This window comes from Haliotis rubra, unplaced genomic scaffold, assembly GCF_003918875.1.
Source record: "Haliotis rubra isolate DU_JTF1 unplaced genomic scaffold, ASM391887v1 Scf181, whole genome shotgun sequence".
NCBI classification, from domain to species: domain Eukaryota; kingdom Metazoa; phylum Mollusca; class Gastropoda; order Lepetellida; family Haliotidae; genus Haliotis; species Haliotis rubra.
The window spans coordinates 1,337,700-1,449,195 of record NW_025765792.1 but is presented as its reverse complement, the minus strand read 5'-3'; the positions used below and the strand labels follow the sequence as shown (position 1 = coordinate 1,449,195).

At 39.4% G+C, this 111,496-nt stretch overlaps 5 protein-coding genes and 1 long non-coding RNA gene across 17 annotated transcripts in view; 2 read left to right on the top strand and 4 right to left on the bottom strand.

The window, feature by feature from the left end:
- Positions 1-973: 973 nt before the first annotated feature.
- LOC124273516 lies at positions 974-14,276 on the bottom strand. 5 transcript variants are annotated; one of them, XM_046708794.1, is made up of 9 exons: positions 14,189-14,264; positions 13,666-13,766; positions 12,746-12,937; positions 10,771-11,126; positions 9,753-9,920; positions 8,905-9,079; positions 4,752-4,975; positions 3,337-3,423; positions 974-2,118 (listed from the first exon to the last, which is right to left on the bottom strand). In XM_046708794.1, exons 4-9 carry the CDS (start codon positions 10,934-10,936, stop codon positions 1,865-1,867), a joined length of 1,074 nt encoding a protein of 357 aa, XP_046564750.1. In that variant the 5' UTR covers positions 10,937-11,126; positions 12,746-12,937; positions 13,666-13,766; positions 14,189-14,264; the 3' UTR covers positions 974-1,864. The 5 variants fall into 5 exon arrangements, with proteins under 5 accessions (XP_046564750.1, XP_046564751.1, XP_046564753.1 ...); XM_046708795.1 differs by lacking the exon at positions 13,666-13,766 and having other exon boundaries at positions 14,189-14,276; XM_046708797.1 differs by lacking the exons at positions 13,666-13,766; positions 14,189-14,264 and adding an exon at positions 14,055-14,162.
- Positions 14,277-23,874: 9,598 nt separating this feature from the next.
- Positions 23,875-33,199, bottom strand: LOC124273515. Of its 6 annotated transcripts, none has more exons than XM_046708787.1 (10): positions 31,866-33,189; positions 29,668-29,711; positions 29,312-29,410; positions 28,535-28,579; positions 27,758-27,825; positions 27,091-27,268; positions 25,674-25,712; positions 25,278-25,367; positions 24,761-24,832; positions 23,875-24,135 (listed from the first exon to the last, which is right to left on the bottom strand). In XM_046708787.1, exons 2-10 carry the CDS (start codon positions 29,669-29,671, stop codon positions 23,894-23,896), a joined length of 837 nt encoding a protein of 278 aa, XP_046564743.1. In that variant the 5' UTR covers positions 29,672-29,711; positions 31,866-33,189; the 3' UTR covers positions 23,875-23,893. The 6 variants fall into 6 exon arrangements, with proteins under 6 accessions (XP_046564743.1, XP_046564744.1, XP_046564742.1 ...); XM_046708788.1 differs by having other exon boundaries at positions 31,870-33,189; XM_046708786.1 differs by having other exon boundaries at positions 31,909-33,188.
- A 931-nt stretch (positions 33,200-34,130) lies between these two features.
- Positions 34,131-47,392, bottom strand: LOC124273514. Of its 2 annotated transcripts, XM_046708784.1 has the most exons (10): positions 47,204-47,392; positions 42,458-42,501; positions 42,103-42,201; positions 41,372-41,416; positions 39,283-39,350; positions 38,619-38,796; positions 37,952-37,990; positions 37,564-37,653; positions 37,053-37,124; positions 34,131-36,421 (listed from the first exon to the last, which is right to left on the bottom strand). In XM_046708784.1, the coding sequence occupies exons 2-10, from the start codon at positions 42,459-42,461 to the stop codon at positions 36,180-36,182; spliced, it is 837 nt and encodes a 278-aa protein (XP_046564740.1). In that variant the 5' UTR covers positions 42,462-42,501; positions 47,204-47,392; the 3' UTR covers positions 34,131-36,179. The 2 variants fall into 2 exon arrangements, with proteins under 2 accessions (XP_046564740.1, XP_046564741.1); XM_046708785.1 differs by lacking the exon at positions 42,103-42,201 and having other exon boundaries at positions 47,204-47,391.
- A 1,648-nt stretch (positions 47,393-49,040) lies between these two features.
- Positions 49,041-50,089, top strand: LOC124273513. Of its 2 annotated transcripts, none has more exons than XR_006897669.1 (3): positions 49,041-49,511; positions 49,561-49,632; positions 49,912-49,995. It is a non-coding gene; the product is annotated as an uncharacterized LOC124273513 (long non-coding RNA). The 2 variants fall into 2 exon arrangements; XR_006897668.1 differs by lacking the exon at positions 49,912-49,995 and adding an exon at positions 50,023-50,089 and having other exon boundaries at positions 49,043-49,511.
- On the bottom strand, positions 49,931-57,790 carry LOC124273512 (caspase-8-like). The gene is made up of 8 exons (XM_046708783.1): positions 57,494-57,790; positions 56,648-56,757; positions 56,045-56,188; positions 54,828-54,887; positions 54,141-54,218; positions 52,750-53,049; positions 51,090-51,291; positions 49,931-50,674 (listed from the first exon to the last, which is right to left on the bottom strand). The coding sequence occupies exons 2-8, from the start codon at positions 56,748-56,750 to the stop codon at positions 50,536-50,538; spliced, it is 1,026 nt and encodes a 341-aa protein (XP_046564739.1). The 5' UTR covers positions 56,751-56,757; positions 57,494-57,790; the 3' UTR covers positions 49,931-50,535.
- Positions 57,791-100,708: 42,918 nt separating this feature from the next.
- Positions 100,709-111,496, top strand: part of LOC124273492 (retinal guanylyl cyclase 1-like) — a 13,689-nt gene continuing 2,901 nt past the window's right edge. Inside the window, exons 1-3 of the mRNA XM_046708761.1 lie at positions 100,709-101,071; positions 108,470-108,581; positions 110,074-110,172. Coding sequence (XP_046564717.1) covers positions 100,709-101,071; positions 108,470-108,581; positions 110,074-110,172 — 574 coding nt within the window. The remainder of the gene's footprint in view (positions 101,072-108,469; positions 108,582-110,073; positions 110,173-111,496) is intronic.

Below are 111,496 nucleotides of genomic sequence, written 5' to 3'. Positions count from 1 at the left end.
GTGCTTTTGCGCGTGTATTGTGACTAGTGCCACTGGTAGAACACCCTAGCATTTCCGAACACCTGGTGTCATGTATATTTGGAAGTAATTCATATGCTTATCTTCTTTGGTGGAAATAATGTTTTGTGATTCGAAAGCTACATGTGGCGGGGCGGTGAGGTAGCCTAGTGGTTATAGCTTGATCGTCACGCTCAACACCCGGGTTCGATTCCCCACATGGGTACATTGTGGTAAGCCCGTCTCTGGAGTCCCCTGCCCTGATATTGCTGGAATATTGCATAAGGTGGCGAAAAACTAAACTCACACACACACACACACACACACACACACACACACACACACACACACACACACACACACACACACACACACACTACATGTGGCTCCATATGTGGATATACACATTCCCATGTGATGTGGTTTTGAAGCCGACTGTGGCTTCATATGTACACGTGTCCACATTCCCATGTGACGCACACACAAAACAGTAAATAACTGTTAATCTGACGTTCTTCTATTCTGTCTGCTACTGTGTAATTGGGAGAGCGGAAGGTCGCGGGTTCGATCCCCGACCGCGTCATACCAAAAGACGTTAAAATATGGTACTTGTTGGTCCCTGCCTGGCGCTCGGCATTAATGGGTACAACAAGGACTGGTCGGCTCAGAGTCAGTATAATGTGTCTGAGTGGGGTATTCATGCTTCACTGCGGCATGGTATCTCAGAGGGCTAGAACTATAAAACCAGCTTAAGTCTGGGCTAGTACAAGCAGTCGCACATACACACGCATGCACGTCGTCATATGAGCGAAATATTCACCAGCACGACGTTAAACCCAATTTCACCTCACCTCACCTGTGGAATGTTAAACGCCCACAAGTGAATATTCAATTATCAAATGTTGTTCCCCCTGTCCCTCACAAGTCGATATCCCTTCCTGGGAGTGCCTCACCAGTGTCAAAACAACACAGCTCAGTCATCACAATTTGGTGAATAAATATCTCGCCAGTGTTTATTATGTAAACAGTAAATAAATGGGATACAATAAGTATAATGAATATTAAAGAGTTTAGGATAAAGTCATTGTGAACAATATCTGGATAGGATGTATCGATTGTAATGTATGACTACACAATGACATTTAGAAAGTGGTCAAATGCAACTTATGTTATATTTGGGATTACACTTTCTTAGCAAAGTTCAAATTTTAGTACTCGCCAGCTCACAAAGTCAGCCGTCTAACCCTCTCAGCCATCACGAGCTGAGCCTTTTAGCCGGCTGACTTTCTGTGCGCTGGCGATTAGGTGCCTGACTCTGAGGGTGTGGGTTCGAATCCTGGATATTAATCAACCCCCAAAAGTACTAGAACATGTACTTTACTAAGCAAGTGTAATCCCAAATATAACATATGTTGGATTGTAATGTAGTTGAAAGGCACGAGTTACAACGATTTATTATGCATTTACAGGTTTAGTTTTTAGTAAGAGCTCCAGGATTCTCCGTTCCACAAAACGATCGTAACTCAGATGATCGTAACTCCATACATTTAACATAGACTTGCGACTGTTGAAGCGCTACGATCGCTTTGGGGAATGGGGCCCCGGACTGTAAATGCACCTATCACAGTTGTAATTAGGATTTAAATTAGCAGCATGAACATCCATGGTAGTTAAGGGTATTGTACGTATGATCCGGAAGGGATTTGCATTATAAGATGGTTACACAAAAGTTTGGACCAGTAGATTTGGAACAAACTAAGTACAATTATTAAATTGATCAAGGCGTTCGGCGATCAACGACCAGATAATCTTGTGATTAGATTTGAGTCACAACAATGGGCCTAAAATATACAGTTGCGGTAACGTTCTATTCAGCTTTGCAATCTTTTGAGTGGTTTTCGTTTAGCTTCAGAGCTGCTTCTGACACCCTTTTCCGCAAATCCTCAGCGTCTCGAATTGTCTCCAGTGAAGTTAGAATGCTCTCCACAGACACATCTGGGTGCACATTTGCTTGTGACCACTCTCTGAGAGCAGTGTAGATCTGTTCCGGAACGTTGTTTCTGACCTCGTCACAAATCTGCTCACATCGCGCGTCAATTGACGATTTGTAGTCTTCGTCACCTTAAAAATCAGAAAATACAGAAAAATTCGGTTATTACGAACTCAAAGGAACCACTAATTGTAGTTCGTTATACACCTTTCAACTAAACTATACAGCATGTGGCTGGGTGAAGAACAGTTCGTTATATCCGTCAGTTCGTTATAAACGTAGTTTACTACATGTTAATGTGGATGAAGTGGATTTTCACTTAAACCTATAACGACAGGATGATAACAATTACTTGCAGATGGATGTTAGACCTGGTTACGAATAACCAACTGATGACGAGACTTGTTATACGAGAACATAACCAGGGATAGAATAGATATTGTAAACCAAAAGTCACTGTGTTCTTTTATCTGATTGGTTGAAAAACGTGATCAAATGGTATTCGATTCCCGGAAATTCGTGCGTATTAATACATACAAACATCGCTCACAGCTGTTACGTCGTCAGCTGTGATGACGTCATTCAAATCATATTGTGAATGACGTCACAAATGAGCAGTTCCACATGCTACCATGGGAGACAGCCGAAACGGCCGGCTGATGACATTTCACTGCTGTACCCGTACTCGATTTCAATGAGTGCAGACACAAAAACGTGTGTGGACCTTTTGGTTTACTTTTGTGTTTACAGTGTCGATAAACATCATGTAATGGCCAGTTTCTAATCATGTATTGGCCAAGTATTTGAAGCACGGAAATATTTTATTTGAAACCCCCGGCTGACGCCGTCGGTTCCAAATGAAATCCCGTGCTTCAAATACTCAATAACATCCGGAAATTGGTCAACACATGATGTTTATCTCCTAACCTCATTAAAACAGGCCTGCTCTCAACAGATGAAGTATCCAGAGGAATGAATATACATGAAGCATGGGACTTTTAGGCTTTGTGTGTGATAAAGGAAGGAGAGCCTGTATCACGATCTGATTATTCACATTATTTTCAGGTCGTTTTAGGGAAATAATGAAGACATTCTATCACTGGTATTATTGGTATTCTGTTATGAAAACCCAAAACCTTGAACAGAAAATCGGTTATAATGACGGTAGTAATGTTTGAATAAAGTAATGTCTTTCTTTTTTCATCTACATTGATAAGTGAATATTTTTTTGTTTCCTGAACTGTTTCGATCTGCAGGATTATAAGGAAGTTTGTCCTTATAGCGGTACATCCACGTGTCAATGGTCATCTATTGCAAGTTCACCTGAAAAAAGTAAATGTAGATCTTACCTGGCAAGTTTCGCATGAACATTTTCCAGTTTCCAGTCAGATGGGCACATAGAATCTTGAAGATGGGTCCAGTCCAGGACGATGGATCTGCAATAGGTCCACAATACAAGTGTAGTGATGGAACAGTAGTTAAATATTCAAGAGGACAACACGAATCCAAATGGAATATCACATTTTATCAGTAAAAAGTTAAATAGTTGACCTGAGAAATGTCGGTATATCGGTATATCCTAGTCGGTATATAGTCACCACGTGAAGATCCGGGTCAGAACCACAGGCCTTCGTGTCTTTACGAGGATTAAAGATATTACAAAATATGAAAACTTATGACACTAGGCCTGTGGTCAGAACTGGTCTTCAGCAACCTATGCTTGTCGTAAGAGGCGACTGACCGGATCGGGTGGTCAGGCTCGCTGACTTGGTTGACACATGGCATCGTATTCCAGTTGCGTAGATCGATGTTCATTCTATTGATCACTGGATTGTTTTGTCCAAACTGGATTATCTACATACCGTCATTATATAGCTGGAATGGTGCTGAGTGCGGCGTAAAACAGGAAACCAACAATAGTCAAGCCGAAGCATAATAGGAATGTCGCATTCTGTCAGTAAATATTTCAGCAGAAAACCGGTTGAATATTTCGTCTTAATAGTGAGTGAGTTTAGATTTACGTCGCATTTAGCAATATTTCAATATTTCCCACAATATTATAGTGGGAGACACCAGAAATGGGCTTCACGCATTGTACCCGTTTGGGGAATCGAAATCGGGTCTTCGACATGACGAGCGAACACTTTAACCACTTGCCTATGCCCACCGCACACAGGTCTTAACAGACCTACCCATAAACACAGAGATGCATCAAGATTTAGCTGCATCATTTCAGGAACAATTTTCTGTTGATACTAGTCCCGGGCTTCAGACATACAGGTAAGCATACGACACCTTTCAGGTACAAACCATTAGAAATAGTTTCTTGTCAGTTGGCCGTTTAATGAGTACAGATTCCTGGTCAGTAGAAAAATCCCATGGTTTAATTAGATATTTTTGATGACAGACAAATATTTGTGCCAAATGTATTCTCTTGTTCATATATCTTTCCAAAAACAACCCACCCAAAATCAACTTCTGACAGAGTTGGTAAATTTGAGTTTGATTTTCCAGTCACATTTGCTGAATGCCATTCTTTGCACCTTAAGTAGTTGTCAACAGAATGGTATCCGTCATTGGTACGACGTTAAACGACTGACGCGAGGAACTTTACTCAATATTGTAATTACCCATACCACATCGATATTGACTATTGGGGATGACTTCCACCTCAAATTGATATTGCAGAAAGACGTCTGACTCAAAACAAATATGTGTTAAAGCTTCAAATTAGTGCTTCTTCATGGTGTGATGTGTTGGCTACCTTTTAGTTCCAAATAGACGCTGGGCCTCCGGGATGTCTGTAGAGGAAAAACTTTTATTGATGATCGCCTTCTTACACGTCTACCCTGCATTTGTGTTGTGTTGAGCGATAAACCAGTTTCTGGCAGAGGGGGAACCGTTTCTTGTGGAGGTGGAGCCGGAACCGTTTCGTGTGTAGGTGGACATGTTGCTTGTGGTGGTGAAACCAGCAACAAGGGAACAGCACTGAAATTGCAAAATAAATGATGACATGGTATTCTGGAAGATTGCATATCGTTTATCTGTTCATTAACACATTCACTATGTGAGAGGCTGTACCGCCTGCATAGAGCTAGATCACTTTCATGTTTGAGCGGAGTAAAAACATATGACTATGTCGACATGAATACAACAGCGATATGCACGAATCAACAAGATGCATTGTGATATTTGTGAAGTATATGATCCTATATCGACATGAAGACAACTTATTGGCAGTATACATGAACCAATAACATGCATTGTGATATTTGTGAAGTATATGATCCTATATCGACATGAAGACAACTTATTGGCAGTATACATGAACCAATAACATGCATTGTGATATTTGTGAAACATGATCCTACATCGACATGAAGACAACGTATTGACAGTATACATGAACCAATAACATGCATTGTGATATTTGTGAAGTATATGATCCTATATCGACATGAAGACAACGTATTGGCAGTACACATGAACCAATAACATGCATTGTGATATTTGTGAAACATGATCCTATATCGACATGAAGACAACGTATTGACAGTATACATGAACCAATAAGATGCATTGTGATATTTGTGAAGTATATGATCCTATATCGACATGAAGACAACTTATTGGCAGTATACATGAACCAATAACATGCATTGTGATATTTGTGAAACATGATCCTATATCGACATGAAGACAACGTATTGACAGTATACATGAACCAATAACATGCATTGTGATATTTGTGAAACATATGATCCTATATCGACAAGAAGACAACGTATTGACAGTACACATGAACCAATAGCATGCATTGTGATATTTGTGAGGTATATGATCCTATATCGACACGAAGACAACTTATTGGCAGTATACATGAACCAATAACATGCATTGTGATATTTTTGAAACATATGATCCTATATCGACATGTGGACAACGTATTGGCAGTATACATGAACCAATAACATGCATTGTGATATTTGTGAAACATGATCCTATATCGACATGAAGACAACGTATTGGCAGTATACATGAACCAATACCATGCATTGTGATATTTGTGAAACATATGGTCCGATATCGACATGAAGTCAACGTATTGGCAGTTTACATGAACCAATAACATGCTTTGTGTAATGAGCGAAGTATATGATCCTACATCGACATGAAGACAACGTATTGGCAGTTTACATGAACCAATAACATGCATTGTGATATTTGTGAAACATATGGTCCTATATCGACATGAAGTCAACGTATTGGCAGTTTACATGAACCAATAACATGCTTTGTGTAATGAGCGAAGTATATGATCCTATATCGACATGAAGACAACGTATTGGCAGTTTACATGAACCAATAACATACATTGTGAAATGTTTGGAGCATATGATCCTACATCGACATGAATACAACGTATTGGCGGTATACATGAACCAATAACATGCATTGTGATATTTGTGAAACATATGGTCCTATATCGACATGAAGTCAACGTATTGGCAGTTTACATGAACCAATAACATGCTTTGTGTAATGAGCGAAGTATATGATCCTATATCGACATGAAGACAACGTATTGGCAGTTTACATGAACCAATAACATACATTGTGAAATGTTTGGAGCATATGATCCTACATCGACATGAATACAACGTATTGGCGGTATACATGAACCAATAACATGCATTGTGATATTTGTGAAACATATGGTCCTATATCGACATGAAGTCAACGTATTGGCAGTTTACATGAACCAATAACATGCTTTGTGTAATGAGCGAAGTATATGATCCTATATCGACATGAAGACAACGTATTGGCAGTTTACATGAACCAATAACATACATTGTGAAATGTTTGGAGCATATGATCCTACATCGACATGAATACAACGTATTGGCAGTATACATGAACCAATAACATGCATTGTGATATTTGTGAAACATATGGTCCTATATCGACATGAAGTCAACGTATTGGCAGTTTACATGAACCAATAACATGCTTTGTGTAATGAGCGAAGTATATGATCCTATATCGACATGAAGACAACGTATTGGCAGTTTACATGAACCAATAACATACATTGTGAAATGTTTGGAGCATATGATCCTACATCGACATGAATACAACGTATTGGCAGTATACATGAATCAATAACATGCATTGTGATATTTGTGAAACATATGGTCCTATATCGACATGAAGTCAACGTATTGGCAGTTTACATGAACCAATAACATGCTTTGTGTAATGAGCGAAGTATATGATCCTATATCGACATGAAGACAACGTATTGGCAGTATACATGAACCAATAACATGCATTGTGATATTTGTGAAACATGATCCTATATCGACATGAAGACAACGTATTGGCAGTATACATGAACCAATACCATGCATTGTGATATTTGTGAAACATATGGTCCGATATCGACATGAAGTCAACGTATTGGCAGTTTACATGAACCAATAACATGCTTTGTGTAATGAGCGAAGTATATGATCCTACATCGACATGAAGACAACGTATTGGCAGTTTACATGAACCAATAACATGCATTGTGATATTTGTGAAACATATGGTCCTATATCGACATGAAGTCAACGTATTGGCAGTTTACATGAACCAATAACATGCTTTGTGTAATGAGCGAAGTATATGATCCTATATCGACATGAAGACAACGTATTGGCAGTTTACATGAACCAATAACATACATTGTGAAATGTTTGGAGCATATGATCCTACATCGACATGAATACAACGTATTGGCAGTATACATGAACCAATAACATGCATTGTGATATTTGTGAAACATATGGTCCTATATCGACATGAAGTCAACGTATTGGCAGTTTACATGAACCAATAACATGCTTTGTGTAATGAGCGAAGTATATGATCCTATATCGACATGAAGACAACGTATTGGCAGTTTACATGAACCAATAACATACATTGTGAAATGTTTGGAGCATATGATCCTACATCGACATGAATACAACGTATTGGCAGTATACATGAACCAATAACATGCATTGTGATATTTGTGAAACATATGGTCCTATATCGACATGAAGTCAACGTATTGGCAGTTTACATGAACCAATAACATGCTTTGTGTAATGAGCGAAGTATATGATCCTATATCGACATGAAGACAACGTATTGGCAGTTTACATGAACCAATAACATACATTGTGAAATGTTTGGAGCATATGATCCTACATCGACATGAATACAACGTATTGGCAGTATACATGAACCAATAACATGCATTGTGATATTTGTGAAACATATGGTCCTATATCGACATGAAGTCAACGTATTGGCAGTTTACATGAACCAATAACATGCTTTGTGTAATGAGCGAAGTATATGATCCTATATCGACATGAAGACAACGTATTGGCAGTTTACATGAACCAATAACATACATTGTGAAATGTTTGGAGCATATGATCCTACATCGACATGATAACAACGTATTGGCAGTATACATGAATCAATAACATGCATTGTGATATTTGTGAAACATATGGTCCTATATCGACATGAAGTCAACGTATTGGCAGTTTACATGAACCAATAACATGCTTTGTGTAATGAGCGAAGTATATGATCCTATATCGACATGAAGACAACGTATTGGCAGTTACATGAACCAATAACATACATTGTGAAATGTTTGGAGCATATGATCCTACATCGACATGAATACAACGTATTGGCAGTATACATGAATCAATAACATGCTTTGTGTAATGTTACGAGTAAATAATCCTATATCTACATTAAAACAAAGTAGTGGCAGTAGAGAGCAGAAGCAAACATACCATAGTCAACTTGTCGAGTTGTCATCTAAAAGGAATGTGCAATAGTACACTACTTCCACAGCATACCTGTTGGTTTTGTCCTTTGTGAGATAGCTGTTCCTTGAATGCCTCTTACAGAAGAAGCACAAAGCTGCCAATATGCTCAAGGAGACACAAACAAGCACCCCAATAGGTATCAGCACTGACAGGTTATTGGTCGTTTTATGATGTTCATACTGTTCTTGAAGAATATCATCTTTTTCTAAAACAGAACCATAGAGAATATATTAATACGTGGTTATATTCATGCGGCACCACTTTGATATTCTTAAAAACTGAATTGAATGTATTATTTGAGTTTTCAAATTGGAATAAACAATCTGAATTATTAGCTAGGCACATGCGACATCTATCTTGTCCATATGTATGATGATGGTCATAATCCCAGGCACCTTTGGTGATCCCCGCAACAAATATAATCAGTAAACTATGGTTAAAACGAACACTTACAGTATACACGCTTATAACGAACTGGCGAACTGTTTTTTTGTGTATCATGGCCAGTTTTTATGTTTTAGCCGAAATACGAATAACGAACTCGGGTCATAACTCGAAAATAGTCCCTCTGAGTTCGCAATAACCGTAGTTTACTATATGTCGAATGACTGACTATTAACCACTTGTTCCATTGTCTCAATGTACAATCGGCAACGTACAATGAAAAAGATAAATGTCTGAGAAGATTAAACTGTTTAGTACCGGTTTGTCATTTCTTATATATACTCGTACCAATAATGGTTGTCACCCCCCTCCCCTCCCCATCCCAACCCCACTCACACCCACCCCGCACACCCTCTCCAATTAAAAAAACAACTATTATTGGCATGAGTATATATGTTCCCTAAGTTCAAATCCTAGGTGACATTGTCACATACCCTCTGATTGTACCACATCTGGCTCTGAACACACGGTGTCTGTGTTATGAGTGCAGCGACTCAGAACTGTGGAGTTTTCGCCGCAAAACGAACACTGTTTGCAGTTACCTCCCTCGACAAAATATCCGGAGGCACAGTGACCACACTCTTGGTCAGATTCCTTAGTACCTGGATGCATTAATAGGAATTATATTATTATATCATTTTACAATCAATGATACGTGAGGAACAATCTGGTCTGTGTATTTTCCTATAGGGGACGGCCGATCAGAACAAATATGCTGAATAAAAAACATAGTTGATACGAAAACAGATGAGAATACAAGAAGACATAAAGGAAGAGACAGATCTGTGTAATGGTTGGCTAGTCAGTTTGTTTAACACCGCATTAAGCAATATTCCAGCTGTATGCGACGGTCTGAAAATAATGGTGGTATGGCATGGCACAGCATGGTTTGTTTTAAGCAAAACATAAGGATAAAACAAGAAAAGGACAACAAGACTGACTGACTGAGTTTTGGTTTTACGCCGCTTTTAGCAATATTCCAGCAACATCACGGTAGGGGACACCAGAAATGGGCTTCACACATTGTACCCATGTGGGGATTCAAACCCGGGTCTTCGGCTAACGCTTTAACCACTGGGCTACCCCGACGCCCCAGGATAACAAGAAAAGGGCATCGATAACACTGCGTGACATTGCATCACCAAGCATAAGTCAGACAGGGCAAGACGTACAGCATCAGGATAACGTAACACAGAAAGGTGACCAGTTGCATCTTAGTCTGCATCCAGATGTTCACGGATGAACAGATATACATTGTGACTTTTAAGCACTTACCGAGGGGATGGGGAAGTCTAGTGGTTAAGTCGTTTAGCTCGTCACGCCGAAGACCCGGGTTCCATTCCCCTACAAGGGTACAATGTGTGAAGCCCATTTCTGGTGTCCCCCGAAGTGATATAGCTGGGATATTGCTAAAAGTGGCGTAAAACTAAAGTCACTCACTTAGGCACTTACCGGTTTTCACTATAACCTGGCCAGGTTGACAGGGCGTGTATGGGGAACAGTAACGTATCCCTGCGTGCCCCACCCCCCTGTGTTTGTTGGAAGTATCCGTCCCGGCACTCACACAACACATCATGGGTGGCAGAGCACTCCTGGACTTGCACCATGTTCCGGTCATGGAGACAATAGGCGTGGCAGGGTGCACAGCGGGTGGCCTGTGTGTGATGTGTCTGGAAGTGTTGAGGCGGACATCGATGACACACCGAGAATGTGAAGTTCCTCGAACAGTGTTTGTAAAGGAATGTTCCAGGTTTACACTTGATACATATGTTCTCGCCGTGTGTGTATGTGGTCAGGCCACCTGGGTCCTGAAACAGACAGGGTGAGAAAATATACAGTCGGACTGTAACAAGATAAAATTGTCAAAAAAATACAAAACACTTCTCGTTACAATTATAGTTTGTTTGCGTGTTTTTTAAAGCCACAGTCACCGCTTTCCAGCTATTCCGGCGCTCTGTAAATAATTGGACAAGACAATCCAGTGATGGACATCATGAACATTGATCTACGCAATATGATTAAGGTTTAACGTGAATCAATAAAGTGTACAAATCAGTAAACCTGACCACCAGATCCCCACCGGCATCTCCCACGACACGTACAGGTTGCTGAAGGTCCATTCTAACCCAGACCCTCAAGGTTCATTCATAAGTGTGCATACATTACTTGGGATAAAGTATGACAGGTTACCTATTTTGCTTTAGGTATCAGCATTCGTAGAAAAATTACCATTCAGTATCAATTACGTGTAGGCGACTTTGTTCCTCTCAGAACTTTGTTTTACAAGCCCATCAAATGCATAAGCAACGGTAAAATCAGTGTAGGAAATAAGGCCCGTCCGACCGCCCGAGACGGTGTAGATTTCTGACGGACGTTCTAAATTTACAGCTAGCCAGCCCAATGGTCTGGTAAATTTTTAGATGTTCCATACATCTAAGTAATTTCACCATATTTGGTCTGGTTAAATCCATTTTGGGCTGGTGACATTTTGAAGTTACCAGCCCTGATGTCTGGCTAGATTTTTGGCTTATTTCATACACTGCTAGAATGTGTTGTCAGATCCGATTTGATAGGTTACACAAAGCATGTTTGAAAAATGTGAACATGAACAATTCCGACATTAAAAACAAATTTAAAAAACAAAATGTAAATCAAATTAAATTAAATTAATCAATTTCCCAAAATCCAGGGAAATTGAAATAGCCTCTTATCACACCAATGATGGAAAGGGGTTTTGACTTTTGTGTTCACATTTGTTACCACTGCATGGAATCACTATTCACAGTTATAGGAGGAGGCACATGATTCCAAATTACGTTCTTCTGGAGACCTGTGTCATGTATTAGTTATTTTACCATATTTCAGTTTTGGTTAAACCCGTGAAGATCCGGGTTAGAATAGTTCTTCAGTAAGTGACAGGCGACTAACGGGATCGTGAGGTCAGGTTCGCTGACTTGGTTGACACATGTCATCGTATCCCAATTGCGTAGATCCATGTTCATGCTGTTGATCACTAGATCGTCTGGTCCAGACTCGATTATTTACAGACCGCCGCCATATAGATGAAATATGGTTGCATGCGGCGTAAAACTAAACTCATTCCAGTTTTGATTATCGTCAATGGAAAGGGATCTACGTTCTAATGTTACATTACAACGGCATTAATATTTGTTTTTCATCCACAATTATTGGTGAAGAAGCATATATCCCGATATGCATTGCAGAGATTTCAAGATTTTCAAAATGTGATCTGTCTAACATGGAAGATTCGTTCATCCCTACTCAATCAAAATCCATGGTGTTGACGATGTGAACTATAACTATTACACTGCGTACACTTTCTGACACTATTTTGGATAATATTTCAAAAACACTTTAAGCCTTGAAAAAGATTATCGCATTATCTCACTATGATTTTAATACTCACAGGAGCTGTGTTCGCCGCCGTTTGTAACAACAATGAGGTGAGTAGGATGATAATGTAGATACTGACAGCACAACTGGTTCTGTGACCGGGGCACAACACCGACATCAGTGTTGTGCCCGGCTCTGTATGTCTGTGAGTGTCTTTATGTATTACGTGGTTGTTCCTGGTTTCCACAGAATCCATTCAGCTATTCTGAAATTGTAGAACGATATTTCAATGCGACAATGTACCGTAACCAACGGAACTGTGACAAGAGTATATAACAGCTATGTTAACCTAACACGGATGGTAGGTATGACTGTTTATTTTGTCTGTGCAAGATAACCTGTGCAGTATAACCTGTGCATTATAACAAGCTGTACTGGCGCAAGGTCAGCGTTCAAAGTGATATCTACTTGGTATGGGTCTGACGTCGTACATATCGCTGGGCGTGTCTGGGATTTGAGCCACAACCCGGGGTGTAGGGGAGGGTGTGTGGGGGTTTGGGGGTTGGGAGAGTGAGTTTGATTTTACGCTCGCACTCCAAATATTCCAGCTATATGGAGGAGGGCTGGAAATATTCGAGTCTGGACTAGACTATCCAGTGATCAACAGCATCTGCATCGATCTGCGCAATTGGGAACCGTTGACAAGTCAACCAAGTCAGCGAGCCTGACCACCCGATCCCGTTAGTCGCCTCTTACGACAAGCATGGGTTACTGAAGGTACCGGACCTTCACGGGTCGGAAGAGAGGAGTGAGAGAGACACAGAGAGAGCGAGAGGGAAGGAGAGAGAGAGAGAGGGGGGGGGGGGGTAAGAGAGAGAGAGATAGAGAGAGAGAGAGAGAGAGAGAGATAGATAGAGAGAGAGAGAGATAGATAGAGAGAAATAGATAGAGATAGAGAGAGAGAGAGAGAGAGAGAGAGAGAGAGAGTCCTACCTTAGCCCCTGTAACTGTGACACAAATCTGCACTTCGCTAAGTCATGGCGAAACCTGAACAGGCCACTTTACTTTCAAGGTTGTATTGTGTATCCGCTTGACTGCCACCATTGAAAATAATAGACACGTGACATATATATTGACAACAGGACACAACGACAATGTTGGTGTAACACAGAAACTGTTTGGTTTCACTACTCATTCAAACTTTCTGTTGTTATTAACGTACTTTGTGGATATTCTTGACATTCGCAATCATGCCCATTGAACGTTGATGTTGTGACGCACCACAGGGGCTTGTATTGCTGAAAATAATACGTCCTGGGTCCTACATGCGCACTACATTATTCGATGCTTCAGGACCTCGCAAGCCTGTGTATTATACTTACATTAGTCATTCTGTCAAATGTCATCTCTGTAAACACACCGTTTTGTGCTCTCATATATATCATATCAATTGAACTTTGTTCTCAATTGACTCATGAATTGTACGTTGAGAGAAATAAGATCGACAGGTGCTTACCTTGCAACTGATCCTGATATTGCATACTGTTACCCACACGACTAGTTACATGTACAGTTATTCCAACGAGGCGTGACGAATAGACCAGTTGGAGTCATGGGAATGATACCCTTAACAACATTTCTTAAATAGGTATATAATAAACACGGGCCATTTAGCACATACTAGAGACGAATTGACAGTGCATATTACCCGTTATGATGCCGACTGAAAGAAAAAAACTTAACACTATGGCTGGGGGGTGGGGTGTGTGTGTGTGTGTGTGTGTAGTTTGTTGATGATGATTTTAGGAGGGTCACCCATTTTGTTCTGGGGATCTAGGGGGGTCATCAGTTTTGTACACACGTACAAGGGGGGGTCAGCAATTTTGTACATAAAAATATGTTTAAAATTATTCTTAGAAATTATACATGCAGGGAGGTCACTTACTTTGTACATAAATTTTAGGGGGGGTCATTCACATTGTACATGCTTCTCCATAAAACTCATCATCATACACACCCCACCCCCCACGCCATAAATTATGAACGGTCCCTAAGATGAAGAAATACAGCTTTGATGTTTATGACAGCAAGGTCAACACTTAAACATGAAATGACCTCGTCAGCAGTGATCAACAAGGTGTTTTACATGCTCGCCAGTTTCAACATATGTATGATTGATCAATGCCAACCACTTGACCATTTGAATGAAATCAACATCTCAACGTATGTGGACGCCGTATTGTGTCAAGGTCACCGAGTCATCGTAACGATAGTAACTTGAAGAGTTTGCGTAAGAGCTGTCAAAATACAATCCTGAAGACAGAGAATGTTTGCATTCTGATACATCAGATCTTCAAAGACACCAGAGTGGGTGAGTAAGTTTAGTTTTACGCCGCACTCTGCAATATTAATTACAGCTATATGGCGGCGGTCTGTAAATAATGGTCTAGACCATACAATCTAGTGATCACCAGCATGAACATCGATCTACACAATTGGCATACAATGACATGTGTCAATCAAGAGAGCGAGCCTGACCACCCGATCGCGTTTGTCGTCTCTTACGACAAGCGTGGGATACTTAAAATCAATTCTAAACAGGATCATCTAGGGTTAAAGAAAGCAGAGGGTGAAACGTGTTCGTGTTTTGTTTTCTGTTGTGAATAGAGGTATGACATAAACGTCAGTATCGAGTTGAAGGTCATGGGAGGTAATCCACGTCAGTAGTCACGTATGCAGTATGCAATGCGCATTACGTGCAATGACTCAGCGCCAGTTTTATGGCTGGGTATTTTGGTTCACAATGTTTTGGGTCACTAACCGCACTATCAATGCTGTTGATTTTGGAATGTAACACTCCCATGATGCATAATAAACGTACCTTAACCACCTCGTGAACAATAAGACGGCCGCACCTTGAAACATTACTAGCGTTGTCTATTGAAACTAACGTTGATATGCTGATTCGTTATTTCGCAAGGTTCCCGCTCTTTCACTTCCCAAAATATCTACAGAACTATGATGTCGCCTGTGGACCAGTACAAATAGATCCAAAATGTGTTGTTTGGACTGATGAATAACATTGATTTATTGTATTTATTGAAAACTTTGACTTTTGCAGACTTTTCAACATTGAAAATATATACATATTTCATGATCAAAGAATACCATGGAATTATATATTAGGGCTGCGCAATACAAGCGGTTTACCGGTATTAACCGGTTCAGACGTGAAAACGATACGTATTGCGATACGCTGATCGAAAACCGGTATTTTGACATGCATTCGGAAACTTCGTAACCCTCGGAAACCTTGACGATCGTGGCAACTGTGGTAATGGTGGTGGGAATGAGTGTGGTTAAAATTACATTTAATTGAGAAAAGCAAGATTTATGGATGTCAACTTCTATATATTGTCTTGATGTTAAATAATAATTTTCCTTGTTTCATTTGTGGCAAATAATATTTATGTTCTTATTTTGTCATAATTAAAAGTTTTTATTAAAGCTTGATCAAGCGTAGTGATTTTGTTGTGTTTTTGCTTTATAAATAAAGCGTTAACTCGATTATAAGTAGTTTATTGTTAAAAAAACAATTTCTTGCAATATATTGCAATACACATCGCAATATATGCTTTCTCATTGCAATATATCGCAATATGAAAATTCTCTGCAATACCCACCCTTATCATATATGTTATTTGATGATATGTGTTTTGAAATTGAACAGGTCGCTTGATGTATATATTGACACCTACTGGGATGTACGTTACATCAACAACCACGTGACGGCATATAAATGTATCCAGTGTGATTTCGTCCGTAGCATCAAGTATTGTCGATGTCTGGTCTTCGCCAAAAGGTGGGCGGTTCGTGTCCTACTGGTGTCACCCGTGACAAAGCCACGAGAATAAATGCTGATGGACCATGGATCCAACTCAATTCACGGATACTGAAAAGACTAGGGAACGCATCTCTACACACGCCTACAGTACACACACAGAATGAAGACCAATGAAGATCCGGGTTAGAATTGACCTTCAGTAACCCATGCTTGTCGTAATAGGCGACTAACGGGATCGGGTGGTCAGGCTCGCTGACTTGGTTGATACATGTCAGCGTATCCCAGTTACGTAAATTGATGTTCATGTTGTGGATCGTCTGGTTCAGACTCGATTATTTACAGACCGCCACCATATAGCTGGAATATTGATGATTGCTAGACTCACTCACTCACTCACTCACTCACTCACTCACATAACATGAATAACGGCAATAATAAAGGGCAAAAATTGTTAAACAGTATGAGTACTTTGAATACCGGAACGAATGTCATCTCTATCATACTTATTACAGACGAGATTCTAATGCTGAACATCCTTTTAAGACTACCCCTAAAAGTCATATTTGATCAAACAGCAGATCCTGATGTATTTGTCTTTCCCCGTGTTGCTAGGGGACAACACAGAGCACCACGTCGTTGTAGAGTGTCTGGTCACTTTCATTCATATCATATATTGTGTCAAGTACACTGTCGATTTTGACATAGTCATCATCATATGAGTTTGACCATTCATTGAGAGCCTTGTAGATTTGCTCTCTGACATCATCAGCTTCTTGTTGGATCTGGTCACATCGACTGTTTATAGCTGAGTGATACTCTTTGTTTCCTGTAAACCAACAATTATGACTGAGTGACATACAAACATCATTCTCGTTTATTGAAAGTATCCGGTTGCGATAAATACCCTGGGCCCGTTCGCTGCAGTGGCTTCGTTTTCTGACCTATTCACAGGTCCCGACTAAAGTGCGTGCGAGTGAGAATGGTGTTACACCGGTTTCAGCAATATCACTGCGGGGACACCAGAAATGGGCTTCACACATTATGTCCATGTGGGGAATCGAACCTGTGTCTTCCATGTGTCGAGCGAACGCTTTAACCACTAGGCTACCCCACCGCCTATATGTATATAGAAATTGTAAAAGGGATATTAAGAATTCTTGTATTAAGAATATTTCGCTTATATAAGGACGTGAATGCATGTGTATGTGGTTGCTTGTACTAGCCCAGACTTAAGCTGGTTTAATAGTGCTAGCTCACTGAGATGTCATGCCGCAGTGAAGCATGAATACCCCACTCAGACACATTATACTGACTCCGAGCCTACCAGTCCTTGTTGTACCCATTAATGCCGACCGCCAGGCAGGGACCAACAAGTGCCATATTTTAACGTCTTTTGGTATGACGCAGTCGGGATCGAACCCGCGATCTCCCGCTCTCTGGGTGGACGCTCCAACCACTACACCACGGAGGCGGTCTGTCAATATGGAAATTGTTTTTATTGCATAGACAGAAAGTAATTTGCATCCTCGCTACACACATTCGACCCAATGCACAACTCCGAATTTTGAAATGTCAACTCTAATCTAGATAGTAGTGTGTACTGGAATGCAACACGAATACGGTAACCAAATAACTCACTGCTAATTACATGGTTTCGTTCATTGACCTGAATAATCACTATAACCCTGAACGATTTGGGTTATATATACTGACAGTTGACAGTACCTGTGTACTAATACAATCACCATTACAACAAGACGCCTCATCAGTGTTTGCCATTAACCCTGAAAAGCTGCAGGCCCTAAGGTCCCAGAACCATAAAACGTCGTGGGTCCTGATCAGAATGTGTAGGCCCTATATTTTAATGTGGAAATAACACTCTTAGTAATAGGGGCTGAAAAACCCGCCGGCCATAAGGACCTGCCAAAAACAAAAGCTGTGGGTCCGAGTGGTTTTCAGTCGGCTTCTGCCCTATGGGCCGACGTTAATTTCGAACGCTGTAACTCATCCCAGGCAACAGTGAAGGCATTTTCATGTGGAGGTCTTTCCTCATGTCTGCCTCAAGTCACACAGTGTATCACAGTGTTACTACAGTCGCCACAACACGCCTCTCAGATGATAATCTGTTAACTTAGGTCACTTTGAAATCACTGTCTTGATAATCTCTTAAGGTAACTTGATGCTGGTGTCCATGACATGGCAACTGTGCAGTTGGTTCCTCAGGCGTGACGTGATCCCTGAATAGAAGCGACAAAACCCGTTCTACGCCCATAAGAAATCTGTGCGAAAGTACAATTGTGACTGTACCATGAGTATAGATTTATTTCAGCAGTATCACAAAAGCCATTACTCTAACACGCCACCCATGTAATACTGCACGTCCGACAGCCTTATTGAATAAAAGTACCCATCCCACTTCGGTAGATACAATACAATGCACGCTAATGGATTTTTATGAATGCCGATATTTTTACATCACTGTAATTCAAGTATGTGGGAGTGGTCGTCAAAGCCATAAACAAGCTGTTTACAACATACATATCTTCTACACACATCCACCCAGAATATATTACGTGTCGCTATATATTCATATTCAGGGAGGAAAATGTTTAAGCCTCATGACTCGTACATCAACTGCGGTCGATACTATAACACGATTCAGTTGTAACAGTTACTTCACTTTCGAATTGGTTGCTGTCTTCAGAAAAAAGATAATTTATTATAAATATATCCTCTATTGGATTATATGACTACTGCCAACAATGTATCAAAATGGTTCAATTCATTCATGTACGTTCCTTTCTGTATAGTCTAGAATATAACCTAAAGTTGTGGGCAAGGAAAGCAGAGTATGCAAATTGTTGTGAGGCCATCTGACTGAAAATGTTTTCTTGGGATAAGTGAAAAACCTTCCACTGATGTCTCACATGTATTTATTTGACTCGCACGTAGTGCCTGATTTAATGCTGACTCAGAACGTTTGGTTTAAAGAAAACACTTTTATTTCAAATGTTATCACCGAAGTCATAGCTGAACGCAGTAAAGAAGATAATATAAACTTGTTTACTTGCTTAATGTTTTGTATTGCTAGCACATTGTGTCTTGGAAATGGTAATTAACGTTATAATGCTATACGGAATTGTTAACTAGCAATATTCCAACTATATATGGCAGTGTTGTGGGAACCACAGGCATTCATGTGATTGACATCACCACTCCACGGATACGATACATATTGCATCAACCGAGTGCGAGATCTGGACCTATCCCCACACGATCCCGTTAGTCGCCTCTTATTGAGTATGGGAAGGCAAAGTTTGATCCGGGTGTTTAACAGACTTCCCAAGATGTAACTGGAAATCTTTCAACGTGTTTACGCTGACGGAGTGTGTAGACAACAACAACGCAAGACACCAAGTACAAATGTAGTAATCTCGTGAAAGTAATGCATCACCACAGTCCAGCTGCGAACGCGAGCCACACAAATATGAAGCAAAGAACGAAAACGCGGATTTCAGGTTCGCGGTAACACACGTTTTCGGATCCAGGTGTAATTTCGGATCTCCAAGTTTTCGGATCGTCCGGTGTGTATGTTCGGATCCTATGTATATTACGGATACGTAACGTTTTGTGGTTGTCAACGACTGTTGAAATCTCTAAAGTGGAGGTAAAATCCGAGAAGTGTAGTCTCTGCTAAAGAAAGCGTTGATTTCGTCGGCGAATGCTGTAGGGATCCGAAATTACGCGAAACCCGCGGCCTCGCCATATTACCAAGTGTAGTATCTGGTTAACCAGCACATTCCGGGAGCTCTTCTTGTATTTCAGTCGGCGGCAGTGATGACAGCGAGTGACCAGGACCACAATTATGGTTGCGTGATTACGTACATCGCCAACCCGGTTAGCCAGTTTGTTTGAGGGTAATGTTTGAGCGCCGACAGCGCCATTCACGTACGCAAACCGTGCGCGTTGCAGGTGTAGGTATACGCAGTTTTACCTGTAAGTAACGCAGTTCACACACTGCATGGAGTTTAAATGAATCAATACACGTTGATATGATATCTGAAGTGCGCTGATCTACTGAAATGATATTAATGTTGATTTTCATTATTTTGCTGGATTTCAAGTTTAGCATTAACGGTTGTCTCCCTTTGATAGGTAGGCTCATTGTCAGGCTAAATTATTATAGTCTGGTGATTTTGTAGACCATACGATTTTGGTGTATTGTGTCTGTTAAAATTTAAGTAACAGATATTCATATTTCTGTGAAAATAGACCTCAGGACAATAAAAAATGTGACTGGAGAGATTTCCAGCTGAGATCCTGACGGATTTTCAAGGTATCACAAGCGTTCGTAAAATATATACATATGTGAACGGCTGGTTGAAAATCGATCTCACCACACTAAACCAGCATTCAATGTCCCATCTCAAACAAAGGAATTCTAAGTTTTTGAAGCACCCAAGATTTCCATCGGGTAATTATAAATGGGAAACGTGGGCTTTATATAACATAAAACACCAGCTGATCTGAAATCGGCTGAACATAACCTGCTTATCGTTAGAGTTTTTAAGCGACTATATTGATTCGGTATCCGGGATCGGTGAAATGTTTGTTTGTGTGTCTCTAAGGCCCTGGTTGTGAGGGTGTACGTAAGCACAATCACATGATTGTCGGCTCCGTCTCAATCTTCAACCTCGAGCTCCGTTTCCATTGGAATCCAGAGCGCCTGTGACACAAACGAAACTATCAGTCCTCCGCCATATGTTATACTAGTTATTTAACCCCGACCCCCAGACTTAACATTGTCAAAATATACAACGTATGCTTGGGCCTATGTCCGAATCAAGCGTAGATTACTGTCTGCATCAAAGAAGATATTTACATATAATAACTGTCTTTAATGTGCATACTTATTATCTCATATTATGACATCACAATACCCTGCGTATATAGTAAAAGAAACAAAGTTATGCAAGTTTCTGTATAATTATTTCATGATGTTAAACATGCTTGAATAAATAACTGTCACTGACTAAGAAAAATATTTTATTTCACAAAACACATAAATATACCGTATCTAATAGCAACAACAGTGGGGTTTGATTGGTGTTCTCCTTGTCTTAACATCTATGCTGGTATTTCACAGATATTTTTCAGTTATACTACATATTTGTATTAGGGGTGAAACAAAAAGTACGTTATTAGAATGAATTTTCTTATATCCACAACATTTGTTGTTGAAATCAGTTCGGAAAGATTATACAGTGTCACTTATTCGTCTGAATTATGAAAACGAATACTATGCAATCAGCCATTAGCCGTAAGAACGCAAGAAAAAAAATTTCTGGAATGTCATTCATGATGTATAATTCACCTGTGTTGGCATATGACCTTCACGACAACAAGGAAAGACCTTTCTTCACTAACTGCAGTAAACACACTCATTGGCAACACAAACGCTCTAAATGCCTAATCGAACATCAGCCTATAGAAGTAAATTTAGTTTTTAAAGTGAATGGTCAAGAGAAATGGACTGTGTGACGGATACATATAATGTGTCCCATCACATCTGTATCTAGGACAGTTTTCACCCTCAGCGTGAACCTTTCAGTCTGAAAGGACCCCAGGAGTGAAACCAGAAACTTAAAAGCCCCATATGTTTTTGTCTCTTCCATCCAACGAAAATGTCAAAATTCCGTCTACTAGCATACAGCTTAACTGCCAGTATTATGTATGCACGTAAACTGAAATGACATGAAAGGGAAGAGATGTTTACATTCAAAGGGTGCTTCATTTGTAACAATGCATCACATACATAAAATTAGTTTAATGCCTACTTTTAAAAATGTTTGGTTGACACTGGAATTAGCCGAAGAGGAAAATTGCCCAGTGTAAAGCTTATAAAAATGCACAAACAGCAATGTAAAGATCAATGGCGACAATTGACTGCATGCAGTACTCCGGCATATGGCTGCTTTCTATGTATAATATCGCTATGTAACGGATTACTTCAGAATGGCATGTTGTAAATGAAAAAAATGAAGTGACGTATATAAAGACCGTATCCCACAAGTGGTAAAGTGTATTAAAAGTTTCAGATAGGAGTTTGAGAGTAACATATGTTATATGTCTAATAACGATTTTCCTACCTCTTTACAACATTTTTATGTTAAATAGCATTTTATATTTGTCACGAGGAGACCGCGTAATATCTTCTGTAGGTATTATCAAATCCTAGACATAAATACGACTATCTCACGCCATGGTCCTTCCCATAATCGGAAATGATAGATTCCAAATTTCATCACATATATGTGGAGGGAATTTTTTTGAAATGTTCTTCACACATACATTAAAGGTTGTATATACGGATGAAAGGCAATATTTCGAAGATACCGTTTCAGGTTCGCGGCTTTTAGGGAAGAGATGTTAAAACAGGAAAGCTAATAGTGATGGTTTCTGTATACAATTTGCTTAAAAGTGAGTGCCGCTTGAAGAAACCTACCAGCATTGTCACGTCGAGGGACACCATTAATGGGCTTCGCATATTGTACCCATGTCGAGAATCGAACCCGAGTCGTCGGCGTGACGAGCGAACGTTTTAACCGTTAGGTTACCCCACCGCCCCTATTTCACACTAGGTTTACGAGACCAATAGATAAAAAAACGGACTTTACACATTGTACCCATCTGGGGAATTCGCGTACAAGAATATGGTACTTAGAGTTAAACATGTGGAAAACTACATCTTACCAAATGAAGGTTTGTAGACATGTGAATATTTGTGATTATCAAAGCTAACTGGTCAGATGACGCTGCTTTGAGCCATGGTGCAGCAGAATACAAATTTTAGAAAAAAAAACATTAATAAAATTTAAAAAAACACATCATCAGAACAGCATGTTTACCTTTCATATCAAAAATGAAAAATATCCTGCGTGCGTATTTACAATAGTGGAATAAAAGCGACACAACCCGTTCCACGTTCATAAGAGATATGTGCTAAAAGCAGAGTCGAGTGTACAATTGTGACCATATAAAGAGTATGTATTTGTTTCAGCAGTATTATTCGATGTTGTATGTAAACAAATCGAGTCTGGACCAGACAGTCCAGTGATTGTCACCATGCGATACGATGACGATGTGTTTATGAATCACTATGAAACAGTGATGATAAAAGGTGCTCGCGAAAAGATGAGCGTATCCTGACTCACCGATGGCACCCATCATAAACATATGCTAAATCGAGTCAGTTGTTTACCTGAACTAATTCGGGAACGTGTGGCATAAGTCAACATAGGGCATTACATAAATTTTGTCACTGATGCATCAAATTTGGAATGTCAAATACAAACAAATAGAAACTGACGTCAATCCCTACTTAAGTACAACTGTGAACCTGGAGACGAACACTGCCAAAACAAGAACCCCGAACTTGATGAGTGGGGCATCTGTTGCCAGCACAGTCATGCATCCTAGGACAAAGACCGGCAGGATGATGTACAGCAGAAGGATCCCTGCAGCCTGCTGCAAGAGAAGTTCAAAGTCCTCCCTGTAGTATATAAACTTCCTCTTCAGCTCGTTCCTGATGTCCCCGTTGCAATCATTGTTATCTTCATCTGGGACACAAAACGTAGAATATACTTTCTATTAATGCGAACATTCAATAAAACAAAGGTTTGTTTGTTCCAGCTATATTGCAGGGGTCTGTAAATAATCGACTCTGGACCATACAATCTAGTGATCAACGAACATGACCATCGATCTACTCAAATGGGATACGATGATATGTGTCAACCAAACCAACGAGCCTGACCACCCGATCCCGAACAGTGGTCGATTAGTCGCATCTTAAAACAGGCATGGCTTACTGAAGACCAATTCTAATTCTCGATTTCACGGCTAAAGCCTATATAGATAATTAATATTGATGTATGTTGTTTCTAGAAGATGAATATTACTTCCGATATTGCAACATTCTAATATACAAGTACATGATGTAACCTAAACACCCCAAACCCCAAATAGATAGTATTGATACAGAAAAAGATCAATATGTCTACTCATAATCCATGAATTAAATAAAACGTTTGACGCTGTAAGGGCCAAATATATTAACCAAAATATTGAAATTTGCAAGCTGGCAATATATTAATCTATTTGCTCCATAATGGACAACGTGAAAATTGCATGTTGCCTCTGGTTATAGTTGTGATGTGTTGATGGTCAGTTTACAGAACATACCAGAACACGAGTCCTTATCTGAATTGCTTGTTGCTTCTGTTGGTCTCGTGAAGTTGTTAACAATGACATTTCCTATTTGAAAACAGATGAAGATTAATAAAAATATTTCAAATATGAACGTCGACGCCATGGAATAACAAGTACTGACTACCCACAGAAACAAATTCCACAAATTTGAAACAATAAACAGGAAAAATTGCGGTGATACCGTTAGGAATGGATCGTTGGAAAACATTGCAATGCTTAAGCGTAATACCTTTTGTTTGCTTGTTGTTTTACGCCACATTCAACAATATTTCAGATTTGTGACGCAGATCCATACATAACGAATCTGGACCAGACAACCCTGTGACTGACATAATGATCTTCAATATGATGACCTGTGTCAACCAAGTCATTGGGCTTGAAGACCTCCCGATCCCGTTATTGCCTCTTACGACAAGCATGGGTTGCTGAGGACCAATTCTAACGTCTAGCGTTGATTCAATATAGCATTCATGAAAAAGCCAGAGATTACCTTGATGGGCTGGACCGCTGCTTATACCTGCAGCATATGAAGTATCCACTGTTCCCCCAGCTATTCCTGTCATATGGATTTGAGCAGGATCTAGTTCAGATAGGTAATTCAATTTGAAACAGTTTGAACATGAGAGGATATTCACATTTAGCTTCCATTTATTCGATCGACATGGGAACTACAAATACATGTAATAGAGAAAAATGAGAATAGTGAAAATTTACTGGCTGTTGTTCTGTTTCGACATATCCCGTTAAAGCTTACAATGTATTAATTTAAGTATCGTGGCAAATACACCACGCTCGATAAACTTGCATATCGAGGGGCAATATATTATAAGGTATATCTACTTATACTTTCATATCTTCTCTATGTTTCCAACAGTGCCACACTCACCTGACTCCCATCGTCTCGTAGGACCAGCCAAAGGAGGCTCTGTAGAAAAATTGTTTAAAGTAGACATCCATTACTGAGACCTATTAAAACAGTCACATTGAACAAACACACCATGCTCTCGTCTTCAGGGATTTAGTTCACAGGTGTATACTGCTCAAAAGCATTAGGGATGACTGGTCACGATTCCTGAAAGGTTTTGTTTTGTAAATTGAGACTGAGTGAAACTAATCACCATATATTATTCCAGTGTGCAATGAGGAATATAAGAACCATCTAGGGGTAGGTATTGCAGAGAATTTTCACATTGGATATATTGCGATGCGAAAGCATATATTGCGATATGTATTTGCAAGAAGTTTTTTTTAACAATAAACTACTTATAATCGAGTTTACGCTTTATTTATAAAGCAAAAACACAACAAAGTCACAATGCTTGATTAAGCTTTGATAAACACCTTCAATCATGATAAAATACGAATATAAATAACATTTGGCACAAATGAAACAAGGAAAAGAACAATTTAACATCAACTCAGAGGTTACTAGTTTGAACTACTTTCTCCACTCTCAAAGAAGCCCTGAGATTTTAGACAGCAACTTGACCTTGTCATTGGTCATTAATGAGTAAATATTTAAAACATTCTGATTTCCAAAACATTGCTAAACGCTTGAACAAAAATTAAGAACACAACTTCCAACCGAACTTAACAAACCAGTAAAATGTAAAATCTTTGAAGGGCATGTAGAAGTGGAATGCATAAGAAAAGCAAGATTTATGGATGTCAACTTCATTCACAATATAGAAGTTGACATCCATAAATCTTGCTCTTCTCAGTTAAATGTAATTTTCATCACGATCATTCACACCACCATTACCACAGTTGCCACAAGATCAAGATTTCCGAGTGTTACGAAGTTTTCCGAATGCATGTCAAAATACCGGTTTTCGATCAGCGTATCGCAATACGTATCGTTTTCATGTCTGAACCGGTTAATACCGGTAAACCTATTATATTTCGCAGCCCTAATTACAACTCACATGAATGTATCAATGCCTCTTCCATCCCACTCGGGTAGCGTTATATTCGTGAAATAAATCAACAATTTTGGTTTTAAATGAAACAACTTAAGTTCAATAACAGTTATATGAATTTAAACCTTTACCCTTTAAGGATCTATACCCAGCTTTATGAACATCTTAATTCACACATAAGTTTAGACTTATTTGTTGAAGTTTATATATCACACTTGTGACATTTGAGGTGGTGGGTTAGCCTTGTGGTTAAAGAGTTTGCATTGCTCGTAACCCACAAGGTTATAATGTGTGAAGCCCATGTCTGGTGTTCCCCGCGGTGATATTGCTGGATAAAAGCTAAAAGAGCGTAAATCGCCACTTTCCTACACTGTGTTTTCTTACCGGTCTGTCGTATGTCCGGGACGCTTTGGCTAGAAGCTTGGTACTGAAGCTGGGCGTGGCAGCAGCAAGATCCTCTTCTGGTCATGCAAGGACCAACGTCATGGCCATACTGCCATGCAGCTGAATAGGCACGTTGGCGGGCCGGGGAGTCCGTTAACGCCCCGTGGTGATCCGGTGACTGTTAACAGTAACAAGACTGATTTATTGTATATTGACAAGACAATATAGCGAGACAATAAAGAAATGGAAGTGTTATACAATTCATGCACTTGCACGAGTGCAGCTCTGTGTCATGTCGAATGAACCTTTTATACCCTCATTGACAGTTAAACCACAAGCGTGGCTTTTCTGGGATACATTTTCTATCTTGATTCTTGTAGTTTCAAAAGTCGTTCTCTAGTTTTCAAGTTCAGTAAAAACAAGAAGAAAAAACCAAAACAAAGACGTCATACCCGCCACGAAAACAAAAATGGAGACTTAGGCAATCAAATTGTGTCCACATTCATATAATGACGCTTGTTGGCATATGTCATTTTTGATAACCCACATATAAGTACATATAAGAACCATATGGTTGGAGCCCCCTGAGTGTATTTTAGAATATATAAAAGTATACATGTTAGCGCCTTTCGCAAGAAATAGCGGAATGTGTCAGCTGAGTACTTACTGTACATACATCGTTACTGTCATTACTGGATTCACATGATGACACTTCCCCAACTTCCAACGGATGTGCTGTTCAATAAAAATTAAGCAAAGAGTAACCACTGTCCTTTACCCGTTAACAGTGCAGCGATGGCACTAATAGTTATGCAGTGATATACAAGTGATAGCTTCATATCTAATATGAGCATGTATTCCCTAAACTATGACTGACTGACTGAGTTTAGTTTTACGCCGCTTTTAGCAATATTCCAGCAATATCACGGCGGGGGACCCCAGAAATGGGCTAAACACATTGTGCCCATGTGGGGAATCGAACCCGGGCCTTCGGCGTGACGAGCCAGCGCTTTAACCACTAGGCTACCCCACCGCCCCCCTAAACTATGAACATTCTGAAAAGTATCTGTTGTGTCTGGTTGTTGTTTAAAGCCGCGCTCAGCAATGTTCCAGCTATTTAGCAGCGGTGTGTAAATAATTGTGTCTGGACCAAACACTCCAGTCTTCAGTGTCATGAGAATCGATGCAAAACTCTTTGCGAGTTGTATAACAAAAACTGATAGTGCATTTTATGTATAAATTCATACATGACTGTATTATCTTAAGTATCAAGGTAAGAATGAGTTTGACAATTTCTCAGATAGATGTCTACCGAGATGTAATCTCTATAGGTTTTGAAAAGGTAACAAGCAACCTCTTCGAAATGAAGAGTAAAGTGTTGTGTAAAAATTATGTTTTGGTGTTTTATGTATGAATAGTATTCTATTTTATCAACATATTTTACCTGAAACTTCTTTCTTGGTTCGATTGTGCCGGTCGAGTCTTCCTTCTAAAATAGATCAAAATGATTGTCAGTTGATGAATCGAGGTGATGCTAAAAGGGTTTAACGTCGTTTTCAACATTACTACTCAACGGCAACGTAAATGCACGTGTGTTTCTGCTTGTGCAAATCCGCACATCGTGTTTATATTGTCTACCCACTGAGATACCATGGAGCAATCTATCATGGATACCCCACTCAGACATAGTATCCTATATCAGTCGATCAGTATTTCCTTTATCCGCTCCGTGCTCCGTATCACAATGCCCTCGTGTCATTGCAAGGATTAAAGATTAAAATAAATTTGAGATGACCCCCGACTCGAAATGCTTCACAATACAATAAGTCATGATCGTGATTTATTGTACTGTGAAGCATTTCGAGTCGGGGGTCCTCTTAAAATATTATAGTTTTTAAGGTACTGTGAAGCATTTCGAGTCGTGGATCATGTCAATAAAAAAAATGTATTTATCTATTTTTAATCTTTAATTCTCGCAAAGTCGCGAGGGCTTGGGCTCTGAATATCAAAACTTCCCGTGCCTTGTTATGCCTGGGGTATGGAATCACTGAACTTAATTAGGAATACGAAATGGCGTCAAAATCATGCTGTCAGGTTGTCAAGATGTCACATTCTACTCACACTAATACAGACAGAACATAAGATGAGTTAGGAGAAGAGATGAGACTAAGGCCAAATATGATAATGATATTTATCATAACATTAGTAGAACATGACCTACTCTGTTTCCTTGTAAGCTGTTTTTGATCATGGCACTCCGTCTGGCCTTGTTGAAACCTTTTGCGTCGCGAGAGTGTTCTTTTCAGGTTTGCCAAATGACCTGTAAAGTTTTCATGGATTATATGTTTGTAAATAATCATACTATTTCACATTTGGAATCCACACTCGAACTAAAATTCGACAGACGTAGAAGCTAAGTTGTTTAAAAAATGGTATACATTTAAGGGAAGATAATTATCGTACAAGAATGTAGATCCGTCACCTATGCCAAATTTCCCTTTATTTCTTCTGTAAATATATCTATCGACCTGGTATGATTACATATTCTCATTGTCTAGTCAGTACAAACTTACTAACCCATTACGTTTCACATGTTGAACAATCCGTTATTTCAGCACACTCTGCAAGAGACAAATTAATAGATGAGACATTAAAAGATATTCATAAATACTGAAACTTAAGAAAATTAATATGAATGATCTCTATATGTAAATATATATCGCTAGTTATATACTATTGATTCATAATATTTACTATAAATTTTATAACAGACGGGATATGTTGGATTTTCAGAAACGTTACCGTCAAAGAAAAGCGTAAAGTGAGTGAGTAAGTTGGGTTTTACACCGCTTTTAACAATATTCCATCATTATCACGACGGGGAACACCATGAATGGGCTTCACACAATGTACCCATGTGGGGAATTAAACCTGGGCCCTTGGCTACCACACCGCTTCTAAAAGACAGCAGGATTACACAATGAAGGAAGATAAAATGATACTGGTCATATGTGGCAAAAGTGGTTACTTCTTGCTGTAATAGATATTATATAATGTAAAGTACAGTGACGGCGAGGATGTGTGCACCGTGGGTATTTTTTGTGGGAGTTATGCGTAATCTACACGTATATGTACACGGATATATGTCAGGGATGGAGGACTTTCTGTATGCGAGAGCATGTACGTGTGCTAAGGACTTCCTAACTCAACATGAGTCACTTTACAGATCTCTTAATTTATCTTATTCAAATTATGATTGTATGTTGAGAGTCTCATAGGCAATACATGCCTGGATGTCGTATTTAAATCCCCTTTGTTCGTTTCTCTCTCTCATCCGAGCGTTTCCCCAGGAATGGGTTTGTTTTCATACATGACGTGTACATTTGTCAAAACTAGCATTGTATCATAATAACTGAGGTGTATCAAATACAGAGGACGTCGTTAGTACATCGAGTCGTTACACATTTTCAGCTTGACTTGTAGGGCACAAAGTCCCGTGTAGTAGGCAATACTTCAACAGGGGTATTTGTCTGTTTTATCAATGCAATCTCATATTATTTCAACTCTCCAGGAGTATATTATCTAACGTTGGCCATCATCCAAATTACACCTGAGAGTTTCCCAGGAATGGATCCATTTTTATACTTACGTCATATCATTACGTGTACATTTATCGAGACTATCATATACGAAAATAACTGAGGTATTTCAACGTCTACATATACTGAGGTTATCTTCAGTACATACACTCATTACACTGTTACGCTCCACTTAAACGACACACAGAAGGGCACATCTGTTCGGGTCACCTGTATGAACTGAAGCACAGTAGCAAGAATGTATTGCAAGATTACTTGGGTTTTCCCGAAGATTACATCTCTTGATCTTGTTAAGTTCATCTGAGATTCCTCAGGAAAGGGTCTAGTTTCATATACAGTAAGGGCGGATCCAGGATTCTGAAGATGGGGTGTGGGACGGGTTTGGAAGATGGCGATGGGGGTTGGGGTGGTTGCACATACATCATGAAATTCAAAGTTTAGGGGGAAATACTCCCCAGAAATATTTTTATCGGCGGGGAGGGGTCAGCATATCAAGGAGAAGCAATTCTAAATATCATTATATTTTCAAACAACAAGTTATTGAAAGTGTCAACCCAACTAAGCGTACAATAAACAGAATACATTCTGTGAAAGTATCCGTAAGGACTTATGCATATTTCTTGTGTTACGTGTAGGTTACCAAGCTGAAACGCTTAACCGGGAATTAGGTGTAAAAGAACTAGGAGTAAAGCCAGCAAACAACAAGTAAATGTGATCTAATTAACAGTTATATTCTAAAATTAACTGAGTTCACAAATCAATACAAATTTTAACCAATACAAAAATAAGCAGCCTAAAATTAGCAGCGGGTTCGTTTTTCTCTTTTCGTTTTTCAAATAACGAATAACGTGATAGCAACGCTATTAACTAAAACCTTACCTGTTGCAAACTTCAGGCTGTCACAAAGATATCACTATTGCAGTAGAAATCACTATGGCTGTACAATATATTGTGGCAGTACAAATTCAGAGGCAGTATTCTACAACAGTACTGATTGCAGCAATGAAGACATTATTAATGCGCTAAACTTAAAAATTCATTCAATAGGTGAATGCTCATAGAGCTAACAATAAAAGCACAGCACATTATTACCCCGGAAAACCCAAGGCGCTAGAAGGTTAATATCGCGTACCTATTTTCTGCTGGGTGAACAGAGGTAATTTTGTACAAACTCACTTGCCTAAGGTATCACATGTGCTTCATTGATGGTAACATTCACCTCTTAGTGGTAATCCTTTCGTGGTAATCTTCTCAGTAATAATGCAACGGAGGGCTAGGCAGGGCTTGTTCCAAGGTAGAGAGTAGTCACACAAAATGATGGTCTTCTTGTATCCATGACTGCTTAATGGCTATCAATAAAGAGTTGTACAACCCCAGTGAATCATATAGCACTCCTGTAAGCCCCTAAAATAGCATCAGCGTGAGCATTGCACATGCTTAGGCATACGCCTTAACAAAAAAATCACGAGTAGAGGAACTGGATATGCATATGTTAACCGTTGTGGAACTCGACTCAAATAAACAATACTTCTTGTTCAATAATATACAGTGTGGTGTATGTCCCTTCCCGTCTGTTCCTGGTGATTTATCATCTCTAAAGGAACACATCTCCTTCACTAAAATCTTTGTTCCTGGATACGAGTAGTTGTGATCATAATATTTACGATGCAGCAAAGAGTACACACCGATTAACATTCTAACTGTGTACGATGGCTAAACAAATACTGACATAGAGAACTTTAATCAACATATAAACCAGAAGGAAAAATATGATTTCAAACAATTATGATATGTAATCAACTCATGGGACTTATGTTTAACCCACGTCAAGAAGCATTGGAAAGGTTAATTGTGTTATGTTCAAGTCAACATCACACAACTGTGTGTCTAAATGTATAGGTGCTAACAAACGAAATACAAACCAAGGATGGAATTCGACTCTGCACTTCCAAATACGGGGTCCTAGATTTGTCCCTCTCGGAGATGAATATAACTAAATGTCACAAAACCTTCATTACTGACTGAGTGTGAGTGGAGGAAGGGTGATAGCAAATTAATTGTCCGTCTGGATCAAGTAAACCAGTTCATTGGGTCGTGAACAGCTACAGACGCCGTGGCAGCTAAGTAACAATTATGTGTTTCGGTGCTTACAGAAATGTAGTCCGAATTCGTCTTTAGCAAACCAGTGGAGGCGAAAGGTATAGGGTGGTCAGACTCACTTGCTTAGTTGATGCATGTTATCGTAACCAAACTGCCTGGATTGATGCCTGATGCTCATGATGTCAATCACCGGATACTCCTGCGACGTTAAACATCGAAGCAGAGATACTCTGATTACCTCGGAAAGCAAAATATGTTTTCAACTAGTTTTGAGTGTTTGGGTATCCCAGTGGGTAACGCTCATCACGAATGATTTCGATATCCCAAATTAACCCAGTGTGTAAATATCCACACTGTCAGAATATTGCTTAAGCAGTAGATAAAACATGATGTATTTGAAAATCATTAATAACGCTATATAGATATTCGCCCCTCACCATGCATCGTAACATGAGAGATTTCGGGCGAGTGCTTCTTCATAGCAACACCTGCTTATCGTTAGAGTTTTTAAGCGACTATATTGATTCGGTATCCGGGATCGGTAAAATGTTTGTTTGTGTGTCTCTAAGGCCCTGGTTGTTAGGGTGTGAGGTGAGGTGAGGTGAAATTAGGTTAAACGTCGTGCTTGAGAATATTTCGCTCATATGACGACGTGCATGCGTGTGTATGTCTATGTGCGGCTGCTTGTACTAGCCAAGACTGAAGCTGGTTTTATAGTGTTAGTCCACTGAGATACCACGCCGCAGTGAAGCATGAATACCCCACTCAGACACATTATACTGACTCCGAGCCGACCAGTCCTTGTTGTACCCAATAATGCCGAGCGCCAGGCAGTACCATATTTTAACGTCTTTTTGTATGACGCGGTCGTGGATCGAACCTGCGACCTTCCGCTCTCCGGGAGGACGCTCTAACCACGACACCACGGAGGTGGTTGTTAGGGTGTACGTAAGCACAATCAAATGATTGTCGGGTCCATCTTAATCTTCAATCTGAGCTCCGTTTCCATTGGCATCCAGAGCGCATGTGACACAAACGACTCCACCATATGTTATACTAGTTATTTAACCCCGACCCCAAAAGGAAAATAAAACTCAAAAACCCAGAATTAACATTGTCAAAATATACAACGTATGCTTAGGCCTACGTCCGAATCAAGCGTAGATTACTGTCTGCATCAAAGAAGATATTTACATATAATAACTGTCTTTAATGTGCATACTTATTATCTCATATTATGACATCATAATACCGTGCGTATATGGTAAAAGAAACAAAGTTATGCAAGTTTCTGTAGAATTATTTCATGATGTTAAACATGCTTGAATAAATAACTGTCACTGACTAAGAAAAATATTTTATTTCACAAAACACATTAATATACCGTATCTAATAGCAACAACAGTGGGGTTTGATTGGTGTTCTCCTTGTCTTAACATCTATGCTGGTATTTCACAGATATTTTTCAGTTATACTACATATTTGTATTAGGGGTGAAACAAAAAGTACGTTATTAGAATGAATTTTCTTATATCCACAACATTTGTTGTTGAAATCAGTTCGGAAAGATTATACACTTATTCGTCAGAATTATGAAAACGAATACTATGCAATCAGCCATTAGCCGTAAGAACGCAAGAAAAATAATTCTGGAATGTCATTCATGATGTATTCACCTGTGTTGCCATATGACCTTCACGACAACAAGGAAAGACCTTTCTTCACTAACTGCAGTAAACACACCCATTGGCAACATAAACGCTCTAAATGCCTAATCGAACATCAGCCTATAGAAGTAAATTTAGTTTTTAAAGTGAATGGTGAAGAGAAATGGACTGTGTGACGGATACATATAATGTGTCCCATCACATCTGTATCTAGAACAGTTTTCACCCTCAGCGTGAACCTTTCAGTCTGAAAGGACCCCAGGAGTGAAACCAGAAATCTTAAAAGCCCCATATGTTTTTGTCTCTTCCATCCAACGAAAATGTCAAAATTCCGTCTACTAGCATACAGCTTAACTATCAGTATTATGTATGCACGTAAACTGAAATGACATGAAAGGGAAGAGACGTTTACATTCAAAGGGTGCATATTTTTAAAATAAATGCATCACATACATAAAATTAGTTTAATGCCTACTTTTAAAAATGTATCCAACAAGAGGTAAAGGGTATTAATAGTTTGTGAGTTACATATGTTATATGTCTAAAAACGATTTTCCAACCTCTTTCCAACATTAAACCAAAATGATTTTTATGTTAAAAAGCATTTAACATTTGTCAAGAGGAGACCGTGTAATATCTTCTGTAGGTATTATCAAATCCTAGACATAAATACGACTATCTCACGCCATGGTCCTTCCCATAATCGGAAATGATAGGCTAGATTCCAAATTTCATCACATATATGTGGAGGGATTTTTCTTTGAAATGTTTTTCACACATACATTAGGGAAGAGATGTCAAGACAGGAAAGCTGATAGTGATGGTTTCTGTATACAATTTGCTTAAAAGTGAGTGCCGCTTGCAGAAACATACCGGCATTATCACGTCGAGGGACACCATAAATTGGATTCGCATATTGTACCCATGTCGAGAATCGAAACCGAGTCGAACGTTTTAACCGTTAGGATGCCCCACCGCCCCCTATTTCACACTGGGTGTACGAGACCAATAGACAAAGAAAACAGACTTCACACATTGTACCTATATGGGGAATTCGCGTACAAGAATATGGTACTTAGAGTTAAACATGTGGAAAGCTACATCATACCAAATGCATGTTTGTAGACATGTGATTATTTGTGATTATCAAAGCTAACTGGTCAGATGACGCTGCTTTGAGCCATGTTGCAGCAAAATGTAAATTTTAAAAAATTAATAAATTACGTAACATCACCAGAACGGCGTGTTGAACCTTTCATGATCAAAAGTGAAAAATATCCTGCGTGCGTATTTACAATAGTGGAATAAAAGCGACACAACCCATTCCACGTTCATAAGAGATATATGCTAAAAGCAGAGTCGAGTGTACAATTGTGACCATATCATGAGTATGTATTTGTTTCAGCAGTATTATTCGATGTTGTATGTAAACAAATCGACTGGACCAGACAGTTCAGTGATTGTCACCATGCGATACGATGACGATGAGTTTATGAATCACTATGAAACAGTGATGATAAAAGGGTTCGCGAAAAGATGAGCGTATCCTGACTCACCGATGGCACCCGTCATAAACATATGCTAAATCGAGTCAGTTGTTTACCTGAACTAATTCGGGAACGTGTGGCATAAGTCAACATAGGGCATTACATAAATTTTGTCACTGATGCATCAAATTTGGAATGTCAAATACATTTTTGTAGAAAATGACTGACGTCAATCCCTACTTAAGTACAACTGTGAACCTAGAGACGAACACTGCCAAAAAAAGAACCCCGAACTTGATGAGTGGGGCATCTGTTGCCAGCACAGTCATGCATCCTAGGACAAAGAGCGGCAGGATGATGTACAGCAGAAGGATCCCTGCAGCCTGCTGCAAGAGAGGTTCAAAGTCCTCCCTGTAGTACATAAACTTCCTCTTCAGCTCGTTCCTGATGTCCCCGTTGCAATCATTGTTATCTTCATCTGGGATACAAAACGTAGAATATGTTTTTTATTAATGCGAACATTTGATAAAACATAGGTTTGTTTGTTCCATGCATATTTTGCAGGGGTCTGTAAATAATCGACTCTGGACCATACAATCTAGTAATCAACGGACATGACCATCGATCTACTCAAATGGGATACGATGATATGTGCCAACCAAACCAACGAGCCTGACCACCCGATCCCGAATAGTGGTCCATTAGTCGCATCTTAAGACAGGCATGGGTAACTGAATGTCGACCAATTCTAATCCGTGATTTCACGGCTAAAGCCTATATAGGTAATTAATATTGATGTATGTTGTTTCTAGAGGATGAATATTACTTCCGATATTGCAACATTCTAATATACATGTACATGATGTAACCTAAACAGCCCAAACCCCAAATAGATAGTATTGATACCGAAAAAGATCAATATGTCTACTCATAATCCATGAATTAAATAAAATGTTTGACGCTGTAAGGGCCAAATATATTAACCAAAATATTGAAATTTGCAAGCTGGCAATATATTAATATATTTGCTCTATAATGGACAAAGTAAAATTTAAATGATGCCTCTGGAAATAGTCAAGATGTGTTGATTGTCAGTTTACAGAACATACCAGAACACGAGTCCTTATCTGAATTGCTTGTGGCTTCTGTTGGTCTCGTGAAGTTGTTAACAATGACATTTCCTATTTGAAAACAGATGTAGATTAATAAAAATAGTTCACATATGAACGTCGACGCCATGGAATAACCAGTACTGATACCCACAGAAACAAATTCCACAAATTTGAAAACATAAACAGGAAAAATTGCGGTGAAACGTTTAGGAATGGATCGTTGGAGAGCATTGTATTGCTTAACCGTAATACCTTTTGTTTTCTTGTTGTTTGACGCCATTCAACAATATTTCAGATTTGTGACGCAGATCCATACATAACGAATCTGGACCAGACAACCCTGTGATTGACATAATGATCTTCGATATGATGACCCGTGTCAACCAAGTCAGTGGGCTTGACCTCCCGATCCCGTTATTGCCTCTTACGACAAGCATGGGTTGCTGAGGACCAATTCCTACGTCTTGTGTTGATTCAATGTAACATTCACTAAAAGGCCAGAGATTACCTTGATGGGCTGGACCGCTGCTTAAACCTGCAGCATATACCGTATCCACTGTTCCCCCAGCTACTCCTGTCGTATGGATTTGAACAGGATCTAGTTCAGAAAGGTAATTCAATTTGAACAGTTTGAACATGAGAGGATATTCACATTTAGCTTCCATTTATTCGATCGACATGGGAACTACAAATACATGTAATAGAGAAAAATGAGAATAGTGAACATTTACTGGCTGTTCTGTTTCGACACATTCCGTTAAAGCTTACACATTAATTAAAGTATCGTGACAAATACACCACGCTCGATAAACTTGCATATCGAGTGGCAATATATTTTAGGTATATTTACTTATACTTTCATATCTTCTCTATGTTTCCAGCAGTGCCACACTCACCTGACTCCCATCGTCTCGTAGGACCAGCCAAAGGAGGCTCTGTAGAAAAAAATGTTTAAAGTAGAAATCCATTACTAAGACCTATCAAAACAGTCACATTGAACAAACTCATCATGCTCTCCTCTTCGGGGATTTAGTTCACAGGTGTATACTGCTCAAAGCGTTAGGGATGACTGGTCACTATTTCTGAAACGTCGTTGTTTTCTGAATTGAGACTCTGAGTGAAATGAATCAACCCTACATTATTCCAGTGTGCAATGAGGAATATGAGAACCATCACAACTCACATGAATGTATCAATGGCTCATCCGTCCATAGGGTAGCGTTATATTCGTGAAATAAATCAACAATTTTGGTTTTAAATGAAACAACTTAAGTTCAATAACAGTTATATGAATTTAAACCTTTAATTACCCTTTATGGATCTATACCCAGCTTTATAAACATCTTAATTCACACATAAGTTTAGACCTATTTGTTGAAGTTTATATATCACACTTGTGACTTTTGAGGTGGTGGGTTAGCCTAGTGGTTAAAGTGTTTTCATTGCTCGTAACCCACAAAGTTATAATGTGTGAAGCCCATGTCTGGTGCTCCAAGCCTCGATAATGCTGGATAAAAGCTAAAAGGGCGTAAATCGCCACTTTCCTACACTGTGTTTTCTTACCGGTCTGTCGTATGTCCGGGACGCTTTGGCTAGAAGCTTGACACTGAAGCTGGGCGTGGCAGCAGCAAGATCCCCTTCTGGTCATGCAAGGACCAACATCATGGCCATACTGCCCTGCAGCTGAATAGGCACGTTGGCGGGCCGGGGAGTCCGTTAACGCCTCGTCGCGATCCGGTGACTGTTAACAGTAGCAAGACTGATTTATTGTTACGGGAAAAGACAATATAGCGAGACAACAAACAAATGGAAGTGTTATAGAAGTCATGCACTTGCACGAGTGCAGCTCTGTGTCATGTCGGAATGAACCATTTATACCCCCATTGACAGTTAAACTACAAGCGTGGCCTTTCTGGAATACAGTTTCTATCTTCATTCTTGTAGTTTCAAAAGTCGTTCTCCAGTTTTCCAGTTCAGTAAAAACAAGAAAAACCAAACAAAAACAAAAAAAACAAGGACATCATACCCGCCCCGAAAAGATGGAGACTTAGAATGTCCACATTCATATAATGACGCTTGTTGGTATATTTCATTTTTGATAACCCACATATAAGTACATTAAAGAACCGGATGGTTGGAGCCCCCTGAGTGTATTTTAGAATATATAAAAGTATACATGTTAGCGCCTTTCGTAAGAAATATCAGAATGTGTCAGCTCAGTACTTACTGTAAATACATCGTTACTGTCATTACTCGAATCACATGATGACACTTCCCCAACTTCCAACGGATGTGCTGTTCAATAAAAATGAAGGAAAGAGTAACCACTGTCCTTTACCCGTTAACAGTTCAGCGATGGCACTAATAGTTATGCAGTGATATCCAAGTGATAGCTTCACATCTAATATGAGCATGTATTCCGTAAACTATGAACATTCTGACAAGTATCTTTCTGTCTGGTTGTTGTTTAAAGACGCTATTTAGCGGAGGCCTGTAAATAATTGTGTCTGGACCAGACACTCGAGTCTTCAGCCTCACAAGAATCGATGCAAAACTCCTTGCGAGTTGTATAAGAAAAACTGATAATGCATTTTATGTATAAATTATACATGACTGTATTATCTTAAGTATCAAGCTGAGAATGAGTTTGACAATTTCTCAGACAGATGTCTACCGAGATGTTATCTCTATAGGTTCTGAAAAGCAACCTCTTCGAAATGAAGAGTAAAGTGTTGGTGTTTTGTGTATGAATAGCATTCTAAACTCTGTCAAAAAAGAAACGCAACCCCTGTATTTTAGAGATTTTGATCTGAAGTTTTAGGACGACACGGCATTTTTATTATTTAAGACAGAAGTCTGAAATTTGGCAGAATAATAACCCAGATGGGCATGTTTAAAATTGTCATTTCAAAAGTCATCTCACAGACACCAGTTTGTCACCAGGGGGGCGTCTTTCTCAGTATCTCGTATGAGCACCACGCGCTGCAATCACTGCACGGCATCTCCTTGGACAAGAACGGATAAGACGCCGGATTCTTTCCTGGGGAATGGCTCTCCACTCCTCCTGCAGTGCAACGGCGAGCTGTTGCAGCGTCTGTGGCGGCGGCTGACGTTGACGTACGCGTCGATCCAGAGTATCCCACAGGTGTTCAATAGGGTTGAGGTCTGGTGATTTAGAGGGTCATGGCAAGACATTGACGTTGGAATTCTGCAGAAAGTTCATTGTTGCACGTGCAGTATGAGGCCGGGCGTTGTCCCGTTGAAAAAATCTGTGTCTGTTGGTCAATAATCGGGAGAAGGTGAAGCTCTAACACGTGGTTGATGTAACGTTGGGCTGTCAGGTTCCCTGGAACGATCACCAAGTCTGATTTCTGGTTGTATGAGATGGTTCCCCAAACCATGACGCTTTCTCCGCCAAATCTGTCCACCTGTCGGACGCAGATGGGCGCAAAACGTTTATGACGTCTCCTATACAGACGCTGTCTTCCGTAGTGACGTTGCAAAAGAAAACGTGATTCATCAGAAAACCAGATTCGCCTCCAGTTTTGTAAAGTCCGTATCCTTACGTTGTTGCACCACCTGAGTCGTCGGCGTCGATGTAGGGGGCGTAGTACAGGTCCAACAACTGGTCTACAGGCACGTTAACCCGCTTCTTTCAGACGGTTCCTAATCGTTTGAGCTGACACTCTCCTCAAACCTGGTATGTGTGTGGCAGTCACGGTTGGTAGGGCATGCCGATTACGCAGGTGATGGACCCGGATGTACCGATCTTGAAGGGGGGTCGTGATTCTTGGCCTTCCACTTCTCGGGCGATCGTTGGTCAAATTGAAGTTGTTGTAGCGGCTCCAAAGTCGGGATATCGTTGTTTTGTGAACATTTAGGTGCCGTGCAACAGTTCCAAAACTTTCTCCGGCTTGAACACGACCAATGGCGATATTTCGGTCGGCAGCACTCAATCGTGGCATTTTTTAACACAGCTTTTCGGCGACAAATGAATGAATATAATACGGAAGCACATGGGCTTTTATACACCCCTACATTAACTGCCATTTTCATGATTTGCATGTGTTTTTTTTTTGTGCGAAGTCACCATGAGGGTCATTTCATGCGTTGTGACGGAATAAGCAATAAAATACACTTATGCGTACAAATGCAGTTGTTTGGATGGTAATCTTCATTAATTACGTGTATCATTTCAATACATTCGAATAAAATTTAGTTTGGAAGCAATAACTTCATTCAAACGAATTTTTCATATCTGAGGACAGGGGTTGCGTTTCTTTTTTGACAGAGTTTATTTTATCAACAATTTTTACCTGAAACTTCTTTCTTGGTTCGGTTGTGCCGGTCGAGTATCCTTTCTAAAACAGATCAAAATGATTGTCAGTTGATGAATCGAGGAGATGCTAAAAGGGTTTAACGTCGTTTTCAACAAAACTACTCAACGGCGACGTAAATGCACGTGTGTTTCTGCTTGTGCAAATCCGCACATCGTTTTTATATTGTCTATCCACTGAGATACCATGGGACAATCTATCATGGATACCCCACTCAGACATAGTATCCTGTATCAGTCGATCAGTATTTCCTTTATCCGCTCCGTGCTCCGTATCACAAGGCCCTCCTGTCTTTGCAAGGATTCAAGATTAAAATACATTTGAGATGACCCCCGACTCGAAATGCTTCACAATACAATAAGTCATGATCATGATTTATTGTACTGTGAAGCATTTCGAGTCGGGGGTCCTCTAAAAATATTATTGTTTTTAAGGTACTGTGAAGCGTTTCGAGTCGTGGATCATCTCAATTATTTTTTTTTATTTATCTATTTATTATAAACAAATTCCGGTGCCTTGTTATGCCTGTGGATGGAATCACTGAACTTAATTAGGAATACGAAACGGCGTCAAAATCATGCTGTCAGGTTGTCAAGATGTCACATTCTACGCACAATAATACAGACAGAACATAAGATGAGTTAGGAGAAGAGATGAGAGGCTAAATATGATAATGATATTTATCATTACAATAGTAGAACATGACCTACTCTGTTTCCTTGTAAACTGTTTTTGATCATGGCACTCCGTCTGGCCTTGTTGAAACCTTTTGCGTCGCGAGAGTGTTCTTTTCAGGATTGCCAAATGACCTGCAAAGTTTTCACGGATTATATGTTTTGGAAATAATCATACTATTTCACATTTGGAATCCACACTCGAACTAAAATTCGACAGACGTAGAAGCTAAGCTGTTTCAAAAATTGTATACATTTAAGGGAAGATAATTCGTACAAGAAGGTAGATCCGTCACCTATGCCAAAGTTCCCTTTATTTCTTCTGTAAATATATCTATCGACCTGGTATGATTACATATTCTCATTGTCTAGTCAGTACAAGCTTACTAACCCATTACGTTTCACATGTTGAGAAATCCGTTATTTCCGCCCACTCTGCAAGAGACAAATATATAGATGAGACATTAAAAGATATACATAGATATTGAAACTTAAGAAAATTAATATGAATGATCTTTATATGTAAATATATATCGTTAGCTATATACTATTGATTCATAATATTTCCTATTAATTTTATAACAGAAGGGATATGTTACCGTCAAAGAAAAGCGTAAAGTGAGTGAGTAAGGTGGGTTTTACGCCGCTTTCAACAATATTCCATCAATATCACGACGGGGGACACCATGAATGGGCTTCACACAATATACACATGTGGGGAATCAAACCTTGGCCCGTGGCTACCACACCGCTTCTAAAAGACAGCAGGATACAGGAATAGGTAACACACAACTCACTGCACACTGGAATTTCAACTGGGGTCATCGGTTTGACAAGTGACACCTGGGTGAGTCTTGCTACCTCGTACTATAAAAGTGTGTCACATGTTCACACTGAAGTACAGTTGTTTATGGATATGTTGGAAACTGATCACACAATGAAGGAAGATAAAAAGATACTGGTCATATGTGGCAAAAGTGGTTACTTCTTACTGTGATAGAAATTATATAATGTAAAGTACAGTGACAGCGAGGATGTGTGCACCGTGCGTATTTTGTGTGGGAGTTATGCGTAATCTACACGTATATGTACACGAATATATGTCAGGGATGGAGGACTTTCTGTATGCGAGAGCATGTACGTATACTAAGGACTTCCTAACTCAACATGAGCTACTTTACAGATCTCTTAATTTATCTTATTCAAATTATAATTGTATGTTAACAGTCTCATAGGCAATACATGCCTGGATGTCGTATTTAAATTCCCTTTGTTCGTCTCTCTCTCTCCCTCATAATAACTGAGGTGTTACAAATACAGAGGTCGTCGTTAGTACATCGAGTCGTTAAACAGTTTCAGCTCGACTTGTAGGACACAAAGAAGTCCCGTGTAGTAGGCAATACTTCAACAGGGGTATTTGTCTGTTTTATCAATGTACTCTCATATTATTTCAACTCTCCAGGGGTATATTATCTAACGTTGGCCATCATCCAATTTACACCTGAGAGTTTCCCAGGAATGGATCTATTTTCGTACTTACGTCATATCATGACGTATACATTTGTCGAGACTATCATATACGAAAATAACTGAGGTATTTCAACGTCTACATACACTGAGGTCATCTTCAGTACATACACTCATTACACTGTTACGCTCCACTTAAAGAACCACTAAACTTTGTTTTTTGTTACTCTTTTAACTATTACATATGAAAGATTTGTGGTTAGTCTTATGCGGAACACCAAATTTATTCTTTAAAAACTTGTGGTTAATTAATACCGAGCGATTAAAAGTGGCCAAAAAGTCGCCTGCTTCCCTCTCGCCCGCCAACGAAACCACAGACAGGTTACGTAACTCTGTCGCCAGAGCACTGCAGTGACGTCATATGAGGAACGATTTTCAGTTAGTTGTATAGAAAGTGTGTAGCACGCTCATCATTTTGATGATTTCTCAACATCAACGACGACATGCCGAATCTTTGCTTTGTCGTCAATTGCTCCTAGGGGTTGGGCGATGGTGTCCCCATGCGCAGATTTCCACAGGACCCCGCAGTTCGTGCTAGATGGGTTATGTTTGTGAGTGCGAAGCGAGCGTTGTGGAAGCCTGAAACGATATCTACTTGTGTTCAGATCGCTTCACGGAAGTTAAAGAATCAAAACTACTTACTAGTTGTAGTAAAATATGCATATGATTGATGACCATAAAGATTTTCCATGACACAACTTGTAACATAACGATTTCTTCCTCGGAAGTGAGGTTGTGGTCGAAGTAACAATAATATTGTAAGTAGTATTATATTGACACCCACCTCGCTGCCAGGAGAAAAATTGTTATGTTATACGCTATGTCATGCAAAATCCTATTGGCCATCAATACAATACATATTTTACTACCAGTAGAAAGTAGTTTTGATTTTGTAACTCGGTGAAAACAAACCTAAATACCATTTATCCTCAGACTGGCGGATGTTCCCGACAGGGCGCCGCCATTTTTAAAAATATTTTTTTTGTTAGAATTAATGAGATTATAGTTTGTTTTCATCAAGTTAGAAAATCAAGACTACTTTCTACTCGTAGTTAAATATGTATTGGAATCATAACCAAACGGATTTTGCATGACACAACTTATAACATAACGATATCTTCCACGGAAGCGAGGTGGGGGTCGAAGTCACAATACTGCGCGATAACTTTCTTGCTACATTCCCATGGTTAATGTCCACTCACCAGTATGTAGATACTAGTCAATGTGCGTCTTTATATTTGGTCTTATAATCCTAATTAGTTTATTATCATACTTGTATGCATTTTGAAACTAAATAAAATACAGACGATCTGCTGATACTTAGAGTGAATTTATAACAGAGCTGTAATATCTAGACATTTTATAGTTTGCCAATGTGAATCATAATTCGCACACACACCCTAGTGCATGTTGTCTGTCTCATTACACTTCACGGCGAAAACAATGATTCTGTTGAATGCTACGACAAATGAATAAAAACAAAGTGCAAATATTAAAATTAAAACAGATTAAAGTTATAGGAACAATATCAGGCTATTACCTTGTTCGAGGAATGTATCCATCAATATCCACAAAACTGTTCCAAATGATGTGTCCTTTAACAGTTTAATATACGAAAAAGTGATAAATCTTTTCAGGTAATCTAAGAGTGTTACCACTAATTATACCTGTTATAAATTCATTAACTGACCATCAAGTGAATGATGACAAATAACATGTGTAGGTTTATACCACCTAACACGGGTTACTACAAGGGAGTATTAATTGCTGTATTGCATGTGAAAACTTATGGGCCGACACTGTTTTGAGAATACAAACAGATTTTTACATGACATGATTAAATATCGAGGTAAAAAAAACACAGAAATGGGATCAATTTGGATCAGTCATTATACAAATAGGGCCTAACGACACCAATCGATTTTGACAGAATCGTCTATGAAAACAAGTTGTAACTCGGAAACTAGGCAAAGCAGGAAACAAAATTAAATGACAGTAGATTGTGAGAACATAAAGCTTTCATTTTCCACAACAATTGTCACGATTTCAGGTTTATACAAGCCTTAAACAAGATAATTTAACCCCTAAAATGTAGATGAATTCTGCATCGGCCCTCAAAGCTATTCCTCATATGACGTCACAGAGGCGCGCCGCTCTGATTGGTTGAAATTTCGTTCGCGGGTGAGAATTGTGCACTGTTGTCAAAAAGGTCGATTTAAGTCAATTAAAGGTCGAAATGAGTAGTTTTAATGACGGGGTTTCATTTATAACGATGCCAGTTAGTGATTTATGTATTTGTACCCCCTAGGGTTTATGTGACCTTTAAACGACACACAGAAGGGCACATCTGTTCGGGTCACCTGTATGAACTGAAGCACAGTAGCAAGAATGTATTGCAAGATTACTTGGGGTTTCCCGAAGATTACATCACTTGATCTTGTTCAGTTCATCTGAGATTCCCCAGGAAAGGGTCTAGTTTCATTTACAGCAAGGGCGGATCAAGGATTTCGAAGATGGGGTGTGGAGTGAGGCTGGAAGATGGCGATGGGGGTTGGGGTGGTTGCACATACATCATGAAATTCAAAGGTTAGGGGGAAATACTCCCCTGGAATAATTATATCGGCTGGGAGGGGTCAGAATATCAAGGAGAAGCAATTCTAAATATCATTATATTTTCCAACACAGCGTGCAATAAACAGAATACACTCTGTGAAAGTATCCGTAAGAACTTATGCATATTTCTTGTGTTACGTGTAGGTCACCAAGCTGAAACGCTTAACCGGGAATTAGGTGTATAAGAACTAGGAGTGAAGCCAGGAAACAACAGGGAAATGTGATTTGATTAACAGTTATATTCTAAAATTAACTAAGTTCACAAATCAATACAAATTTTAACCGACCCGTGAAGATCCGGGGTAGAATAGATCTTCAGCAACCCATGTGCTTGCCATAAAAGGCGACTATGCTTGTCGTTAAAGGCGACTAACGGGATCGGATGGTCAGTTTCACTGACTTGGTTGACACATGTCATCGGTTCCCAATTGCGCAGATCGATGCTCATGCTGTTGATCACTGGATTGTCTGGTCCAGACTCGATTATTTACAGACCGCCGCCATATAGCTGGGATATTGCTGAGTGCGGCGTAAAACTAGACTCACTCACTCACTCACAAATTTTAACCAATACAAAAATAAGCAGCCTAAAATTAGCAGCGGGTTCGTTTTTCGCTTTTCGTTTTTCAAATAACGAATAACGTGATAGCAACGCTATTAACGAAAACCTTACCCGCTGCAAACTTCAGGCTGTCACAAAGATATCACTATGACTGTACAATATATTGTGGCAGTACAAATTCAGAGGCAGTATTCTACAACAGTACTGATTGCAGCAATAAAGACATTATTAATGCGCTAAACTTAAAAAACATCATTCAATAGGTGAATGCTCATAGCGCTAACAATCAAAGCACAGCATATTATTACCCCGTATAACCCAAGCTACCTGTGAGGTGCTTGAAAGTTAATATCGGGTACCTATTTTCTGCTGGATGAACAGAGGCAATTTTGTACAAACTGGTTTGCTTAAGGTATCACATGTGTTCACATTCACCTCTTAGTGGTAATCCTTTCGTGGTAATCTTCTCAGTAGTAATGCAACGGAGGGCTAGGCAGGGCTTGTTCCAAGGTAGAGAGTAGGCACACAGAGTGATAGTCTTATTGTATCCATGATAGCGTAATGGCTATCAATAAAGAGTTGTACAACCCCAGAGAAACATATAGCACTCCAGTAAGCCCCTAAAATAGCATCAGTATGAGCATTGCGCAATCTTAGGCGTACGCCTTAACAAAAGAATCACGACTTGAGAAACTGGATGTGCACAACGTTAACCGTTGTGGAACTCGACTCAAATCAACAATACTTCTTGTTCTATAATATAGAGAGTGGTGTATGTCCCTTCCCGTCTGGTCCTGGTGATTTATATCATTTCTAAAGGAACACATCTCCTTCACTAAAAATCTTTGTCCCTGGATCAGTTGTGATCATAATATTTACGATGCAGCAAAGAGTACACACCGATTAACATTCTAACTGTGTACGATGGCTAAACAATACCGACACAGGACGAGGAAAGAACTTTAATCAACATATATACAAAAACCAGAAGGGAGAAAATGATTTCAAACAGATATGTTATTAAATCAATTCATGGGACTAATCCACGTCAACAAGCATTCAAAAGATTAATTTGCAATTATGTTCACGTCAAAATCACACGACAGTACAGTGTGTCTAAATGTATGCTTTGTCATACACTCCCAGACTTCTTTATACTATCGTCACGTATGCCTCCTTTAACCCGAAGAATGTAATTCATTTCACTAAAACAAAGAATTGTTTCTTTTAAAACATATTTACATGATGATGTCTAGTCTGCATGGTCGCTTATGAATATGACCGGTACTATAACTCAATTAGTTTAAGTTATTTATGTTTGTCAATCAATATTGAGTTTTTTACATCTGATAACACTAAACTTCATTGAAGTTTATAGCGTAAGTCGCATGTCCGTTTTGACGCAAGCGAGGACAGCCTTTAGGAAGTCCTACTTGTTCTGCCTGGTATCAGGGCGAATTCGTGTACCCATAATGTCTATCTCTATTTTCTTGATCAATCTGTTTTTGGGTATTGATGTGTCATCATGGCCTGACGTTGCTTCCGCGTCTAACAATCACTATACGCCCTTTTCATCAGAACTGTGCACGGTATGAAGTGTTTGGGACACACACACACGCACGCACGCACGCACACACACGCACACACACATCATAAAACGCACCCATCCTCCCACCGCAAAGTCCTGTTGCAAATGTTCTTAAAGATTTGTCTTTGACAATAGCCAAATAATACGGTAGCATAATTACGAAGAGTTCCTCGTGACGCCGAAAATGCGAGTTCGATTCCCAAAATGGGCACATGTGAGAAGCCCATTTGTAGCGTCCTCTGCGTGGTATTGCTGGAATAACGCTAAAAGCAGTTTCACGCATACACAGCGGACGTTGTTACACATTCAAGCATCGGTTTAAGTGATGGTGCGGGGCGGGATCACTGTGACTCACAGAATATTGGTCCTGTGCATAGAGCTCAGGTCACATATCAGTTGAAGTTAAGCTGCAGTGGGCATGGAGAGCCCTTGGATGGGTGACCGTGTTTGGCAGCTTGACTCCTGATAGTTTCTAAGAGAAATGGGCATCTGCACGCATTGTATCTTTGTGGGAAATCGAACCCAGATCTTCGGCATGACGCTTTAACCACTAGGCTACCCCATTGTCCCACCTTCCAGTGGTCAACACTTAGTCCCACTTGTCACTCATCGAACCTTTTGGGGATATCCTTGGACGGCGTATGCGTCCTCGTCAACAACCACCCTCAGTCAGTTTACAATCAATTTGTATATTCTCCGAACCCCGAAACAGCGGTACATAAGAAAAGTACATATAGATTCACATAATAATATAATCAGCGAGGGAGTTTAGTTTTACGCAATATTCAAGCTATATGGCTGGGCTGTAAGTAATCGATTCTGGACGAGACAACCCAGTGATCAACGGCTGATACTACAGTTGTCACGTTAATTTCGATACTTGAGAATACAAAGTAAGGCTCGATACACTCTACCTGCTCAAGTTGATCAACAAAGAACTGTTTCAGTTATATCAGAATTTATTCAACATTAAATTTTCTCTGAAAAAGGAGTACCTTGAAACATATATATTGACCTGGGCCTCCTTATACATATAAAAGTATATAAAAAACTACAAAACATCGGTAGCGGGTTTAACGCCGTATTGAACGGTATTCCAGTTGTATCCAAAAGGATGAATGAGTGAATGAGTGAGTGGGTGTATGAGTGAGTGAGGTTTAACGTCGTTTTAAACGGTATTCTATTTACATCCCAAGGGCGTGAGTGAGTGATTTGGGTTTATCGTCGTTTTGAACGGCATTCCAATTGTATCCCCAGGGAGAGAGTTAGTGAGTGGGTTAGTGAGTGAGTGGGTTAGTGAGTGGGTCAGTGGGTGGGTGAGCGAGTGAGCGAGTTGGTTTGAACTTCGTTTTGAACGGTATTCAAATTGTATTCCCAGGAAGTGAGTGAGTGAGTGGGTACGTGAGTGACTGGGTTAGTGAGTGAGTGGGTTAGTGGTTGAGCGGGTTGGTTGGTGAGCGAGTGAGTGAGTTGGTTTTAACTTCGTTTTGAACGGTATTCAAATTGTATTCCCAGGAAGTGAGTGAGTGAGTGGGTAAGTGAGTGACTGCGTTAGTGAGTGAGTGGGTTAGTGAGTGAGCGGGTGGGTTGGTGAGCGAGTGAGTGAGTTGGGTTTAATGTCGTTTTGAACGGTATTCCAAAAGTATTCCCAGGGAGGGAGTAAAAGTGAGTGAGTGAGTGAGTGAGTGGGTGAGTGGGTTAAACGGCGTTTTGAACGGTATTCCAATAGTATCCCAGGGAGTGAGTGGGTGGGCGGGTTGGTGGGTGGATAGATTGGTGAGTGAGTGAGTCGGGTTTAACGCCGTGTTGTACGGTATTCCATGTGAATCACGGCCTGTCAGCTTTGTGTAGGAGGAAAGTCCTACAACGTAGACGTTTACTGGGTTCGTCTAACCCAGTCCATTCGAACCGGGATTCGAACCCATGAACATGCTTTCTATGCTCACAAGGAACGCAGCACAGCCTTCAGTCGACCATCTCAATTCCCCTCTAAACCTAATAAGCATTTATAGGTGTAGGTGTGTCTGTACTGCTACATCAATAGGAAACTGAACCGACAAGCTGAGCAAATTCCCCAATTTACATTTCGAGACAGATGATCATGAAAGTGTTTAGGCCTAATCTCAAATGGGCGCCTTTATGTGATTTGAAACAACTATTCCGACAAACTTTGTCTTGCTCAATAAGTAAAAAAAAGTTTCTTCAGCAACGTCGTCCGCACTTCAGCCGTTTGTTTGAGAAACTTCCCATCCGATGTTTCACATTGATGATTGTTCACTTTACTACGCACGGTTGTCAAAATGCTGTCCAGGTCATCCCTGAAAAAAACAGGAAAAAAAATATGTATACCACAGTCACAAAGTTCTTAGCTAACATGGTGAATTAGCGAGTTTAGTTTTACTCCACTTTAACAATGTTCCAACAATACCACGGCGGGTGACATAAGAAATGGGCTTCAAACATTGTACCATTGTGAGGAAACGAACCCGGGCCTTCGGCGTAACGAGCGAACGCTTTAACCAGTAGTTTACACCACCGCCATTAAACTAACATAGAGAGTATAGTGCATTTGGTTCGTGACTAGGTTTTTACGTCGTTTGTAGACAAATTCCAGCAACATCATGTTGATGGATACCAGCAAGTATCGGGTCTTAGGGTTGACAAGCGAACGCGTTAACCACTTGTCTACTCCATCACCTAAGTAGGTTCGGCTTAACCAGACCTTCGTATTACCTCTTTGTACATGCTTCCAGAGCTTGGACAAGCGCCTGAATGAACCAGCTACCACTCTCCGGGTTTCTCAGAGCCTGCATCCCTGCCACTGTGGCAAATCCAAAGAAGAAATCTCCCTCTGGAGCAACCATCTTGACAGCCTGAACTACTGTTTCTTTAGCAACAGCATCACTGCCGCCATCATCACCTTGAACCGGAACAGCTACAATAGCAAGGTAGAATACAATAGCAAAGTGGAACAGCTACAATAGCAAAGTAGAACAGCTACAATAGCAAAGTGGAACAGCTACAATAGCAAAGTGGAACAGCTACAATAGCAAAGTAGAACAGCTACAATAGCAAAGTAGAACAGCTACAATAGCAAAGTGGAACAGCTACAATAGCAAAGTGGAACAGCTACAATAGCAAAGTGGAACAGCTACAATAGCAAAGTAGAACAGCTACAATAGCAAAGTAGAACAGCTACAAAAGCAAAGTGGAACAGCTACAATAGTAAGGTAGAACGGATACAATAGCAAAGGAGAACGGATACAATAGCAAAGTAGAACAGCTACAATAGCAAGATAGAACGGATACAATAGCAAAGGAGAACGGATACAATAGCAAAGTAGAACGGATACAATATCAAAGTATGGTAAAGTAGAACAGCTACAATAGGTAAATAGTATACAACAGCAAAGTAGAACGGATACAATAGCAAAGTAAAATACAATACCAGAGGAGAAGGGATACAATAGCAAAGTAGAACGGATACAATAGCAAATTAGAAAGGATGCAATAGCAAAGTAGACAGGATGTAATAGCAAAGTCGAAAGGATGCAATAGCAAGCATGGGCTGCTGAAGACCAATTCTAACTCGGATCTTCATGGGGGTATCAACATGCAGTGACTTTCGGTGACCTCTTTATGTAACGTTTGGGAGTGGCTTTTATTACCCACGTGGTCAACGTATGGGTAGTTGCATACTAATCTCGTACGTCACACGAGTATCGTATCGCGTTAACCTGTGTCGTAACGACTTGACCTGAGATTCTAACGATTTGATTGGATAACCGATGACCTCTCAATTAGGTCACATTCTGACGTAACTGTTTTTTCATTCATAACAAACACGTGAATTCATTCATTCTACAACTTAAATGCATTGTGGGAATGTAAACATTGTGAACGTTTGCCGTGTCGCTGTTTAATTGTGAGTCGAACTGAGACATTATATCCGTCGAAAAATATAAACGCAATGTTACCACCAGTGATGTTAACCGAATGAAGCAATTGCAAACCAAGAGACGGGGTGCTACGGAGTAGTTTACTGTAGGAGGCTGTATAACAACCGACATGCATCGTGACGTTGGTTACCAAGGCAGTGACGTCATTACAGTGTGACGTCATGCAACCTCTTTATGAAACCATTTCGGTTTGAAACCATAAAAGTAACAAAACTACGCTATTTTGTCAATTTAGTGAATGTAAGACGTGGGTAATAAATAAAATACCACACTGGTCTCTTTACATACGAATTATACGAAACTCGTTACCTTCCTATGGCATCAGAAACCAAAGGAAGGACACTTGTTTCGTATAATTCGTATGTAATGAGACCGAGTGTAGTATTCTCTATTTATCCCCAAATCACATGATATATATACGTGTTTATACTTACCTTTTTGGATTTCTTTGCCTCTACATGACTGAAAGAAAAACAGCTTTGGTTTGTTGGCCAGTGACGGACACTCTGACGCCTCGAAGTAAGATGTGATGGTACTGACGTCCAGCCACTCGTTGTCGGACCCCTGCACCGCCCCATCTCGCCCGTGGGTCAGGAAGATCACTACCACACAGTCATAAGCCTTGTGGTCCATCTTGGCAAGTTTCTTAATCCTCGTTTCCATCACATCAGCTTCGGAGTCGTCGAACGATTTAACGTCAAAATGGAGCTTTCCCCAAACCTCTGTCAACGCATCTAAGGTAAATAAGACAGATTGAAATTACAGATAAATATTATTTCTCACCGATCCCCTGGTATCATGAACCTTCAATGCTCAATTATCAAATGTACTATCTCTGTAATTATATATTATATATTGCCTCTGTTCACCCAGTAGAAATGGGTACCCGGCGGGATAGGTCGTGTGACTATAACCTTCCAGCGCTTAACAAGCAGCTTGGTATATCCGGGGTAGACTTTGTAATGCGCCATCCATTGAACAGCTGGATACCAGTTGGATACCAGGCGCCATAGAAATACATTTTGTATTATGGCTGTATCAACTTTCATTTTACTGTGGTGGCATATAATGAATCAAATGAGTCAAATACAGATACCGTCATGTCATGGAGTTATAAAACATTGAGGATGTTGGTACAGTTTCGGTGCACAAGTGATTTTGTAATTTTGCAATCATAAACAATTTGACATACAACAAGGAAGTTAGAGTGATGTAAATGTTCAGTACTTCGACGTGACTTATCAAGTACATATTTCACTCACTTATGTTTGTTTGTGTGTTTGTTTTACGCCGCACTCAGCAATATTCCAGCTATATGGCGCCGGTCTGTTAATAATCGAGTCTGGACCTGACAATTCAGTGATCGACATCATGGCAATCGATCTTCGCAACTGGGATACGAAGGCATGTGTCAACCAAGTCAGCGAGCCTGACCACCAGATCCCGTTAGTCGCCTCTTACGGCAAGCATGGGTTACTGAAGACCAATTCTAACCCGGTTCTTCACGGGTCCCTCTCTTATAAAGCACAGGTGATAAAATTGATAAAAAATGTAATGCGCCAAATCCATTTGTGACATTATTATGTAGTGGTCACTCGATTTTAATCCTTCTCAATCTCCTGGACAGTATACAACCTTGTGAGGTTAGCAGTCACATTACAGCATCCTACCGGGTACCCATTCAGTGCTTGCTGAACGAATTCTCAAGTGGAACGCTTGTAAATAGTAGTTTACTGCTTTGTTAGACAAACGAGCGTGGATCGGGTACTGGAAAAATTAAGGACAGCTGGAGTAGAGAAGTTAAATCAATCGCATCATCGCATACCTCTGTCCTTCTCGGTTCCTATTCTCGTTTGTTTGGGTTTATCTTCAAAGGTCTTGTTGCAGAATATATAGCACAACCCTGCAAGTATGATTGTAGAAGCAGCATTGAGGTAGGACATTGTCACAACATTGAGAAATATGCATTCTTCCCTTTTACTACTTTTGATAACAGAAGAATTTGATCATTGAAGCCATGAGTTTTTATTTTTCAATATGTAACTTTAATTTTAACATTTTAAACTTCCCTCACATGTACTATATATTTATCAAACCGTAGATAATCCTTTTTAATATGAACCATTCATCAAATAGATAATAGGAAAATTATTCATAGTTAATCACGCCGCTGTGGAGTACTTGACTATTTCTAAAACCTGCTTAAAACCATACTCACTCACTCACACATCAGTCCTACAAATCTGAGTGAGTGAATGAGTTTAGTTTTACGCCTCAATCAGCAATATTCAAGCTATGTGACGGCGGTCTGTAAATAATCGAGTCTGGACAAGACAATCCAGTGGTCGACATCACGAGCATCAATCTCGGCAAGTGGGATACGATGGAAAGATTCAACCACCGATCCCGTTAGTCGCCTCTTACGACCAACATGGGTTATTGCAGATCAATATTAACCCCGATCTTCACGGGTCCTACAATTCTGATTGGACGTAAACATGTGCATACTGACCTCTCGGTACAGAGTCCATTTTATAGGGAGCCTCTTGACCTTGACCACTGCGGTCAGCATCTGAAGGGAATGCGGATAATGATACACAGATAATGATATCACAATACGCATATACGCTTGTCACTGATCATGCTGTTCCAAGATTGTACAGAACAAACCGTTACACAAAGAACACAAGAAAGGAAGCGTGAAATACGTTACTTCCGACATAATGTTTAAGTGACAAATAACAATATAGGTTGTATTTTTAATAGTATCTCAGTTGTATTACGACGTGTCTGTTTAATGACGGAGGACAACCCGAAGTTTTACTCGGTAACCTCATGACTGCACGTATGAAGGTGACAAAACAACTGGAGTTCGCAAAAAAGATCAATACTCGGAAATATCCACGATAGTAAAAAATATGAATGATTATCTATATGAAAATAGTGTCGTCAATATTATCGTACATAAACCTTTCTGATAGAATGAAGTTTTTATTTACCCATATATGTTGGTAGAGCGAACTGTATTTCTTAAACACTATACACAAAGTTAGGTTTTTATTAATGGGCTGCTTCTAAATTATGCTCAGGACGCGGAGTTTATCACCGCTCACTACTGGAGTATAACATATATTTCTTTTAGACTTTTTTTGAATTTTTTTCTCAAAGTTACGTCTCCGATATTTATCGATAATCGAACGGTATTTAGTTAACGATCGGAATTTAGTTTAGTTTCCTTGCTGTCAGGTAATATACTACTCCTCAAACGTTTAGACTCACTAGTGTAAATGTAGCCACTTACTTCAGTCAACTTATCTAAACTAGATTTTGCAAAATATTCCATACTGTTTAAAGGTACGGTTTACACATGAACTGATGTATTGTACAACAAATTAGTAACGTTGAAAAGATTATTGTCATGAGTTCCATAAATGATGAAACTCAGAGGAAATTGGCGAATTCTTAACCAAACTTTACACTAAAACGCAGCTGTTCAAATGCAGGATATTTGCACATGCGTTTCACCAATTTGATGCATGATCCTCGCGCAATCCATCTACATAAAGTTTGCAGTTGGTTCGCCCAAGTTTGTGGAGAAATTCATCTTCGATGTAACCATATATATATACATAACATATAGCGAGTGCTTTAAACGAGTCTAACCCTTTTTGATGGGTAGTATATTATTGAAAATATTACGGGACGATTATGACGTAAATAATTCCTTACCTTTCGAGATGTCTTTTAATCCCAGCCCTCCTTCCACAACACCCATTATCTTCACATCTTTATGTTGAGCATCTTTGCCAGGACCCTTTAGTTTTATGTTAGTTGTTGAGAGATCTGATTTGATGCCTTCTGGCTTCGGTATACCTGATTGTGACATCACAATAGTAAAAAATATATGACGCCAACAAAATAGACAATACAGTTTCGAAAATTTGTCTGTCCGTCTGTCTATTGAGACTCCAAGATAGCAGATGCTATTTGTCCCACGACAAGTCCTCACAGATGACGAAATGTTTGCCTTAGACAATTAAAGGTCAGTTGGTTACCTAATGCCATTATGGTGAAAGCGTACGCACGTCAAGACGGTCTCGCTTACTTATGCTATCCATTTTCGAAAACTTATATAAACATAAGAAATAATATGGGTCACAATTTGAATTAAGGCTTTCAAACCACAATCAGCAGATCTTTTAACACAGACTGGGAGGCAACTCTACAATACACATTGCGACGCCTCAGCCCACTGTTTTAATAATAACTTTTATAACAAATGAGACTATTATGATAATAATACACAATGATCACAAGACAAACAGGTAATACCTTTACATTCATTGTCGACTCCTCCAGTGACCACGCCGGCCATCACTAAATTATCACATTTTCCTCCGTCTCCAGCTTCAATCTCTATCTTCAGACCTGCCATGGTGATACTGCAATAAGTAGATGGAATCTTGGTTTACAACATGCTTAAACACATTGTCAACAATATTCCATTAATTAATACTGGCCTAGGTCATGACGACCTGTACTCTACGTCAAATCTTGTGCTTCCGGTCAGCTCTGTTTTGAGCTCGCCTTATAACGGGGCTGTGTGACGACCTCTATTATAACACTCATGACACAAGTTGTCTATATGTTCCGGAAACATGATCTGCTCGTAAAGCCTGTCTGTGTGTTGTGCGCCTCGAGCATAATCGATCAGTGTTGTGTCTACAGACATGAAGGGTTGTTCAAACATGTGCCCATAACTAGGTCTCAAATATATACTACGGTAAACTTTACGACCGATTATGATTAATGGATCGTTGGGGTGGGGGTAGGGGTGATGGGGTGATGATTATTTTAAGGGGGTCACTCATATTTTGTTCACATGTACTGGGGGGACGTCAGCAATTTTGTACATGGCACTGGGGTTGGCGGGGAAGACGCTTACTTTGTACATACAATTTAGGGGGTGGTGGTGTCATTCACAGTGGACATGCTTCCACTTCAAAACATCACACACACACACACACACACACACACACACACACACACACACAACCAGCCATAAATTATGAACGGTCACTTACATCAGTTACGACTGCTGATTATATTGTCAACTGATTAAGTTGATGTTATATCTTCAATCATATTTTCAATGATATGAATATGGCGGACACATACCTGGTACCGTCCTCTGTTGTGTCCAGTCCTGGTTCTGAGTAAATGATTTCCTATTTCTGGAAACATGCGTTCCTCGGGAAGTGACCTACATGTTCACCGATCTAAGTCACGTGGTATGTGTCTCGTGTTCTAGTATACACGCTTTGATATCGCCCCTGAGGTTGTAATTCAGTGACCCCTTAACATTCAGAGGTTACATACTGTCGTGACAATAGCGTCCTTCAGGCCTATTTGTCTCAACCGTGGTGCGTTTCACAAGAGGCTCCAACCATCCGTCATCTCACCGTTTTGTAGCATTGTTTACGTCGCAGTATTGAATTTAGTTCTATATAAAGCTACAACACATTCAAGATTAAATACGATAACAGAAACCTGACTCTAATTCTATGTTTATCTTAGAGTAATGTTATATTTGAAGGCTGTAAGAAAGCATTTATTATAAGGCCAATCTGCACCATAGGGGGCAACTGTCACAACCACACACACATAGGCACGTCAATCATTCACCTGAAAGAATGAGTGAGTATGGTTCTACGTCGCTTTTAGCAATATTCAAGCAACATCACAACAGGAGACACCATAAATGGGCTTCACATATTGTAACCATTTGGGGAATCGAACCCTCTTCGGCGTGACGAGCGGACGCTTTAACCACTAGGCTACCCCAACGCCTCTCTCCTGAAAGTAACTTGGGGACACATTTATAGGGAATTGCGTCTGACCCATTCAACACAACGCCTTGAACTGATTAAAACGCACATGACCATTGTTCTAGGTAATCTCAATAACAATGTTAAACTGAATTTCTACCTTTTATCCTTCAGCAACCAATGCTTGTCTTAAGGGGCAACGTACGGGATCGGATGGTCAGGCTCGCTGACTTGGTTGACACATGTTATCGTATTCCAGCTGCATAGGCGGATGTTCATGCTGTTGATCACAGGATTATCTGGTCCAGACTCGTTTATTTCCGCCCCCATATACGATATTGCTGACTCCAAACAAACAAACAAACTATAAAGCCGCCTTAAACATTAAAATAATCCTCACTTCATCAAATCAAGAATCCCCTGATTTTACTTTGAGGAGACAAAGGAGCTAGGGTGTTCTTGATGCCATCTTACACGAAGGCGACGGACGTCGACCACAGCAGCAGTTGAAAGACCAAACGCACGGTATATACGAGGCAAAAGAAATTTATTTTCACAAATGCACATATTATAGCCAAGAGGTCTCATCTTTTATTTATGGTGATGTCAGCAAGTAGGTCATAACAGCGTGAGCATGAACCAACTAAGGTACTGCAAGTGTAAGGCGTAATATTATATTTGTTTTAATTTGACTTCATTGGAAATATCAATATGAAGTCGTCATGGACTGGAACGAGGGGCAGACATACCGCGTAACCGAGGACCAGAACGGTTCATTCAACCTAACGGGATTGTCAGCCGCTCATGTTTAGATACAGAAACTCACTCACACGTGACAAATAGGGTTAGGTTATAGTCTGTTTCGATAATTCATGGTCTAGCCCAAATCGAAAGTAATAATGAATACGAGATATAATTCCGGTGATGTGTTCATATGCCTCTATGCATACAAATAAAAAACAATACAATAAGAGCAACATACCATGTAACAGTTCCTGCAATTACTTTCTATTTTATCATGTAATGGCATTCATATGTAAAATGTTTAACGTTTAACGATAGTGAATAGATTTGAACACATTCTTCTTTACTCAAGGCATAGCTCTCAGTTATCTTTTTGTTCTTATGACCCGTTGAACAGATATCTATGGGATACTGTAAGGGACATTCTCGCGATCTCGCGATCTGGACCTTTGGAAACAAGCTAAAAATGCCAAAAGTGAGAGAATGTGAAATCGCGGGAACACGAGGTTTGGCCAAAATCTATTTGACAAGTCGAGATTACGAGATTTGACAGCATGTACAAATGTCGATTTCTCGCCTTTTCGTCTTGTGACAAAAAAGTGCTATGTACCAAAAACAGGAGAATGCGAGTTCGCGAGAACGCGAGATTTTGGCGAATTCTCGCACTTTGGCATTTTTAGCTTCTTTCCAAAGGTCGAGATCACGAGAATGTCCCTTATAGTATTCTATTCTATAAAATATTATTGTCATTTATTATTCAATAAATGATGAAACTCAGTGATATGGAGAATTCTTAACCAAACTTTACACCAAAACGCAGCTGTTCGCACCTGTGCTACATGTATCAAACAATATGAGTGAGCGAGTGAGTGAGTTTAGTTTTACGCCGCTTTCAGCAATACTCAAGCAATATTACGGTGGGAGACACCAGAACTGGGCTTCACACATCGTACCCATGTGGGGAATCAAACGCGGGTCTTCGGCGTGACGAGCGAACGCTTTAACCATTGGGCTAACCCACCGCCCCCGCCAAACAATATGAACCATATTTTCACCAAATACTGTTTAAACAATTTATCCATATGTGTGATTTTCTACGTTAAAGGTCTAAGATTACAGATGACAAGGGCAGGGAGATATGTTGGAGAGTGCTATTATACATGTCAATGTAAAGGGGTTTAAAATCACCCACGCCAGTTAGATCCTATGTTCGCATAACAATTGGCACATGGCTGGAATGCTATATAAAAATCCCGGTATGTCTTACTGGTCCTGATTAAGTATTGTTTTCAACATACCCCGGTCATGTTGACAATTCATCTACTAAACGTCAAATCAGTTTATCCAGGTATAGTTTTTGCGAAGTTTGACTACAAAAATGTGTAGGAAATAGTGTTTTATTTATCTCTCAGTTTAAGGAAAGGTGTGTTGATATTAAGCAGCAATGTCGGAGAGCAGATTTAGATGGTTTCGCGAGGATTTCTACAGAGCTTTAGTTACTCAAATATACTCGAAACTGTAACAGTTAAAGTTTACATTACAGATGTCATCCAATTTTGTTGTTCAAATCATGAATTATTAATTGACTTGGGCAGGGGGTGGAAGGAGGTGTATTCCAGATCAGAAAGATTATGTCCATTCTGTATAAGCCCACACATTGAATCCAAGTACCCGGGTTCGATTCCCCACATGGGCACAATGTGTGAAGCCCATTTCTGGTGTCCCCCGCCGTGATATTGCTAAAATATTGCTAAAAGCGGCGTAAAACCAAACTCACTCACTCACACTATTAAACAGATGAATGGCCCTTTTTTGGAAAATACTATACTTCTATGCCGCTTCATGAATCATGTCTCACGACCCCATATCAGTGACACATCTCTATTATAAGTTACTCTAACACCTGTGCATTAGTTAATGCAGTTGAGGTCACGTGTTATACAAGGTGGCTGCATTCAGTCAGTATGAACATGCCCGGACAGACACACCTATAAACATGAGCAAGCTACAACGGACAATTATGCAAAGTGTTTATGCGCTGTTTGTTAATGGAATGTCTTCATTCATATTGTATGCGAATAACTCAAAATTAAAAGGTGTACATGGATTTAATGGTTTGTGGTCCTACACATCTAAATGTATCCCATTCTCATAAAGTGATACTTAGTTTCATAAACACCTGATATAAGCACTTTACTACTGAGCAATCGTGGTTGTAAAAGCGTAATCATGTGTCACTGGCTTGGTTTTGCGTTACTGAAATAAACATCAGATATATTAAATGTTCATTTATGTGCAAGATGTGTATGCCATATGTTCAATACTGCATTCATGCGCAAAAATATGTTTCTAACGTGAACACCAAAATGCGTAAAATCACTTTTTATCACAAGTAACAGCAATTGTTCTCAAGGAAACGGTAAAACAAGAACTAAAATCATTATGTATGTATAACTAATGATATCTAATTTTACTCATGGCATACAAATGCAGCTATGTAGCCGTGTTACAACCCAGACACATTTGCATTCGCATATAGATCAAATAACAAGTATGATAATACGAAATGCATTCATATTTTAACAAATTTTCATTTCATTATTTCTATATTTGAAAATGACAGGATTAGTTTCGCTGGAAATTGGACACTTCATACGTTTCCTTGTACGTTGAACAAAATGTAAATGAATGGTTCTAAATTAAAATTAAAGGCAATAGTATCATACTGGTCCGATTTTATTTATCACTTTAACTCGATTAAAAAAATGGACTGAGGAAATTATCATGCTGATGTACAAGTAAAGTACATCCAAATACATTGACAATGAGCGATTAACATTCAGTCATAACAATAGCAAGTCTGCAATATTGGACAAACCAGCGTACGTTTGATATGTGAGTAAGTTCAAAGCTAACGTCACATCGGCATTATTTCAGCCATACAGTACCCGTGAAGGTCCGGGTCAGAATGAACCTTCAGTAACCCATGCTTGTCGTAAAAGGCGACTAACGGGATCGGGTGGTCAGGCTCGCTGGCTTGGTCGACACATGTCATCGGTTCCCAATTGCGCAGATCGATGCTCATGTTGTTGATATAGACTGGATTGTCTGGTCCAGACCCGATTTATTTACAGACCGACGCAATATAGCTGTAATATTGCTGAGTGCGGCGTTAAACATAATTCACTCACTCACTCAGCCATACAGCGACCATACTTTGATACGAGGGGATATTACAAGTCGTCATGTATCTTGTTGTCAAACGTCTTGCTGTCTGTTTCTTCTGACATCGTTGAGACGCTAATGTTGCACTGAAGCCAGAGTATATGATATGGATAAGCGCCTGGACCCCAAAAGAGTCGTGTAGAAGTGATGGGCACTGACATACAGCTTGATGACACGTACGTTTAATTACGACCACACACTTTGGGTTAATTTTGTTTATTGTTTAACGTCGCACTCAGCAGTATTACAGCTATATGGTCTGGACCAGACAATGAAGTGATCAACAGCATGAGCATCGATCTACACAATTGGGATACGATGACATGTGTCAACCAAGTCAGCGAGCCTTACCCCCTGAGCCGTTAGTAGCCTTTTACGACAAGCATGGGTTACTGAAGATCAATTCTAACCTGATCTTCACAGGTGTACGAGGACAGGGAGCATGTTCTGCATGTACATAGGTCACCATCAAGTATGAGGTAAACTATATTTTAAACGAAAACACTTATAATGAACTGAAGATATTACGAACATTTTCCCCGGCACCTTCCTGTATATTCAAATTAAAATGCGTTGAAATCTACGGTTTTAATGTACAATAGCGAGGTTATTGAGGTCGTTATAGTCGTAGGTTTCATTTACAGTTGAAGACATATACTGAGAGAAACAAATAAAGGAACACAAGAAAATTCAAGCGTTCCTTTAATATTTTCAAGTTGTCATCACCACAACGCTATTCAAAGCTATTCAAAGCTGGTGATGAAAACTAGAAAATATTAAAGGAACGCTTGAATTTTCCTGTGTTCCTTTATTTGTTTCTCTCAGTATATTTCATGTTTGGTATACTTGCAATGGCCGAGGGCGGCACCTTTCTCAAGCTCGCTGGAATTTGCTGTAAATAGGTGTGTCATGTAAATGTTCAAATGCTTACGATCGTGCGTTCGACTCCCAAGCCTGTTCTGAATATAAATTTAGAGTCTTGATTCTTGTGCGCATCATATTTGTACAACTGTTTTCATCAAAGTGGGAAATATCTAAAATCTGCTTTGTCAGCTTTCCTACACATATACATATGACGGCCACCTTCATTGTTATTTAACGTACGTTATACTCGTGCCATAACTATAATACTTCATTGTTATATAACGTACGTTATACTCGTGCCATAACTATAATACTTCATTGTTATATAACGTACGTTATACTCGTGCCATAACTATAATACTTCATTGTTATATAACGTACGTTATACTCGTGCCATAACTATAATACTTCATTGTTATATAACGTACGTTATACTCGTGCCATAACTATAATACTTCATTGTTATATAACGTACGTTATACTCGTGCCATAACTATAATACTTCATTGTTATATAACGTACGTTATACTCGTGCCATAACTATAATACTTCATTGTTATATAAGGTACGTTATACTCGTGCCATAACTATAATACTTCATTGTTATATAACGTACGTTATAATCGTGCCATAACTATAATACTTCATTGCGTGCGAATAGTTTATCACACAATATACTGAGTTTTGATTTCTTAATTATGATAATTTTTGAATCATTGTAAACATCCAACATATTCTGGTAAGGACACAGACAATATCTGCACTCATAAGAAATGGAATTTCCGACTTATCCATTTCAATCATCGTTTCCAAAATGGCTGCTCATGTATCGGTGCAGAGACCCTGGTAACCATGGTGACTTGATATCTTTTGTACCAAGAGGAGCACCTCCAGCAGTGAGAACCTTGTGCACGACCCAGCAACAGTTTTCCTTCTCTGCGTCAAACTCACAAGTTGTGCTTACCCATTTCCAGCAATTCTTCATCTTGTTCAGATGCAGACGTTCTGACGGTATGGAATACTCACGGTTATAACTGGCTCCCCACAACTTTTTGGTGTCTTCTTGTAGACTTTTACCAATCATGGGTTCTATCCCGTTCAGAGTAGGGTTAAGCTTTGCCCTTAAAAAGTCCTTGTGCCGTTTTGGCCACCAGCTTATGTATGTTCCATCACTCAGTGTCATAGCCGCATGGCCATCTCTCTCCAGAAACCATCTTGGCATCCATATATATACTCTATGGACACTGAAACAAAAAATTGTTTCGTTTTGTTTGACACACTCGATATTATGATTTTACGATAAGAGTGAGTGAGTTAAGTTTTACGCCGCACTCAGCCATATTGCAGCAATATGGCGGCGGTCTGTACATTATTGAGTCTGGACCAGACAATCCAACAGCATGAGCATCTACCTGCACAATTGGCAACCGATGACATGCGTCAACCATGCCAGCCAGCCTGACCACCCAATCCAGTTAGTCGCCTCTTACGACAAGCATGGGTTACTGAAGACCAATTCTAACCCGGATCTCCACGGGCTGTTACGTTAAGAAAACAACACCAGAGATTGATGTTATGCGCAATACTGATATTATGGGGTATGAGTGAGTGAGTCACACGCCGGCACAGCGATGACTTAACATAACATCACTGCCACAGGCTAATTTGCATATCACGTGATCGGACTTTTCTCTTGTTTGTAATCAAACGCGCATATTCATAATAAGAAGAGACTGGACTCACGAAAGCTTTTCAGCGTTCTCTTCATAATGTTTTACATTGTTACAGATATATTCTTCCACGACTGCGACAGTTAGGTTTATGACAGTACATATTTAGATATCAAACTGGCTGCATCGTTTGCTCTCCATCGGCTTCGATGACAGCACGTGGAGCCGTACAACCTATGTAAAGAAAGGATCGCTACGCAAATCGAAATAGTGTTACACGTTTTTGGATATTTTCTCAGTGAAACTAAACCATTCTATTAAAGATGTTTATTTAGATGTTTAGACTCGTCAAAAATAAAAGAGTGAAAGAAATCTGTACATTATATTGAAAGGACATTGCAAGATGTGACGAATCGTCAGATTTGTCTGGCCTGTGGCAGAGATACTATGCTGGCTTGCCGCATGGGACTCTGGGTAGGAGAGTGTGAGTGAGTGTGAGAGTTTAGTTTTACGCCGCTTTTAGCAATATTCCAGCAATATCACAGCGGGGGGACACAAGAAATGGGCTTTACACATTGTACACATCTGATAAAATCTAACCTTGTCCTTCGGCGTGACGAGCGAACGCTTTAAACTCTAGGCTACCCCACCGCCCCTTATGGGGTATGAAGACTGAACGGGTATTCAAGCAATTTTACCGCGGGGAGATCTGAAATGGTCTTCACACATTTGTACCCATGCATGTCTGGAATCGAACCCGTGTATTCGGCGTTATGAGTGAACACGCTAACCACTTGGCTACCACCGCCCTGGCGTTGCAGTGACAGGCTACAATCAGTCTCACCAGCATAGGAATTCTACTCCAGTTCTGAATCACCAGGGGTTGGAAACAATTGAAATAGTACCTGTCAGGGCAAATAAATGGCAAGTATCAGATTATCAGAAATGCATTCATTACTTTATCGCAATGAACACTTTCTCTTAATATACTATTCACACTTTGCTAAGGATCAAAACCATGGATTTAACAGAAAACTATGATGTGGGGTACGGGGTCACATTTGGTTTAAATATCTAAGCATGTTGTAGCATTGATCCTAGGTTTCCGTATGCCATTTTATCTTGTGGATCCCATACCTGCTATTGACAGGTGTTGTGTACTTGTCAATGACTCGTTCCATGATTTGCAAAATGGTTGATTGGTGCCACGAAAACCATGTTGATGCTTACTGATGTATCAAGTGCATAAGATTAGATTAAAGTGGCTGTTTGCCCAAAGAGGTGTCACCATATTATTATTTATCCAGGATAAACAATGGATACAATTTCAAATTATGAATCTACATTTAAGTGAAGTTGTGAACTTTGGTGATCTTTAGCAAAGTGCTAGTAGTATATATATCAACGTATGTTAACTTTCCTTCAGAAGATTCCAATTTAAACGTTTACAGATTAGAATACAATTTGTCACTTAACCATACATGAAGACATACCTTCGACTAGCCGCCATGTGGTGTGTATTTTCCAGCAAAATAATGATCTTTTTTTGTCCACCAGAATCTGCAACAGCGCCACTGTTATCTCCTAAATGCAATAAGAACTGCCGGAAGACCCGCTTTACATTTATCGGAAAATTTAGACTGAACAACCAGTATCCGTACTTTTGTGAGGAAAGGATGGTTTCACAGAGGCAATGACGTTTCCTAGCATGTACAGTGGGATCTGCCTCAGCCGTGTTTCCATTCGCAGACAGAACATCCATATTCATTAGTTGATTATCCATATTCATAAGTTGAAATTGGACGCGCATACTTCAACTGAACGTTCAAATTGTGCGCATTGAGATCTCGCTGTGAGTCAAGAAATTATAATAACCTTGACCTTATAGTAACCTTTTTAGGGTTTATATTTGGTCTAGGATAATTATAATACCTAGAATTTGTTGTCGGGGAATTAGCTTGGGACCGCAACACCTTCAAATAACCAAGAGAAGCATCGATTGGTGGCCAGTCTTTATTCGGTGCATTTCATGAGTCAAATTATATAAAACATCAGCATTATTTCAAACTTGGATAATTCAGACATAATATGAAAATCATGTGAATTAATAAGTACATAAACCTTACTGGCAATATATCTTACAATAAACAATTGCCAAGATTACACGGAAGTGAGGACGCTTCATATAATATTGGAAACATAATACACGTGATGTAACGCAGCTGAGAAATATGCGTAGAGAATGATGAGGTAAGTGTTCAATAAGACACGTAGTACATGTGCTATCAATTGCTAACATAATCATTTATGGAAGTCGTAAATAATAAGCTACATCCCAACAGAATACAACCTAAGCAAAATAATAAGAATACACAAATAATATAAATGTTTAGCCTGCTAGTTGAATCATATGACCACATCTGAATATCTAGACTGTCGCGAATTACTAAAGATCATATGCCGAGCGGCATGTTATTGAATAAGTACACATATACATACTTGAAGCTTTACAGTAGTGAGAACGTAGCAATATGTGAGCAACAGAATGAAACAACAAGGTATATGTGCGCTCAGCAGTTTTGCGTGTACCGTATTGTAACCTCACATACTATGTACATTGTTTAAACATTGGTTGATGAAAGGTAGCATGGAACATTTGAGTTAAACACATATAATAATCATTTAGAAATACATTCTCTGACATTCACTTTCATTGCAAACACGCAATAAAATATGCAACACGTGCGCAAGAATTGCTTTGCTTCCACGAGCCCGATCATATGTAATTGTGATTTACTGAACCTATATTATGTCTTAGCGTTACTACATTATACTGTAAACTATTTTGATGTAAGATTGTTAGATTGGTTCTACATGGTCTGACACAACTATGATACAGATATTCCTTGTTGTACTTATTCAATACTGCATAGTTTAAATGATGATATTGGCATAAACTAACAGTATCGAATGTAATAGAAAACAGAGAAAATATGAACATAATTTAAGAACATACAATGAATCGCGCGTTCAATGGTCACTTCTTTAACAATACTTACAAATGCTGCTAATCTACACTGCTGACTATCTAAATCTTAAGATTACCTCGTAGCTTTGAAAGACTTGAGAGAGCAGAAATTACCAAAATTATCCAACAGTTTTCTCGGAGAGCATGTTATCATAGAGTAATGTTTACTTCTCTCTCCGGACAAGTCGTCTTAACAGTTAGTACATAAGGCTTATCAAGAAAACTTGGGAATGAAGACGAGCGTATATCGATACTGACAGATTACAGACTTGGGCCGGACCATGCATGTAGTCTTAAAGCTTAACACACAATGCTAATTATCTTACAACTTGGAAAATGAAGATCAACACTAACTGAGACAGCGTTTAGTATTCTCGTTATTGAATAAAATATACAAAATGTGCTGTTTAGTCCTATTTTATAAAGTCACAATTATTTATATAAGATTGAGGAAAATATGACGTAATTTAGAACTATGATAAAATCCAGAAACATGTGTTAACAATGAGAGATAGTAACACAAAACCTTGTTGTTTTGTCACTTTAAACCAAACAAACTTTTTATTAGCTTGATCTTTTCTTTCAAAGAGAGCAGCTGTCTGTTTATGTGTGAGGGTTTCACTGTGTGTGTCTGTGTGTGTGTGTTGGTGTCTGTGTAATATGTTTTGTATGCACATGCATTCATTATGGCAAACATAAGTGATTTATGTGTCAAGAACCAAAACAAATTTCCAAGCACAACATTTTGACAGTCATGAAGCACGTGACTTCGGACAGTACTTGCTGGAAATGGCATGACAGAAGTACTATTAACACTAAGTTAAGGTTTTGAATCATGGAATAATTTATAGTTTTCTTGGAAACACAAAAGACACCTTATAAAACACATTTAATGATTGCCGAAGTCACAGCACTAATCATCCGAGGTTTGAAACGTACTGAACGATTACTCCACAGATTTCTTTTCCCTGTAATTTAAATTTTATTTCTGAATCCCCTCTTACAGTCAAAACTATGCAGCCAGGAGACAGCACAGTCCGAAGATATACAGTAATTTAATGGGATACAGGTGGAAATTTGTACGAAACAAGACAATCCATTCACTCACCATGCATTCACACAAATACAAGATTATTTTTAATTATCAAACATATTAAGAATATAATTAATTCAATCGTCTTTGAATAAGCCATGATATAAGAGCCATTCCGAATACAATTCGGAGTTACAGGTTTTGTTAAAGAAAATACATTTTTCAATACTATATCTCAATCTCAACTCACTTCTCAACTGAGCAATATTTGGTAAAACAGAATTCAGCCTGCACAGAATTTGTTCCAGGTGAGCACATGTCAGATCATTACCCGAACGCCGCATGTTTCTTATCAGAAGTCAAGATCCAATACTCAGTGAAACATGAAGTTGATTGTAAGCACCTGTCGGCGCCAATCTTGCCGCTCAAAGGCAACAGCACTAGTCATGGACGGTTGCAAACTGCCGCTTTGAAAAGGAAGTAGTTGCTCTATGTCACCTGGTGTAAGGTGACATGGTCAGACGATAGCACTGATGACGATTGGATTCATGGCGTCCACCTCGAATACTACACCTTACTGCACATCGTTTGAATAAGAGGTGGGAACATCGGTGCAGGGATAGTGGTCCATGGGGTTGATTCATTGAAAAGTTTAGTTAGTTTATTTTTCCGCCGCACTCATCAATATTCCAGTTATATGGCGACGGTCTGTAAATAATCAAGTCTTGACCAAACAATCCAGTGATCAACAGCAAGAGCATCGATCTACGCAACTGAGATACAATGCCATGTGACAACCAAGTCAGCGAGCCTGACCACCCGATCCAGTTAGTCGCCTCTTACGACAAGCATGGGTTACTGAAGATCAATTCTAATCCGGAACGTCACGGGTTCATTCATTGAGGAAAGGAATCAAGTCTTAATGAGCGTTTTGTTGACCTTAACGTCGCAAAGCATACACATTTCGGGGGTGGTTCAACAATGTGAAATGGCTTGAAATCACACGTCGTTCATGGCAGAATCACAGGTTCAATATCACAGAACCAACATCCTTGCACCGCGCGTGGTTTCATTTGCAATATGCACATAGTGTTGAGAAACGCTTCATCGTTCAAGATAATTTGCACGCGAACAACGTGTCAGGGTTGTGACCAAATTACTTCAACAGCAAGACATTTATGTCATGCCATCGTGAGCACTCGGTCTTGACCATTGTCCCTCAGTCCAGTAACCTCGGCGCTGCTCCGACGGACAAGAGGAGCAAACATGCGTCAAAAGGACAGTGGCAGACTCATCATACATAATTTGTGACTGTGTGTCCAGCAAAAATAGGGTTTTTTAATCCGACATTTGTGACCATTGCTGCACAATGCAAATTTCGATTTTCACCTCGGAACCGTTTCACCTTTTTCTTTTGCCTATAGTCGGACACCAACTCATCACGTCGTACATTAGAACGAGTTGGATCTGACTGCCTGCTCACAACCCATCCTTCGTCTTTGTCAACGTATTGTTCGTCTTAATCATGAACTAATTCCCCTGTCGACCACAGGTACGCGTTGACAATACAATGAGAAACAGTTTCCATCGCAAACTAAATGTGTAGTAATGCAGGTACTCGTACGAAATCCGGGCTATGGGTCAAGGAAAGGTCGATGACACTTATATCCTGTTACGTGTATGACATTGTCCTCAGAGGAACCAATTGCAAGCATTCTCCTGCACTTTAAGCACTTTTAAAATACTATGTTTGGTCACTCGTAACAAAACACGAAGATAATGACGATGGTATTAATGTTTGCAAATAGATCACTCAAGAATTGCATCAACTGCTTGCATAAACACCGGTAACCAATGATGCTATGTAGCCCAGTTATGATATTAGTTATTGACTGGTGATAAGTAGGTGTTTTTTGATACAACAAGACTATGGCGACGGAGGTATATAGTAACCGAAGCAGTTATAAAATCACTCTGCACACGTGAGAATTCAGGGATTCATACTAACCTCCTTTTTGCAATGAACATGGATTCATTAAACCCAGTTTTCAATCAGTCTGGTTGGACATATACTAGTAATCTCTCCGAATCAGAACGAGCTTAGAAATGAAGATAGAACCCAGTTTTGTTCATGTGAGTGAATGAGTGAGTGAATTGGGTAACACCATGTGTACTGTATTCAACTTCATATGTCTCATATTCATATGAAGTGAGTGAGCGAGTGAAAAAATATTCTGCAGCAATTCCCGGCGACTTCAAGATCAAAGCGATTCAGTTTTTGGACGTTTTATAGTGAATCATTCGAGTATGTGTAAGGTGATGGCAAACGTAGTACTCGGGTCGAATCGGGATTCGAATATAAGCTCCATATGTGTCCAAGGGCAGCAACTCTGTTGTCTCTGTTGTTGCTAGTTCAGGTTTGTAAACAAGCGGAAGGTTGTCCCATATATAAATACACAATCAGAAACCGACTTGCAACTAAACTGTTCGAGACTGTGTTTCCAGCCTGTGAAACAAATTATGTGATACTTTAATCCAACTGTTTAAAAGTTGGGGCGGCGGGGTAGCCTAGTGGTTAAAGCGTTGGCTCGTCACTCCGAAGACCCGGGTTCGAATCCCCACATGGGTACACTGTGTGAAACCCATTTCTGGTGTCCCCCGCCGTGATGTTGCTGGAATATTGCTAAAAGCGGCGTAACACCAAACTCAGTCAGTCAGTGAGTGTTTAAAAGTTCAACTTTGGAAGAAAGACACAAAGTGAGTGAGTAACTGTATCGGATGAGAATAACCACCTATCGTGCCTCCACGTGTTAATGATAAGATGGTATACTTGAGCACTTTTGCAGCTGGATTTACATAATTACCTCAGTGACTGGCGATAATGGAGTGGTTTAGCCAAAACATGAAATGGCGAAAATACCAGTACGTTTTAAAGTAGGGTCTGCATAGATATATGTCGAATGATGTGGAACTAACATCCCTGCTTAAGGGGACTAATATTTCACGTTACAACCCTTCTCGATGGTGACGGTCAAAGTGGCCCCAACAGTTGAAATCAATTTGGAGTTAAACCCACGGTATTTTATTACCGAATGATTTTGTCCTACGGACGTGGCACATTGATGGGGCGATCTGGTTGAGTCCGTATCACGGACGCCGATGACGTTGATCGGTAGTCATAATAGCAATCACGCCATTCTTTACAGACTTATACAAGGAGAGAGGGTTCATCTAGTGACATGTTACGGATAAATAATAATAATAATAATTGATTTATAGAGCACCTATTTCCAAACGATATTGCTCAATGGCGCAATAAAGAGAAAAGATTGTAGACAATGTCTATGGTAAAAGAGGTTGAACAGATGAGTTTTGAGGGCAGTTTTGAAAGCATCAGCAGATTCTATTTCTTTTAGGGCGAGTGGTAGAATGTTCCAGAGATAGGGGGCTGCAGCAGAGAACGCTCTTGATCCCATGGCTGTTTTGACGTGAGGCTGTGTAAGCAGTAGGGAGTTTGACGAGCGGAGCAATCGGCTTGGAACATGGAGATGAATGAGGCTTTTAAGATATTGAGAAAACATGTTTTCATAGATGCAGCTGTGTATAAGAAGTAGAAGTTTGTATTGAATTCTGCTTGATACAGGAAGCCAGTGAAGAGTTTTGAGGATAGGTGTCACAGTTTGGTAGCGTGGTGCACGGGCAACAACACGGGCGGCTGAATTCTGAATCCGTTGGAGTTGTGAAAGAAGCTGTTGAGGAATGTTGTAATAGAGGGAGTTGCAGTAATCAAGTTTAGAGAAAACAAGGCTGGTCGTTAGAAGCTGGGCGGTGTTGAAGTCTAAGAGGGTACGGATCTTGCTAATATTGAAGATATGTCTATCTAGACGCATGTCTATTAAAAGTCCAGAATACTACAGATTATATCCAGATATCTTTGAGCCTATAACATTATGCACACAAAGCTATTGATTTTCATGCTCAATAGCGTGTTAAATAGTTAACGTTGTTAAAATACCCTGAACAGACCAACTTATCACTATTTTCGTGCATTGGAGCTTTAAAGCAGCTCACACTCGATACACCTGCAGGCAGTAGAGATGGGTGAGTGAGTTGAATTTTACGCTGCTTTTTGCAATATTCCCGCAATATCAAAAAGCACGAGTGGGGACATCAGAAATGGGCTTCACACTTTTTACCCATGTAGTACAGATCAAACAATCAATGTCCAGATTATTAATACGAAGTACAGCTGTTGTAAAATCAGCATCATAGTGTAATGACGAGGAGAATATCATGCGTTTCATTGCCAAGAAACGGACCAGTCGAGGTGTCAGCAAGTGGGGATATTTTGAACAAAAGACGTGTACGTATTGGCAGGGTGTTTTTAAAACAATATACCTGGTCGTGAAAATGCACTGGTTTTGGAATGTGATGAAAAATCAATTGTTGTAAACCTGAAATACACGGGCTTCGTCCTTCAGTAAAACAATTACACACTAGCGGAACGGTTACTGTATTTCATGCAAAGTTCACTAATATACATGTATTCTGAAACCGAATAATGCATCTTTGATGATTAACAAAAATTCATAAAAAAACCAACATGTCATGGTCGTGATTGGCAATGTGCGCAAAACAGCACACAATGATCCTTCAGTTCCTTTATCAGGGGCTTATATACAGAAAACCTACAACATGCCGAAAATCAACGTCCATGCGTCGTTGTTAGCTGGGAACAGGTATGACGCAAACTCAGTTTGCCAGACATTTTAATGTTCCAAAGAATAATACCTGTTTGTTAAATGAGACAGCGGGGAAACACTTACACGGGCTGGTCGTCCATGTGTGACGTCACATCAACTGAGTTTTGGTTTTTACGCCGCTTTTAGCAATATTCCAGCAACATCAGGGCGGGGGACACCAGAAATGGGCTTCACACATTGTACCCATGTTGGGATTCGATCCCGGGTCTTCGGCGTGACGAGCCAACGCTTTAACCACTAGGCTACCTCGCCGCCCCGACGTCACATCAAGAAGACAACCATATTCGGTTGCTGCATCTACGGAATCCATAGGCTGAGTTGTAACAGTAAGGTGCACAACGTCAGTGGAGGAAGTACCACATGCGACCACGACATCCTGCAGCGAAACGCCCCCACGTCAGTGTCAGGCACGCCTAATTTGTAGGCAGCATCTGAGGCTCTGCAGACAAGGCTGGAGCTGTATCATGTTCACGGATGAATTCAGTGTTAATCTGTTCAACACACTGGAGGCAAATTAAGCGGCCAGGCAGTAGTCACGTCAAAATGAGACATAATTTTAGGAACCTACCTGACTTATGATTCATATAATAAATCTATAACATTTCACAATGTCTGAAAACACTTATTAAATTTCAATTTATCATATATTATCAGCAGAATTAAAATTATAAACTATTTTTCGCAATGTTCTTGAAAACAACGATTCTCGGACACATGCTTCGGCAGCGGGTCTACAATAACATTGTGAAAGAGCAAAGTAACGATGTTTCGAGGAATTCATTAAATAAATTGAATAAACTAAAGAATAAAATCAACAACAACATTCATAAAAGTTGTCAAACGTACATATAAAATTACTATTTCCATCTTTTTGTGCGATCATGTAATGTAAGTCAAGTCACTGACAAGTGACATCTCGGCCCTCGCCGCCTCAATCTTCACCCTCGGACACGATGTTTAATGCGAAAATATATACATGAAGCATTTTTGTCACAGGTCATAACCTAGTACAATACGTCCAATAAGTTCGATAATTTACGTACAGGTAGCGATTTCTTGCTTAATATGTTCAGAATAGCATTATTTTACCCAAAACTTTTGTCTAAATCTAAAGGTTTTTGTTTACGAGGAAGGTATCCATTGCCGTAATATGATTGGCTGCCTTAGGTCACGTGTCTGATTTTGACCAATCACGACCCTTATAGCAGACTGTGGCAAAAAAGCGTCATTAGATACCAATTTTTATCCAATAAAATCGCATCTTACAACTGTGAAAATACTCTTGGCAAGGGTACAGTGATATTGTTGATGTTCAGAGCTATCGAACGATGCCCGACATCAAACGATTCGCCTCGCATGTTATGCATACGAAGCTTCGAAAACGGAGGTATTTTCCGTTGTTATGTCATGTTACCGAGCGGAAAGCCACAGATATCGGGAAATAGGCAACCATACATATTATTTAAGAAATCTTTTTATAATAATTTTCTGATGACGTAAAAATGAAAATATAAAAGAAAAAGGCACGGGCATGTTATGACATGTCACAAATGGAAAAAAATCGCCATAGTTTTTGCTTCTTTCGTGGTTTATCTGGACGTTATAAATGTAAGCTTGCATTTTCATTCAAAAATACATTTATTTAAGTTGTAGTTGTATTATTTGAATAATATTATAAAAATAAACTTCATATTTACCAACAGTAGGATTAGATCTTTTAGATGGTGTATGGGATGTAGTAGCAATAACGTTTTACAAGCTTATAATTTCCTTCATAAACATAGGCTTCATCTATGACCTCAGAGTCTCTGGGAACTCGGTGCCATGGCAGTAAATGCCTCTGGTTGACTGGTGTTGAAAGAGTTAACTGTGATGGTCATGCAAGCTTCTACAAGTGTCCTGATGAACGTTATAGTGACGCTTCCGATGCTCATTGCCATTAGGTTTTAGGCGGAAGTGTAATGGTATGGGGTGACAACAGGACTAATGGTAGAACACACCTCATCAGTGTTAAAGGCAGTCTAAATCGCCTAGGTTACCTTTAAGATCATGTTCTACCCTGCAAAATCTACACATGTAGCGCCACGTTATAGAAGGTCTAATATTTTCACACGTTCGGGGGATGTAACAGTTTTTGGAGGCAGAGCTCTCACCTATACACCATGTCTGAGACGAGACTGAACTACGCTGATCACCTAACCAGAGTGAGTTTAGTTTTACGTCGCTTTTAGCAATAGTCCAGCAATATCGCGGCGGGGGACACAAAAATGGGCTTCACACATTGTACCTATGTGGGAAATCGAACCCGGGTCTTCGGCGTGACGAGCGAACGCTTTAACCACTATGCTGCCCCACCTATCTAGAGCAAGTACGTAAGGGTAGTTGATTTTGACTCCTCTGGTATCTTCGAGTCACCTCAGCAATGCATGCCTGCATCAAAGCAAATGTTGACTATACCCGACATTGCTAGTGTTACACCATTCCTCTTTTAGGGCATGTCCCCTATCACCGGGTATTGGTTTTGCCAACACATTCGTTATGATAGAGCATCGATCAGAATGAAGAAATGTTATGTTGTTATGTTCAATAACATTCCTTGAGCGGCATTTTAGAAGTGGGAAGTATAATATTGACAAAATTTATGGATTGCAAAGGTCTTTCATTTCCTGACAACGGTACAAAAATCTGTATCGAAACGTGGCACTCACAAAATCAAGGAAGTAGTTATCAAGAAAGTTTGTCAATATTTAATAACCATTCATTTAATCCATTTTATATGAAAGAAAGGTACTTTTTTAACCAGAATATGTATGTACTCAAGCACTGACTGTAAGTTATTCTTTCAGAAACAAAATTTAAATATTTACCGATCATAAAACATCACCTATCATCTCTGCCTTGGTTTCGAGTAATCTGAGATGACATTCGTGTTGAATGTGTCTGATTGGTAAAACGTCGACCGCGTGTGGTTGGTAAAACCAGTCTCAATGTTATATATATCCTTGTATAGAATGACCTTAAGCCTTTGTTTACTTCACATCTTCCCCAGTTACCATAGGACGTTATTGGTTAGTATGTAGTCCATTAACGTTAATCATTTATTTATTGATACGAATCATTCATTAGGAAACAATGTTCGTGTTTGGGTCCTCACCCAAATTATCGTTCCAAGCCAATCCTCTTCCACCATAATTACTATCTTAGTGCATAGAGTACATACTTTGTCTGGTGTACTTGTAAAGAAATACATATTATTCTAGTCACAAGAAGTGCAGGACCACCCCATTCTGTTATATTGCTATAGGTAATCTGCTTATATTGGCATATGCAGACACTTTGTGCCAGAAATATAGTTATCATGTTTAAATATATATCTTTGCCCACTCATTCTCAGGAGTTGGATTCATTTTCTAATTTGTTCCTGATGCCCTTGGAGACGAACTAGCCTTGGCACAATTATGCAGTGTCACAGTAACTATGATGTGAGGAAATAGATAATTGAAAAGAAACAATAAAATACAATGGGTTACATATGTACACTGGTATGGCAGATAAACTATAGTGAGGTGAATAAATCGTGTGGTCCTACTCTATTGAATAGTATACATGTATGTGTACAAAAACTATCAATAAATGTAACACCCTTTTTCACTCATTTTCCCTCCTTCAAGACAATTTACGCAAGTGAAAATAAGATCGTTCTAATCGTTAGTTGGAAGAAGTTTTGTGTGTTCGTTTGTTGTTTAACGCCATGCGTAGCAATATTCCACCTATGTACTATAAATCAGTAAATAATCGAATCTGGGCTAGACAATCCAGTGATTAACAACGCAATTGGGAAGTGATGACATGTGTCAACTAAGTCAGCGAGCTTGACAACCCGATCCCATTAGTCGCTTCTTATGACAAGCATGGGTTGCTGAAGACCAATTTTTTACCCGGGTATTCATCATTTGATGAAAGAAGCCAAATACCTTTTAAGACAATTCATTTAATATTTTTGCGGTAGTCAAATCATCCATCCGTGTTCGTTCTGTAGAGCTACGTAACTCAATGCTGCCTTATTTTTTTCGTCTGTAGTACTGTTTCTGTAATGGTGTTTATATATATTGTTTCGTTACGTGAAAGATGTATTTATTATGTGTGATGTAAAAACATATGCATCAAACATTCACTATGGATTCCGCTTCAGTTAAAAAAATAGGATGGACACATTTTCACAAGGAAATGAAACCCGATCTAGACCTGCATATAATAGCTCTATTGCACTAATGTAGAAATACGTCATCTCTAGACAGATAAATGTCATGTTCAAAATTGGTATCAGTCATAGTCTCTACAATATAGAGCACTAATGTGTCATGATTTGCATAAACACGGTTGTATTGCTGCGTATGTGTTAATCCGGCGTATGGCTCATGAATAAAGCATCACTTGATGTACAGGAACCATTGATGTTACCACATCAACCAACGACCTAACAACCCGCACGTCTAAACACGTTCATTGTGTCACGTAGACACTTTATGACACATAAATGTGTTAAATGGGAGTTCCAGTTTATTCTGAGCATGAGTGGCCGAGTTGTCTAAGACACCACAATTCATTACGCTGACAGGCCGTATTTTATTGTGCCACAATCCATTTTTATTTACGCTGGTATCCGGAGGTCGAGGGTTTTATCTTTTTTCCCCTCAACTCAAACAATTCCACAAATGCGGCATACTGGGATACTGTACGGTACGGAAGCGTAGTAGGACCACGGTGAATTTTTTTATGTGTCACTATCTCCTATGTAGGAGATACTATGTCCTGCGTAGGAGTTATTAAGTCCTACGTAGGACATAGTATCTCCTACGTAGGACGTAATATCTCCTACGTAGGACTTAGTATCTCCTACGTAGCACTTAGTATCACCTACGTAGGACTTACTATCTCCTACGTAGTACGTAATTTATCCTTTTTAAGGTTCGGATTATGAAGTATGGTTATTAAGTTGAGAAATATTTGGCTATGCAGGACGTTCGATAGTAGTCAGTGAATATTCATGACACTAACGCAGTGTTACTATACAGTGTTATTGTGTGTGTTACGTTAGGGTGACGGGGAACTTGTTCTAATTGCTGTTATGGAGGTTTGGGTATGGTTATGTTTAATCTATCATACGTACATCTATTCTCTCTCTCTCTCTCTCTCTCTCTCTCTCTCTCACACACACACACACAACACACACAGAGAGAAAGAGAGGTAGGTGGGATGATTGGGGTGAGGTTCTGATCTGAAACTCGGGTTATAACACGACCTCCGCAAGTTGTTGCTTGTCTTCAGATGCGGCTAGGTTGGATCGGATGCAACGCTCGTTTGCGGCTCGTTTTTTTCGTAATTGTTTACAAGTTGACTTGACTGGGGTGGAAAAGTGTTGAGTGCGGCGTAAAACAATACGCAATTCTAAAAGGCAAAGGAATTGTCATTATAGTTGTTTGTATAATTATAAGGGGATACGTACACATAGATTGCCACCGATAGTCTAAGACACGTCTGTACACGCACATTATGATTCATGTGCAACGACCTCTGAAATATCCAACGCATAATAGTAAAGTGTAACAAAGTGCGTAATTAGAGCAAACTGAACGCAAGGCAGTAAAGTATAACAGTCTGTCCAACACAGTACTAATGTGCAACAATTAGTTGAACACATGACTCTAATAGTGAAGGAAACAATAGACTCTAATAGTAAATGAAACACATAACTGTAGACTCTAATAGTGAATGAAACGAATGACTGTAGACTCTAACAGTGACTGAAACAGTAAAACAGGAGATTGTGTGCGTGTTTGGGGATTTAAGTCGACCATTTCAGATTAATGTATATCAACGTATATTGATCAACTCCTACAGGAGATATTAAGCACACGGAGATACTAAGTCCCACGTAGGAGATACCCCTACGTAGGAGATACTAAGTCCTACGTAGGAGATACCCACTTAGGAGATACTAACTCCTACGTAGGAGATACTAAGAGATACATAACGTAGGATCAGCATATCCTACGTAGGACTTACTATCTCCTACGTAGGAGATACTAAGTCCTACGTAAGAGAAAATACTATGCAGGAGATATTAAGTAGGAGATCTAAGTCCTACGTAGGGGATAGTAAGTCCTACGTAGGACGTTGACGTAGGAGATAGTATGTCCTACGTAGGAGATGCTAAGTCCTACGTAGGAGATACTAAGTCCTACGTAGGAGATAGTATGTAGTCTCTACGTAGGAGATAGTATGTCCTACGTAGGAGATAGTACCTACGTAGGAGATACTAAGTCCTACGTAGGAGATACTATGTCCTACGAACCTACTAAGTCATACGTAGGAAATACCCACTTAGGAGATACTAACTCCTACGTAGGAGATAATAAGTCCTACATAGGAGATACTAAGTCCTACGTGGGAGATAGTAAGTCCTACGTATGAGATGTTAAGTACTACGTAGGATATACTAAGCCCTACGTAGGAGATATTAAGTACTACGTAGGAGATAGTAAGACCAAAAAATATTTTCACCGTGGCCCTAGTACGCTTCCGTAGTACGGGGCACTGACTGGCCGTACACCATTCATAAACAAACATAGACACCATCAGCATCAGCATCACCAAAGAAACTACATTAAAGAGAATATAGACTTATTGATTCACATTTCCATATATATACACATACGCATTGACGAATAATTACGTATTCTAAGCGAAACTCATCCATACTTTCACAAGTGGAGTGTTCGTGATTGTAATTATGGAAGCCGATCCACATCACAACATATTCCATCGTAACGGGGTCGGGTGGTGAGGCTCGCTGACTTGGTTGACGCATGTCATCCCATCCCAGTTGCGTCGATCGATGCTCATGCTGTTGATCACTGGATTCTACCATGACTTCAGTAAATACTGGATTGTGCTCACGCTATGCGTTCGGTTTTAAATCAAATTTAGAGCTGTTATAATCTCGTTATATGCCTCAAATGTTCCATCACAGCATGTTGATCACCGGATTGTCTCGTCCAGACTCGATCATTTACAGACCGCCGCTATATAGCTGGAATATTGCCCAGAGTGGCGTTAACAAACAGTGAGTGAATTTAGTTTTACGCCGCTTTAACCACTAGGCTACCCCACCTCCCCAACAACAGGTGAGGTGAGGAGAAATTGGGTTTAACGTCGTGCTTGAGAATATTTCGCTCATATGACGACGTGCATGCGTGTGTATGTGTATGTGCGGCTGCCTGTACTAGCCCAGACTAAAGCTGGTTTTATAGTGCTAGCCCACTGAGATACCATGCCGCAGTGAAGCATGAATACCCCACTCAGACACATTATACTGACTCCGAGCCGACCAGTCCTTGTTGTACCCATTAATGCCGAGCGCCAGGCAGGGACCAACAAGTACCATATTTTAACGTCTTTTGGTATGACGTGGTCGGGGATCGAACCCGCGACCTTCCGCTCTCCGGGCGGACGCTCTAACCACTACACCACGGAGGCGGACCCCCAACAACAGACAAACACGACATATTTCTATAGCCAGACTAACATAAGAACAGCCGCACCTACTAAACACATACATACATAAACATCCGTCCAGCACATCGATCAACATCGATCATAAATAATGTGATACAAATCTAACATGTTTCATACAGCCAGCCAGGCGTGTCATTCAAGGACGCACCAATCGGCTTTTCCGCATTAATAACGCATGTCCTGCTACCGGTTTGGTAGGACATACTTACCCTGTTCGCGAGCACTTGGCATCATCACCGATTTTCTGTGATCAATTTATGTATCCTAATTTTCACAACTATTTTACCCTTCAGACCAAATGATGTTTTTCTGAGAATAGCCAAGGCTAGTTGTTTCTTTGGCACTGATGTTCTATATATGTGTACGCTGTATATAAGTGTATAAGTAGGGCGGTGGGGTATATGGTTAAAGTATCACCCAACACATCCATTCAACTTTGCCTACTGGGTGTCCCCGCCGTGATTTGCTGGACGGAAGGCGAGGTATGAAAAATACCTCTATCCAACATTTCAAGTTTGAAATAGAAATCATGCATGTTTCCGATATAATAATTCGATCTGATTATTTCTGTAAACTCCCTTACATGCCTTAGTCATTTGCTAAGTAAGACATGGGAGAGATTGATGTCATGTCTCTCCCGAAAGGAAGATATGGTACCCAAGAGGTACTAGGTATTGATCATAATTATGATATCACACTCCTTTCATCGCATATATACAGAACACTATTTATGACACGAGTGAATGGTTTGGTATCTTACGAGCGAAATTGCTTTCCTTTATTTATTTTGGCATTTTTATCTCAGCGACTTTGTTTTAATGTATAAAAATATGTACGCAGGTGTAGCTGTGTACAAAATGTGTTAAATAAAGAATCTGAAATATCGCGACTTCGATATGTGTTGTGAATGACAGCCGACATTTTGTTTTGATCATGTTACTTTGATCATGTGACCGTGTGCAAATAGTTCCGGTGGTAGCACGCGATGTTATTACTTAATGTGTAATAACATTGTAGATTCATTAAACAGTGATATCTTCAACGGATCAAATCGTTTATCCACGACCTCATCATCTCAATAAATACTTTCAGTGAAATTTTATATACCAAACCGAAACATGAGTCTCATTAACCAATTCAGATAATGACGAAATTTTCAGTCGATGCGAATTTTCTCGTGTGAAAGTGAAAAGACACACTACAAACAACTATGGTTACACTGAATTCCACTTCCTTGTTTAATAAGAAAATGGTGGTTACAAATTGATTTTAATTTTAAAGTTGTAAGCAATCGTATTTCTATATTTTATGTCGAGGTTTAGGCAGCACGTCGTTACCTAAGACATCACAGACTGCCCCTGTTTGAAGAGGTCGTACAATGATTCACAATTCATCCTGGCTCACTGGTTATACCTGTTATGTGTTTTGCGCTTAGTAAATGTATTTTTGTAACGTACAATGTGATTGAGATAATATCAAGTACGTACCAGACCGCCAAACATTTCTAGCGCGCCGAGCCTCGTTTTGAGATTTCCACTATTTCCAGATTACCGTTTGTCAGAGCACGCTGTACGACAGAGCACGCTGCACGACGTGTTTGAAAGGATTAGAAGAAGCGTAGTGTTGCAATATACAAGTGATTAGATGTATCAAATAATACTGATTAATATTTTTGTCAACGCGTGGATAATGCGTCGACTGGGGAATTAGCTCATAATTAAGATGAGGTGTACGTACAATACGTTGACAAGACGAAGGAATACGTTGAGTTCAAACTTCTTTAGTACATGACAAACAAATACACAAGACATAAGTGATAAGTACCTGCTCAAACACAAGGTAAAGTTTCCTACGAGAGCGGCATTCTCCTGTTCGTGGTCGTTCCGACAGACAGTCGGAATACTGGACTTGTGTGCTCTGTTTTTCTTCCTTTTATATACATGGAGATGTGAGCATGTATATATACAGTTTTTGACAACAATGGACAGGTGATGAGTCAGCAATGGACAGATAGAAAAAACAATAGCACTTCCTTGACCAGTTGATGTGATGGCAGGCACGGCCAAAGGGGGTGACCAATTAAGGTTATAATTGTCTTATACAATAATCAATGGGCTGACAAGTCAATGTACAATGCGGTAGTGATAAGGATGTACAGTAGTGATTAAGAATACAGGTTAGCGTCATATATATATTACAATAAAGTCTCACATGTCTTGACTACATAGTTTTCTACTTTTTAAATATTTGGACGATGGCTGTCCTGAAATAGTCACTATAACATTCATATATCCAGCTGAATGAGGTGGTCTGAAAATTCTGGACTGGTTATTGTACTAAGTTGCGCAATAGGACGGAACCCAGTTAGCAGGAAACGAGACTGCTTTGTAGTCAATGTTTTGACTTGAATGTATGGACGGTAAGTACGAAAAACACAAAACAATTTTTTGTTTGTTGCCAATACACGTTTATAAGGTGTGTTAATCTACCCGCTATATCAATGAAGTATTGTCTTAGGGGTGTCTCGAAATGCGCAGATAAATCCAAAGTCAGCCCGTGAAGATCCGGGTTAGAATTGATCTTCAGTAACCCATGCTTGTCGTAAGAGACGACTAACGGGATCGGGTTGACTTGGTTGACACATGACATTATATCCCAGTTGCGTAGATCGATGTTCATGATGTTGATCAGTGGCTTGTCTGGTCCAGAATCGAATATTTACTGACCACCTCCATATAGCTGCAATGTTGCTGAGTAAGGCGTTAAACAACCAACCAGCCAACCAAAGGACAAACCAGCACTTGTTATGGGACGATGTGTATCACAAAGAAGAGGATTTGAGAAATACGGATATTTAGTGATGAGCGGACGAAGGGAAGGGCAAACGGCAGCTACCTAATATTTTAGTGCAAGGCAAGGTGCGTCAGACTGGCCTGCAACTGCGATCTTAGGTTTACACATAACGCTATCTGTTGCAGCAAGGACAGATACTTTTTCATTAGTACATAATCTCACATATTCAAACACACTATAGTATTTGGAATGAGATCGGTTCCGATTCATTTTTAAAAACTCCACTCAACCCATTCTTAACCTCATATCTTGTATTCGTTCTAACCAGTTAATAACTTGAATGTATATATGTTGTATGTTTATATGCATATATTTTTCCACAATATATTTCAGGAGATTTAGCATGTTTATTAGATATATTTTTGTCGATAAAATTATTTCTGTTTGTTATTGTTACTCTGGACAAAAGTGTTATATATCTTTATATGCCAAAAACTTCCTACCTCTCCCACTAATTTTACGTGACGATTGCTGAGTGCGGCGTAAAACTAAACTCACTCACTCATTATATATACATACTCTCCTCCTCACGTTATATTCTGCTTGATAACGTTAGAAGAATCAGTATCTAAACACTCACGAAATATAAGAAGTTGTTATCCAAACACTTTGTCATTATTTCTAAATAGCAATGTGCGTTCACTTCACAGTTAGATCTGAGTAACGGTTAAAAGTACAACTGTGGTACCCGTATAAAAACATTCCCATCGAATGCCCATTCAATGTTTGTTTCATTTAGGCCACCTTCAAACATTGCTGTATATTATCACGCCAATCTAGTTAAAAGCTGACCCAGAACTATCCTCGACTATCATAACAGCAGCTCGACTGCAACTACTGCTACTGAAGTGTGTGGATACTCTCAGGAGTATCCGTCTCGATCGGATTTAACATGTACCCTGCGTGTTCTTCTCATTACCATCCATAAACACACGCATCTTGAGAACCCGGGTGACAGCACACGATGAAGTGGATCTAATGATATCTTAGGGCTGGATGCAAACACATTCCACTTGACAAAACATACTACAGTGACATACGTGACCATTAGCAGAAACTCTAGGCTTCTGTGTTGATCGGTTCGGTAAATAGTGATCATGGGGCTGATTGTAGAACAATTCGATTGAGATATAAAGTAAATCCTAGCTATGGATTGCTAACGAGCGAATCCGTGTCTGTCAATTTGTTATATCGATTAATCTGAGGGGAAACAAGGACGAGTGGACCTGTGCAGTGGAAAAGACAGGATACCCATTCTTGCCAACTGACCTAACCGGAAGCGATGCTGAGAACTGTAGCGGACTTAGAAGAGGGATTGGTCAGGTCATGGCCAGTCGAGAGTTCGAAAAAGGTTAACTGCAAATTTGTTCAGGAATCTTAATGAAGTTGATAAATCGAAATCTTAAATGTTTGTCGCGTAACGTTATTCCAATATTACTGAAAGTTGGAGTCTGAAATGTGTGCCATTTTTTCCATCAGGCGTATTTAAGGAATTGAAAAATCCCGGGATTAGTGTGTTTTATTATATACCCATGTAAACTTAGGATAGTATTTCAGGGGTGCAATACGGATGACGTCGTCCAACAATTCCGTATTGCACCCTAGATTCCGTATTGAACCCCTGCCGGTTCTACATCGCTACGCTATGATTTGTTTTATTACGTAACAGATTAATGCAAGATAAGAGGGTATATAATAAATATAGAACGTCATACTAGTGCATTTGGATATTTTTTTATTCTTCGAACTCGTTGTTTCCCTGCTCCCATGACAAAAGTATGACGTTCTGTATATGTATCACACGGTATTGCCTCCTGACTCAAACTCATGTGAAGGACATTCCCAACTTTGAATCATCACTGACAAAAACGATGTCCAAAAACCTATTTGGACAAGTTTCTTCAGATGAACATTTGTCTTGCCTTTGCATGTGTTTATCATGTCTGAAGTACGTCTCGTATCTTAGCCAGGCACCTGGTGTTTAATATGCATCTCATCTGGCCTTCATCCAACATCATGTAGACAAAATATACAAACACGCCTTGTTCATAGCGACATTACGAAAGTAAACTATTAAAACTAAGTAAACTTAGAACATGTGATGAGGGTGCAATCAGTCTGATATTTCAAAACGTTTTCATGATGCAAGAAACCACATTACTACTTAGGTAGACATTTTACAAAAAGCGTCTGCCCCGTTACGTCAGTAAATCATTATTAATGACAAGAAACGGTCATTCCGTGGTTGTTTTTCTCATCGTACGATCCACAACGCTTTAGTTGATAATCACAAAAAGACGATAATGAGACATCGAATCTGTTTAATGGGGTTATTGAATCTCGATGGAGCCAATTTAACTAAGTATAGTCTTTAATGCAATTTGTGAAATGGTAGTAAACGAGCACTAGCGTGTGTTATAATCAATTGAGAAGATGGATCATGTATATACTTACATTTGTGTATAGGCAATTCAGACAATGTCTGGACGTAGACAATACACATTAACGTCCCTGTTAGTACAGTTCAACGTTAAAGTACATGAGTTTCAGACATGCAAAGAACCGTTAATACTTGTACATCATGCAGACAATGGTATTTCCTTTTAGGTACATTTTGTAACAACAATTTTATGACGACTTTTTGTTGAGTGTATAAAGCACTTCCTGCAAGTAATTAGCTCCTATATTGTGGATTAAGATGCAGAGCTGCAATTGTTCTGGGAACGAGTGAGAGAATGGAAATAGCTTCAGGCCTCTTTTAGCAACATTCAAACGGCCAGGAATTATCTACACATCTTATACCGATGCCAGTTTGCAAAGCAAATTGTTTTTTAGGTTATCCTTTACGACAACCTTATGGAACCACTTTGATAGCATATATGTTATGTTTTTAAACAATAACTTCTCGTTGTAAACATTGGATTATTTGGTTGCTTTTTTTAGAAATTTGAAGTTTTCTCTTTAAATTCTGAATATGTTTTGCATTTTTTAATTTCTCACCAAAACTCGAAATTTGACTATTTTCTCTTTATTTCAAGTTTATTTCACAAAATCTAAAAGTCGAGAGAAATGGATTGAAAAAAACCCGACAAACTAATCAAAATAACAAGAAAATACCTTTGATTGTATGAAAGGCAAAACATTTCAATTACAGAGAAAATAATTGAAGTCCAGCGAAAAAGTCGACATTTCGAGCTTTTTTGTAAAATAAACTTTAATAGTATTACGACAATAATTTTTCGATTTTCGGAAACAACCAAATAATTCAAATGGCGAAGGATTAAATATATAATTTATGTAAACAAAGTATCAAGTTTAAGCTTTCGTAATCCTAGCATTAGTTCTATGATAAGAAATATTCATGTATCCAGTATCACTGGACTGTCTGTTTCAGTCAATTCTGCCAGTTTCTTAATATGGAAAGTTCGAAGTGAAGCAGGTTTTAAGCATGAACCAAACTGATGAAAACCAGGAGCACGGTAATAATGGTGCTTTCTTACCTAGAAATGTGTGTTTCACCACCGTGGTAATTTTACCACCTACTTCACGTCTAGCATTCCTCGACACCGTGCTGTGTCTGAAATACAATGACAAGTGACGTACACAGACCTCACTTATGTTGACATTGTGTTTGAAAAATGAAACTTTCAGGATCTAACCACGCTCTCTAGTGATGGCTCCCTAATGCAATGGCACTAATGGTATTGGTAAAGAATAGGTATATGTAAGTGCGACCATTAGTAAATGACTTTAAATGTTTGGTACTTGAAAGCCTGGGAAGGAAATTCTGATAAAGAGAATTTCTCTGATAGGTTCAGTGTAGCAGTTGACTTCGGTAGATGATGATTATCACGATCGGCGTCTAATGGCTAATGGTGGATGACGGAATGTTTCTTTTGGTGTCTGTTCTTGGAAACTACTGGGAGACAACAAAAATATAGGTGCTTCAGTTATTCTGTCTTCTGTCACAGATTAGGTACAACGGATGCACTTTATGAACGTATACCAAGTCCAGATAGGTTATGTAGGTCACGTAGTTCTCGTGTTTCACTTATGTCACGTCTGTAATGTACATCACAGAAATAAATGCAATAAAATCCTCTCTGTAATCATGCGTAAACCTTTGGGAAAAGCAGATTGCCCAACCGGTGACTCTCGTCAGAACGACATGCATAGGCAAGGAACGTGTGGACTTGATGAACCACTGGCAAATGTGTTTCCGGTTAAAGTTGGGAGTTGCATTGTATTGTGATTGTCACATTTGAGCACTGAAATCTTGAAACATGTAACATGATCGAACAACTTATTGTACTTCAGACCGCTAGGTTTTACCTACAAATGTGCAACAATAACTTGAACTGCTGGAATATTGCTTGACATGGAAAGATCGTTGACAATTAGATCGTTGAAATTACCCATCTTACAACAATTTAGTGGATGGATCTCTGGATGTGAAATAGATGACCCACTTTAACTGGAAACATTTATTCCTTTTTCGGATGGAGTCGATATACCTAACGCTTAAGTTTAACTTCTTAGCCAAGTATTCGTCCTTCTATTTTGCCAGTCCACGCAACAATTGCAGCTTTAATGCTTGAAGAGACGCATCAGCAAAAGTGTTGTCCCCTAGGGTACGCCATATTAGAAAATGATTATATTTACGTTACGTCCGAGAAGCACGGTACGTGTCTTGTGTCATGAGGACGTTACGTTATTGCGGTGTAAACAGTGTCCATTCTCTTAGATATTGACATATATCACACTTCCTGGCATACTATGTACATATCAAGTTGTTAAACATACATCGACGTGAGATTCAGTTATTTTAAAACTGTAATACATTTTCGATCATATGATCATTTAGGAAAAAAACAGAGACATATACATTAATATACAAATGTTAAAACATATTTCTTTAACTTGAGTGTCAATACGTCTGGTCGGGATGCTTTACATGAATCAAAATACAAAAATAATCTGGACAGATTAGAACAGATGCTGAAACAATGCAGTTATTTGCAGCTGTGATGTCACACGGATCCACGCGATTTGGAGGTTGTGTTTGGCAAACCTTACATTGTATACATCTCTCATATTCCACGGCAGTGTGCGAAATAGTTTCCAAATTTTGATAGTCAGTCGGGCTAGCTATGCCTAAAAGCTACTAGCCCACAAAATAATCCACTAGCCTGAAATTGTAATGTAGCAAAAGATTACAAAATAGAGAATAAGATGACACGGTTTAGCGGGTTTAAAATTAAGCTGCTAATATGATGAACATTTTGATCAGACCATAATCTTGCACGATTCAAAAGTGTATTATAACTTAAGTCGGAGAGTGATATATTTACACAATGACCCCATGAAAAATCACTAGCCAGTCGGGCTAGTGACTGTAGAGATTCACTGTCCTGACTGGATTTTTGCTAGCCACGGGACAGCGGGCCAGTGGCTATTTCGCCACGTGCATATACCTGAGCCAAAATAGAGGGGCACCTTAGTCTAGTAGAATATGCCCCTAACATCCACACCCACACCCATCCCTCACACACCCTTCCCCTACTGTGCACTCTTGCAAACAGCTTTTTGTTTGTTCATTCATTTGTGAAGTCCATGTATGTGATGATGTTACAAGACATTCAAGGTTGTAAGAAGTAATCTCAGTGTTGATTTGTTGATGGTTCTGTACTGTTGGTCGGTATGGAAATTAGTGTAAAACAAACGAAGTGCCATGTGCCTTGCTTAGATGAATGAGGATTTCTATTCGCTTCACATTTTGATGTGATTTTGCTTCAGAATGTCAATATAAAATGTAGATTATGCAATGAATTTCAAAATGTCCAACAACCAGTTCTGACAAAAATACACTATCTCAAACAACATGTCTCCGTCCTTTAAAAGCATTTGGGCTATGTCTGACAGAGTGGTTTTGATGTCCATCTGTGGTACCGCCCAAAAATACATAGAGGGAGTCATAGAAAATGACAGATATAAATGTCTTTTTTACAACTTCAGACGTAACCCGGAAGACAAATATGACATTGTTGCCGAAGGTAAAACCATTGGTGTAGTTTATAGCATTTAATTCTGTCCTTTCTGAAGTGATGTGATTCAGGAAAAATATGCCACAAATGCGGACCTCGGGTATGAAATGCCGCACTTTCATCCCAGAAAGATGTCCGGCTCCCAACTTTTCCCGGTGCGTTAGGGTAAACACCATGCAATCTCTTGGCTGACAAAAGTAGAGGTTTGCTACCAAGAACAAAGCTCTTCCGACACGATGGGCACTGTTCAGGATTCTTCACATTCTCTGGACACATTCATGGCTGCTTCGAATAGGTAGCGCTTCCTGGTAGGAGTCTCATTCGCTGCAGAAGGGGCAATGAGTCTGAGCCTATGATGTGTATAATCAGCCTGACAGTGTCAAGATCACCCAGACCTTCTTAGCTTCATTTATCATTTATTTATATTTATTTAAAAAATATAATCATGGGATAACTTATGAGGCGCTAGTGTCCGACAATGCAATCGAAGTATCATAGACACGTATAGAAGCGTACTATCTGTGTCATTTGCCAATATGTTGTAAACTTAAAACTCGATATTCGTCATTATTGTTAATGATGGTAATAGTGATTTTTTAGATTGCCTATGTGCACTATGGTCTAATATCATCAACGTTTCCAATTTATGATACATCGCAAATCAATGCGTTTGTCCGGTGGAACGTAATCCACATTCAACATCCTTCACCATTATCACATGACTACCAATTGCAGGCTACATACCTGTAATCAATAATTCTCAGGTATTCTCTGAGACTCCTTGGCAACGCTATTCAGTCATTTCAGATGGTTCTTCCCAGCGCGGCACAAAGCAGGTACGTCTTCTTTTCACTTGTAAAAGAGGGTCAATTGACGCTTGTACTTTCACCAGTTAAGATGACCATATCCCTGTTCTGTTTTACTCACAACCCACACATAGTTATGCAAAATTCCATTGTTGAGAAGGCTCAACAAACAGCTGAATGTTGGAGAATATGGTGCCTTTTCTGCTAGGTAAGGAATATTAATACCCCTTACTTTTACACTTGTCTGTGATTTTATTAGATATGAGCAAAAATAGAAATGGTAGTTCTTTCATTATGTGTATGTCACTTTTTTCCTTCATATAAGGGATACAGGATCCATCTTTATTTACCACTTTCTCTTGACAAACACTTTAATTTGTGTTTGTCACCAATCTCGCCCCTAGTACGAGGCACGATGGGCTGATCATTCCAAGGCGCAACGATGCGACAGATTTAGTTTGTGAGGTGTACCAAAATTCTTTGATCATGGGTTCGCATCCTGGATGCTTAATGATGTGATTCCGTCAAACAGCTACATGCTGGAGCGCATTGGTGTTATGGCCCGGACCAAAGTGGTTCGATCCCACCTATGGCATTCCTGGTGTTGCAGCATTCCTCCCGTTACGCAGTCATACGGAGTCAGTACAAGTGAAATTATGTTCAAAGTGGCGATAAAACCCAGCTTAATCCGCCGCACATTCACACAGCAGATGTGTACAGGAAATGAAATTGCCCTCAGCTGCCGTGGATTTTATACAGCAGAAGATGTATCATTTGTACACAGACAATTCCTGATGTGTCGGAGTTGGTTAATGAACATCTCTCTTTGATAAACCAAGGCAAATTGTAAGATTTTTAATATAGCCATTTGCCTTCATTGATGTCTGTTTTGTGCGGAATTACCTTAATTACGCCCTAGAGCGTCTTTACATCGTGTACACAGATCAAACGTTTCATAATCCATATACATCGAGCTTTTTGACCGGGATAGAAGCGTAAGACAATAGTTACGACGATTCTCCTGGAATCGGATTTACCTTTGATTCGAAATATTGAGTATTCAGAGATGTATTTTTAGACATTTCAAGGAATTTGTTTGTTTTGTAAAAGCATGTATATGCTCTACATATCTAGTACTGTCACTAAAACACCTGTTGGCGAGGAGACAAATGCCAGACACAAATCAGATAGAACTAAATGTATCAAAATGTATTAGCGAATCATGAAATACATACATTAACGTGATAGAAAATATTATCCGTGTTCCCGAATCATTATTGACACCAGGTGTTCGCAGATATGATAAGCATGTCGTTCTTTATCAGAACGTTACGTCTTGTTATTATCGGAAGTCAAATATATCCACAATGTCCTTAAAAGTCCATCAGACCCGTAAAGATCCGGGTTAGAATTGATCTTCAGTAACCCAAGTTTGTCGTAAGAGGCGACTAACTGGATCGGGTGGCCAGGCTTGCTGATTTGGTTGACACATGTCAACGTATCCCAAGTACCTAGAACGATGCTCATGATGGCGATCACTGGATCATCTGGTCCAGACTTGATTATTTACAAACCACCGCCAAATAGCTGGGATATTGCTGTGCGGCGTAAAACAACAACAAACCAAACCCAAAGTCTAGTAACCATAACGTGTCAGCAACAACCCGAGGAGCTGATGGCACCATCTCTCTCTTTCGATTTAACTATGCGTTTTCTTGAATTTTCAGTCGTAATTATATTAAGCTGTCGAAATGATATTCCGATCGTGAACTGTGTTGCACTGACACGTATTAAGGGTTCAAAGAATATCTCTACATGGAGTTATTTAACAAAAGTAAATTTTGACTTTGAAAAATGTATTTGGCAGAACTTTAAACTGGTGATGGCTACTATTGAAAATCAATGAATTTGTATTTTACGGCATAAACGTACATAATTCAAACGTGGTAGGGGTCAAGACCTTCCGGTTTAATTCTTACCAAACTACAATTGAATGCGTAATTTGTGTCAGGAATGAACAGTAGGGAACTTTAACAACAGTTCTTTAAATTTGTGTGTTCCATGTGTCTGTCTGTGTGAGTGCCTATGTATCTATACCACTTGAAAGGTGAAAACTGATCTACAGACATGCTTCATCGCTCGTAAAAGTTGATTCATCAAAGAATGACAACTTCAACGTTTTGCATTACCCATACTAGCAGTTTGCTCATTGGGAAACCCTGGCACGCCTTGATCGGAGTCTTGAAACTCACACTGCAGTCAAAAGTGACACAAAATTAAATAATAAAAACATCAATCTATTGAGCTTAACAAATCACATAAGATCAAGATCACAGACGTAAATCTGTCTGAGACTTTATAAGTGCCCAATCCATACACAGGATGTTTTGAATTGTACAATGTGACATGGATGGACCTTGGCGCCCTATCCACAAATATTCATTATAATTCATTAGTCGAAAGGAAAGCAAATACCATTTCATACGAAGATCATGCTGAATGAATATGAGGGGAATGCTTGTTCATTTTGATGACATTGTGTATTGTAAAAATGGGTGTGATCTTTTGGTTTACAAAACAAACGTCATACGTCTGTCAAGAGATAATTATGACTTCTTGAACATTCGTGCCCATATCAACAGACCATCAATCACACGTGTTTATTTTACATAAAGTGAGGTGAGGTGAAATTGGGTTTTACGTCGTGCTTGAGAATATTTCGCTCATATGACGACGTGCATGCATGTGTATGTGTATGTGCGGCTGCTTGTACTAGCCCAGACTTAAGCTGGTTTTATAGTGCTAGCCCACTGAGATGCCATGCCGCAGTGAAGCATGAATACGCCACTCAGACACATTATACTGACTCTGATCTGACCAGTCCTTGTTGTACCCATTAATGCCGAGCGCCAGGCAGGAACCAACAAGTACCATATTTTACCGTCTTTTTGGTATGACGCGGTCGGGGATCGAATCCGCGACCTTCCGCTCTCCGGGCGGACGCTCTAACCACTACACCACGGAGGCGGTCTTTACATAAAGTGATGCGATGAGACTGACCGACGATTTAACAGCTTGGCTACCCCACAGTCCCCGATGTAGGAGTGAAAGCGTACATCACAGTGTTTATTGCTTTCCGTATGTATGAGTATGCCACTGGTCTTATGTATTGCTACTTCCGTATCAACAAGGAAGCAAACATACTGTACGTCACCGGGATGCTCATTACGATGGCAGACTTTTGTTTCGTTGAGTCAAACATGCTTTTATGTCGGTTTTCAAAAGTAACTTTAAATTTTACCAAATAGCAAGAGGTTTATGGTTCAAGCCTTTCAGACTGTATGTAGATAGAGTGATTCTATTGTGTGACTAAGAAGCATGTAAAACAGGATTGTTGCATTAAACTTCGCATCATGATGTCCGTCCACGGAAATGTAATCAGTATTCGTATTCTCCTGGAGCCACTTGCACAAAGCGTTCGTACAGCTATGGTTGTCGTAAGGCTATATTAAAATATGGGAGTTACGATCACCTCAGCGCTACGATCACTATTTCGAATGAGACCCTGGGTCCCGATCCACAAAACGTTCGTAGCGCTACGACATTCGTAAGCCTATGATAAACTATAGAGTTACGACAGGTCGTAACCTTACGAACGCTTTGTGGATCGGGACCCTGGTTCACAGATATGTTCCATTGAGCATACATACGTTATCATTTATTTGAATGTCTTCGAGAACAGCATTACTGTGCTCTTTTTAAAAAATCTTCTTTCATAATGAGTGAACCTGCACTTGATACGTTATATTTGATCGTATCCACACAATGATCTCACTTATGATCCATCTCCGGATGAGGTAAGACATGTATTCCTGCAGCGTAATCCTACAACTGTTGCCATGACACTCGCCCTTTCTACTTCTTTCTAATGGCGTTCTGTCCACGGATGTGTCGTACCATAATTGCAGCAAGCACATTTGCTCTACTTAGTTCAGTACACAAACGATGCCGATGATTGCTTGAAAGAACATATTTGTGGCATTGTGCAGTATATATATGAATGCAGATTATGGTGATTTGTGCAAACGTGCATCACAACGACATAATTACGACAGATATCATTGAAATCAGGCAGAATCTGATAACGAGCACGCCGATACCTTCAACTTTTAAACTGGTATTAGTGCAAGGAAGCGTCTTATAGTTTACCGGGTCGCTAATATCCTGTACACTGCATAAAACATGAAGGCACAGCAATAAGTACTTGTTGTGGTTGCCATAGCAAAGATACAAACAAACCATTGCAAGTATATACATCAAACAATAACTCAGGGGCTACAAAATATATATGTAAACACATGCTTGAATTAAATCCATAACGAACCTGTTTTGCTACATCGCTATATTTCTGCACCGTAGTCCCCTAGCACAGGTAAAACGATTATAGTGGGTAAGTGATAAATATACAATTACGTTTTGACAGTACATGGCATATAACGTAGGCACATTCTATAGGAGCTGGACATATTCTGGTCATTAGTATACATTATTTGTTAACTGATGGACGTGACGTATATTGGGCATGCTAACTCCTAAATGTTCATAATGTGTATAGATGAGAGAGACATGATAATCTGCTTCAATATTTTATTGGTTTTCAATACATTTTATTGTCCAAAAAGACAAAGGGATTTGGCACCACTTGTTATTACTACCACTCATTGTGCAGAATTGGCTCAAAGTAGCATGGAATATTTTTTTAAAAGCGTTAGATCACAAGACCATATCGTAACTGCAATTAAAACCTAAGCTTTCAGCAGTCAAATACTTTTCACATATGTAATGTTGCTCAAAAGTGTGAATACGAGAATGAACATTTTCAATTTTGAACATATCTAATAAAATCCTGCTGGAATAATCTATACATCTTTGTTACGCAATGGATAAAATGTTGTACTATGCTCAACTATCTGTCCAATTTCAGCATATCCAAGATCCGGTTTAAACAGTGTGTGGTTTAAATCAATGTATCACGCCACCACAATAATGGAGAAGAACATTGTTTTGTTAAAAGCACAATTCTCATCCAGCTGCCGCTTTGTAATATTAATGCTTGGAGACCCGTGAAACTCCGAATACTGAAAACATTCACACAAACGTCACCAATAGGTAGAGTGGGTCGATTTTGAAGGGTGAGTCAACATATGCAATATGAGTCAACATATGTATTATGTATCGGTGTAAAAATATTTCGGTAAAGAATAGTTCTTTCCATTTAATATTCCATTACATTACGTTGCACGACCACTTCGTCATCATTAAACAGAATTATTGATAAGATCCCATATCACTAACAGTAGCGTTCAGTAAATGGATAGACACATTTATCCGATTGCAAAATCAAAATCTTTAGGCTGTCAGTTTGCATCGACACGTTCTTACGTGGACAACATACGGCTGATTAATGCTGTCGCGCTAAAACTACAACGTGAAACTGAGTGAGTGGGTTTAGTTTTACGCCGCACGCAGCAATATTTCAGCTATATGGCGGTGGTCTGTAAATAATCGAGTCTGCACCAGACAATCCAGTGATCAATGGCATGAGCATCGATCTGCGCAATTGGGAACCGATGACATGTGTCAACCAAGTCAGTGAGCCTGAACACCCTATCCCGTTAGTCGCCTCTTACGACAAGCATGGGTTACTGAAGATCAATATTCTATACGGGTCACGTGAAACTGAGAGCTGAAACGGGGGTCTGTAAATATAAAAGAATCTGGATCGGATAATCTAGTGACTGACAACGTGGGCATCGATATACGCAACTGGATACGACGACATGCGTCAAATACGTCTGCACCAGTTACGAAGACGACGAATTCTAACCCGGATCTCCACGTATCCGTCTTAAGGTGACACAATGTGGTTCATTGCCACATGGGACATTGCACATCGGTGGGAACAATGCCATACATAACGAAGCTCCATGAGCTCAGATGCAGAACCGTATTTCAATCTCGTTCCGTCAACAACACTATAATTCTTGATGACCACTTACTTCAACAACATTATACGTTGTTACTCTCACGGTGTACATGTGTGTAAGGCGGATTTCATATCGTGAAGTTGCAAGCATGTGTCGGTATGTTACTTTGTTCGAAATTTGCCTATGTCCACAAGTGAGTGAGTGAGTGAGTTAAGATTTAAAGTCACATCAGCAATATTTCAGCCATATCGTAACTAAAACTAGTTCTTCATTTATAATACATACATATAATATATACAACCCTGTCAACGAAGGACAGTAAGACCACTAGATTATCACAGATTGAGTTAAAACTAGATAGGATATATCTTTAAAAGTAGAAAATTATTTCCGGACAATACAATGTAAAATTGGGCTATAGATCGCCAACAACTGAAGGTAGATCACCATACTAGGGACCATGGGGACTTACAGTGCCTTTGCTACCTGCATGGACCTGTGTCCGCAAGCATAAAACTCGGTACCCGATAACATAATTGCAATGTGACCATAGACAAAAAGAAAGTGATTAAACTATTAGCCATGCTGCAAAAGCGGTCAAGTTTACAGAATATGCGTAAGCCGAGGATGTAAGGTGATCAATGATCTTCGCACAGCTGCAAGGTCAAACCACACTGCAATGTTACGGAAAGTCCTAGAAATTTCCACACCGAATCTTAACAGAAACAATGTAAAACAAATGTTCCCTGTTCCACAATATCGACACAAAATGCCACATAACATTACTCCAAGGGAGCTGAGAATTAAGTAATGTGAAGGTATTTCTAACATCATACCAGGTTAGACTTGGTCTTCAACAACCAATGCTTATCGTAAAAGGCGACTAAAGGAATTAAGTGGTCAGGCCGCTGACTTGGTTGACACATGTAATCGTATCCCAGTTGCGTAGATGATGCTCATGGAGTTGATCACTTGATTGTCTGGTCCAGACTCGATTATTTTGGGACCGCCGCCATATAGCTAGCATATTTCTAAGTGCGGCGTAAAACTAATCTCACTCACTCACCCAATACCCCCGAGGAAGCTGAGAATTAAACAAAGCCACTTTGAGGAACCCGGTCCTGACTATCAGCTTAAGTAAATCATATCATTCATACACATGATGTAATTCTTTACTTGAGATAATGAAAAGCAGCAAAGTTCATTAATAATCTATTTTAAGACTTCAAATGACGTATTTCGACTGAGATGTTATCGATACTATAATTAGATCTATAATAGGGGAATGAACACATTCATTTCTACTAGTGTGATAAAATCAATGTTGTACACATCCAAATTGCTTTGTTTTTTAGGATTCAAATATATTACGAAAGATTTTTCAGTAACACAAACGTCAACGCCTAGCGGAAGTCATCATATTGCATCTGCAGCTGTGGCTTGAAGCAATATTTACTTACAAACTGACATATTGTCTGGTACCGGGTAGGAGTGAAACTTATTGCCTTGTGGCCTGCCGGATGAAAAACGCGATCAGGTGAATCAATTTCGAGAGAAAGGTGGTTATGTGACCATGCACGCCTTGCAGGCACGTATTGACCCTGGTCGAAGCAATGCTACACATCTATGCAATTAGGAATCTTGTATAGCTTTTAACAGCTTTTTAATATCTATGAAGCAATTTCTCTTAATTGCCACACCATGGTTGTCTGTTTGTTTAAATCAGAAACGTGTACTTATAGATGTTTTTTTGTTGAACATTTCATGAGACAAAACTTCAAATGTACCACCATGTTTCCGTTAATATGTAATGCCTATCTGAGCACAATAAGGGAACGTCTTTGTAGGTGTGTTTAGGAAAGGCTTGCATTGTTCATACAGCTGGGATGAAATTAGTTCTGTTTACTAATAATCATGTCTGTGCTAATTACTTATAAGGGGTTATTTTATCATATGTGTGTGACGCATACATGTCTTTTATCATGACTTATATATACCTTTTTCTACATTGACTTGACGAGATGGTGTTATAGCCTGCGGTGTTGATAATTTTGTTTGGTAATGGGTTCAATGAAATCAAGCTCATTCTAGTATCAAGTGAACTTTCACTTCATATTCACCAATTTGTAAGTGCATGTGATTGAAGGGCTGTGCTTTCCCAAACCTGGCATGTGGTGTGGTAGATATTTTGAGAAAGCATAACACATCCTACCATTCTGTCTTGGATGAGATGTACAACACTCAGTTGACCCGTCTTTCGTGTCATTTGGATCTGATGGATTCAATGCACCTCCACTGTCTCGTCTGTATAAAAGGGAAATGGTCGTGACACCCGACACTGACATTGCTAGTTGAGTTGCTACACAACCCCTGTCGCTCTGTATCCTGATACCTAGTGTCGCTATTATCAATTTTATGTCCTGAAACAGAGGTGACGAATGACAAACCATTGTGTTGTCATTTCCAGGTTATACTCATAGGAAGCACACTACTCTATTCACTTGACAAACCGCACTTTAAAATGGTTTACGAGAGGCATGATATTTCGTAACGTATATAAACGTACAACAGGTATAATTAACGTCGCTTTGAATACTAATTCATTTATATTGTTGTGGGACAATTTATTGATAATATTAGAGGGATATAGTGACAAGAAGGACAACGTGGTGCTGGCAATCCTCGAAACATATTGAAGTGTATGTAGGAATAGAACCAACAATGGCAGGTCACGACAAAGCAATAACAGCGAAGTGTAGTACCTCTGACGAAAGGTGGGGGATGCCCCTTTACACAATTGAACTTTAATCAATAGCTGACGAAAGATCACACTGTTTACTATATACACTCCATTTCACGCCAGATGTTGTATTATCCATGCAGTGTTTATGTTGCATATTCTCGATTCCAGGTAGCCTCGATATGGACTGTTGCTTGTGCCAAGCTGCCATGATAACGATGTCCAGAAACAAAGTCAAGCCGATGGACAGCACTGATGCTGAGTTGAATAAAAACAACAAATATGCAGATCCCCAGTTCAGACAGATAACCTCAGAAGACCTATTCTTCTCGTCGTGGGAAGGAAACAGATTTCGAGTTCATAAAATCCTTGCAATTTGTATCTTGTGTTCTCTGGTGATCGTTGTTATATTGGTAATCGAGATGGCCACCGATGGTCCTGCGCTGGCCAATGGATCACTTCAACGAACCTGTTTCCGAACTTTCTTCGATGTCGTGGACATACTGGACAACATTTCACTTTCTCGCAATTACAACTTTTTTGTACAGTGTTAACAACTGTTCAAGTGGAAACACTGAATGTGAAAGTTTACAAAATGTCTCATTTTTGATGACAAGTGACACAGTGTGCAACAATATAGCAGAACTCACCCAGCGCTCACAGTGTAGAACAATGTTCGCCTTGTCTAATGGATACAATTACACAACCAGTGGTATTAATGTCTTTCACCAGGTATACGCAGATGGAACTGCGTCCTACATGCCCTGTTTCTCAGACGCCAAATTCCTTCCATGGACAATACCTGCTAGATACCAGACATTACTGACAATGTTTAACGCTGTCAGTAAAGAACTTGCGTCTTGTTTGAGTTTTCGTAATAATGCTACAACAAGTTTACAGATTACAACAGCCAGGTCTGTAGTCTTATCTTCTCTGGACACTCACACAGACTTGGTTAAAGGAGAAAAGGAAACGTTTAATGCTACGCTGATCAGTTTGATTGGTAACTCTGAACATGACTGCTCGAGTAACATGACATCCATTGAGGTGTATGACATCCGAAAACAGGCTGTGTTACACATACTGACAGCAAGACATAGTTTAGAAGAATATATACTTTCCTGGCAGTCTACGGAGCTCGGTTCATTGACAAGACGGTTCATATTGTGGTGTAGTGCCTGCATGGTGGCCTTTGGCATGGCTGTTGGAATATCGTTTAGAGTCAAGAAAATGGCGGATTGGATCTACGCATATTCAAAAAGCTTAGAACAGAAAACCAATGACCTCAACGAGGAGAAAAAGATGACGGAGAAACTGTTGTATCAAATGTTACCTATTTCTGTGGCCAATAAGTTGAGGAACAACGAAAGTGTCAGTGCTGAATGGTTTGACTCGTCCACCATATTTTTCTCAGATATAGTTGGGTTTACCACCATCTCTGCTCGATGCACTCCGATGCAGGTTGTTGAGATGCTGAACAATTTGTATTCCCTGTTTGATTCCCGTATTGACACATATGACGTGTACAAAGTCGAGACAATTGGAGATGCGTACATGGTGGCCAGTGGACTTCCTGTCAAAAATGGAGAGAAGGTATATTGGAATGAATTTTTCTTAGTTTATTTGTGGGAACGAAACTGGGAGGGTGATTATGAGGGCCCATGATAACCTTATTCTGTGCATACACCAGCAAGCTGTTTAATGATTGGTAAATTAGTGAGAGCAAACCAAAAACTCACCTTTGATTTGCCATTTGTGTTTTCACCAGAAGTTACAACAAATGAACAATTCCTCTTAACCTAAATCTATTTAATTATACTGTAAACGTGTGTGTGCTTATGCCGTTGTTTTCTTATTAGTGATGAAATTATTGAAAATAGATGAAGAAACATCCTCACGAAAACAAAAGCATTTTGAAATCTTTTAGCGTCTAAGAAGATGTCGACTGCCGTAGCTGCTTTCTCTGGAATCTCTCAGCGGAAGCTCATATCCTTTCATTCTAGTTCAAATTAGTTTCATAACTGATGTATGTTTGTTTGACAAATTATACAGTTCTCATTGAATGCATTTACATGTTGATATGGTGTCCATTTTAAACTGTATATGTTCTGGACATGCCTTCAATTCATAGATTGTTATATCGCAACGATTTGTCACACATTCATTCACGCGACTAATCATACGGCGTTTGAGTGCCGCAGTTGCGAGTCCCACTCTTTTGCATCACCTGGCCGAGTTCCACCAACGTGATCGCGATTGGCAGCCTGTAGCGATGACGCACATTGCTATCTGTCATGTCCCAAACCTTTAAGAGGGATAAAACTATTGGCTTAGCGCTCGCCTTGACATTCTACAAAGGATGTCAGTATATCGTCTCGATAATACTGTCCTGTGACCCTTCCTTGCACAATGGAGTCAGGGCTAACTGAGTGAGAGTGATACCACCTCACACTATGAATGTGATCCTATAAACAAATCTCTCAAGAGATCTCAGGCTGACATAAACAGGACGTTCATTACGTTCTATGACTCAAAGTATGTGTTTTCGTCTTAGGTTTTGCAGATATAAACGTTCGTGCTTGCATTGGCTGTTTGATGTTCATCTAACACTTGTTTTCGTAACATTCATGTTTAATGATTTAATGATTTTTGGACGAACACAATTATACATGTCAATACGCTTGTGTATGTCATTGATCCTTTTCTAGAAGTATGTCATTGTCACGTTGACAGTGCGATGGCCCGCTTTCCATCTTCAACAACAAAAAAAGCAATCCTGTTCATAATATACCATGTAAAACATCATTCGCATACAAATATTTATAGTAATTATAGCTGATGGAACACGACAGTTTCGAAGAAGCTAGATACATTCTTCCGTTTTCCATATAATGTGGCCGTGTTGATTCAAATACACTAGTTATCGGTTAGTTTTATCTGAATGTTTTATTGATGTCTGGGTTACGTGCTTGGGTTGTAATTACAAGGCAAGTACAAGATGAGTACTATAGATAGTAACACGTATGCAATCACCCTAAAATAATATATTTTCTTCAAGAACCTAGTGTTTAAACAACTTCAAATGGCATATTGAGAGTTTGCGTCAACACTAATGGCGATTCAAGTAGCATTGTGTTGGCTCGACTTCGGCTCAGAACCGAAAGTAGGCGATTCGGCGCTAATAGAAATATTTGTTTGCATTGATTTTCCTGCTGTCTCACATTCAGTGACAATACATTCATTAAGTGTGTTTCATTTTTGGCAAAAGCTGAAATTGGATAATTTAATCCCACCTATATGAAGTGTTTATTAAATCAAACAGAAGTACATGTGTGAGTCATTCCTCATGTTAACAAGGGTAAAAAACGGCTGAGGTGCTCAAAGGAATCATATTCTTTTCAACAAAATGTTTAAAAAAATGTTTATATATTGAGTCAGCGATAAATCTTCATAGTCTAAAACATGACATACTCATTGAACCTGAAACTTTGCAAATGATTAACATACAGTAAAACTTTAACAATATACTGGGGTGAAAAGAATGAAATAGATATAAATCACAATAAATTGAAAGAGGGCGAAAATTCGAAACAAGTGGATATTGTACTGGTGATATACCGCCCTTATCTTGTATGGTAGATTTTTATCGTTTTCTGTTTGTCTGATATTATTCAAACGACAAATATAAAAGAACACAGAGACCCAGGTCACAAGGTCGTTCGGTCTATAGCCTTATGTATTTTGTACCTCTTTTATTGCGCATTATCATCCGTTTAATAGGCCTTACTATAAGCACGTTAACCAACCTGCTTGTAGGGTTAGTTAGGTGCATGATTAAAGTTTCCCACACTTCATTATCGAATATTGCAAGCATCCTCCTTTAGTGCCTTATATAGCATACAAACTGATCCTGTAATTGTCCTTTACATTGCAAATGAACTGCAACAGAGGTAAAGCAAATGAAACAAATGGCTATACCAGTAAACCGATATCGACTTTATCCACAGTGACGAACTATGATTGTAAAGCTTTCTTATATACCCCGTGATTATAACAAAGGTATGAACTTTTGACCCACAAGCTGCCGAGTATTTGAACAATCACAGAACTGAGGTACCAGGGCATGTACTTAGAGACGCCTGCTGGATACTTCCTGTTGACGTGCCTAAGACTTTTCGCGAACACCTGGTGTCATTACAGCAGTCCAATTATAGAATGTTCTCGGATGTATAGCTCGTTACACCAAACGGATCTGCTTTGGCGGATAATCAAGGTAGTTTTTGTGTTTTGACATTTTGTATAGCAATATGTACAGATGTTCTTAGAAACCATCATGAAGTCATCATGTTTTCCAATGTCACGTCCGTACAGCTGATATATTTGATATAAACACACTTATATCGCTGCCACGTTTGTCTGGAAAATGAATGGTGTGCATCAACATATATGCATCTGTGCATAAAAAAAGCACCACCCTGTATTTTTACCAATTAATTTTGTCTGAAGTGAAATGCTAAACACTTAAATGACCTTTATAATTTGATAGAACAAGCATTTAACATTTCAAAAACGAAAATATCATTAAAATTACCATGTAATTTATTTAGGATAATTGCCTATATTTAAAACTACATTATTCTGAAAAGTTAAAGTAACAATCGTCATGTAGCCTATAAATTCGTTATTTATTGTGAATGGATGAAAGTTTGTAAACAAAGATTTAGGAAAAGTTACAGTCAAACTAAAAAAAAATGTAAAATTTTAAAATGCAGTTACTGTTGCTTTACAAACATTACAAACATATTTTAGCTGTAATTCTCAGTATCCGACAAGGAAAAGTATTTATTCAATACAATAAACTCAATATCATAAAGACTTATTAAAAAATATGATTAATGTGACCTTTTTTCAGCTTTTGTCAATAAGAAATTTGAATAATTGGAAAAAAGTCCGAATCTCTGACATTCGGATTCTTCCTGATTATGCATAATTAAAGCTTACTTGATTTGTAAATGTCATCTTGGTATATAACAGAATTGTTATATTTAGTCAAAACTTGATTTAATTGTGTAGTTTTAGCAGGAGGGGAATAGTTATTTTGGGTAAAAATTCAGTCATCACATTTTCATCAACATATTCTTTCATAAAGAATAGAAAACGTTATGGTATTTGGAAAACTGTCAGTGGATAAAGCTTCTTTAACTATAGGTTGATTAAGTTGATGCATATACCCTGACCTTTCTGTAGCATCACATCTTATTTTCAAAATAGGGTGGTGCTTGATTAATGAACAGGTGTATATATATTCGACATAGAATCACTGAAGTAAAACGTATCCTTAATGGACAGTTTGAAAATATTCCATTTTATCCCTATCATGCGGCTTTTAATGGGCTCTTGCGAACCGGAAACTCGTGACTATTTGTTTTCCCAAATTCGAATCCACTTTATTCCATATATATTTATATTTCTCTGCAGCTAGTTCGGCATTTTAGAAACTCCTAGAAATTCTTTTTTAAACGCGCGTCCCGTCACATATGGTGATCGATCGTATATGAACGTATCACGCGTTCAGCTGACGTCATACACGTGATATTGTTTTGTGTATTCATCAACTATTGATTTGACAACAAAGGTTCACTGTCACGATGGTTATCTCCGTTCCCTACATACAAATCATGTATGTATGTAATCCTGTTTAAACCATTAATGCTGAAGGTCCAAGACGGTCAACATCTTGGTGCAGTGTAATGTCTTGAAAAGCATTCACTGCAAGGTCGAGGGTTGTCAGTAAACGTTCTGTATGTCTGAAAAGGGTTGTCAGTAAACGTTCTGTATGTCTGAAAAGGGTTGTCAGTAAACGTTCTGTATGTCTGAAAAGGGTTGTCAGTAAACGTTCTGTATGTCTGAAAAGGGGAATCCCACTCTGTTATTTTTATCGAAATGTTTGATGCCCTGCCATTTTCGGATCACGTGTTTCCTTCAAGAAATTGATGTACGATCAAGGGAATGGTTTAGATAAGATAAGATAGATAAGGAGATGTTAAATATAGAGAACCTGAATAATAGGAGAATCTGAAAATCACATTTCTCTGGGAACCCTTCAATCGACGCGAGAGTTTATTTGGGTTTTTCGGAAAAGTGAGTGAGTGAGTTAACATTTAACGTCACATCGGCAATATTTCAGCCATATTGTGACGAGAACATATGTGTCTTTGAAATGGAAGATATGTATGTTATAAAAACCTGTCGACGAAGGACAGTAAAACAACTAGAATATCACAATTACAACTAAAACTAGTGTGGAAAGTTAAAACTGATAGCACTATTTGGACAATACAATATAAAAACAAGCTATAGATCGCCAACAACTGAAGGTAGATCACCAGATTAGGGACCATGGGGACTTACATTACTTTTGCTACCTGCATGGTCCCTAGCTGGATTTATATCACCCCCTCAGCCGCTGGCGATTGAAGTCAAATTGAGCCGAAATTAAAATGACAAGAATGCTTCATTTAAAACAGCCGGTAAATTTAAATTTCCTTTGAATGTTTCAGGACTTACGTACCCTCTCAGGACAATACTTTTACGCTACTTCAACCCCCTTTGAGGGTACAGCCACTAACAATCTCAGTTACTAATCTAAACTACCAATAATAAAATATCTATCTATTTACAAATCAGTTAACAAGTCTAATTCTTTTAAAAATGCAATAATTAAATGAGAACTTATATTACTGAAAAGATCCTTCATAGTTTGTGATTTGAAATAGATATCCCTTGGAATATGGAATATTCAACATATTTTTGGAAAAGAGCTACACAGAGTAAGATGCAGTTAAATCAAACTCAGCGTATCTTGTTTGTCATGACCGTATCTCTTCGTAAAAAAGCTACGTATTTCGATTAAACTTTTCAGCAAGTTCATAAACAATATCAAACAAATTCGTGTAGTCGATATTTTCTAAAGGGTCCAATCGTGCATTTACCGTTGTAAGAACTTTTGTGATTTCCTAAATGCTACAACCACTAGGCTACCCCTCGGCCCCTCATATGGCACTGGATATATAGGGTCTTCTCAACATGGAAAACATTCGATCTCTTCAAGGCTGCTGATATCGACATTGATTTACAAACAATCAAGATTTAGGGTTACATGCGTGCTTGATTCGGGCAATGGTCAATAATTTTAATATTTGCTTTGGGTGAGTGAGTTAATATTTATCGTCACATCGGCAATATTTCAGCCATATCGTGACGAGAACAGTTTATAATTATATTATAGATCAATAAATTAGGACATCAAAAACCTCTTGACGAAAACAGTTTAGTGTATCACATATCTCTATTGAAAATATTTGAACTATCTTTGACTTCTCCAGCCGTTTTAGAGCAGAAGGATACGTACACCATGATATTTGCCTAAACACTATGTAACATATCAGCCGTTTTACATACGGACCTAAACAGTCCCGCTCTACTGTGGACATTGAATATGTTGTGTTGCTGATTGCCCTACTCTGATGTTTGCGAAGGTTCAAGATGAATGTTTGACTTATACCATTTCTCATTATTTCAACGACCAAAATAGAACTATGTCGCAAAATGATTGGATTCTGTCCATAATTACGTAATTAGGTACAGCAGGTCGACAGGACAGGGTGTTGTCTTTTCTTGGAGGATTACCATGGCGTCAAGACCCCCTTGTTTTTGTGCCCGGCCATGTGGGATTTACCAATAACGTAATCATATACACTTCTAGTTATCAATAAATATGTGTCGTCACAGTCACATTGACTTTGGAGAACACAATGTAGGTATTAAGGCATGTTTGCTATTGCGTATATTGATTAAAGACGTATTGTACAAGGCTAATACTAATTATTCAGAGCATTCCATAATTATGTATGTTGACTGTAAAGGTCTCTGCTGAGGAAGAAACCCAGCACCGTATGCGTTAAAGGCGACGTAATGGAGCGTGTGGTAATGATCAGAGATTAATTATAAAAAAAGAATAATATAAAACGAAAACAACAACAACAAAAAAAACCAAAAACCTCTGGCACCAGGTTCTTACAGAACTTTATCCAATAATTTCCCGAATAATGCTGCGGTCTTTTTGGACATACACATGTGTATGCTAACTTGATAAAACAGTATTGCCTGAGAACTCATCTTATGCAAATATGAAGACCCTTGGTCTTTGCTTTGACTCCATCAGTTTAGCTTGTTTCAGATGGAGGTCAAGTAATTCAGTAAGTCTTCATGAGGTTTTAGTTTGCTTCCACTCTGTGAATCATGTGAAACATCCACAGCAATGCAACCAAAATGCCTAGACACATGTATTAACAGACTGGGTGAGCGTATGGATGAGTGAGTGAGTGAGTGAGTGTTAACGTTTGCCACGAAAGAGAGACCGTCATTAACATTTAACATATGTGGTATGTATGCTAATCAATACTCCAGTCGAACAGTTCAAATGAACGTCTAAATATTAAGCATTATTGTTTTCGACATTGAAATAGAGAAACAACTTCCACCCCACCCATAAAATATCCGTGTGGATGGTGTGATCGAAGTACAATTTCCTATTTCACTCCGCCTCCGTGGTGTAGTGGTTAGAGCGTCCGCCCGGAGATCGGAAGGTCGTGGGTTCGATCCCCGACCGCCTCATACCAAAAGACGTTAAAATATGGTACTTGTTGGTCCCTGCCTGGCGCTCGGCATTAATGGGTACAAGGACTGGTCGGCTCGGAGTCAGTATAATGTGTCTGAGGAGTGGGGTTTTCATGCTTCACTGCGGCATGGTATCTCAGTGGGCTAGCACTTTAAAACCAGCTTAAGTCTGGGCTAGTACAAGCAGCCGCACATACATACACACGCATGCACGTCGTCGTCATATGAGCGAAATATTCCCAAGTACGGCGTTAAACCCAATTTCACCTCACATCACCTCCTATTTCACTAGAAAATCAAATTCTATTTCAGCATGCTGAAGAAATCGCCACGATGTCTATTGATCTTCTCTCGTCAGTTAACCAAGTGAAGGTCCCTAGCTACCCAAAGGAAGGGCTGAAGCTCAGGATTGGAATGCACAGTGGTACGTTGTTGAGTGTGAATATGAGTGTAGGAACCGGTGGCAGTATTGTATTCTTTTAGTTTTATTGCAGGTGTCTTTGATGCAACATTTATCAAGTCGTGACAGGTGCTTCTAATACGTTGCATGCGAATATACAATTATGGTTCGTGTATCTCGAAGCAACCGATTTGTTCCCGAAAGTTCGAGACTACAAGTGTTCACTGTGTTTGCAAAACAACGTTTCTGTCGAATTGACCATTATGAGAATTGATGGCTCTTATGGTGAGATGGTCATATGAGCGAAAACCTGACAGCTTGTTGATTACATTATTAACAGGGAGTCCAGGTGATACTAGCACAGTCAGGTTAATTTGGCTCATCATCAATTTCAACTCCAATAGCTCCTTCTGCAAGCAGCTCAGAGAGCTTCCAAGAAAGCGCTTTCTTGTCCAACCATTATTAGGGGGATCAGAAGAATGCCCAACACAGCAGGGTGTCAGGACTGTGTTTCTTGACAGTAAAAACCCGGGTACTCCCCAAAAGTCCGTCAATATATTGGTAGGTACCAACCCTGAGACATCAAGAAAAAGGGAGACCATTTGGCATATTTGCATGTTTTCCCTGAATCTTATCAATCACATCAGTGTCAAAAGGGAAGAACATTCAAGGAAATAAATAATTTGATTACTTTAAACGACCAGACTAGGTATTCAAAAGAATGTTATAGCGATCGTTTTCCATGACGCCCTCCACATATTCTTGGCCTACCACTAATGGAGTAAAAACTCAGCATAAAGAACACGGTAATTAAAGAAACAAACCACGCCAGCGGGTTACTTACGAGAACCATATGTATGTGCTGACGTTCGGTATCCGCTAACAAGATGTTGGTAGTCTCGTTAAATTCATTGCATAATCTACATTATTTTCATATTTACATTACATGCCAACTCACACACTGACGCTTTCGAGCGGGAAGTGACTGATCCTTAGCAGCAAAGAGAACACCTTCTCTTTCACTTTTCAGGCCAACCGCCTTCATTCAAGCTGACTCGGCAGTGTTGCTCTCTCCTTGCCTCACTGCATGTTAAATTGGTGCATTAGTCGTTAAAATAGCCTTAAAATTCACTTGCCAATCCGACTCTATGCCGATTTGATAGACACCGCTTGATTGCCACTGATATCAGTGCCGTCCATCAACAAAATTAACATTTACATTAGTGTACAACATTATTGGTTCTTTTCAGATATTTTTCACCATGCAAGATATTTTTCTTCACACAGGAAGCATCAAAACAGTTTGTGCAAAAGTGCCAAATGACATTCTGTCATAAAAGAGTGAAAACACGCCGTCCCATTTTCAAAATGTGACGGCGTGTTTTCACTTTATATCTGTTTATATCTGGGAAGAGATATAAGAACAGGAGGAAGAGCGAGGGCGTAGGTATTTTTCATTCTTGACATGATTCTTCGTGATTATCATCATCATCGTTATTATTACCATTATGTTCAGGTTCCTGTGTGGCGGGCGTGGTGGGGATCAAGATGCCACGATACTGCCTTTTCGGAGATACAGTAAACACCGCCTCTCGGATGGAGTCAAATGGATTACGTGAGTAGTGTTTCAAATCGATTTTCAAACTGAAACAGGTAGACCCAGAAATCTTTACGCAAAAGACTTCATCATGAAAACCCCAAAATATCAAGAAATGTTAATACAATTAACAATGAATTATGTAAAATGTAGATTTACAATCAATACAAATTAGAACAAAAAACGTACAATTGCAGCACACAATAGAGTGTTAGTACCAACATTCAGTGGGTCTGTAAGTACTTACAATGGCAGCATAAAATGCAACGGCAATAATGTCAGTTCTAATATTCACTTAGCAACGACAGGACTAGGCTGGAAATCCAGAGTAAAAATACAGTAGTGCTCAAAAGAAACTATACACCGGAAAATATTGCATACAAATTCACACAAATATAAAAGAAGTGATAAAACCATATTAAGTCGTCACACACGTACAGACCCATCATTTCCGGGAACAAACGGCGAAACAAGTTAACGAATCGCCTAAACGTCGCAAAAAACCCAAAGAACGCAGTAGAAAAAGGAACAAATCAAATCAAAATCAAGGCAAACCGAAAGCATGAGAGCTGTCGAAAGGGCCCGACAAGGAGCTAACCACACCGTCATTGCCAGAACCTTCGGCTGCACCCCAGTAACTGTCATCAGACTGATGCAACGATCAAGACGAACAGGCAATACTTCAGATAGGCTTCGGCGTGTTCGACCACGCGTGACAACACCCGCTGATGATCGCCACATCTGTACAATTCATCTGAGAAATCGTTTTGTAACGTCAACGGCAGCGACGGCACTAGGACACCTAATCAGTCAACATACATTGTACCGGCGACTAAGGCAGTATGGCATTCGAGCACGTCGACCCTACCGCGGAGTGCATCTGATTCTTCCAAACCGACGTCGTTGATTGACGTTGCGGGCGCGTTCGACGTTGGCAGATTGGCGACGTGTGATGTTCATTTACGAGAGTAGGTTTTGCCTGAGCAGTAATGACGTCCGGGCTCGTGTTTACAGACGAGTAGGTGAATGTTTAGCGCCGAATTGCGTTCAGCAAGTCCGAGCGTTTGGACCTAGTAGCGTGATGGTGTGGTGAGGGATCTGCGGCGATCTCAAAACAAGACATGTGATTATTCATGACGACCTAAATGCTTGAAGATACAGGGTTGAAGTTTTACGACCAGTTGTGTTGCTATTTATTCTGCATCAACCACATGGCATTGTCTACCAACACGATAACGCAAGGCCTCATATAACAAGACTGACAAACGACTTTCTGCATAACGTTAACATCGTTGTTTTGCCGTGGCCAGGATGTTCTCCCGACATGTGTCCGATAGAACAC

Excerpts from the sequence above, each read along its gene's own strand:
- LOC124273516 (XM_046708795.1), bottom strand. The coding sequence starts at position 10,936 with ATGACCGGAACATGGTGCAAGTCCAGGAGTGCTCTGCCACCCATGATG. Across the intron at positions 9,921-10,770 it reads CCAGGTTATAGTGAAAACCG|GTACTAAGGAATCTGACCAA; the intron begins GTAAGTGCCTAA and ends TAATGCATCCAG. Across the intron at positions 4,976-8,904 it reads ACAAAGGACAAAACCAACAG|TGCTGTTCCCTTGTTGCTGG; the intron begins GTATGCTGTGGA and ends TTGCAATTTCAG.
- LOC124273515 (XM_046708787.1), bottom strand. Across the intron at positions 28,580-29,311 it reads ACAGCTTACAAGGAAACAGA|AAGGAAGACTCGACCGGCAC; the intron begins GTAGGTCATGTT and ends GATCTATTTTAG. Across the intron at positions 25,368-25,673 it reads TACGAGACGATGGGAGTCAG|ATCCTGCTCAAATCCATATG; the intron begins GTGAGTGTGGCA and ends TATCTGAACTAG.
- LOC124273514 (XM_046708784.1), bottom strand. Across the intron at positions 37,991-38,618 it reads CCCGGACATACGACAGACCG|AGCCTCCTTTGGCTGGTCCT; the intron begins GTAAGAAAACAC and ends TTTTTTCTACAG. Across the intron at positions 37,125-37,563 it reads CAGCGGTCCAGCCCATCAAG|GAAATGTCATTGTTAACAAC; the intron begins GTAATCTCTGGC and ends GTTTTCAAATAG.
- LOC124273512 (XM_046708783.1), bottom strand. The coding sequence starts at position 56,750 with ATGGCAGGTCTGAAGATAGAGATTGAAGCTGGAGACGGAGGAAAATGT. Across the intron at positions 51,292-52,749 it reads AGGCAAAGAAATCCAAAAAG|CTGTTCCGGTTCAAGGTGAT; the intron begins GTAAGTATAAAC and ends TTGCTATTGTAG. Across the intron at positions 50,675-51,089 it reads CTGGAAGCATGTACAAAGAG|GGATGACCTGGACAGCATTT; the intron begins GTAATACGAAGG and ends TGTTTTTTTCAG.